The 136,361-nt window shown below is 58.2% G+C and overlaps 8 protein-coding genes across 21 annotated transcripts; 5 read left to right on the top strand and 3 right to left on the bottom strand.

Annotated features, from left to right (window-relative positions):
- The first annotated feature begins 14,513 nt into the window (after positions 1-14,513).
- Positions 14,514-17,392, top strand: MPEG1 (macrophage expressed 1). The gene has a single exon (XM_030561915.1). It carries the CDS (start codon positions 14,625-14,627, stop codon positions 16,785-16,787), a length of 2,163 nt encoding a protein of 720 aa, XP_030417775.1. The 5' UTR covers positions 14,514-14,624; the 3' UTR covers positions 16,788-17,392.
- Positions 17,393-23,273: 5,881 nt separating this feature from the next.
- Positions 23,274-30,898, top strand: LOC115651064 (regenerating islet-derived protein 4-like). Its single transcript, XM_030561916.1, has 6 exons — positions 23,274-23,488; positions 24,819-24,937; positions 26,425-26,571; positions 28,208-28,322; positions 29,264-29,336; positions 30,055-30,898. The coding sequence occupies exons 1-6, from the start codon at positions 23,440-23,442 to the stop codon at positions 30,074-30,076; spliced, it is 525 nt and encodes a 174-aa protein (XP_030417776.1). The 5' UTR covers positions 23,274-23,439; the 3' UTR covers positions 30,077-30,898.
- A 12,930-nt stretch (positions 30,899-43,828) lies between these two features.
- TBX10 (T-box transcription factor 10) lies at positions 43,829-49,968 on the top strand. The gene is made up of 8 exons (XM_030562230.1): positions 43,829-43,853; positions 44,873-45,287; positions 46,493-46,594; positions 47,053-47,224; positions 47,777-47,932; positions 48,417-48,484; positions 48,966-49,054; positions 49,670-49,968. The coding sequence occupies exons 1-8, from the start codon at positions 43,829-43,831 to the stop codon at positions 49,966-49,968; spliced, it is 1,326 nt and encodes a 441-aa protein (XP_030418090.1).
- Positions 49,969-50,974: 1,006 nt separating this feature from the next.
- On the bottom strand, positions 50,975-69,205 carry TCIRG1 (T cell immune regulator 1, ATPase H+ transporting V0 subunit a3). 4 transcript variants are annotated; one of them, XM_030561920.1, is made up of 21 exons: positions 69,071-69,205; positions 67,815-67,909; positions 63,043-63,163; positions 62,430-62,508; positions 61,020-61,249; positions 58,998-59,092; positions 58,604-58,730; positions 58,311-58,393; positions 57,795-57,888; positions 57,310-57,522; positions 56,618-56,768; positions 56,213-56,352; positions 55,953-56,110; positions 55,265-55,355; positions 55,014-55,132; positions 54,082-54,295; positions 52,775-52,891; positions 52,509-52,628; positions 51,738-51,855; positions 51,207-51,378; positions 50,975-51,056 (listed from the first exon to the last, which is right to left on the bottom strand). In XM_030561920.1, exons 3-21 carry the CDS (start codon positions 63,157-63,159, stop codon positions 50,975-50,977), a joined length of 2,520 nt encoding a protein of 839 aa, XP_030417780.1. In that variant the 5' UTR covers positions 63,160-63,163; positions 67,815-67,909; positions 69,071-69,205. The 4 variants fall into 4 exon arrangements, with proteins under 4 accessions (XP_030417780.1, XP_030417778.1, XP_030417779.1 ...); XM_030561918.1 differs by lacking the exon at positions 67,815-67,909; XM_030561919.1 differs by lacking the exons at positions 67,815-67,909; positions 69,071-69,205 and adding an exon at positions 63,574-63,636.
- A 5,503-nt stretch (positions 69,206-74,708) lies between these two features.
- LOC115651066 (NADH dehydrogenase [ubiquinone] iron-sulfur protein 8, mitochondrial-like) lies at positions 74,709-78,558 on the bottom strand. 4 transcript variants are annotated; one of them, XM_030561924.1, is made up of 7 exons: positions 78,454-78,558; positions 76,691-76,748; positions 76,499-76,561; positions 76,109-76,198; positions 75,641-75,813; positions 75,164-75,292; positions 74,709-74,917 (listed from the first exon to the last, which is right to left on the bottom strand). In XM_030561924.1, exons 2-7 carry the CDS (start codon positions 76,728-76,730, stop codon positions 74,786-74,788), a joined length of 627 nt encoding a protein of 208 aa, XP_030417784.1. In that variant the 5' UTR covers positions 76,731-76,748; positions 78,454-78,558; the 3' UTR covers positions 74,709-74,785. The 4 variants fall into 4 exon arrangements, with proteins under 4 accessions (XP_030417784.1, XP_030417785.1, XP_030417782.1 ...); XM_030561925.1 differs by lacking the exon at positions 78,454-78,558 and adding an exon at positions 78,224-78,288; XM_030561922.1 differs by lacking the exon at positions 78,454-78,558 and adding an exon at positions 77,116-77,262.
- Positions 78,559-84,294: 5,736 nt separating this feature from the next.
- LOC115651068 (aldehyde dehydrogenase family 3 member B1-like) lies at positions 84,295-101,055 on the top strand. 7 transcript variants are annotated; one of them, XR_004000306.1, is made up of 12 exons: positions 84,295-84,310; positions 88,556-88,718; positions 90,477-90,587; positions 90,827-90,947; positions 92,556-92,641; positions 93,015-93,096; positions 93,518-93,904; positions 94,212-94,378; positions 95,333-95,432; positions 95,769-96,164; positions 97,260-97,677; positions 98,624-101,055. XR_004000306.1 is itself a non-coding variant. In XM_030561928.1 (10 exons), the coding sequence occupies exons 2-10, from the start codon at positions 88,557-88,559 to the stop codon at positions 95,960-95,962; spliced, it is 1,410 nt and encodes a 469-aa protein (XP_030417788.1). In that variant the 5' UTR covers positions 84,295-84,310; position 88,556; the 3' UTR covers positions 95,963-96,352. The 7 variants fall into 7 exon arrangements, 3 of the variants coding, with proteins under 3 accessions (XP_030417788.1, XP_030417790.1, XP_030417789.1); XR_004000303.1 differs by having other exon boundaries at positions 97,260-101,055; XR_004000305.1 differs by lacking the exon at positions 97,260-97,677.
- On the bottom strand, positions 101,049-117,270 carry LOC115651067 (aldehyde dehydrogenase family 3 member B1-like). The gene is made up of 12 exons (XM_030561926.1): positions 117,231-117,270; positions 113,765-113,961; positions 110,041-110,166; positions 108,349-108,511; positions 107,477-107,587; positions 107,099-107,219; positions 106,759-106,844; positions 106,451-106,532; positions 105,755-106,141; positions 105,339-105,505; positions 104,402-104,501; positions 101,049-102,256 (listed from the first exon to the last, which is right to left on the bottom strand). Exons 3-12 carry the CDS (start codon positions 110,115-110,117, stop codon positions 102,063-102,065), a joined length of 1,488 nt encoding a protein of 495 aa, XP_030417786.1. The 5' UTR covers positions 110,118-110,166; positions 113,765-113,961; positions 117,231-117,270; the 3' UTR covers positions 101,049-102,062.
- An 8,918-nt stretch (positions 117,271-126,188) lies between these two features.
- UNC93B1 (unc-93 homolog B1, TLR signaling regulator) lies at positions 126,189-135,369 on the top strand. 2 transcript variants are annotated; one of them, XM_030561931.1, is made up of 12 exons: positions 126,189-126,229; positions 127,776-127,906; positions 128,225-128,366; positions 129,755-129,908; positions 130,256-130,417; positions 130,614-130,743; positions 131,462-131,555; positions 131,814-131,938; positions 132,501-132,683; positions 132,964-133,237; positions 133,486-133,604; positions 134,062-135,369. In XM_030561931.1, exons 1-12 carry the CDS (start codon positions 126,220-126,222, stop codon positions 134,362-134,364), a joined length of 1,827 nt encoding a protein of 608 aa, XP_030417791.1. In that variant the 5' UTR covers positions 126,189-126,219; the 3' UTR covers positions 134,365-135,369. The 2 variants fall into 2 exon arrangements, with proteins under 2 accessions (XP_030417791.1, XP_030417792.1); XM_030561932.1 differs by lacking the exon at positions 126,189-126,229 and adding an exon at positions 126,473-126,519.
- The last annotated feature ends 992 nt before the right edge of the window (positions 135,370-136,361 follow it).

Raw genomic sequence — 136,361 nt, forward strand, 5'->3', positions numbered from 1 at the left:
TGTTAATTCTGCTTTCTGCGCCTGCGGCCCTGAGAATCTGCCTGAACAACTCAAAGAAGTAACTTATACTGGCAAAACTTATGTTGCTTGGGAGGGGGAGGGTGTTTTATTCATAAGCGCTAGTGAAGACATGGCCCTAGAGAAGAAGATTCATTTCATCATGGGGGTGGACGTGAAACCCCAGTTCCACCCTGAGACTGGGGTGTGGATCTCTCCAACGCTCAGTAAAACCATGTGTCTGTGGTAGAGCTGTGAGGATGGGCTTTCTTCACATGAGGGGACATTGTTGTCTAAGCCAGCCAAGGGAGGGTAATGTGTTTGTGGAAGCCTATGTTAATGTTGTGGCAGCATTTCTTGGGATCCAGTGTCGGGTCACATTCACAGGGCTCCCCAGCACAGTGTCGGTTGCTTCGAACGTCTGTTTTCACGTGGCCTAATGCAAGGTCAGGCATCTGGGCATAGGTCAGATGGAGACCTCTGAGAAAAGATTTTAAAAACTGGGCATGTTTAGTCTTGAGAAAAGAAGACTGAGGGGGTGACATAACCTTAGTCCCAGATTTGGACCTTAGCATCCAAAATATGGGGGTTAGCATGAAAACCTCCAAGCTTAGTTACCAGCTTGGACCTGGTACCTGCTGCCACCACCCAAAAAATTAGAGTGTTTTGGGGCACTCTGGTCCCTCTGAAAAACCTTCCCTGGGGACCCCAAGACCCAAATCCCTTGAGTCTCACAACCAAGGGAAATAATCCTTTTTCCCTTCCCCCCTCCAGGTGCTCCTGGAGAGATACACAGACACAAGCTCTGTGAATCCAAACCGAGGGACTTGCCCTCTCCGTTTCCAATCCTGGAACAAAAGCACTTTCCTCTTCACCCAGAGGAAATGCAAAATCAGGCTAGCAAATCCAACACACAGATCTCCCCTTGATTTCTTCCTCCCACCAATTCCCTGGTGAGTACAGACTTAATTTCCCTGAAGTAAAGAAAACTCCAACAGGTCTTAAAAGAAAGCTTTATATAAAAAAGAAAGAAAAATACATACAAATGTTCTCTCTGTATAAGATGATACAACACAGGGCTAATTGCTTAAAAGAATATTGAATAAACAGCCTTATTCAAAAAGAATACAAATCAAAGCACTCCAGCACTTATATTCATGTAAATACCAAAGAAAAGAAACCATATAACTTACTATCTGATCTCTTTGTCCTTACACTTAGAAACAGAAGATTAGAAAATAGAACTACTTCTCCAAAGCTCAGAGACAGCAGGCAGACAGACAAAAGACTCAGACACACAATTCCCTCCACCCAAAGTTGAAAAAATCCGGTTTCCTGATTGGTTCTCTGGTCAGGTGTTTCAGGTGAAAGAGACATTAACCCTTAGCTATCTGTTTATGACAGGGGGGACCTGATAATTATATTCAGGACTGTTATAAAACCGATGGTGATCAGGTGTCCTCCAGGTCCTTTGAAAGTAGGACGAGAAGTAATGGGTTTAATCTGCAGCAAGGGAGATTTAGGTTAGATATTAAGAAAAACTTTCTAACTATCAGGTTAAGCTCTGGAACAGGTTTCCAAGGCAGGTTGTAGAATTCCTGTCACTGGAGATGTTGGACAAACACCAACCAGGGATGGTCTTGTCTGGATTTACTTGGTCTCACCTCAGCACAGGGCAGAGGACTTGATGACATCTCAAGTTCCTTCCCAGTTCTTCATTTCTACAATAATGTCACTATTAAAGTAGGGTGACCATATGTACCGTTCTGCCTGAGACAGTCTCATTTTTAAGCTCTGTCCTGGCTGTCCCAACTTTTTTTAACAAAAATGGGCATTTGTCCAGTTTGCTCTTCCCAGCTGATCAGTTGGCAAAAGCAAGCAAACAAATGCCCGGTTTACCAAAAAAACAGGTGCACTTTCCTATGGGGGGCACAGAGGAACTTGGGAGGGGGCAATGTGAGGTGCTGGGCAGCAGGGCTCTGGGACGAGCCCCAGTCCCAGGCGGTGTGGAGCTTGGGGAGAGGAGACAGCCCCAGCCACGGGTGGCATAAGACACAGATCTCAGGAGGAGGCTTGGGGTCAGGCCCAGCCCCAGGCAGTGTGTGTGGGGTGCCTCTGGCGAGTCCTGCAGGCAGGGGGCGGGAGGGTTTGGGCTCAGGTGAGCCCCAGCCATCCCATTTTTACTTTAGGTCTTACTTTTTATGGTCACTCTACTTAAAAGTATGTGGCGGCCCCAAGTCAACAGCCTGCCACTATTCAGCAGAGCACTTAGGTTTGAGGTTCACACTTTATAGTGAGTTACATTTATAAATGGTTTCCAAGAGGTTATAAAGACATAATAGATGTTCTAAGCATGCTACAGACCTGAGTAGCATGTGTTACAGATGGTTATAAGCACATCAGTATAAGGTGTCATACAATGGTTATAAGCCATGGTTATACACAACCTGTTTGCAACTATCAATTAACTGTTTATTAAAACATCTGTTGTTTGTTGAATCTTTGTGATGGAACCTTACTCTAAAGAGACTTTGAACATGTGCCTAACACAGAATGATGCCACCTAGCTAATTCAGCAACTCCAAGCCTGATTGTGAAGAGGGGTGGTTTGATGAGTCTTCCGACACAAAAAGTTTGGCAGGAAACAAGTTGCTGAATAGTCAAAATGGGACATTTCCGCATATTCTAACTGGAAAAAAAAAATGGGGGGGAGGGGTTGAGTCAAAATGACTTTTTGCTTCTCGATTTTTAGTAAGTCTGAACAATGTTGACGTTGAAACAAAATGTTCCGACTGACCCAGAACAAATTCGTTTTCAGTTAGTAAAAGTCAGAGCCAGGCATAAGCAGACTAAGCAATTGCGTAGGGCCCCAAGCAGCTCAAGGCCTCCCCTGTGCTGTTTATTATGTGTTGGGGGAGGGACCCAGAAATATTCCTGCTTAGATCCCCCAGTGGGCTAGCATCAGCGCTGGCAAAAGTGTTTAAGATGGCAACCTTCATCGCAGTTTGGGAAGGGATTTTTTTTTTTCATATCTCAAAAATATCCATGAGCCAGGGTAACCACCTCCCATGAAGCTCTGTGTTGTCAGAGGCTGGCTGCATGTGTGGTCTCTCCGTGTGCTGCACTGGCTCTGGCCAGGCAGCCTGTACAGCGGGCTTCGATCAAACCACCCAGGAAGACCACAAGCCTCGGTTTAGTAGTGAAGGCACCTGGCCAGGTTTTCTGTTGACGAAGCTTGGTATATAGCACCTGGCAGACTTTACAGGGATACTAAGACGTGTGCCCATGACAATGGACGCAGCTTGGTGAATGGTGGGACTTCCATTGCCCCCTCAGCTGGCCAAAGACACTCCAAGACCCCGCCTTATACACCGATACAAACAAATTACGTATGGCCCCTCTGACATAGATAGTTACCATCCTTTACCTCGTACCTGTTGGTTCAATCAAAACATCTCTGTCCATCACCCTGTCATCCTGACCTTATCTCTAAGAGAGGTCAGCACGTTTCTGTTCTCTTTGGGGCGTGTGATTGAACCACACTTGGTACCATCCAGGGGTGTTCTGGACTGTGCAGGTGTGAGTGCCCTGTGCCTAGCACGTTTTAGGAATGTGGGTGTTTTTGCAATACCAGCCCTATTCCTGTGAGCTGTAAGCAGGCGTGTTTTATAACAGGGCCTGACTTCCGCTCACAGCCCGACTATTGCTAACGTTGCTTTATATTAGCCAGGCTTGATCTCTACTTTAATTCAGGCCTCATAGTGGGCCTCTTCTGCAAGGCCCCGTGTCTCAGGCTCGCTCTCTATGACACTCTGCTAAGGATGTTTAATTCTGCTCCCACTGTACAGACAAAGCCAGAAGATCTCACTGACCAACTGCCCCCCGGCACAATTCCCTCAGACCCATGAGCTGGTGCTGGGCAAATTGCATAACACTCCTTGACCTCTGTGTTGTTAGTCATCACTTGTATTGTGGTTTCACACTCCTGGCCCCCACCAAACTCCATCCTGCAACAGATTCTCTCCCCCCCTACACACACACACACACACACACAGAGTGAGCTCAGGGCCGCTCGGGGGGGGGAGCAAGTGGGGCAATTTGCCCCAGGCCCCGGCCCCCACGAGAGTTTTTCGGGGCCCTTGGAGCAGGGTCCTTCACTCACTCCGGGGTCCCCAGAAAACTCTCGTGGGGCCCGGCCCCCAGAGCTTCTTCCGCTCCGGGTCTTCGGCGGCAATTCAGTGGCGGGGGGTCCTTCCGCCCGGGGACCGGCCACCGAAGACCCCAGGGCCCTTGAATGCCCTGGGCGGCCCTGAGTGATCCAGGCGGTGAGAGGCACCTGAGAGCAGGGGATCCCAGGGGAAAGAGCTTCTTTGGTTCTTAGCAGCTAAGCCACTGCAAAAGGCAATCCTTCAGCCCAGCCCAGCCTGAGTTTGCTGTAGAGCTGCCAGACGTCCGTTTTCGACCGGAGCACCCAGTTGAGAAGGGACCCTGGTGACTCCAGTCAGAGCAGGTTCCGCTGCTCGCATTGGTCAGGAACCGCAGCCAATGGGAGCTGCGGGGGCGGTGCGCAGAGCCACCTGGCTGCACAACCATGTAGAAGCCCGAGTGGGGATAATGCCGCAGCTTGCAGGAGCTGCTTGAAGTAAGCGCTGCCCAGAGTCTGCACCCCGACCTCCTCCTGCGCCCCAACCCCCTGCCCCAGCCCAGATCCCCCTCCTGCCCTCCAAACCCCTCGATCCCAGCCCAGAGCATGGTCCTGCATCCCAAACCCCTCATCCCCTTCCACCCCAGACCCCACACCCCCTCATGTTCCCACAACATCGTACCCAGCCCGGATCCCCCACCCGCCATCCGAACTGCTTGGTCCCAGCCCAGAGCACCCTCCTACACCCCAAACCCCTCATCCCCGCTGGGGGATATTGTTGGAGTGGTTATTTAATAGGAAGTAGGGGCAGGGCAGCTTCCCCCAGCACCACGGCCTTCTCCAGGCTCCCAGTCACCTCAGACACCCTCCATCCTGGCTCTGCTCCAGCCACAAGCCCCTGCCTTCCCCACTCGCTCTTCCCGTGGCTTCTCGTGCCCACACAGACCGTGGCACTGTGGCGACGGGGGAGGGCAGAGGTGGCAGGGGCTGGTCTAAAGACGTGCTCCGCTCCAGAGGTGGGAGCCTGTGTGTTCTACAGCCTTGAAAACCTGCCAACTCCCCATATGAGGACACACACACAGAGTATAGATAGATATAGGTGTGATGTTGCACTCCATATGCTTTATGAAAATATGCCAATGCATGTGAATATAATGTACTGAAATATGCTTTATGCAAAACGTCTCTTGTAAGGTATCATTACAAAGCTTATAATCTACTGAGTGTAGTCATCCTATTTGTATGCATGTATCATTCTTGTATCTGAAGCTAGAAATACAAAGTACAACGCTGAGGTCCTATTGTAATTAGGCAAAGTGTGGGCCATTAATGGCGGTTTAGAATATTGATGGTTCCCATTGATCAGGACAATTGGTTGTGAATGGTTTTATTTAACTGCAAGCCTTTCTGTGTAAGTGTGGGCCAGCCCATGGGTAATGAAGAATGAGATCTCACAGGGACATGTGACCATGTCACATGATACTGGAATCCATCTTAAATCTGGTACTTTTCCATTTAGAAGGCGGGGTGGGGACCCAGAGAGACAAAAGATTCCCGCCTTGTGCCAAAGCTATAAAAGGGGGTGGAGCAGGACAGAGGGGGCTGCCAATCATGAGAAAACTCTGAGTTTCCACCTGAGATGTCTGCTATAACTAACAAGGATGGTACCAGGGGAAAGGATTGGGCCCAGACTAGGAAGGAGTCTAGTCTGTGAAAGAAGCTTATTGGAACATCTCTGAGGGTGAGATTTTACCTATAATCAGTTTCTTAATATGTTAGGCTTAGACTTGCATGTTTTGTTTTATTTTGCTTGGTGACTTACTTTGTTCTGTCTGTTATTACTTGAAACCACTTGAATCCTACTTTTTATACTTAATAAAATCACTTCTGTTTATTAATTAACCAGAGCAAGTGATTAATTCCTGGGAGAGCAAACAGCTGTGTATATCTCTCTATCAGTGTTATAGAGGGCGGACAATTTATGAGTTTACCCTATATAAGCTTTATACAGAGTAAAATGGATTTTGGGGGGAGTTGGATCCCATTGGGAGCTGGATGTCTGGGTGCTGGAGGCAAGTAACCTGCTGAGCTGTTTTCACTTAAAGTCTGCAGCTTTGGGGGCACTGACCAGACCTGGGTCTGTCTTGCGGCAGGCTCAACAAGGCAGGGTTCTGGAATCCCAAGCTGGCATGGAAAATAGGCTCACAGGTAACTTCAGCACGTCAGGTGATAGTCCCAAGGGATCCCTGCAATCGAACCCATCACAATAGGTATAGACACACACACAGATATAGCCCTGGTCTACACTACAACTTTAGGTTGAATTTAGCAGCATTATCTTGATTTAAGCCTGGACCAATCCACATGACAAAGCCCTTTTTTTCGACTTAAAGGGCTCTTTAAATCGATTTCTTTACTCCACCTCTGACGAGGGGATTAACACTGAAATCGGCCTTGCCGGGTCAAATTTGGGATAGTGTGGATGCAACTTGACGGTATTGGCCTCTGGGAGCTATCCCAGAGTGCTCCACTGTGACCACTCTGGACAGCGCTCTCAACTCAGATGCACTGGCCAGGTAGACAGGAAAAGGCCTGCAAACTTTTAAATTTCATTTCCTGTTTGGCCAGCGTGTTTGCAGAGCTCGCGCAGAGCTCATCAGCATGATGTGCACATTGCCGGGGGACATTGCCCAGCCCATACTTTGTGAGAAGTCTATGACCATGTCCCTCTTGTCACCGTGCTGCGGCACCTCCTCACCTGGTTTTGTGCGAAACAATTGTCTGCCGTTGCTCTGATGAAGAGAGGGGCAACTAACAGCATGGCTTACAGGGAATTAAAATCAACAAAAAGGGTGGCTTTGCATCAAGGAGAAACACAAACAACTGTCACACAGAATGGCCCCCTTAAGGATTGAACTCAAAACCCTGGGTTGAATAGGCCGCTGATTTCACAAAACAAATTGGGTCAATTTCTTGTTTTGATCCATCTATCTTTTACATCTTAGGTTGAAAGCAGATGATGCAGTAGGACTGCTAGCTATCGTCATCTCCTGGGTGCTCAGCAGAAGATGAGAATGACCTGGCTGAGTCACTCCCATGTCTGCCCAGGCGCCCCTGACCGATCTCACCGAGGTCGACTAAAAGAGCACCCAGGAATATGACTATGATGGCGGCTACCAATCGTAATGCACCGTCCGCTGCCAAAAGGCAATGAGTTGCTGCTGTGTAGCAATGCAGTCCCATGTCTGCCAGCACCCAGGAGACGTACAGTGATGGTCAGCTGACCGGGCTCCATGCTTGCTGTGGTATGGCGTCTGCACAGGTAACCCAGGAAAAAAGGTGCAAAATGATTGTCTGTCATTGCTTTCACGGAGGGAGGGAGGGAGATGGGGGGCCTGACGACATGTACCCAGAACCACCTGCGACACTGTTTTTGCCCCATCAGGCATTGGGATCTCAACCCAGAATCCCAATGGGCAGCAGAGACTGCGGGAACTATGGGATAGCTACCCACAGCTACCCCCAGTGCAACACTCCAGAAGCCGACGCTAGCCTCGGTACTGTGGATGCAGTCCACCGACTTAATGGACTTAGAACATTTTGTGTGGGGACACGCACAATCGACTGTATAAAAACAATTTCTAAAAAAATGACTTCTATAAATTCGACCTAATTTCATAGTGTAGACACATCCATAGACACAAACACTCATGGTATAGATAGATACAGCACACACCCATAGATATAGATACACCCACACAGTATAGAGGGCTTATTGCTTCACTCTCCCACTTCCCTGGTCCTTCTGAACAGAGAGCAACAATACCCGAAGTCCGAAGGTGCAAACAATCTGATGTTTATTGGGGTGAATTTCCAGCAAGCTTAAATCCAAGTTCCTTTTTCCTTATTTTCAAATCCCAACTTACTTCCGTTTGCCCCTAATTTATCCAGTAATATTCTCAGCTATGCTTTAACCAATCATATTACTGAAATGTACCTAACCAATCCTAACATATTGTAACATGATTAGCTAACCAATTATATCCCACCACCTTAATTAGTTTACACCCCGCAAAGTTAATGATACAGCAGACAGAAACAATCACAGAACCAAGCAGAGACCGTGGAAATAAACAATAGCAAAGTAGAAACTATAATGACAAAACAATACAGAAGTGAGGATTTCACAACTACATCTATAAAGACACAAGGGTTTCCCAGTTATGTCTATTGATATGTGAGTTCTTACCAAACAGAAAACTATCAAACTAAGTTTCCTTTTACATCTTCTAAGCTCTTCTCTTTATCTGGAGGTGATAGATTGGATCACCTTTCTAACAGCCCCAGATTGCCTAATTTCAATATGACTGGTTTGAAATGTGTGAGGACATGACCATACGCTTTCCAGTTTATGGCTGCTCCCACTGCTTAGCCAACGGCCTTAGCTTAAGCACAGGGCCTCAGACTGTCACAGTGAGAGAAGGCCCTTACACAGGCAGACAATGACTTTGATTCTTTTTTTTAGACCTCTGTAACTAGCTAAATGATAAACATATGCACCTCTACCCCTATACAACGCTGTCCTCGGGAGCCAAAATATCTTACCATGTTATAGGTGAAACCACGTTATACTGACCTTGCTTTGATCTGCTGGAGTGTGCCACCGCTGCCCCCCCTCCCCCCCCGGGGCACTGCTTTACTGTGTTGTCATGGTATAATTCCCCACTCTGAACCTTAGCGTCCAAATGATGGGGTACCAGCATGAATTCCTCTAAGCTCAATTACCAGCTTAGAACCTGTAGCGCTGCCGCCAACCAGGAATTCCAGTGCCTGGTACACTCTGGTCCCCCCAAAACCTTGCCTGGGGACCCCCAAGACCAGACCCTCTGGATCTTAACACAAGGAAAGTAAACCCTTTCCCTCACCGTTGCCTCTCCCAGGCTTCCCCTCCCTGGGTTACCCTGGAAGATCACTGTGATTCAAACTCCTTGAATCTTAAAACAGAGAGGAAAATTCACCTTCCTCCCTCCTTCTCTTTCCCCTCCCAGACTCTTCCTGAGAGAAAGTAATCCTGGCACAGAGAGAAATTAGCCTCTCTCTCCCTCTTCCCTCCTTTCTCCCCACCAATTCCCTGGTGGATCCAGACCCAGTCCCCTGGGGTCTCACCAGAATAAAAAAACAATCAGGTTCTTAAACAAGAAAAGCTTTTAATTAAAGAAAGAAAAAAAACAGTAAAAATTATCTTTGTAAATTTAAAATGGAATAGGTACAGGGTCTTTCAGCTATAGACACTGGGAATACTCTCCCAGCCTAAGTATACAAGTACAAAGTAAAATCTTTTCAGCAAAATACCAATTTGAACTCCTTCCAGCCAAATACACATTTGCAAATAAAGAAAACAATCATAAGCCTAACTCGCTTTATCTACCTAATACTCACTAGTCTGAACTTATAAGAGCCTGTATTGGAGAGATTGGAGAGAAACCTGGTTGCATGTCTGGTCCCTCTGAACCCCCAGAGTGAAGAACAACCAAAATTTAACAGCACAGCACAAAAACTTCCCTCCCTCAAGATTTGAAAGTATCCTGTCCTCTGATTGGTCCTCTGCTCAGGTGACAGCCAGGCTCACTGAACTTGTTAACCCTTTACAGTCAAGAGATATAAAGTACTTCTGTGCTATTAACCTTTTTTTATCTGTTTATGACATGTGTTATATCCGAATTTGTGTTATATCAGGTCACGTTATATTGGGGTAGAGGTGTACTATGTCTCTTAAAGTATAGGCCTTTACAGACTGGCCTGAATATCTGTATCCTAACCCCCTGGTATAGACACAAACACACAGAGTATGGATAGATATAGGTATAGACACACACCCAGTGGATGCTGGTTATTAGCAACTTCTCAGTTCACAGCAAAACATTGCTAGTAGCCGAAAGTTGCCCACAAACGAAAGGCCCATCCTGAAGACAGCGGTATGGGGCGGCCCCACTGGCAGGACCCTGCCACCCACACGGGGCCCTGGTGCTGTGGAGTGGGAGGGGGGACTGTGGGCAGCAGGAAGGGGGCTGCAGGCTGGATGTCAGGACTTTCCAAAGGGAGCGGGGGCACTGGGCGCCTACAGAGCTACATGGGACCTCACTCTGCGCTTTCTGGGCCGTGCCCTGCCCTGACACCAGGGCACTTCCATCCCTGGCTGCAGCCCAGCAAACCTGCCTGTGGCCAGGGCTTTCCATGGGAAGCAGGGCCGCAGGGGGCCACGGGGCTGCAAGACAAATGGATAAATAAATAGGGTTGTTACCTAGCAACCTAGCAGTTTGAACATCTGACTCCCATTAACATTGAAGTCAATGGGATGGGACCGGTTCCCACAATGTTGCTAAATGCTGGTTGTCAATAGCAGGATTGCTAATAGCTGGTATCCGCAGAACATCCCCACCCTGCAGCCATCCCTTTAGAAACCTAACCCAGGCTCTTCCTCTGCTGAAACTGTCTGCAAGAGGAAGTGATGTGCTGGGAAAGAGGAAGTATCTCGGGCAGGTCAGGGAAGATTTATTCCTGTTTACACACTCTCTGGAGCAGCGAGATTCAGCGTTAACCTTTTGTGGGCCAGATAAGGGTGCCTGCTCTGCTCTGCCTACCCAGGGCCTCCTGTCCCTATAGGTGGGGTTTGGGGGAGCCCTAAGGAAGAGGACGTGTCAGGCTTGGGTACTTCAAAGGACCCCCCAATGCAGCATCTGAGCACTTCGGAGTCTCTGCTGTATGTACCCTCACACCCCCGGGTAGGAAGGCCAGTGCTGCTATCCCCATGGTACAGCCGGGAACTGAGAGGGTGGGGGATCTGCCGCAGGTCTGTGGCAGCGCGGGGAACTGAACCCTGGGTCACTGGGGGTGCCGCCTTCAGTTAGACCCATTGGCTGGCTAATTCCACATGTTATTACGCTTGTGTATTTCCCACGGTATCAACCTGCTGCCTCTCTGCCCCGGCATCGCGACTCCAATCTCAGCCCAGGGCAGAGGGGAGGCCCTGAGTGGGGCGGGGCTGCCCTGCCCTCACCTAGCCCCATAGGTAGGGACCTACCAAATTCACAGCCATGAAAAATGCATCAGAGACCCTGAAAACTGGTCTCCCCCATGAAATCTGGTCTTTTGTGTGCTTTTACTCTATATTGTAGGGTACTGTGGAGTTAAAGTATGCAAAAGTATACAGTTTTTCTCAGACTGGGGGTCTCAACCCAAAAGGGGCTCACTAGCCTATTGTGTGTTAGGGGGCGGGGGTCATGGTATTGCCACTCTTACTTCTGCGCTGCCGTCAGAGCTGGATGGCCTGGGACCAGCAGCTGCTGCCCAGGCGCCTGTCTTCCACGGCAGCGCTGCCACCGGCGTAAGGGCAGAAGTTAGGGTGGTGATACCGCATCCCCCTACAATAGCCTTACAACCCCCCTTTTGGGTTGGAGCCCCCCAGTGTGAGAAACGCTGACTTAGGGGCTTTCCATGTTTATATTTTGCCATTTTTAAATACATATTTCTGCTGTGTTACAACACCGTGAAAGTCAAGATTTAAATATCTGAAACCAAGACATTCGAGATTTTTAAAATGCTGTGACCGTAAAATTTCCCAAAATGGACCGTGAATTTGGTAGGACCCTACCCATGGGGTTAGGGCTAGGGCCCCACTCTGGGCCCTGCAACCTAGGGCACAGGGTTGCAGAGCTGTACAGGGTTGGCCCAGCTGCCCTTCTGGCAAGGTGAAGGGGTAAGCAGGCCCAATTTGAGTGACTGGCATTGCGATGTAGCACACAGGGTCACCGCACCATGCAGCCCTGTGCACCACATTGCAACGGGCAGCTCGAGGAGCCAGGCCCAGCCCTGGGGACAGGAGCCACTGCTGCCAGCTGAGTGCAGCGTGGGTGCTGTCTCCAGCCCCACGTGAAACTTTGTGGAGTATCCCTATGTATGTCCATTGCATCATATGCTTTAAAAGGTGCCACACTTGCACCAAACAGCCTCTTCCTGCCCCGCATTAGCTCCCTCCCTGCTTCATCCTCTGGCCAGTGGGGTCATGGAGCCTGCATCTGACTGGGTGCTAACTCAGTGCCTTTTAACGAGTCAGCAGGCCCGTTACACTACAGAGTCTCAATCCCGACCACAGCCCCTGAGCGCTACTGCAATACAGGTAGGCTGATGGGGCCAAGTTGGAGGCCATAGCATTTGCTCAGCATCTCTTGTAGGGGTGAGGGAAACCCAGACCCTGGCTGGCGAAATAGTTGGGCAATCAGCAGGAGCGGCGCCAGGGTTTTTGGTGCCCTAGGCAGGGGTCCTTCCGCGCTCCCGGTCGGCAGCAATTCGGCGGTGGTGGGGGTCCTTCTGCGCTCCCGGTCTTCGGGGCATTTCAGTGGCGGGTCCCGGAGCGAGTGAAGGACCCTCCGCAGAATTGCCGCCGAAGACCTGGCGCGCGGAAGGACCCCCCGCCACCGAATTGCTGCCGAGGGTGGCAAAATGCCACCCCCCAAAATCCTGGTGCCCTAGGCGACCGCCTAGGTCGCCTAAATGGAAGTGCCGGCCCTGGCAATCAGAATTAGGACTCAGGCGTTTACTAGGCAGAGATCACAGCCATCTGTCAAGGAGCGAAGGCAACTTCCCCTCCCACATGTGCTCCATAGCTCTCCCTTGAAGTGAAATTGCGGCTCAGCAGCATGATTCATTGGAAGAGAAAAAGCTTTTGTCCCATGGCTGCATCGACTTGCTGACTGCAGCTTCGGTTTCACCTTTGTACAGCGCAGCGGTGATAGGGCTCGGGTCAGCAGTGAAGCACCGCGGTGGGGCTAGGCCTGATTCCCGGCCCAGAGATGCTGTGTAGCAGCGCTAAGAGGCAGCAGTGGAGATGGATGAGGGTATTAAGAGCGGAGGGTTTCGGCAAAGCTGGGTGTGGGAAGCCCAGGGCTGGGATAGCAGGGGGCTGAAGATCAGGATTGAGGGGCACCTGAGAGGCTGGGGCTGGAATAGAGGAAGCCACTGTAGCTCGATATAGAGGCCCACTGGCAAAGCTGAGCCGACGAGACGCCGGCACTGCGAAAGGACTGCCCCCTAGTCAGCACTCACAGCCCCTTCGTCACACTCTGGAGCCCCAAAGAGCAAGCCTGGGCCTGGGGTGATGGCACAGCAATGAGTGTGAAAGTGCACTAGCAGCCCTTCCCCCCAGGGCTCTGCAAAGAAGTGAACTGTCTCCTACATCCTTCCCCATCCGAATGACACCTGCTCCCTCGTTCCTTCCCTCCTCCTCCCGCTCATCTTTTCCTATGCCTCCCCTGGGGCAAAGCACCCCCTTCCCCCAATTCACTTTTGCCAAACCAGCTCTCTCCCCTGTCACATGAGCCTCTTGCACTGAGTTATACTCAACGTGGTATAGGCAAGTGCCGGTGCAGAAACTGGATCAACCCCAGAGTCCCTCCTCCCTCAGCCCTTGTGTCAGCAAGTCCCACACAGCACTGAACTGCGGAGGTGGGGTAGGGCAGGGACCTCGTCCCTTTACCCTGTTACAGCAGGCGTCACCAGAGAACGCTGTAACAGTCTTCCCCCTTCTGACTGTGTGAGCAAGATGTAGAGTCAGAAGACATGCGTGGGGTGGTGACTTTGGGCTGATGCAACGTTCTTAGAGCAGGGACCTGTGCACACATCAAGAGAGTTTGCTGTCTAACTTGGGCTCCCATTGGAGCCAATTGCTGAGGTGGAGTTTCTCCCTGGGACCCTAGCGCTTATGCTGGGCTGAGGTTCCTGGGAGAAGGGGTTGCTCTACACGGTGTCTATGACCACCCCGCTTTCGGGCCTGATGCCTATATGTAAATATAGGAAATGATGCTCTCTGCTGCAGAGTCTGGGTGGATTCCAATTTCTCCTGCTCTGGGAAGGCCTCAGCAGCTGGGCAACACTGGTGTCAGACTGAAGACAGGTGGAGAAGATGGAGAAATAATCCATTGCTATCAGGATCGGCTCCAGGTACAAGCAGAGGAAGCATGTGCCTGGGGTGGCATATGCTAAGGGGTGGCATTCCGTCCATTCTTGGGGCGGCACAATCCAGACATCGCTTTTTTTTGTGCTCAGGCAGTCTGGGCAGCCTTTTTTTTATTTTATTTTTTGCTTGGGGTGGCAAAAATGGTAGAGCCGCCCTGATTGCTGTACAGCCCCTAGCACACTTTGGGCATTGTAACAATCAGGAAATAGTGATCTCCTGCCAACATGATGAGCAAGGCATAGGGCCTTGACATACCTGCTGGCTCTCCCTCTGTCAGCTGTCGGCAGCGTCCCGCCCGCCGTCTGATTCTGACAGGGATCCACTCTCACTTCTCTGTTTCTAAAAATAACTGGAGCATGGAAAGGAGGAACTCTCAGACAGCTGGGCTCAGAGCTATTAAGCCACGAGCACGTTTTGACAGCTCCCTCCTCTTCGCTTGGACGGCTGCATCTTCCGAGCACTGCCCCAGCCATGAGCAAGTTGCTGGGGGCTCTCCTCTCTTGGAGTCTGGTGGCCTGGGTGCAAGGAGCAGAGAGGCCTCCAGAGCTGCCAGCTACTGCTGGGTTTCAGGTGTGTAAGAAAGCCCTGAATCTCCCTGGGATGGAGGTACTACCAGGCGGGGGCTGGGACAATCTCAGGAACCTGGATATGGGGAGAGTGATCAGTCTGGGCTACTCGCTGTGCAAGACCACAGAGGATGGGTCCTACATCATCCCAGATGAGGTCTTCACCATTCCCCGCAAGCAGAGCAACCTGGAGATCAACTCGGAGATCATAGAATCTTGGATGGACTATCAGAGCGCCTTCGCCGCCTCGGTCAACACAGAGGTCTCCCTCTTCTCTTCTCTCAACGGCAAGTTCTCCAGTGACTTCCGCAAGATGAAGACACACCAGGTGAAGGACCAGGCCATGACCACCCGGGTCCAGGTCAGGAATCTGGTCTACACTGCCAAGTTTGACCCCGGGGCAGCCCTGGACAAGGGCTTCCGCCAGCAGCTGGTGGCCCTCGCTGGGCACCTGGAGAACAACCAGACCCGGATGGCAGACTACTTGGCAGAGGTGCTGGTGCTGAACTATGGTACCCATGTCATTACCTCGGTGGATGCTGGCGCCAGCCTGGTGCAAGAGGATCAGATCAAATCCACCTTTGTCCAGGACAACATGTCCACACGGAGTGCCATCACTGCTGCAGCTGGGGCCTCCTTCCACAGCATCATCAACTTCAGCGTCAGCGAGTCACTGAGAATGGAAAACTCCTTCACCAAGCAGTACCTATCCAACCGCATCAACTCCCGGGTGGAGAGCATTGGTGGTATGCCCTTCTACCCAGGGATCACCCTCAAGGCCTGGCAAGAGGGCATCACCAACCAGCTGGTGGCTATTGACCGCTCTGGCTTGCCCTTGCATTTCTTCATCACGCCCAGGAGCCTGCCGGAGCTACCCAGCCCCACAGTGAAGAAGCTCTCCCGGAGGGTAGAGTTGGCTGCCCGCCGCTACTACACCTTCAACATCTACCCTGGCTGCACCGACACCACCTCGCCAAACTTCAACTTCCATGCCAACGCCGACGATGGCTCCTGCAAAGCGGCTGAAACCAACTTTACCTTCGGGGGCGCCTACCAGGAGTGCGTCCCTCTGTGGGGCCCAGATGCATCAGTCCTCTGCCAGGGGCTAGAACACAGGAACCCACTCACCAGGGGGTTCTCCTGCCCTGTGGGCTACACCCCAGTGCGACTGAGCACCCAGCAGCGGGAAGAAGGCTACAGCCACCTGGAGTGCCACAGCTCCTGTAGGCTGTTGCTGTTCTGCAAGAGAGTGTGTCAGGATGTGTTCTGGCTGTCCAAGGTCCAGTTCAGTGCCTTCTGGTGTATGGCAAGAAGCCAGGTCCCTGAGAACTCGGGGTACCTCTTCGGGGGTCTCTTCAGCTCTCAGAGCGTCAATCCCTTGACCAATGCCCAGTCTTGCCCCTCCGGCTTCTTTCAGCTGAGGCTCTTTGACCAGCTCCAGCTGTGTGTCAGCACAGACTACGAGATGGGGCACAGGTACTCCGTGCCCTTCGGGGGGCTCTTCAGCTGCGAGACAGGGAACCCCTTGGCAGGGGCCCACCAGGGGACCGTGGATGACCCCTACTTGAAGCGCTGCCCGGCAGGATTCAGCCAGCACCTGGCTCTGATCAGTGACGGCTGCCAAGTGGAGTACTGCGTCCAGTCTGGGATCTTCACCGGAGGGGCCCTGCCCCCGGTGCGGCTCCCTCCCTACACCCGCCCACCCGCCACAACCCTGGTGGACACTGACACCGTCCTGGTGACCAATGCGAATGGAGAGCGCTCCTGGGTCAAAGACACCCAGACCCAGATGTGGCGGATTCAGGATCCCACTGAGACGCGCCGCGCTGCAGGGTTGGGTGGTGGAGGGGGCCTGTCAGGCCAGGCAACAGCCGGTGTCACAGTGGCGGTCACCACCGGCCTGGCTATCCTCATCGCCCTGGCTGTCTACGGCTCCCGGAGGTACAAGGCCAGGCGTTACTGCACAGTGGAGGAAGGGCAGAGCCTGGTGCCAGACAACTCCGCGTATGGCACCACTGCTGAGCTGGGGGAGCGATGCCAGCAAGACCCAGAGAGCCAGATGGGTTAACTCCTGCTGGCTACTACTGGGGAAAGCCCCTCTGCCCCCAGGCATAGCAGCAAGCTTCCCGCTGCACAGAGCTGTGAGCTCCCCCTCTCCCCCAGGCAGAACCGTGAGCTCCCCCCTCTCAGGCTGTAGCTGTGTCCCCACTGCATGATTAGCTTGAGCTGCAACCCATCCCCCACCGGCCAGCCCCCTGGAGCTAGAGATGTGTGTGCACAGGAGTTGGGTCAGGGGTAACCCTTGATCCCACCTCAGGGTGACACTGGAGTGGAGCCAGGTCCTGTCTGTGCTCTGAGCCACCAAGCGATTAGATGCAGAGACAGTGAGAGAGGACTCACTGTGGGAGAGGACCGGGAGGGGGGCACACAATGCAGGGATCACTCTAAATACCCCCTGTGACACTGCACCCCGTGTTCTCATAGAAATATTATGATATGATTATGGAATAATTATGATGCATTTTGTACAAGATAAGTCATGCGAGGTGTCATTGGAAAAGTGATGATTTGCTGAACATGATTATCCCCCCAGTTGGCACAGCTCAGCGGTTTGAGCATTGGCCTGCTAAACCCAGGATTGTGAGTTCAGTCCTTGAGGGAGCTGCTTAGGAATCTGGCACAAAAATCAGTACTTGGTCCTGCTAGTGAAGGCAGGAGGCTGGACTCAATGACCTTTCAAGGTCCCTTCCAGTTCTAGGAGATAGGATATCTCCAATTATTAAATCCTAGTTGTATGCATAAACCTTTTTTTATCTGAAGTTATGAATAGTGACTAGAAATCTGTATTTCAATCCTGCTTACACTGGGCGACACTCACAATTAGGGTACAACAATGAAGAAGCCAGACAGTGCTGATGGCCCATCAGCAAAGGCAATGGACCCTGGAAGAACTTAACCTTCCTGTGAATGTTCCACACAGCCTATAAGTAATGGCTGCTACGACTCAGCAAGCTATGCAAGGGCCATGTGACCAGGTCACATGTTTCTAGATTCCATCTTGGGATGCCAGTGTTTTTCCACAAACGGAGTTTGGGACAAAGGGGTCCCACCATATGCTAAAGCTATATTAGGCAGGGAGTGACATGATCATTTGGGGTTCTTCACTCCCCGCACACAAGAAGACTCCTGGAAATGCCAAAGGAACAAACAGTGAACTGGGGAAAGTGCTGGATTCAGGCTAAAGGAATTTCTAGCCTGCGTATGAAGGACCTGGGGATTCCAATCTCTAAAGCAAGTCCAGCTTGTGCCTTAAGAATCTGCAGCCTGCTTGTACCATCCCTGAGGGTGAGAAACTGCTAATACATATACAATCTAGCAAGTGTGTTAAGCTTAGTTTGCGGTTTTGTTTATTTGCTAGGGAATCTGCTTTGATCTCTTTGCTATCACTTATAATTGATTAAAATCTATCTTTTGTAGTTAATAAAATGTTTAATCTAAACCAGTGCATTTTGACTGAAGTGTTTGGGGAAGGATCTCAACTCAGTTAATAGAAATCTGGGCATTATTCTCTTCACATTGAGGGAGAGATGGACTGGGTATTAAACCCATATACTGGCCAGATTTGATCAGGGCAGGATGGTACATCTCTGTGGTCCCAGGCTGAGCAGCTGGCGGTGTTTTGGGCTGCAGTCTCTCTCTATTGTTGGTTCATGCAGGGGGCTGGTCAAAGCCTGCATGTAACTGCAGCTGGGTGTGTCTCTGCCTGTGTGAATGCTGGTGGAAGTGCAAGCAGTGTGAGAGGGAGCCCAGGCTGGACAGAGAGAGGGCTTAGTGGTACCCCAGTTCCAGGTCGCACCCTGGGGGACCTGTCACACCTCCTCACTGGCCAGCCCAAAGCTTCTCTGCCTCTTTCACCTCCAGCTCCCTCCTGCACAAAACCCCTTCTGCCAATTCTCCCAAGTGATCCAGGGGCCTTAATTTCCACCGGGCCCAACCTGAGGCCGTTTAAAGGGGCCTGACTCATATTGCCCTGACACCCAGCCCTTTTGGGGTATCACTTTGGGCCCACCAAGCCATGAGCCCCTTCCCAATGCCTAGGTGTAGAGGGAAAAGCATAACCAGCCAGGGGAGGAGCCAGGAGCAGCTCAAGCGGGGCAGAGTCGCAAAACTCAGAGGTATCTGAATAGGGGATGTCATGGATCTACGAGGGGGAGGCCATGCAGAGCCATCTCAGCCTATAGCCACGTAAACACCCACCCTCCTATGCAGCAATGACTGGAAGCCAACACCAAGGGGTGGGGAAATACGTGCACTCTGTATTTCAGAGCCCCCATCCCCTCCCAGGAACCCTCAGTCTGCAGCCTGCCTATCTGCCTAATCCTGGCACCCACTGCCCAGCCACACCGGCTTAACGCCCCTCGGCTCACCTATGCCTACAAAACCCCACCGTGGGCGCTGTGTAGTTTGGGGTTTCTTTAGGGTCATTCTTCAACAAGGGGAACCTCCCCCCTGCCCTGCACCAGCCTCTCGTCCCCCTTCCTATAGGCCCCAGACCTCCCTTAGCCCTCCTCTGCACAGAGATGGCTGCCACAGGGCGGGGTGTTTAAGATGGATTCCAGTATCGTGTGACATGGTCACATGTCCTGTGAGACCCCTAATCTTTATTCTTCCTGGCTTGGCTACACGTACACAGGAAGGCTTGCAGGTAAATAAACTATTTACAACCAATTGTCCTAATCAATGGGAACCATCAAGATTCTAAACCACTATTAATGGCTCACCCTTTGCATAATTACAATAGGACCTCAGCGTTGTACTTCATACTTCTAGCTTCAGATACAAGAACGATATATGCATACAAATAAGAGGAATACATCTGGAAGATTATAAGGTTTGTAATGATACCTTCAAAGAGATCTCTTGCACAAAACATATTCCAGTGACGACATATTCACATTCATAAGCATATTTTCATAAAGCATATGGAGTGTAACATCGCATACTCGCCCTCCCCTACTGCTCACAGCCCCCGCGCCCCTCCCCCCCTCACTGCATAGCACCAGGGCCCCTGTGTGGGCAGCAGGGTCCTGGCAGTGGGGCCGTCCCACACCACTATCTTCAGCATGGGCCTTTTGTTGGTTGGCAACTTTCGGCTACTAGCAACGTTTTGCTGTGAACTGAGAAGTTGCTAATAACCAGCATCCACTGGGTATGTGTCTGTATCTGTATCTATCTATATGATGTGTGTTTCTGTCTATATCTGTGATGGGTTGGATCACAGAAACCCCCCCTGGGAGCTGCCAACTGATGTGCCAAGACTACCTCTGCTCCCTTTTCCCTGCCAGCTCAGAACCATCAGCTACACAATTGACCCATGGAGAGAAGGCAGATACGCCTTGTAACTCAGCAAAGTATGCAGGGATTTGCTCATGTGACTCCAGACTCCATTTTGCTGTAATTTTCCACAGTAAGAACAAAGAAGTGTTCTTATACCTGGAAAAGCCTATAAAAGGCTGATGCCTCATCTCCATCTTGTCTTCAATCCTGCTTCTTACCTCTGGAGGGACTTTGCTACAAACTGAAGCTCTGAACAAAGGACTGAATGACCCATCCCAGCGGGGGATGTACTCCAGAGACTTGATTCGAACCTGCAGTTTACTCCATCACTGCTACCAGCCTGAACTAAGAACTTTGCCATTACTGTATGTATTTGATTCCATTTAACCAATTCTAGCTCTCATCTATATCCTTTTCCTTTTATGAATAAACCTTTAGATTTTAGATTCTAAAGGATTGGTAACAGCGTGATTTGTGGGTAAGATCTAATTTGTATATTGACCTGGATCTGGGGCTTGATTCTTTGGGATCGAGAGAACCTTTTTCTTTTATTGGGGTGTTGGTTTTCATAACCATTCATCCACAGGACGAGTGGCACTGGTGGTGATACTGGGAAACTGGAGTGTTTAAGGGAATTGCTTGTGTGACTTGTGGTTAGCCAGAGGGGTGAGACCGAAGTCCTCTTTGTCTGGCTGGTTTGGTTTGCCTTAGAAGTGGAAAAACCCCAGGCTTGGGCTGTAACTGCCCTGTTTAAGCGATTTGTCCTGAATTGGCACTCTCAGTTGGATCCCACCAGAACCGCATCGTCACACCTTTTGAGAGTCATTTATTTTGTTTTTCAACTTAATCCCAGAGAGAGAGAGAACACCGCTGAATTTTTCCAGCTACTGCAGCTACTTCCGTCAGCGACTTGTTGATCCAGTTCTGCCAGATGGTCTGGATCAGACTTCATTATCTGCTCAAACTCTGCAAACATGCCAGGTCTAAAAAACACCTTGGTGAACCTCAACTTCCGTCAGTGACTTGTTGATCCAGTTCTGCCAGACAATCTGGATCAGACTTCATTATCTGCTCAAACTCTGCAAACATGCCAGGCCTAAAAAACACCTTGGTGAACCTCAGTTTGTAATCATTTTCACTCAAGACCCCCCAGGCTTTTTAAATAGTGCCTTGCAGAAAAGTCTAGAGTCCAGTCATGCTAGTTGGGCAGGCGTGTACTTCTTAGACACAGAGTAGAGCTTGTGAAAGGAAACTTACGGTGGGACAACACCTTGCAGCAAATCCAAAACTGACACCATACTTGAAACACTGAAGCTGAGGGAAAAACTGTCCCTCGCTCTGGGCTCACGGCTGACCTGCTCTTTCTGCACAGCTGTTCAAGACTGCTGTCCCCACATCAGAAAGGATGGTGAGAAGGGTGGAGAAGAGCTACAAGAATGATTTGAGGTTTGGAAAACCTGCCTAAACAAACAACTGTCAAAGGGCAGGTGGGATGGGACGGGACTTGCCCAACTCCCCAGCAGGTCGGTAGCAGAGCCAGAAATGGATTCCAGACTTCAGCCTGCCCAAAGGCCTTTGACAAAGTCCCGCCAAAGAGATGCTACGGATGCTGTTGACAAATGCAAAGTACTGTAACGCATGCTGGAGGGGAAAAGTTAAACCACTCCTGCACCGTCCTGGGGTCTAAATGAACTGTATCAGTTCAGGAGAGGGACCTGGGCGTCAATACAGGCTGTGCAGTGAAAACCCTGCTCAGCACACAGCTGCAATCAAACAAGCAAAAAAGATGTTGGGATTTTATAACTGGAGATATACCAATCTCCTAGAACTGGAAGGGACCTTGAAAGGTCATTAAGTTCAGTCCCCTGCCTTCACTAGCAGGACCAATTTTTGCCCCAGATCCCTAAGCGGCCCCCTCAAGGATTAAGCTCACAACCCTGGATTTAGCAGGCCAATGCTCAAACCACTGAGCTATCCCTCCCCCTGTACAAAATGGGATAGAGAATACTACAAGGACTATGACCAGGTGCAGCAAAGAAGGGCTATGAGAAAAATCCAGAGGTTGGAAAAAAATCTCCTATGAAGAGAGTTTTAAAAGATGGGGGATTGTTACCTTAGAGAGGGAATGAGGAGGAGGGGACAGGATGGAAGCTTATAAAATACCAAGTGGCCTACAGAAGAGAGGTTGAGGGTGATGTTCTCCCTGTCTCCTAACACAAGGAAAAGGGAACAGTCAGTGAAACAGGGAGGTGGGAAATTCAAAACTCATAACAGGAAATACTTTTTTTTTTTTTTTTGCACAATTCAGGATTAACCTGTGGAACTCACTGCCACAGGATATCGTTGAGACCAAGAAGATAGCAAGATTGAAAAGGTGACTGGCCATTTCAACAGATAACAAGAATATTCATAATTATAATTAATAACAACAAAAATTATGGCAGAGAGATTATACCTCCTGCTTCGGGGCTTAAGGCGATCTCTAGCTACTAGAGACCAGGATGAGACCTAAGATTACCCCACATCTCCTCCTGAAAGGTTCTTACAGCTTCTTCCTCAGCATCTGACACTGGCCACTGTGGTTGACAGGAGACCGAGCCAGTCCAGCCTTTCCTGTGCTCCTGTATTCCTAATCCAGGTTTCCTGAATTTCAGTCTAGTGCCTTAGCCACTGAGCAACACTGCCTTTCTGAAAGAAGAAATTTAAAAAACCCCAATCTTATGTGGTGTAAGTATTAGGAATGTATTGAAATTAATAGAGTGGGTGAATGCATCAAACTCATATGACTCCTTGAGAACAGGGGTCATAGAAGGTCCTTTCATTGTTCTGATAATTTAGGAGCATCAGAAGCTGTTGGTGGCTTCCTGAGCTCCCACACCTCGATGGTTCCATAGGCAAATTCTGCCCCCTTCTTTTCTGCTTTCTCTCCTTTCCACCTGTGCAGCCACTCTGCCCTCTCCTAGTGGCAAAGAATGAAATTGCAGAATGTAGGGTGGCTATTGCTCAGGTCCCAGGGAGATTACCTTGTGCCTTCTGTCTCACATGCTGGCCAGTTCCCTGCCTGAAGACAACTAGTACATTTTGTACAAGCACAATAAAGTGAGCAGCTGCAGGGCTTACTCCACTGGCTTCCGCATGGAGAGAGGGTTAAACCGGGCTGCTGGAGCCAGAAGGGACCGGGCAGGAACAAAGAGGTAAGTCAGAGGAGCGGGATTTCCCCAGGATGAGTCACTGGTATAAAGGTGACTGATCCAGGAGTTTCTGCATCCACCTGTCCCTGATCATTGTGCTGTGAGCAAAACCAAAAAGCCCAACCTGAGGGGAGTCTCCACTAGCCAGTGGGGCTGTTGGGTTTTGACTGCTGACCCCCATCCTCACCAGAGATGGATCCCAGGACATCCCTCTACCTTGTGCTCATCTTCATTGCCTGGGGTGAGTTGGGTTGTGCTTCCTTGCTGCTAACTCTCCCGCACCCCGTTCCATAGGTGCCACCGCTCGACACAGAGGGCCTTGTGGAATCAGCAGGGAATCCCAGTCCTGGACGAGAGGGGTCTTCACTGCAGGCCCCCTCTGCTGCATCAGCACTCATTGCTCCCCATTGTCGGGTTTGGCAAAGAGCCCAAGGACTGAGGCCCACGGAGTCTGAACCCTCCGCTCACCCAGTCTTGAGAGAAGGTGCTTTCTCCCAGGATAGCCCCCCGCCCCCATGCTTGGGAGGAAGTCCCTGTACACATCCACAAAACCAACTCCATGTCCTCCTTCAAACTTTTCCTCTGCCGCGATGGCTACACACACTAGACACCAGCCAGCCCACTGGCACACTGAGACACCTCCCCAACCTGCTGACAATAGGTTTGAATGTTTTCCTTGTACTCCCCCATCCAGCTGCATCCAGCTCTTGCCCTGAGCACCAATTTTCAACTTTTAATTTCCTTTCACCCTCATCTCTTCTCCGTCCCCCTCTTCCTTGGATCGTAATGGATTCTCCGTCACTGGCCATTTCAAAATCAAGACTGGATTTTTCCAAAAGATCGGCTGTAGAGATTATTTGGGGGCAATTCTCTGGCCTGTGTTATCTGTGGTAACGCTAGATATCAGGATGGTCCCTTCTGGCCTTGGCAGCTATGACTCTTGTCTGTCACCACCATTTATGTGTCTCCCATGTCGCTTTTAAGCAAGGGACCCCTTCTTTTTTGTTTGTTGTAAAGCACCAGTTAAAATGCTGCTGCTGTATTAATAATTATCATGTATGAAAAACTACTATTGGTAAATGAAGCAGTCAGTGAAAATTATTAACAATTCTAGCACCCCCTAGAATCATTCTTCTCCCTGCATGAGGGTATTGATACTGCTATGCTTGTGCTGTTATGCACAATTTTACAGGGTCTTAGCATGTGAGCCAGTGGCAGACATACTATTTTGTAATGCAATATCTTGGGGGGAAGGGGGGAACTGTTCCAAAGGGCAGGAGGGTTTGTTGTTCCCTGGAAAATTGGCATTGGTGCATAGCCTGAGATCCCTGACAGAGGGACTTGGATGTGTGCTGTTTGTGACCATCTCTGTTCCAGGATTGGTATATAAAATGTAATCATAGATAAACAAGGTGCACTAAGAAACTATTCGACTCTGTGTCACTGATTTCTCCTGCAATGAGAAACTGGTATAATACTTACCTGCCTTTGGGATCGATGAGTGAAACGTGCTGCACTGTTTTATTCTCTCTCATGCGCATTTCATACCTGGTTCCTTCTCTTGATATTAGGTGCCTGCTCCCAGGAGAACTGTCTCTGCGCCCGCGGCTTTTGTGACACAGGCTGGGTGCAGTATCAAGACTCCTGCTATAAGGCTGTGATGGAACCGACAAAGTGGCCCGAAGCTGAGGCAAGTCTGATAGCAGGGCCTAGTGGAAAGAGCCTCGGCCGGAGACATAGGCGATTCTATTCCCAGCACTGATTTTCTGGGTGACCTAGGGCAAGTCACTTCCCTTTCTGTGACTCATTTTTCCCATCTGTAAAATGGGGATAAAGATACTCAGTTCCTTTGTAAAGTGCTTGGAGATCTTGTAACAGCACTTGGCCTCTGCTCCCATCTTCCTCCGAGTGCACAGAGCACTTGGAGACGCCCTGCTTGGGAACACCATGTGTAGTTTGATTTACAGTGTTCGCCCCTCACCTTTTCAGCATAGTGCAGCACCTCATCTGTAATAGCACATAATCCTCAGCCCCGTAGAGCAAGGACTGGAGCGCTCTCCCCCAGAGATCTCTCCTGGGACTAATGCTGAGGGTACATCTACACTGTGGTTAAAACCCCACTGCACTGTGTCTCTGAATCCAGGTCAGCTGCCTCGGGCTCGCAAGACAACAAATAGCTTTGTAGCTGTCAGGTCTTGGGCTGGAGTCCGGGCTCTGAAACCTGAATGTTAACACTGCAATTTATAGCCCCGTAGCCCAAGCCCCAGGAGTCCAAGTCAGCTGAGCTGGGCCAGCCCCGGCCATGCTGCAGGTCTTTGATTGCAGCGCAGACACGCTCCCCTGGCGCTACCTTCCTGGGCCTCATTAACCCTGTAGCTGTCTGCAGCCACCTCTGACATGTCACGTAGGCACAGCTTTGCCCCTCCGCTTTACTCTGGGGCTCTTTAATGGGTGCCCCAGCGGGCAGAGTGCTGGTCCAGCTGCTGTCGCCCAGCGCGCCGGCCCAGATCAGCCGATGAGAAGCACTTGAGAACAGCTAGGGAGTATTAACAGCTGGGCATATTTGCTGAGCAGGGAGAGAGACAGGGGACAGGAAATGCTCCTGAGGGCACATGCTGGGAGGGCCACAGGCGTCTGAACCATGGCCCCACCCCCACACTGCCCCTTCCCCATAGGCCCTGCCCCTGTGCTGCCCCTTCTCCTGGGCCACGCCCACATGCCACATCTTCCCTCGAAACCCAGCTCCCACATTGCTTCTTCCCCCCACTTTTAAAAGTGGGGGGCCCATGCCCCCCCTCCCATTCTGGCACGTGCTATAATGGCACAACTGCCGCTGTGCTGCTGTAGTGTAGCCACTTACTACAGCCACAGGAGGGGGGCTTTTGTCCCTGTAGCAAATGGCCTAGTCCCCTCCCTGTGGGGGAAACCAAGGTCTGAGAAGCTAAGAGACTTGCCCAAGGCCATCTAGTGAGTCTATGGCAGAACTGGGAATTCAGCCCATCTCTCTTGAGGGCTAGCCCACTGTCTCAACGACCAGACCACCCCCCTTCTCTAGGGCCCTGACCCACTGATGTAAATGGGCATTTTTCCATTGATTTCTAAGCGTTTTGGGTCAGCCTTGTGTGATTTGTGTGTGGTTTCAGCCTTGTATGATTTGTCCTTGCGGTGCCTTTTCAGGTGGCGTGTCAAAGCCATGGCAGGAATTCTCATCTGGCCTCCATTCACAGCGCAGAGGAAAATGACTTCATCTTTCACCTGATGGGCAAGCCGCTGGATTACACTAAAGGACGGGCCTACTGGATCGGCGCACACGACACTTTCAAGGTAGCTCCTGCCTCGCCCATCTGGCACAACCCACAATCAGAGCAACTGCAACTTCAAAGCAGTCACCGGGGCTGGAGGGTCAGACTGGAATTTCCACTTATACCAGGGGGACATCCTGGGGTTGAGGGCAGAATTTGGCTCCATGCGTCTTACATTGTGGGCTTATTATTTCAATCTGAAGTAGAGCGAAGAGTGTTTGCCTGGAATAGGCCCCAGGAGTCCTCAGTTCTATTCCTGCCTCTGCTGCTGGGGTGGATTTAGGCAAGTCACAGCCTCTCCTTGTGCCTCAGTTTCCCCATCTGTAAAATTAGGGTAACGCTACTGACCTGCTTTGTAAAGTGTTTTGAGCTCTACTAATGCAACGTGCTAGAGAAGAGGTAGGTGTTACTGTTCCTGAGCTGCAAAGCATGCTGGGATACAGGGTGTAGAAAAGGCACAGTGGAAACTACAGCTGTTTTGTCACCTCTGCACTCCAGCTGATGTTCACTCTCTAAGAACCAGGCCCTGCCGCCTGGGCTTGCGGGAGAGCTGTGGCTGGGCGTGGCTGCTGCATGTGGGGAAGATGCAGGGCCGGTGCAAGGATGTTTCGTGCCCTAGGCAAAACTTCCATCTTGCAGCCCCCCTGTGCCTCTGCCCTGAGGCGCCCCCCCACGGCAGCTCCCCCCCCTCTGCCCTGAGGTGCCCTCCTTGCAGCAGATCCCCACTCCCCACCCTCCGACCTGAGGCACCCCCCCGCCCCAGCTCACCCCCCCCACTCCAGCTCACCCCTGCTCCGCACACGAGCACCCCAAGCATGCAGTCGCTGCTTCACTTCTCCCGCTTCCCAGGATTGCGGTGCCTAAGCTGATTGGCATTGCAAGCCTGGGAGGCGGGAGAAGTGAAGCAGCCACGGCGTGCTCGGGGAGGAGGCAGAGCAGGGGTCAGCTGGGGCAGGGAGTTCCCCTGAGTGCCGCCCCCCCCAGCTTGCTGCAGGGAGCCCTCCCTGTGCTCCCCTGCCCCAGCTCCCTCCTCCTAAATGCCAGTGGCAACCGGAGCAGCCAAAGATCCAGCCGCGGCGGTCACTGCCGAAGAAAATGGTGCCCCTCCCCCCCAAATCCCAGTGCCCTAGGCAACAGCCTAGGTCGCCTAAATGGTTGCACCAACCCTGGGAAGATGTGTTAGGATCTGGTGGAGGCTGGTGCGATCCCAAAGTGGGGATGACACTGACACGCGAAGGTGAACGCGGTGCCAGTTTAGGATTATAGCAGAGCTGATTCCAAGCCAGGGCGGCGCTGCTCACTCTGACAGACGGAAGGATGGCCCAGCGGTTAGGGCAGTGCAAGGGGACTTGGGAGTCCTGGGTTCAGTTCCTGGGTCTGCCACTGTCTGCTTGTGTGACCTTGATGCAGTCACTTAATCTACCCTGTGCTGAGTTCCCCTATCTGTAACATGGGGCGGACCCTTCCCCACTCCCCGGGGTGGTGTGAGGCTGACTCTGTCAGTGCTGGATAGAGCTGCAGTGAGGAAGAGGCCTCCACAGCTGGGATATTAGGTGCTAGAGACAATGCTGATCCCTTACTGGCTATTGCTCCATCTCCTCTCCCTGCAGCGCTCCTGGCCCCCGGTTCGGTCACTAACACTGTCACCCTTTCTCTAGGAGGGGTCATTCATGTGGACGGATGGTTCCAAATACAATTTCCGGACATTTCCTGCAGACCAGCCTGATGGCCTCCCGGGAGAAAACTACCTGGGCTCTTGGACCCTGCAAAACGGTGGGAGCTTTGCCCTGTGGGGGTGCATGCTTGGTGGCTCCGTTTGGTCAGGGCTGGTTCATTATCTCCACCCCCTGACTCTCGCCAGAAGAACATCGCCCAGATTCAGTTCCTGCTGGTTGGCTGCACCATCTGATCAAATCATTAAGCTGTCTGATTTGGTCCCCTGCCCCATAAGCGCCGACTCTGGGGGAAAATTATTGGGTGCTCTGCACTCACTGACAGCCAAGCTTCTCTCAACCCCCCACCCCATCTCCTCCTACCCTGAGCGCGCTGTGTCCCCACTCCTCCACCTACCTCCCAGTGCTTCCTGCCCGGCCGCTGCCAAACAGCTGTTTGGCAGTGTTAGCACGCTCCAGGAGGGAGTGCGGGGAGTGGGAGGAGCAGGAACGTGGGGCATTCAGGGGAGGAGGCAGGGAAGAGGTGGGGCCGGGGCGGGGAAGGGATTGGAATGGGGGTGGGGCAGGGGTGGGAAGAAGCAGGGAAGGGCTGGGGCCTCATGGAAGGGGTGGAGTTGGGGGCAGGGCTGGGGACAAATGGGGGTCAAGCACTCATGGGAAAGAGGGGAAGTCAGCGCCTATGCCCTGCCCCTGCCCTAGCAGCTCAGTCCACTGACCTACCTACCTCCAGAGCTACGTGGGTGCAAAGAGCTTTACACCCAATTTGCACAGGAGAAATTGATGACTCAAGATGCAAGGTGGCAATGGACCAGGGCAATATTGTTCTCCGCCTTTCTTTTCATGCCTCATCTCAGTTCCCACTAGTGTTTTCCAGTATCTATCTATCTAATCACTCCAGCCATGACCGAACAGATGCCCACACAGGTACAGTGGTTACATTGGCTCTCACATGCAGATGACTTTCCTAGTCATGGAAGTGCCCGTTCCTGCCAGTGCACGGTTTGTTCTTGGGCTGATTCCTTCTGACTCTGTCTCTTTCAGGCTTCGTCACCTGGAACGATTATGGCGCCAGCTGGTCCTTCCCGTTTGTTTGCAAATACACCCTGCAGAATAGGTACCATCCAGCTTCGCTCCCACCAGGGCGGGCTATTCTCCGGACAGGTGAACTCTAGCAGAGGCTGAAGGTGTCCCGGTGACTGTTTGGACACCCCCGGGGCCCTGTTGTTGTTTATATTGCAGTTGTGCTCAGACTGGGCCAGCCACTGTACAAACACGTAGGAAGACACAATCTCTGTCCCAGTGAGCTCCACACACAGCGATGGCAGCATCCTGCCTGCACACCACCTGCTCAGGAAGAGACGTCTCTGGGGAGCTTAGTCTCCAGGGCTCCTCTGGCCTATGGGTGGGTGACTCCTGTGAGATGGGTACTTTGCTCCCAGGCTGAGATCCACCAGCTCAGGCAGGAGCCACTAAACGGCCTTCAGACAGGAGCATCTTTAGTTACAGCTGACCTGAAACTGGCCATACTGGCACTAGAGCCTTAGATGGGAAAGGCCCCGTATCCCCTTCCCTGACCCCTAAACCTGCCAGGACCACTTCCCTGGGGCCACGTTGGAGCTAGTACCCCCTACAGGGCAAAGGCCCCATGTCCCATTCCCCCCTGTCTGGGGCCAGATCAGAACTGGCACCCCTAGAGGGGAAAAGCCCTATATCCCTTTCCCTGCCCCACTGGCATCAGGTCAGAGCCAGCACCCCGTAGAGGGAAAGGGTCCCATCCACATCTGAGCATCACAACCAAAGCTGTTTCTCTTCCTCTTTGCCTCTGCCCACAGCTGCAGGGACCCCTGCGTGTAACAGGACGTGGTGAAAGACGCGACCTGTTTCCTGCAGCAGAGGCTGTGTCACCTTCCTGTGCTGTAACTTCACAACTGGAACCATTTACTGCTGTGTCCTTATCCCGTCTTATGTGTTCTGGGTAGAACTGGGCAACTAACAGGTTTTGGGGTTTGCTGGGAATTCTGAATAATTTGGGGGGCAGGGGATTCATTTTAGGACAAACTGAAATTTTATTTTAAAAAATATTCTGCAAATGGAGAAGTGGTGGTGATGGGAAAATTATTTTGAGTCCAATGAACATTTTGTTTTGATTGTTACCATTTTAAACCTCTGTTTGTTTTTAATCAAACTAAAGGCCATTTTCTAAAGGGAAAGTAGTTTCAGACCAAAGACGCCAAATGTTTCGATTTGTTCTGGGTTGGTTTTGGTTTTTAGTTTTGACCGATACATTTTAGTGAAGCCAAAACAATCACCAAATGGTTCAGTTTCACCAAACTTGCCTTTGTCACCGGAAAAGGGGCTGGTCTGAGAAGTGTCACCCGACTGTATTCCCCCTCAGTCCCCGCTGGTGGCCTCCTGCTGGGAGCCACTTTCCAATGGGACCCTGCAGCAGGCCGAAGGCTGGGGGAACAAAGGTCGCAGTCTCTTTGGACGCCAGAGCCACCCAGCTGTACACTGCACGCTCACTGCCATGGCATCACTCAGCTATTCTGATCATGCAAATCTGCTTAGAGAACTCCCTGCTCTGATCCCTGCTTGTCTTTCTCCCTCCTGCTTTATACATGTACCTGGGCATTCCTACCAATGTTCTGGGCCAAAACAAAATAATCAGTAAAAAAGCTACACAGCAAAAGAACGAATGTAGTAGTCATTGTACAACGCCTGGCACAGTGGGGCGTGGTCCATGACTGGGGCGCTCCAGTGCTACTATATCAGTAATACACCTAATAAATAATAATATCCATGACAATGTGGAGTCTATAAGGCTCAGTTCTGCTCCTGAATGACTGACGTTTTGAACCCCCAAAATGAGCTGGGGCGGTAAGGGCAGCAACATGTGGGGAAAGGTGTATAAAACCACTGCAGCTTTGCCAGGTGGAACATTCGCTTGCAGTGTCGCCTTGGGGATGAGTCAAGGTTCCAAATTTCCTCTTGACTCTCTGAGATTTCAAGGGACAGGGCGATTTCTACGCTCTCCTCCAGCTGAATTCCCCATCGCAAGTCACCAGCACGACCCTACAGGGCTCTGCTGAATCCCTGAGGTGGAATTGCTCTGGCAGGCGTTGGGCTGTGTCTGCTCTTGACCATAACCACAAAGGGCTGAACCCCAGAGCCCTTATCCAGCCGGTGATATTGGGGCGTTTCCCTGGCTAAGGGCTATGTGAAATCTGCAGGCCCAATGCTACAGCTTCAAGTTACAAGGTGCCCCATATGGAGACTCTGCTCCTGCAGGGAGGCAGCGTTTGCTCCACGGCAGAAAAATGGGGTTCATCCCCCTCAGCCTGCCTGGATCCCCAGGTCCCACGTGGATCAGGCCATTGGAAGACTGTAGCTGACTTGATGCAGTGTATAAGTTCTGCCAAGGGGGGGATAGTCCAGGTACCGATGGGCTCTCTGTCCTGGTGGAGAAAGGCAGCACATGACACACTCGAGTTAGCAACAAGACACAGATGTTTGCCAGGTTGGGGGAGAAACCCTGGCACAGCCTGCCAAAGGAAGGGGGCCTTCAAACCCAGCTGGGAGGCCTTGGGGAAGACACTTCATCCAGTCAGTCGTTACTGGGTGCAGGGCAGGAGGAAATGGGTGAACTTTAAGGGCCTGAAATATACAGGAGTTCAGACTTGATGATCCCTTCAGGCCTTAAACTCCATGAGTCTCTGCAAAGAGGCATTGCACATTCATAGAATATCAGGATTGGAAGGGACCTCAGGAGATCATCTAGTCCAACCCCCTGCTCAGAGCAGGATCAATCCTCAGACAGATTTGTGCCTCAGATCCCTAAGTGGCCCCCTCAAGGATTGAACTCACAACTCTGGGTTTAGCAGGCTAGTGCTCAAACCATTGAGCTATCCCTCCCCCCTACTCAGGCTTGACCCAGCAAATCTGTGTGGGATCTTGGGCTCCTACAGCTCTGCTCCAGGCCCCTGGCAGACAACAGAGGGACACCTCAACTAGCATCTGCACCTGAGATGCCCTGCTACAGGGTTGGGGCACCTCAGGAAAGTCAATGCAGTCTCTGGAGCAGTGTCCAGGGAGCCGGTGAGGGGTGATTAGTGCCCCCTGTGCCAAGGCGTGACTCATCACTGTGGCACCTCTTGCTGGCAGGTCGGTGCACCCTCTCCCAACGGTGCTTTGCCCACCATCACATCTGCTCTCAGGTCCATGTCACGCCAAGGACCGGGGTATCATCAGAGTCACTAACTGTGCTCCCCTGGGGCCTGGCAGTCAGCTGTCCAGTCACTTCCCCAGTGGTGAGTGGGGGCACTGAGACACTAAGGGTGCTGGGGGACCCCAGCGGGGCAAGTGAAAGATAAACTACCCATTGCAAAGAGCAGAGGGACACCTCATATACCAGAGGGAAACATTTAGCAGTGATATGCAGGGCCCGGCAGAAGTGTGTCTCCTGTTGAGGGAGGCAGAAAGAGAAAGGGATGAGCTACAGCTACAGCGTAGGCAGCTGCAGGGTAGGAGTCACCCAACCCTCTGAGGGATGCAGTCTTGAGCGGGACGGTGCGTGATGGGGTGTCTACCCCACACAGATGTAAAAGGGGCTAATCCTGCATGGGAGCAGTGGAGTTCGGTCCTCCAGTCAGCCTAGAGAGGCTGTGTTGGGTGCAGGCAATCAGGAAAGGGCTGCAGGGAGCAGCCAATCAGAGCCCAGCAGGCTCACATAAAAGAAGTCCCTGGGGCAGAGCTGGTCAGTGGCTGCTGGGAGCTTGAGGAGTCAGCACTGTGTCTCTAGCAGGCAGAGAGCCCTGCAGTGCCATGGACAGAGCAGTGCTGGCGGGGAGTGAGAGGGAACTCCCAGCTGGCTGCTAGGACTGTGGCCCTGAGGTAAGAGTGAAGAAGGTGCTGGGGTTGCAGGGAAGTATCCCTGGAATATGTCCCGATATTTTGTTTCTTGGTCTTTGGTGGTGATTTGGCGGAGATTCCTTCTGTCACAGATGGTCTTCAGTGCTATTTTGGTGGTAGGTGCTTCTGTCTTTGGCAGCAAGGTTTAAAACCCACTGCCAAAATACCATTGAAGACCATCCGTGACTGAAGAGCTCTCTGCCAAATTGCTGCTGAACTCCCTTGCCCCCATTCACCCATCTGGGAAAAAAAAGTCCCCCACTGCAGTGGTCCTGATATTTTCCCCTTAACATCTGGTCATCCTAGCTGCTGCCTCATTGTCTTGCCCTCCCGTTTCCTCCATTGCTCTCTTCCAGTCTAGGCACAAAGCCGCTGCTGCAGCTTGCCAGCCCGCAGCAGGGTCTATGCACTTTGCCTGCAAGAGCAGGCTGGGAAATGCCTCCAAGGACTGCGAGGAACCTACAGGCTCTAGCAGCTGAAGCGCTATGGAGCAAGGTACTTTGGCCCATGTCTTCACGGATACTTCAGTGCCCAGCTCCCATTGTTTTTAATGTGTTAGGTGCCTAAATACCTTTGATCTAGGCCTTAGAATATCATCCATCCATAGGCCTAGCAGCCACTGTGACCTTTGCTCAAGGGGGTTTTCTCATGGCATTTGACTCTCTAGTGTAGTCCCAGTGGCACCTGTTTTTACGTACAGAAGGGCCTGGGTTCAAGCCCCAGTGGAACCAGCTGAGCCCTGGTACCAGGGTGTAAAAGCCAATGCTGCAACCTTCAGGGCTGCTTTTATGTCACGGGGGGAGACTGTTATTGCTCGCCCATCTTGATTCCCAGAGGCTCTTTCCAAGTGAAATGCAAAGGGGGTAATGTTGCCTGGGGGATAGGGCACACTTGGATGGAGCTGGAGAGACCTGGGTCTAGGCTATTGGCTTCCTGGCCTAGGGTACGTCACTTCACCTCTTTGGTGCTTCAGTTTCTCGTGTATATAACAGGGAGAATGATGCCGACTTGCTCTGGAAAGCGCTTTGAGATCGGCTGATGGTCAGTGCTCTATACTGGGGACCCCGGTCTGTGCTGCCACCATGTGGCCACCGCCTGCTCTGCCTTTATCCCTCAGGCCACCAGCAGCCTGGATTCCTGGGTGAGTCTAATGCTTGCTGGTCGGGTCCTGGTGGCCCATCTCTGCCCCCCAACCGGGAGGGGGCTGATGAGGTTGTAGGTGCAACCCAGCTTCCTGGGGACCGAGGAGCTTGGCAGTTAGCACCTGGTCAGGCCCAGCTCCTGGAGGAAGCAGCATCACAGCCATGCTGAGACTGACCTAGCAGTATAGGTTTGGGGTGGAAGAGCTAACAGATGGTGGCCCCAACCCCCACTACTTCCCCCCCACCCCCACGTCTGCTGGAGTGTTTTAGTTCCCTCTTGATACCAAATAGTCTGGGCCTACGGCCAGCAGGGAAGAAGTAAAACTGACTTTTTCTCTCCAAGACGTATCGTCCTGCTCTTCCCTGACCATCAGTGACACTTCAGCTGTCGGGTACAGGGGGGTGCTTAGGGTGGGGGCCCTGGGCTGGGACACAGGGCCAGCCTTAGGGGGGGTGATGAGGGTGACTGCAAAGAACGCAGCAGTCAGAGGGGTGCCATGTGCAGTGCAGTGGTACTGCCAGCGGGCAGGGGAATGTCCAGAGCAGTGACAGCGGGAAGTGCTGTGCATGGGGGAGTTTGGGGGAGCCTGGGGGGCACTGACCCCCCAACTTCACAGAAATGATGCATGGGGGTGACACCCAGATTTTTCCCAGCTTCCTCCCCATGGAAAAACTCTTGTGTGTTTTGGGTGGGGGGGAGCAGTAATGCATGCAGTGCCTGGTGTTGCTGCTCCCCTCACCCCCCCAAAGAGTCCTCTTGGGGGGGGCCCCCCTAAGGGGCTAGGGGTGGGCAATGAGCAACAAAGCCAAGTGCTCCTTGCATTCAGGTCAGTTTCCCACCTGGGCGCAGGAGGGGTTGGGGGAGAAGGGCCATAGGGAAATTCAGTGGTTGGGAGAGAAGGGGTGCAGGAGGGGTTGGGAGAGAAGGGGGCACAGGAGGGGTTAGGGGCAAAGGGATTATTCATTATTATTATTGTGTATTTTACAAATGTCAGACATACATCTCAGATGAGATAAAACTGAGCGTCATTTCATTTATCAGTGACTGCATCCTCCCAGCTTTTCTGCACTAGCACAAGATGGGTTCATCTCCCCCTCCGTCCGTCCGCCTGGGTTCTCTCCTTCCCTTATTTTGCTCTTAGGTTTTTGCATGATCCCATCAGCAGGAGCCAAAGATTTGATCCTGAAACCTTTATTGTGCACGGAGTCCTTGCACACACACTCAATCCTATTGAACTCATGGAGGTTGCAGGATCTGTCCCCAGCTCCTGCTGGAGCTCGGCAGTTCACAGTTTTGGAGCAGCTCTATATCTGTGTCGATTTATCTGCAAACATTTTGCTGCTGCCATGAGGAGTAAAGAACAATTCAAGGTTCTACCACACAGTCTTTGTAACCCAAAGTAAAACCACGTATGCCAGACTCCTCTTGGCTGTATATAGCACCAGTTGTGAAAGAGACAGCATTTTTTCTTGCCTATTCTGAGACCAACACTGCAGATGCATAATATTAAAGCTAGAATGCAGGGGTCTCCGTATAAGGAATTGCCCTACAAGTTAATTCCTAATAAAGATAATTTCTTCAGAATAAGCCCTGGAATCAACTTGGTGCAATATTGATTAACCTAATCAAATAATTTTTGTAAAGACAATTTGTCTGCTATTAAACAATATGTCAAAGTCCAAACTGTAAACCCCTCATGCCATGGTTTTTGCACTAGTTTCCATCTTTTGGTTATTGCTTTTTATTTTATAGCCACCAGAGAGTTGCTACGTGGTTGCTAAGTTATACAATTATAGCACCAGAAACCTAGCGAAGGAAATGCTTGTGTGTTCTCTGTTGTGGTTTGACTGGTTATTGTGACTGGTTTTTTTTATTAATCTCTTGAGACTCCAACTCCACAGCTCTGAATAGTGGAAATTCCTGTAGCAGCCGATGCAGTGTCCACCCTCTCTTACTGGAGTGGGGGAACATGCGCACTTCTGTTTTAGATGACTTGGTTTTCAATTACACATACACAAACAATGGGCAAAATAGGTCTTTAGCCTTGTAGCAGGGTGCTGGTGCAAAGGCACCTCATTAGCCCCTGCTCAGCCAGCCCCAATCAGGGGAAATAAAGTGGGGCTTGGGAGGAGCCTGGTGCCTGGCCTTTAGAACTGGCTGCACCTACGGGCCTGAGGGTTCAAGGGCTATAAAGACTGTCTGGCAGCCAGAAGAAGGGGGAATGGCCAGGCTGAGGGAAGACTCTGTGCAGGAGAGGAGATTATCAGGCCTGCAAGCTCTGTATATAGTATAACACGGGGTGGTGGGAGAACATTGCATAAGTAAAGTCATGGGTGCTGCAGAACTAGAGGCCTCTCTGAGCTTTACTGGGGCAGCCAGTGGGCCCCAGGAAGAGGGGCGGGTAGAGGACCTGTCACACAGCTGGTTGGTTGTTTTCAAATATTAACTCTGCAATAACAGACCAGCAAGAAAGGATTGTTCAGAGATGGGTTTTCTTTCTCATTTCGTATTACACTCGCTGGACAGAGCAGATATGAGACAAGCTCTAGGAAGGGGTGTTTTTTACGACGTACAGGGATCTCTGTTCTGTATAGCATTTTGAAGTTGATTTGCCCCCCTCCCATCGCAAAATGTGATAGTGTGACAACTTTCTTGTAACTTAGCAGATCTCTGGGTTTTTTGCCTTTAAAACTGGGCAGCCAGAGAGTGGCAGCTGCTGGTCGGGTACCCAGCTCTCATGGCAGTGCTGCCACTAGCAGCAGCCTAGGCACCAACTTTTCCTGGAGCCGATGGGTGCTCATATGCCCCCTGACCCAGCCCCAACCCCAACCTTTCCCTGCCCTGCCCCCATTTTACCACCTTTCCCAAAGTCTCTGCCCCTATTGCACCCCCTCTCCAAATCCCCTCCCCAGCCCTGCCTCTTCCTCGAGCGCGCCGCGTTCCCTCTCCTCCCTCCCAGTGCTTGCTGCATGAATCAGCTGTTTTGCGGCACAAGCGCTGGAGGTCGGGGGAGGGGGAAGCAGGCACACGGTGCACCCAGGGGAGGAGGCAGAGGCAGCTGTGAACTGGGATGGGGGGTGGGGCTGGCAGCTGCAGGTGGATGCCAAGCTCCCACCAATTTTTCCCCATGGGTGCTCTAGCCCCAGAGTTGGCGCCTATGAGCAGCGGGGCAGAAGTAAGGACAGCAATACATCATACACCAGGCCACCCTTACTTCTCTGCTGTTGTTGGCAGTGGTGCTGCCCTCAGAACTGGGTGCCTGGCCAGCAGCCGCTGCTCTCCAGCTACCCAACCAGGGTTTAATTTGTGCTGGGCTGAGCCCCAGCACCTCTTTCAATACAAATTAAGCATTGGGAGGGAGACAGTGGGGGGCAGGGGTGATGGGGTATCCTGGGGAGCCCAAGGGGCCAAGGACAACAGGGAGGTGCCCATGCTGGCCAGGGGCACCAAAATACAAGTTTGCTCAGTGTGCCATTTTCTCTAAGCCCAGTCCTGCCTTTGGGACTGGGAGTAACCTGAATATTGCTGTGATCTTTGGTGTACAGGATCATCTCTCACCCAGCAACCTTACCTAGGTGGCAGGATAGAGCAGCTTAGCCAAGGAGCCTGTCTGGCACTCCCTGGCTAGGCTGTTGTAATGCCTGAGGATTCGTGGTTGATGACATTGAAGTCTCGAACTTCCAGCCAATTTGAGGCATTTGCCGTGCCCCTTAACAGTCTGTGTGGAGGTTGGTACTCACTCTGCAGCCATTGCAGGACAGCTTGACAACAGCCACGCCCCCGCTGCTAGGACACAGCACCTGGAGGTGCCTGGCACCCAGACACAGCCATGCCCCCTCAGCTAGAACACAGCACCTGGGGCACCTGGCACCCAGACACAGCCATGCCCCCTCAGCTAGAACACAGCACCTGGGGCACCTGGCACCCAGACACAGCCATGCCCCCTCGGCTAGAACACAGCACTGGGAGTGTCGGGCTTGAAACATGAATGAGGTCTCTGTGCCAGTTTCCAGGCCTGATCAGCACTGAGACCCATATGTGACACACACGCACCGAGATCCCCTGCAATGGAGATGTGACTGCACCTCTCCCGCTCCCCTGCACTCCCCATTCCCCACTGGCCAGAGCCACAACTGCATCCCCTGCTCTACCGAATCCCCCAGAGCCCTCAGGCACTGAGACACGACCAGGTCCCCAGGCTCTCGCAGCACCCACAGCCCTGCAGCACAGAGCTGTGGCTATATCCCCCTTCCACAGCAGGTCACTGGAGCCTGAGACATCCCGCAGCTCCGAGCCCCTGCTTGTCTGCAGTGCAAGGGGTGCTCAGGCGACCTGAGGCAGGAGAACCCCCTCACCAAGCCGGGTCCCCCAGCTCTCCACCCCTCTCTGAGCCCGGCTGTGTTCTGCCCTGGGACAGGGCTCGCCTGTTCTTGCCCTAGCCTCCATCACAGCACCAGCTTCTCCAGCTGTGCCTCCCGCCCCGCATCTCAGCCTCCCTGTCCCCTGCAGCGCCAGCCGGCGCTGCCCCATTTATCTCCCTCTGTCGCCGGTGCTGGCAGCTCCAATAAGTCCCTGGCAGGGCTGGCGCGTATCGAGCGCTGAGATGAGCAGGTGTGAGAGGAGGCGCCCCAGCGCTGACAGCAGCTTGGCAGGGGGAAGATGGATGAGGGCTGTGGAGGTCCTGAGCCTGGGGGCTGCGCACAGCCAGAGATGGGGAGGGGGGAATTATGGCTGTTGTTGATGCTGCTTAGTGGGACAGCAGGGAGCGTGGGGGGGGTGAGCACTGGAGCAGGCCTCAGACTGGGCATGGGGGTGGGGGGGCTGTTGGCCTGGCTCCAGGGTCTGTCTGGGCAATGGCTGAGCCGGCTGCCTGGCCTGGTGACACCGGCCCATGGGGCAGGGTGAGGGGGGAGCAGTGACATGTTACGATAACTGGGCCCCTCTATGCACCCCCAGCACATGGGCAGTGCCCGCTGGCTATCCCTCTGTGCCACAGGATGTGTGCAGTGCCCACCAGCCACACAGGGCGCAGTCAGTTCAAAGAACAGCAGGATGCGTCCACACTCTGCTCCCAGGATAACCAGCCCCAGTGTCTGCAGCACAGACACCCGTGAGGGCTCTGGGAGCAACGAGGGGCCAGGACAGGCTGGGGAGCAGCCCAGGGATCCAGGGTGGGCTCCTACTGGGCTGGGGCATCAGGCTGTGACGCACCCTGCCATGGCCAAACTGAGTCAGGGACACCCGGGAGCCGCCAGCCAGCCCTGGTCCCTAACCTGGTCCCTCAGCCAGTTCTGCAATGGCCAGTAGCCATCTGGGGCTGGGGCTCTTGCCAGGCCTGCATGAGGCAGCATCCCCACAGCCTGGCCAGGCCAGGCTTGTCCCAGTTGGGGGTGCAGGCTGAATCACAGGTGGCTCTCTCAGTGACACCCCAGCTCGTGAGTGGCCAAGTACCGCTGCCGATGGCACGTGGGCAGAATCCGCCACTGTGCCCGTCTGGTGCAGCAACTGGCCACCCAGCTTTGCTCCCAGCCACCACCAGGGCAGTTCGGCTAGCTGCCAGCAAGTCCCACCCTGTGCCTCCCCAGACTGTCGCTGCTGGGGCTGAGCCTGGGAGTCGTCCACCTGGCTGTATGAGGGAGGGGTCCTGGCAGGGCCCCCGGGGTCCTGGCAGGGCCCCCAGGGACCTGTGCTCTGCCTCATCCAAAGGATCAGGCCAACTCAGCCGGACACCTCAGCCCAGAAAAGCTGGAGCTAAATAGGCCGGGCCAAGGGGGTCTGCCTGGCTCCTGGTACAGTGGGGGGTTGGCACGGTGATGAGCTGGCAGCCTGGCAATGGGTGAGATGATTGTGCTGAGATCATTGAAGCAAGGGTCAATGGGAAAGTGTTACTGGGAATGACACTCTCCCCCCGCATGTTTCTGGGGGTCACTCTGTGGGGATGAGGGCTGCGTGGCCAGGAAGAAGCGAGCGTCTCCTGGGATGCCAGGATCCCCCAGGACTCCACTGGGCCTGCTGACTGGCCCAGACGGAGAGCCCCAGGTGACACCGTTACTCCACTGGCCTCAGCTAAACCCTCTCCAGCCCTGGGGTGAGAGCCTTGGCCAGGTTCTTCGGTCACCTCGCCCTTGTCCCGCCCCACCTGAGTGTCGGTCTCACGCTCCTCTGGCCGCTGTCTAATGACTTACCTAGGGAGGTGGTGAAATCTCCTTCCTTAGAGGTTTTTAAGGTCAGGCTTGACAAAGCCCTGGCCGGGATGATTTAGTTGGGGTTGGTCCCGCTTTGAGCAGGGGGTTGGACTAGATGACCTCCTGAGGTCCCTTCCAACCCTGATATTCTATGATTCTAATAAGCATCTGTCTCCGTCAGCCAAGCCAACGCCACCTTTAGCACCAGGGCTCTGATCCTGTGACCAGGTCTAACAGCCGGATGGTGCCACAAGCTTGCCAAACCGCAGCTCGCGAGCAGTAAAAATGTGGCTCGCAATGCCCCCCCGCCATTCTCTGCCTAGCAAACTGTGGGAAGGGGGAAGCTCGGGGGCGGGGCTCCTGCCCTGCAGTGGGGTGGTGGGGCTAGGGGTTTCTGCCAGTGAGATGACTGGTACCTGCTGAGAGTAGGGGGAGCACAATTTAAAGGTTCCCCCCCCACACACACATTCAGTTCAACAGCTGCTGCCCTGGGGGAGACAGAGAAGTGAGGATGGGCCTCTGATTTCAGATTCGCGGCTTCTCCTGGTTGTCTGGCCCAGACCAGCCAGCGGAGGGCAGAACCCACACAGCACGGAGGGGGGTTGTGTGTGCTGGAGGGGCACCGTTTACAGTGTTGATGTGGTGACATTTGAGACCAAGCTGGTGTTCAGCATAAACAGCATAAATGTCTAAGCTCCAGGACGAAGTCCATAAGTAGCACCAGACAGTGTGAGCTTCAAGCTTAACAGTTGTTAGCGACAGTGCTCAGAGCCCTTCACAAAGCAGATCGCAGCACTCGCCTCGTTTTACAGATGGGGAGACCGAGTCATGGAGCAGGACAGTGACTACGGCCGGTCGGTGACAGAGCCGGGAACAGAGCCCATTCCAGTTCTTCAGCCACTAGGCCCCATCCTCTGATGTCCCCCGGATACTTGAGTGGGGTTTTGCTTCTGAGTGTGATGGAAGCTGCAGATGTTAGTGGGGCCAGCTGAAGATTTGTGGTGGTGGCTGAGTGCTGCGGAGTGCGTGACACAAGGAGGGACGTCCTGGGATTTTAATGGTTGGGGGTGGACATGGGTGTAACTGACTCACCAGCCTTGTTCCACAAGGGAGTGTTTGCACTGGAGTGTCATTGCTTTGTAATGCACGGTCCTGTGCAGTCCTGGGGATTGATACTGACCCAGCCACCCGTTTGGCTTGATTTCTGTTAGTTCATTGACTTTAGGAACTGAGATCTGCCTGTGTAACTTCTTGGGCTGCGGGACGAGTTGCTCACCATGTGCCATTGAATAGTTACGAGCGCCAGAAATGCCAACCTTGTCAAATAACGGCTGATTATAAAACGGCTTTTAGGAAAAAGTCTGACGAACGGTGGACAAATGTCCCAGAGGTTTTATTTAATTCATTCTTTGGCTGGTGGGAGATCAGAGGGGGAGTAGGAAGAGCTGGGGAGACTGCCATGTGGGACTGAGGGGGGAAGGGGAGACCAGCAGAGGGGCAGCAGGCTGGGATTGAGGAGCGGCACAGCTGAGGGGAAGGGAGTCCAAATCTAGCAGGGTGCAGTGGGTCAGAACTAAGGGGCAAGGGCTGGGTTGTGTGGTTGGGAGGCCAAGACTGGGAGAGCAGGGAAGTGGGTCTAACGCACTCTGCCCCTTCCACTGAGCCTGCTCCTGCTCCCGGTGATGCCGGCTCAGCCAGCCCAGCCGCTGGCATGGTTACCCTGCGCCATCTCGCCGCGTAGGACTGGGGAACAGGCAGTCCCTCACCATCCCTCCCACCTCAGGCTGGGGAGCGGGCTGGTCCCCCCGTGGCTGGATTCATGTCCCGTGCTCTGGGGCTGTGCAAGGAAGAATTCATTCAGGTCTGAGCGGCAAAGCTAAGCCCTACCCCCGCAGGGAGGTCAGCGCCCCTCCGGCTCGGGGGATATTGGCTGAGTCCAGCCTGCGCTGCAGGGCAGCTGCCCCCAGTGCCCCGCTTATGGTCTGCTCATCAATAGCTAATGGCTGAGCTCCTGCCCAGGGCAGCGGGGGTGGGGGGGATTTCTCAGCTCATCTCGCCCTGAGCCAGCCAGTGCCCCCCAAGGAGCTGCTCAGCTCCGCGCCGCACCAGGTGAATCTCCGCCCCCCGAGCAGGAGAATAAAATCACCAGGTCCAGCCCGGAGGCTTCAGAAACCGAGTTACAGCCACACTGGGCCGGGAAGCCGGGCTCTGGCCAGGGAGCCGATGCGACGCCCGCTGCACCGATGGCAGGTAAATCCGGCCGGGGGCTCCTCCGCTGGGAACCCTTCGCCGACGTTTCCCGTTGGCCCATTTACCTTCCCGACTCCGGGATGAGCCCCGGCAGCCTCGCGCCCCCATCCCCCACTCTGCCCGGCTCCCTGCGCCAGGCTGTGGCATTTTCCCACCTGTCCAGTTTACGGTGAGCTACGGGGCATCGAGGGACTCGGCTACAAACAGTGGGTGGGCAGGGGGAGACACGGGGACGGGTGTGCAGTGGTGTGAGGGGAGTGGGCACATACATAGGACCCCGGCTCCAGCCATCTGTGCGCTGCAACGTGAGGCTGGGGTCAGGGTCAGGCCCTGCCCTCTCGGTCGCTGGCTGAGCTCCAGAGCCTGTTGAGCACCCCCTGCAACCGCTCTCAGGGCCTGGGTACCGCGTTTAGGGGTCGCTGTGCAGTGAGGGGCGCCCAGGGTTATGACAAGGTGGTGACCTCTGTGTAGAGCAGATTGGCTGGGTGGTCAGGGTCCCTCCCCCCACTCGGACAGGGCGTGGGAATCGTTACAGCTCATAGACTTTACTGACAGCATGTACTGAACACAGGTGCATGTTACATACCTGTACAAAGCATGTCATGTGGGGGGGAGGGCAGGCAGAGGGAGCTGGTGGGTGGGGAGGGGGGCTGGGAGCCAGGACTCCTGGGTTCTATTCCCCTGATGAAGGAATTGGCAGTTTCTGGCCTGGCTGGGGCCAGTGTGTAGGGCTGGCTACGATACCAGCTGGGTGAGAGCAGGAGGCCGAGCTGCCAGGGTAGCAGGTTGATAGGGTGGAATCCCCGTGTCTTGGCTTGGAGCCTGCAGGAGCAGCCCTGGCTAACACCTCTCCGTGATGCTAAAGTCCAAACACCAGCCGAGCAGGGGTCACCCGGCTCCAGGAGCCGGAGCTCGGTGGCTGGTTACTGACTGCCTGGGGAGAGCAGAAGGGGGTGGGGTCTCACGAAAGAGCAAGTGTTCCCGGGAAAGGGGATTTTGCCACAGAGGGGGGCTTGGTGTGCGAGTGGGAAGTTTAGGGGGGCTGAGGCTCCCTGAAAGGGGGCTCAGGGTGATGAGAGGTGCTGAACATCAGAGCCATGAAGCCCTTGGACCAGCGACGATGCCGGAGATGAAGCTGATGGTCAGTGAGTGCAGTGGGGGCCCCTCCTGTGCATGAGGCACTTTACAAATCCAGCTGGATGTAGGGCTTGGATCAGCAGAGCTTTATGGAAAGAGTCCAGGGCTGGGCTTGTGGAAGGCTGCGGATTGGTACGGAGGGGCACTGGCAGAGCTGTCAGGGGCAGGGTGTGTAGAGTGACCAGACGTCCCGATAAAATCGGGACCGTCCCGATATTTGGTTGGTTGTCCCGCATCCCGACCGATCTTCGGTTGGGAAACAATTTGTCCCGATATTTCGCTCCACTGGCGGCACTGGGTTTTTTGTTTTTTGTTTTGCTCTGCTGGCGGACCACCCCCCCCTCGCCCCCCGCCATGTGTCCCAATATTTTCTTCATCTCATCTGGTCACTCTAGAGGGGTGCAAGCCCAGGGCTGGGATAGCAGGGGGCTGCGGTATGGGACTGGGGGGGAGCCCAGGGCTGGGATAGCAGGGGGCTGCCAAGCAGGACTCAGGGGAGCCAGGCCCAGAATAGTTCTGGGCTGTGGGGTGGGACTGGGGGAGAGCCCAGGGCCAGGATAGCAGGCGGCTGCAGGTCAGGGGTGGTGGGAGCCTAGGGCCACCATAGCAAGGGGCTGCAGGTCAGGAGTGCGGGGAGCTCAGGGCTACCATAGCAGGGGGCTGCGGGTCAGGGGACAGGATAGCAGGGGGCTGCAGGTCGGGAATAGAGGGGGGAACTCAGGGCCAGAATAGCAGGGGGCTGCGGGTCAGGAGTGGGGGGAGCTCAGGGCTGGAATAGCAGAGGGCTGCGGGTCAGGGGACAGGATAGCAGGGGGCTGCAGGTTGGGAATAGTGGGGGGAGCTCAGGGCCAGAATAGCAGGGGGCTGCGGGTCAGGAGTGGGGGGAGCTCAGGGCCGGAATAGCAGAGGGCTGCGGGTCAGGGGACAGGATAGCAGGGGGCTGCAGGTCAGGAATGGGGGGGGAGCTCAGGGCCGGAATAGCAGGGGGCTGCGGGTCAGGATTGAGGGGCAGCATGGGGGTATCAAGGGGCACTGCCATTTCCCAAACTCGCAGTCGCTTTGGGATTCACCAGAAGATGCCTCTGGTCCATTTCCCAGCCCCCTGATGCCCACAGCCACTGGGGCTTGGCAGTGATCCTCTCCCCTCCTTTGCCAGCATTCCTCACAGCCAGTCTGAGTGTCCTGACGTCTGACGGGGGCCCCTTCGCCTCTGGTCCTGAGTGGGGAAACCCTGTGGGGGCTCCCTGCCTGCTGGGGCCCCCGCCAGCTTGTGGCAGGTTCGGTGTCCCTGCTGGGGAGAGGCCCGCGGGGCTCGGGGACGGCGTCCAGCCGGCCAGGAAGAACCAGCACGTGTCCAATGTGTCAGTGCAGCTGGAGATGCGGAGCCTGTGGGAGGAATTCAACAGCCTGGGCACTGAGATGATCGTCACCAAAGCGGGGAGGTAGGTGGGCATTGCCCAGGCAGGGCAGCACAGGGACCCCCATGTACTTCCCCTCCCATTACAGCCCCTGGCAGGGGCCATGCCACCCCCAAAAAACTATCCCTGTGGCAGGAGCTGTGCCCCGTGTCCCAGCCTGGTGTTCTGTGAGATCCTGTCCTGGTTCCATGCAAGGGGATCTGGTGCCATCCACACCCTCCTGGGAGTCTGAGCTGGCCCCTTGCTGCACCACACCAGGCAACGTGGCTCGTTCCTGGCCAGAAAAGCTGCTCCCCCAGTGCTAAGGGCTGGCAGCTGGTGCCACACGTCACGGCTGCCCAGGACCCCATTGCCGGGTCCAGCCCTGCAACCCTTGGAGATATGGGGGGAGGTGGGTGGAACAAGGACTGCCAGGAGCCTGGCTGGCGCCAGGAGTCAGCACTCTCTGCCTGGTTTGTCTGGGCACCAGGGGGCTGGGCACAGAAGGGGGCACCTGGGCAGATGGTGGATGCCGATGGGGGCTGGGTGTCTTTGGGCTGTGGAGGTGCTGGACCTATTGAGAGGGGGCTGCACGGATGGCAGTCGGGGTGGAGTCTGCCCCCCCGCCCATCTCCATGCCTGGTCCTCCAGCTGCTCTGTCTCAGTCTGATATTACAGGGACCATGAGCTGCTGCTGCAGCGTGATGTTCCAGGGGGTGGGGGCGGGAGCGGGGGGCTGCTGGGCAGCTCTGCCTACCCCCCACCAGCAGCACTGCCCCTCCAACATAGTGTTTCAAATGCATCTGCCCCCCACTACCCTTCCACCACCTCTGGCCCCCACCCTCACCCCCTCCCACTTATTCTCCTGCTCCTGCGTGGGTTCGTGTCACCCCACACTCATGCTCACGCCCACTGTGTCCAGGCTGCTACACGTCCCAGTCCATGGGCACTTGCACACACCCCCCGGGATGGGCAGCCTGGCCCCTTTACCCCAGCCCCCATGTGTCACCCTGCTGGGACCCTGGAGCGGGGAAAAGGGCTGAGACAGCACCCCATGTGACACCCCCCAATCCCCGCATGGTTGACCCCCAACCCTGTGTGACCAGGGACCCCGGCATCACCCCCCGTGACCAACCTCTCCCTTTGTGATGCATGACACCAGGCCCTGTGCGATAGGGAGACCCCAGCCCTCCCCCCATGTGACAAGGGTGACCCCAGCACCCCATGCCCTCCCCTCTCCTCTCCCACAGGAGGATGTTCCCCACCTTCCAGGTGAAGCTCTCGGGGCTGGACCCGCTGGCCGACTATGTGCTGCTCATGGACTTCGTACCCCTGGATGACAAGCGATATAGGTGGGGGGGAGATACAGGTGGGGGGAAACAGCTCCTGCCCAGCTCCCCCCCACCAGATCTTTGAACAGAGCAGCCAGGGGATGGGGGGCAGCCAGGGGATAGGCGTGGTACCCATAGCTCTGGCAGCTGTGCCCACCCCCACCTGCCTCCTGTGTCGGCCTCCCCGCTGCCCCTCCCACCTCCACTCCTCCCACCTCCCCCCACTGCTCAGTCACATGCCCCCCCCCACCACTGTCTCCCCCCTGCCCCCAGAACAGGATCCCAGCCCCCACGAAAATGTCCTAGAGCCCAGAACAGGAACTGCCCCCCTACATGGCTACAGGCCTCTATAGGGGGCAGGAGGAACCTTTGGGGCCCAGACAGCCCTCATCAATGCATGAGGCCTCCACCTGAGTGGGAGGGAGGCCCCCAGAGCTGGTTGCCCCCCCCCAATGCTCAGTCCCTGCCTCTCCCTGCAGATACGCCTTCCACAGCTCCTCGTGGCTGGTGGCTGGCAGAGCGGATCCCGCTGCGCCCGGCCGCGTCCACTTCCACCCCGACTCGCCCGCCAAGGGGGGCCAGTGGATGAGGCAGATCGTCTCCTTCGACAAGCTCAAACTCACCAACAACCTGCTGGACGACAATGGCCACGTGAGCCACCGTGCCACACCTGGGCAGCAGGCACACCATGGGGTGGGGGAGAAAGGGACAGTCCCTAAAGGCCAGAGACCACCCCGCTGCAGCATTATCTGGCAGAACAGGAACACCCCCAGCCACCCCTGGGTCCCCCTCACCTTCTGAAAAAGGTTAAGCAATAGCTGGTTGAATGGGGCACGGTGCCTGTCCCCTCTAGGGGGTGCTGGGAGCCCGTCACACTGGTGGGCTCGGGGTAGGGAATGGGCACAAGGCCGTTCCCCTCTAGGGGTGCCACTGCCGGATCCAATCCAGCCCCGGGGAGGGGGGCTGCCTGGCTCACGGGGGATGGGATATGGCACCGTTGGCAAGGGCAGAAGGCTGCTGAGATACCATGCACGGCATGCAGCCCTACAGAATGGCGGATGGGAGGGTGGGACAGGGTGCCATGGGCTGAGGGTCGGGGCAAGGTGGGCTGTTGGACTGGGGGATAGAATGAAAGGGGGTGGGATATGTTGCCATGGGCGGTGGCTGCCCATCTCAAGCACGGCTCTTTTCTGGCACACGCAGATCATCCTGAACTCCATGCACCGGTACCAGCCCCGCTTCCACGTGGTGTACGTGGACCCGCGCCGGGACAGTGAGCGCTTCGCCCACGAGAACTTCAAATCCTTCACCTTCGTGGAGACCCAGTTCATGGCGGTGACCGCCTACCAGAACCACCGGGTGTGTGCGCGGCCTAGAAACCAGCCCCATCGTACAGGGCACTGAGCCAGCCCTCCCGGGGCCCCACGGCTGGGCATTATAGTCCCCCTTCCTGTGAGCCCTGCTCTCAGGAGTCCCCCGCCTGCACACCATCTTCGTGCCACAGCGCCCCCTGCTGGGGAGGGCAGGGCTAGGCAGTGCAGGCTCCACCCCCTTTGGGGTGGGGCTAGGCAGTACAGGCTCCGCCTCCTTGCTGGGGTGGGGCTGTGCAGTGCAGGCTCCTACCCATTGCTGGTGTCACAGCACCCCTTGCTGGTTGGTGACCTGATGGCTGATTTCATGCAGGGGGTGCAGCATCCCTCCGCAGGATTCCTCTCCCACTGTGCCTAGGGAGCTGCTGATCTGGGCAGGTGTCCCTGAGCTGCTGCCAGCCCCCCGAGGTGCGGGGGTCTCCAGGGCTAGTTTTGGAGGGCTGCTTCCCTCACCCTTCTCTCTCTCCCTGCAGATCACACAGCTGAAAATCGCCAGTAACCCCTTTGCCAAGGGGTTCCGGGACTGCGAGCCAGATGACTGGTAACTGCCCTTCCAGCACCCTCCCCACCCGGCGGGAGATGGGAGCACTGGTGACTCCCCTCCCCCCACAGAGTCCCACTGTCCTAACTACTGGGGGGTCTCCCTCCCACCCAAGGGCTCATCCACTTGGCAGCCCATCACACGCCCAGCTGCAATGCCCCCCATCCCATCCCAAGAGAAGAGGGGACGAGCAGCCAGGAGGGGCAAGTGATGGCACAAGGGGGAGGGGCCCACTATCAGCCCCAGTCACCTCCCCAGCAGCTCCCCCCCCAGCTATGTACCCCAGTGCCCATTCCCACCCAGCCCCCACCAGCCACCCCCTGAATCAGTGTAGGACAGTTTGCACATTTGCAAATTAGCTCATTAAATAGTTTGCAGTGAGGGTCTCCCAGGGGAGCTGTGCTCCGGTGGGGGAGGGGCATCTCTGCCTATGCTCCTGGCCTCCCCTCCAATTTCTCACCCTCCTGCTTCTCATGTGCAGGCCTAGGGCATCAAGACCCCTACTGAGAACCTTGGCCTGCACTCGGAGGACAAGCCCCTCCTCCCAGCTGAAGGACACACAGGAGAAAGGTAACCCCCACCCCCAGGGCTATTAGCTCTGACACCAGTGTGCCCCCCCCCTCAGCTGGAAAGCATGCAGGGGCAGGGCTGTTGCCTACAGCTGGCTGGGGGGGGGCATAGGGGATGTGGGTGCTGGAGGAACCCCACCCGGGCCCTCTTCACATGCAGCTGGGCAGGCCATGCGGGCAGGGGAGGGCTCAGAGAGCCACAGCCAGGTGCAGGAGCTCTTGGGCTCAGCCTCTAGCACTGGCTAAGCTAGGGGGCAGGGCTCTCGCACTGATAGGGCAGAGCTAAGGCAGGGCTCTTGCACTGATAGGGCGGAGCTAGGCAAGGGGCAGGGCTCTCGCACTCATAGGGCGGAGCTAAGACAGGGGGTGGGGCTCTTGCACTGATAGGGCGGAGCTAGGCAAGGGGCAGGGCTCTCGCACTCATAGGGCGGAGCTAAGACAGGGGGTGGGGCTCTTGCACTGATAGGGCGGGGCTAGGTAAGGGGGTGGGGCTCTCGCACAGATGGGGCAGAGCTGAGGGAGAGGGTGGGGCTCTGGCAGGAGCAGGGCTTGGCCACCTTGGCACAGCAGCCCTGCCATGGCTGTGACCAACCCTTGTTCTCTGCACTCTCCCCAGGGCTGCCGGGCCGGCGCTGTGTCAAGGGGCAGCTCCCCGCCACCCTCCTGCGAGAGGCCGCCCAGCTCCACAACCCCCCGCTCGTGCCACTCGTGGGGGCCCACGGTTTCCAGGACAACTCGGCTCCACAGCACCCTCTCCCCACAGAGCTGGGGCCCCCCCTGTACAAGCCCCTCTCCTACCACAGCGTGTACGTCAGGGCCAAGCCACGGGTGGCACCTTACCCGCTGCCTGCCAGCCTCCACCCCTTCAACATCTACAGCGCCAGTCCCCCTGCCCTCAACTACGGGCAGCAGTGATGGGTAGCCACAGCGTGACAGAGGCAGGCTCCAGCTTGAGAGTCTCCCTAGGAGCCCTCCTGGTTGCCTCGCTCACAGTAGCCCTGGCCAGGCTGGGCTCCCCCTAACCTAGCCAGCTGCTGGGGGCGGGGCTGCATGGCTCCCCTCCCTCTCCACTGCTGCAGGGCCACCCCCCCAGGCTACGAGGCTCTCAATTTGGGCCATGAGCTGCCACACAAGTCTCCCCAGCTTGTGACCATTAAACTTCCCTCCACGAGCCTCTGGCATGGGGGGGGAGCCCTGAGCACTGCCCCTGGGAACGGGAGCCACAGCTCATGTCCAGGACACAAGGCAGTTCCCAGAGCACATGGCTGGTCAGATCCTGCCCCCTCCCACCCAGGCAGGAGCTGCCTTCAGCACCCCCTTCCCTCCCAGCCAGTGCTGACCAGGGTGCAACGGAACCTTGGCCCCAGCTGGCCTGGCACATGATCCACACCCAGGGGTGCTGGACCAGTTTAGCAAGGGGAGACAGCGCCAGCTGGTGCCAGTGTAGAGTAACTGCAGCGCCACTCCTGCGGGGGCTGTGCAAGGTGCCCCTCGAGTGAGACATGCTGGGAGAGCTGCCCAGGCAGAGGGCAGGGCAGGTTCACGCTCCTGAGCCGGGAGCTCAGCTGGCCAGGCCCCGTGAGCACCACCAGAGGCCCAGCAGTTTCCCATTACACACCAACAGGGACGGGGATGTTTCACTCTTTAATCGTACAAAAGACAGGACAGAAGTAATCTGTGCCAAGGCAGGGAGCACCAGGCTCCGGCAGGCAGCAGATAACAGCATCAGACCAAAGGGGAGGGGAGGGGCAGGGTGGGGTAGGCGAAACAGCGCCAGGCTTGTGGGGTGGGGGAGCAGCAGCCAGGGTAGAAGGTACAAACCCAAAGGGAGCCCCCTGCCCCAGAACAGGGCAGGAGGGGGCACCATCCCTTTGAGGTTAGGGTGGTGGGGGACACCTGGTGCTGAGGGGCCAGGCTGGCCCTATTCCCAGCTGTCAGCGGGGAAGGCAAAGGGACTCAGCTTGTACCCGGCGCCCACGTAGAACTTGTTCTGGAATTCCACCCTGCAAACAACACGGGAGGGGAGAAAAGGGGGGTCAGCGCAGACATCACCCCCCAAAACTGACCAGGGCCTCCCCCATCCCAGGGGCTGCCCCCCCGAGTCCAGGGCAGTTCCCCGCTCCCCCCACTGGGAGTACAGGCCGGGGGCTCACCAGTGTAAGCGCAGGGCGTGCAGGAAAGCCGACAGCCCCTCCATCACCAGCAGGATGGCCACCGTCAGCACAGCGAAGAAGGCGAAGACGGGCACCAGCAGCGCCCCGCCCACGTAGATGTGCAGCAGAAAGCCGTTCCGCATCACCATGGTCCACAGCACCTCCGACAGCTCTGCAGGGGCACTGGGGGGGGTCAGAGCTGGGCACGGCCCCCTTCCCCCATATGCCCCGCCCCTGCCCCCACAGGCCTCCCTCCCATGCTCCCCTTTCCCCACACCTCCCGCCCCGCCTCATCACCCACCGTCACCCTGCCCCTCACAAGCCTCCCTCCCAGCTCTACACCTCCCGCCCCACCTTGCCACCCACCCCGCCTCGTCACCTGCCCCCACAGGCTTCCCTCCCACCCCCACAGCCACCCATAACCTCCTCCCCTTCCCTCCAGGGATCTGCATGAGGGGCCACAAAGCATGTGTGGACCAGGCTGAGCTCAGGTAGGAGGCTGAGACCCCCAACCCCCTACTCCCAACTCACGGGCATGGGCCAGGCTGAGCGCCCACAGGCGCAGGTAGGAGGCCGTGTTGGAGATGCAGCCCAGGCAGTACTCGATGGTGTGGATGGCCTGGTGCATGAAGACTTCAGAGAATTCAAACTGCGAGAGACACCAAGGCAGTGGAATGGGGTGAATGGCAGCACAGAGGGGCGGAGGGCAGCACCACATGGGGGGAGCAGGGCACCATGCCCGGCCACTCTTCTCCACCCTTGGCACGCTGAGCTGACCCCAGGCCCATCCACAGGCCGTGGGCCCAGGCAGACACATACCGTTTGGAGCTACCCAGCTGGGGCTGGATCTCACAGTGCTGGAGAGGGACAGCCCACAGATCACAGGCTACATGGGAGCTCAGCCACCCAGCAGCTGCCCATTCCTGCCCCCTGTGCCCACCCAGAGCGCTGGTGAGGGCATTGCTGAGCGGTGAGAGAGAAGACTGGGATGGGCGGGGGGGCTAATCCCATCCCTGATGCTCATAACTTCGGGGTCTCCTGGCCACTGCGGGGCCGCTCTGTCTCATGCTGGGGGGATGGGCAGCGGCTTGTCAAGCCCCACCCCTCTGAATGGCCCTGCCCCATCTCAGTACAGCGACATTTCCAGCCCCCAGATTGGAAAGTGGTCAGGGCCAGAGCCGCTGCGGGGCTCCCCCATGCTGAATGGGACTGGCAGGGCAGCGGGGCCAGCCACTGTCCCGGCACCCAGTGGCGTTAAACCCGTCCCTCTCCCCAGCCATCACAGTGCCCCAGGGATCTCACCTCAGCCTCAGGGCCATGCCCGCCACGCTCCATGTCGGCGTTCATCGCATTCACCGAGTTTCCCGGCTCCTGTGAGCTCAGCAGCGGCTGGTGCTCCCCGGCATCCCCAGGTGAGCCCAGCTGTGTAGAGCCCAGAGCCACACATCAGACAGGAGAGGTGGGGGACACACCCCACAGGTCACAGCCCCCATCCCCACGGCACCTGCAGCTCCCTTTGGAGAGGTCCCACAGAGCCCCACAACCCTGCCGCCAGCCCAGCCCCTTACCCCAAGATGAGGGTGCCCCCTGCGGCGGTGCTGGCACCACAGGTAGACGGGCGTGCCCAGGAGCAGGACAGGCACAGAGGCCAGAGCTAGGACGACCAGGACGTTCTGCACCGTCACCTGCAGTGGGGAGAGGGGGGGAGGTACCAGATTAGGGGGGCCGTCAGTCCGATCCAGCCTGGGCATGGTGCAAAGCGGGAGATTACCAGGCTAGTGAGGGGGAGATACCAGGCCGGAGGGGCCTGTTGGTGTGAGCTGTGCTGGCAGGCGGATGGATGGATGGGCCCTGTGACAGGCAAGGGATTTGGCCGCATCAGGCAGTGAACCCCATGTTGTTCCAGGGGCTCCCCTCTGCTAGAGCGTGCCGCCCTCCTCAGGGGACTAGCACAGCCATTCTCGGCACCCAGTGCGATGCCTCCAGCAGAGACGCTGGCACAGAGCAATCCAGGCCTTTGGCTCCACCCGGCCCGAAGCACACCCCACTCTCCACACCGAGCTGCACTCCCGCCTCGAATCACGTGGCTGCTGCTCTGGCCAGGGGGCCCTGGCTGTGGAGGGGCTGCCCAGCCCCAAGGCCCATGGGAGGAAGATTGGACCCGGGGCCTCAGGCAGGACGGTTTCTGTGCAAAGCTTTGTAGCTCTCGTACTTTGTGCAGAGTCAAATGGCCGGTTCAGCACACGCCTCGGCCCATGTCCCTCGGCCCCGAAGGGGCTAACAGAGACGCACAAGGCACCCACAGCCAGCTGAGGAGCTGGTTCCGAGGCCCAGCTGGCTGGGCTGTGCTGCCTGTGTGCCCAGGATGGGTGGCAGACCTGGAGCAGCCCCAGGGGGTGAGCAGCACGTGAGATCCGGAGGTTGGGTCCCACCACACCAGCCTGAGGGCTGGTCAGAGAGCAGGGCTGGGCCAGGAGTGATGGGCCTTTTGGTCTGATCTGGGAAGCAGGTGGGAACTGGACTGGGTGGGGCAGTGGAAAGCAGCTGCAGATGCTAGCCTGGTGTGGAGGTTCCCCATCCCGGGCAGAGCAGGGAGCAGCCATCAGGATTCCCCATCTTGGGCCAGCAGGTGGTTGTCGGCGTTACCTGTGTGGGTTACCTGTCCCAGGCACAGCTGGTAGTTGTCAGAGTTACCTGACCTGGGCACAGTAAGTTGTGTTGGGGTGACCCATCCCAAGCACAGCAAACAGTTGTCGAGGTGACCCGTTCCAGTAGAGGGGTTGTCAGGGTTACCTGTGCGGGCTACCAATCCCGGGCACAGCAAACGTTGTCGGGGTTACCTGACCCGGGCACAGCAGGTGGTTGTCAGGGTTACCTGTCCCGGATACAGCGGGTGGTTGTCAGGGTTCTCGGTGAACAGGAACATGTCAATGAAGTGGATGAGGATGCTGGGTGCCAGCAGGGAGTTGACAGCACTGAACGTGATCCACTTGTAGAAGATCATGAAGACGAGGTAGCCGAAGAGTGCCAGCAGGAAGAACGCCTCGGGCAGGAAGACCAGTACCACCTGGTACCACTGCCTGAAGTGCCTGTGTGCCAGCGAGAGGGGAGTCGGGCATAGCCGGGCTGCCCGCCCCCATGGAGGAAGCAGCACCCTTGCGAGGTGGTCTGGGACCCTGCACGGCTGCCCTGGCTGGAGCTGAGCGCGGCAATCCTGACAGGCAGGATCCCAGCACCAAGGATGGCTGGCTCTGGGCTGCCAGGGGTTCAGGGTGTGCCCTGGGGGACTAGGCTGGGGAGTCAGGCAGTGCAGCAGAGTTGGGGGCACATCCCTTCCTGGCAGCAGGAGCCCCAGAGCAGCCCTGGCAGGCTTCCTCCCCAGCCTGGCAACACGGCCAGCTCACATCTCACAAAGCCCCAAGGAGCTACAACAAGCCCCATCTGCACTGGGCACTGGCCCTGATGCCAGCCCCAGGGAGCCATTCCTGCACAGAGACACGTGGCACTGGTGCCAGGCCAGTTCAGAGCAGTGCCACTGACTGCCCGAGGGGCTGGGGCTCCATCCCAGTGAGGGGCTGTCGGCAGGCAGGGCCCCAGGCTCAGGTGCCAATCCTTGGCCAATATCCTTCCACCACCAGGGCCAGGATTTCCTGCAGATGCAGATCCCCAGGCACAAAGAAAGGATGGGGCCAGAGTAGGGGATGAGCCAGGCTCCGTAGCCCTCTCCTCTGGGGCACATGGCCTGCCAGGCTGAAGCGAGGGGGCACAGGTGGGCAAGGCGGGTGGGTGTCGGCAGCCTCAACTCACAGGTGGTTGAAGACGCCGAGCAGCACCCCGAAGCTCATGTGGATGATGCCCAGAATCACTGACATCTTCATTTTGAAGGAGTTCAGGAAGTTCAGGTGGTTGTTGGCCAAGCTCCAGACCTGCAGCCAAGTGAGAGGAGGCGTCTGAGCCAGGGTGGGCATGCAGCTCCCAGTGTGAGGGAGCAGAGTGGAGTGGTGTGTCTGGCAGGGGAGACAGTTAGCCAGCATATCCCCCCATCCCTCCCTACTCACCGGGTCGATCCCGAAGGGGTAGGGCCCCTTGAAGACTCCAGTGACGTTGGGGTCCAGGGTGAGGAAGGCGTGGCTGGATAAGTAGTCAGAGCTGTGGGGACAGGGGGGTGTCAGTGCCGGGGGGAGGCGCTGGGCAGAGTTGGGGGCACGGATCTGCAGGCGGGGCAGTACGAGGGGAGGCAGCGCTGACGCAGGGCAGGGAGGGGGCACATGGGTGTGGGGAGTCAGGAATGGGATAGAAGGGAGGAGGAGCCCACAGGTGGGTAACGGGTATGGGGACAGGGGAGCAGGCTGGTATGAGAGAAGAGGGACCCCGTGGGAGGTAGCAGGTGTGGGGGGGTAGCAGACAGGGTCCCATGGGGGTTGATGAGCCAGGTACATGGCAGGAGAGCAGGCGGGGGTCCTGGGGCAGGGACAACAGGGTAGCAGGTGGGGGAGCAGGCAGGGGGTATGAGAACAGGGACCCTGTGGGGGATAACAGATGGGGACAGGGTACCAGGTGGTGATCCCATGGGGTGGTAGCAGGTGGGGTCCTGCAGGGAAAGCTGGGTACCAGGCAGGAGAGCAAGCGGGGATCCCGCAGGGGGGAGCAGGTGGGGGTCCCATGGGGGGGAACAGGGGAGCAGGCGGGGGTCCTGCAGAGGGGAGCAGGGTACCAGGCAGGGGTCCCGCGGGGGGCAATGCCCACCTCCAGTTGGAGTGGTTGACCATGGTGGCCACACTCCAGGCAGAGGGGAAGATGGCGGTGGCCTTGCTGAAGCACTCGTTGTAGATGAAGCCAGTGTAGACGGAGAAGGCCCCCATGAGCAGAATCAGGTAGCGCCCCTCAAAGAACGTCTGCCAGATCTGGGGACGGACGGACAGACAGACAGAGAGAGGCACAGCTTCGCAACAGCCCCGCCCTCCCCCATCCTCCCCACCTCCAAAGCAGTTCCCCCCCTCGCTCACCTCATTGCGTGCTTCCCTCAGGCGGGAGCTGCTCTCGGCCAGCACCATCCAGAGGGCAAAAAGGAACATCAGCAGCCCATGGCCCACGTCCCCGAACATGACAGCAAACAGGAAGGGGAAGGTGATGATGGTGTAGGGCGCTGTGGGGGTAGGGAACATGTCAGAGAGGCCCTCCCACCCCACATGGGCCCTTCACCCCCACACGGGCCCAGACCACCCTGCCACAGCCCAGACACAGGGTCTTTCCCTTCTTGGGGGCACCAGCTCTGATCTGTCCCCAGGGCAGAGCCTGGCTGGCTCATGGGGGCTGGAAATGGGCCATGGGGCTTTTCCCCTGTAGGGGATGCTGGCTCTGATGCAACTTGAGGGCGGGAGGGTGGGAGGGTGGCCCCAGGGGTCCCTTACCCGGGTTCACCTCCTGGTAGCTGGCGACCCCATAGGCGTCGACGATGTTCTGGAAGCCGGCGGTGAACTTGTTGGTGCGGATGAGGGTGGGAGGGCTCTCAGAACTGGGGATCCGGTGCACGAACGACTCCACCCCCGAGCCACTCTTGTGCTGCAAGGGAAGGTGGGCCTGGGACCAGGGAGCCTCGAGGCAACACCAATCCACCCCCCCCCCCCACTGCCAGCTGGGGAGCAGGCAGGGGCTGGCTTGTCCTGGGGCACAGCCAGAGGAGGGAAGGGCAGGGCAGGGCGGGAAATGCAGCATAGTAGGAGGGGTGGGCAGGGGAAACACCTACCAATCCGTGGAGAGGGGAGAACATGGACTGGTTCGGGGGGTGGAGGCATGTTTTGATCCGTGGACATGTACCAATCCGTGGCATGGGCATCCGTGGCATGGGGGGACAGGCAGAGGCACATACTGATCCATTGGGAGGCAGGGGGGCAGGCAGAGGCATGTACTGATCCATGGGGTGGGGCGGGGTGGAGGCACGTACCAATCTGTGGGGAGGTGGGAGGGGAAGACAACGGGACACATACCGATTTGTGGAGGGGGGGGATGGGTGGAGGTACATACTGATCCATGGAGGGTGGGACATGTACCAATCCATGGCGTGGGGGGAGGATGTGGTGGGGGGGCAGGCAGAGGCACATACCGATCCGTGGCGCAAGGCCTCCTGCACCTGTGGCAGGTCACGCACGGGGCACCACACCTCGGCGATGAGGCACTTCTCGATGACGTTGAAGCTGCACTGGTTGAGGATGAGGTAGATGGCCTTCATCTTCTGCACCTTCACGCGCCAGGCTGGCAGCATCAGCACCACCTTCTGCAGCACCTGGGACAGGTACTGCTCCGTCTCCCCCAGCACCTGCCGGCGGGAGGGAGGTTCACAGGGGCAGACACCAACCCCCCCCCAATATTCCAACACAGCTGGGGTCCCCCAGCCCAATGTTTCTTCTCCACCCTGGTAGGGGCTTCAACTGCTGCCCACCTCCCTTACAGCCTGGGACCCGTAACGCTCGAGGCTGTTGAGCAGGACTGTCCTCCCCACCCACCCCCCACAGCTCCCCCATCTCACTGCAGTGAGGTTGTTGACTGGGGAGTGTCCCCAGGGCCCCACACACAGGTCCCCCATCTCACCGTGTTGAGGTCGTTGATCTGGGTGAGCAGCCCACTCAGCACCTCCAGCCGGTCGGCCTCCCTGTCGGCGTAGGGGTACACGTGGCAGTGGAAGCTGGGAGAGACACACACAAGTGAGGGGGGACATGTTGGCAGAGAGGGGGGCTGAGTTGTGTGGGGGAGAAACTGGACATGGGGGGGGAGGGAGAGGTTTCGTGGTGAGGCACAAACGACTATCATCAATTCTGCGCCTTCTATGGGCAAGAGGAGTTGGGACAGCCGGCTGGAGGGGGCCCTGGCACTCTGCTCCCATTCCCCCCAGGGAACAGCCACACCAGGCGAGGGGCTGCCCCTAAGACACTCCCCCAGCCTCCTAGCTCCCCAGACAGGAACAAGAGCAGCTCCGGTGTGGCACCGGGACCCCTCACGCAGCAGCAGGCATATGGAGCGCCGACACTTGGGGCAGGAATTGCTAGGGGCGTGGACAGGCAGGCAGACAGATAGCGAGGAGACGGGGCAGGTGGGGCCAGCACTCACCAGTCCGAGATCTTGCGGATTTTCTGTCCGATCTGCTCCCCCCAGTACGAAATGAGGAAGATAACCCAGGTGATGCTCTCACCCTGCGGGGGGAACACAATATCCATGAGCCTCAGCACAGCACAGGGGTGCCTACAAACCACCCCGTCCCATGCTCCCAGGTTCCAGAGAAACCCCCCCAGCCCCACCCCACTCAGATCCACCCACCTCCTCTCCAGACCTGCCCCTGTCACAGACACCCAGACCTGCTCCAACCACCATTCGTGCAACCCCCCTTCCCAACCCGCACTCACCGTGGCTGGGTCCTCCATGGGCTCCGCCATCTCCACAAAGTTGGCGATGAGGTACCCGCGGCAGGCGCGCCACAGCAGCCGCTCAAAGGAGGTCACCCGCCACGGGTGGATCACGCCTGCCACAAAGCTGGGGGAGGGGAGAGAAGCGACAGCCAAGGGGGGGGCGCTGGCATCCCAAGGCAGAACAGCTCCACAGCACCCAAGGGCGCCACGGCATCCATGGCATTACCACAGAACCCGTCGTGTCCCAGGCACAGCCCCGCTTTCCCTCCCACCCCCACATTGTCCCAGATGGGGCCTGCCCCACAGCTGCTGCCCTGTGTTCCAGGAGGGGCCTGCCTCACGGCTGCTGCCCCATCTGTAACTCATCCCACCCGCTCTGGAACCAACTCACTTGACTTTCACATCGAGTCGCGGTGCCATGGATGGGTTGAGCAGGGGCTCCTGGTCCGAGAGGGCGCGGGGCCGGGCGGGGGAGCCCAGTGATGCCTGCCACATGGGAGAGAGACCATCAAGGGAGCTGCCCAACCCAACGGGGCCCCTTCCTTCCCCCTTCCCCAGGCAACTGGCGCCACGGTGCTCCCCTCCTTGCCTGGCAACCTCTCTGTTCTTCCCCAGGAATCCACCATTGGCCCCCACACCAAAGGCCTCCCCACACACACCAGTGCCCAGCCCTGGGGGTTACCCACTCCACCCCTCCCTGCCCCCCAACCTCTAGGACACCCCCACTCCACCCATCTCCTCTCTGCCTCCCAGATTCCTTTCCATTCTGCCCCTCTATACCTCAAAGTAGCACCCTGGAACTACCATATTCTTGACTGTCATATAGTTATAGTATGTCTATAGTATGTCTAGACAGTATTTGGTCCTGCCATGAGGGCAGGGGACTGGACTCAAAGACCTCTCGAGGTCCCTTCCAGTCCTAGAGTCTATGAGTCATGTGAGGTATTATTTTAAAAATCTTGATCTGTTGAACATAAATACCATTTGATTGTCTGTGCTCTCATTGTATGTGAAGTTATGAAGCATTGCTACATGTGTTACTGAAATAGTTGTGAGGCTCGGAGATGCCTCCAGCCAACCTTTCAATTGCAACAAAGGACCAGATAGATGTGCTGATGGCCCATTAAAGGGAATCCACTCTCCCAACCGCCATCCCAGAGACTTCTCGGAGAGAGCATGTATGCAGTGGAGACTGCTTGGCCAATGGGGACTGCCTGATCCCCATGTCACAGCAAAGATCTTTCCAGCAAGCTGGAAGAAGCTGTAAAAGAGAGACAGTGACATCATCACTTGCCCTCTTTCTTCCAGGTGTTGACTTGAGTTGGGAGGGGAAACGTCTGGAGGACAAAGACTTTGAACTGGGGAGGGTGGTCCCAGGCTGGAAAAGAGTCTCAGCCTGTGCATTGTGGATCTGTAACCTGATTGTGCCATCAGTCAGAGTGAGACACTGCTTGATTCAAATCCTGTTTAGTTTGCAGAACTTAGATTGCAAATTTATTTTATTTTTATTTCTTAAGTAACCAACTTTGATCTCTGTGCCTGCTACTTATAGTCACTTAAAATCGATCTTTCTGTAGTTAATAAATCTGTTTTATATTTTACCTAACACAGTGTGCTTTGGTTGAAGTGCTTAGGAAATCTCAGCTCAGGTTACAAAGGCTAGTGCAGGGGTCGGCAACTTTTCAGAAGTGATGTGCCGAGTCTTCATTTATTCACTCTGATTTAAGGTTTCGCATGCCAGTCATATATTTTAATGTTTTTAGAAGGTCTCTTTCTATAAGTCTATAATATAGAACTAAACTATTGTTGTATGTAAAGTAAATAAGGTTTTTAAAATGCTTAAGAAGCTTCACTTAAAACTAAATTAAAATGCAGAGCCCCCAGAGCTGTGGCCAGGACCTAGGCAGTGAGAGTGCCACTGAAAATCAGCTCGCATGTCGCCTTCGGCACGTGTGCCATAGGTTGCCTACCCCTGTGTGTCCACTCCACATAGAGGGAGTGATGAACTACTTAAAGAACTTGCACTGCCCAAGAGGGCCTTGAATAGTCCTGGAACGTAGGGCTGGAGCTGGGGGGGAACTGGGTAGGAGATCATGAGCGGCTGGGAGATCATTCATGTAACTCAGCTGGGCATGTCTCTACCTATGGATGTCTGTGTAAGTGCAGTGCCTAGCCAAGGTTTGTAGCTTGGCATCAGCATCACAGTGTGAGAAGCAATGCAGGTTGCTTCTCCAGCAGCCCCCCAGTCCAGGTTACATCCCAGGGACCCCATCACACCCTCCCAGCCCCAGGACCCCATGCTCCAATGATCCCTTCCCTGCCCCCCAGGCCTCTCTGCACTGCCCCTCCTCTGCTCCCTCCAGCCCCCTCCTCAGCCCCAAGGCCACTGCTCTGGCGCCGCACGAGGACTCACCAGCTGGCCGGTGAAGCGCTGCCCCTCGCGCAGGACTTGCACGTACTCCTGCAGCTCCCGCAGGCGCCCGCCCAGTGACTCCCGGTTGCGGCTCACTTCGCGCAGCTCCTGGGCCAGCTGCTCGGACTGCTCCTGGATGTGCAGGGCATCACGGGGCAGAGGGGCCAGGGGGCTTTCAGGGCAGGGCCCCAGTGCCAGCCCTGCCTTCCGCAGCTCCTGGTGGAGGAATGCTGCGCAGCAGGGACACAGCGCCCATCAACACTGCCCATGCACAGCCTGCCCCCATCAGGTACCCATCTGGAGACCCCCCTCTCCCCAGAGCACAGGCTTGTGTCCCTGACTATCTGGGCTAATAGCCATTGATGGGCCTATCCTCCATGAACTTATCTAGTTCTTTTTTTAATCGTTATATTTTTGGCCTTCACAACGTCCCCTGGCAGCGAGTCCCACAGGCTGATTGTGCATTGGGTGAAGAAATACTTCCGTTTGTTTGTTTTAAAACTGCTGCCTGTTAATTTCATTGGGTGACCCTTGGTTCTTATGAGATGTGAAGTAGTAAATAACACTTCCTTAGTTACTTTCTCCACACAATTCATGATGTTACAGGCCTCTGTCATATCCCCCCTTAGTTGTCTCTTTTCCAAGATGAAAAGTCCCAATTGATTAATCTCTCCACATACGGAAGCTGTTCCAGACCCCCGATCATTTTTGATGCCCTTTTCTGAACCTTTTCCAATTCCAATACATCTTTTTTGAGATGGGGCGACCACATCTGCACGCAGTATTCAAGATGTGGATGTACCGTGGATTTATACAGAGGCAACATAATCTTTTCTGTCTTAATATCTATCACTTTCCTAATGATTCCCAATGTTCTGTCCACTTTTCTGACAGCCACCGCACATGGAGTGGATGTTTTCAGAGAACTATCCACCATGATAACAAGATCTCTTTCTTGTGTGGTAACAGCTAATTTACATCCCATCATTGTATAGGTATAGCTGGGATTATGTTTTCCACTGTGTATTACTTTGCATTTATCAATAGTGAATTTCAGCTGCCTTTTTGTTGCCCAGTTATCCAGTTTTGTGAGATCCCTTTGTAACTCTTCACAGTCTGCTTTGGACTTAACTAACTTAACCCCATATCACTGGGCCTCTGCCACCCCAGACTCCCTCCATCCCACCACTCCAGGCTCCCATTCCCATGGGCAGCCCCCGCCATCCCAGAGAGACCTCCTGGTTCCCACCTGCCCAGAGAGACAACACCCTTCCCCCCCACACAGGCTCTCCACCACTCCAGAGCTTCCCCTCCCTTCCCCTCACCCTAGTGTCCCCAATGTCCTAGACTTTCCACAAAGTCTCCCTGCCCCCAGAAGGAGCCCCTCCCCCAGAGTGGCTTGACACTCACTGAAGGTTTTCTCCATGTCCTCACAACGCCGCACCTCGCCCACGAAGCGCCGCTGGAAGGCGTTGACATTGGGGTTGAGCTGGGGGAGCAGAGACAATACATCAGAGCCCAGCTGCAGCAAACCCTGCACGAGGCCCTGACTCCAGGCGGCTAGGGTGGGGCCAGCCATCCCAACAGCCCCGGCACTTCGGTCAGGGACCTCGACTCCTGTTCCTATTGGGATCAGCTACCCAGCCACCTCCCCATTCAGGGATCCCGACTACTCCTGCCCACCCCACTAGGGACCAGCCACCCCAACAGTCCCAACCCCTCAGTCAGGGACCCCGATTCCTGCCCCTATTGGGACCAGCCACCTGGACACCTCCCCAGTCAGAGACCCTGACTTCCCCTACCCCCCCAACAGCACCCCAGTGACAAACCCCAACTCCCACTGCCCCCATAAGCACCCGACATCCTGGCTTCCCCATGCCCCCTTCCTCTCCCACTCTGGGACCCTGACTCTTCCCCATAGCAGATGAGACATCTCAACCAACCCCCCCGCGGCCACTTCCCCCCACCCCAGCCAGGGACCCCTGCCCCCCCAGGGGAGCACCACGTCCTGCCCTGCACATACATCTCTGAACTCCACGAGCCCCCTCTCGCCCAGCTCGCTGACGCAGGCGTAGGCCGAGGCCGACTGCAGGAAGAGCTGGGCCAGGCAGACCTCCTCGCTGCGGAACATAGAGCCCATGGCGCTGCCGGGGAAGGGGAGAGTCAGTCACCTGGCGGCGAGGGCAAGGGGCACAGAGATCCAATCCCACCCCGTCCCGCTCCACTCAGATGCGAGGGGCACCAGAAGCCACGCTGTAGCAAGCAGCCCAGGCGCGGGGGCACGGACTCCTCGCCTGGCAAGGAGGAGAGGAAGGGGCTCCTGCTGAAGGAAGGAGCTGGAGCCAGCAGAGACAGGCAGCAGGGCCAGGGCACTCCCAGCAGCTCTGGAGAAGGAATGGGCACGGCCGGGAGCCCCCGCTCCAGCTGGGAGGAGGCAATTATGGCTCAGACTCCAGCTCCCCAACAACCCCCAGCCTGGCACCCAGACAGTCACCCTGAGCTCCAGCCATCTATGCAGCTGGCACCTCGGCAGCCATACCAGCCAGCCGCTTACCTCAGGGACGGCCTTGCAGCTGTGGGGGGCACACGGCATAAGAGACCCACCCAGGGAACAAGGATCCGCAGTTCTGCCCACGAGACACCCAGCAGCAGCTCGGCTGAGTCACCCGGGACTTTTTTTGACCTCGGAGGTTGCAAAATAGTTTCCAGTAGCACCATCCCCCTCCACCCCAGACTAGCTCAGCTTCAGGGCTGGCCGTGCTGCTCACCTTTGGGGCTGACACAGCCAGACCCGCATGTCCCAGCAAGGGGTGGGGAAGGCATACGATGGAGAAGAGGATCAAATGGGAACACAAAGAGATCCGGAGCACCCTCCATGCTCCTTTGCAACTGGAGGGCAGCTGGGGCCCTGCAGCAGCTCTTAGGGCAGGGGGAGGAGGGGATCCAGACCTCAGGATGGGCCCAGCTCACTGCAATAGGGCCATGCCAACACTCCAGCAGAAAGCAGGGAAACACAAGAGGCCTCTTGGAGGAAGTCCCACTCCCTGCACAGGGTCCCGGGCGTACCGGGAGCGAGGTCAAGCAGCCACCCTGACGCTGAACCACACCGAATCTACCTTGAGGCATCACCAGCTACTGCCCACTGCAAACAGGAGTCCAGTGGGACCCCCAGCCCAAGAGACACGCTGCGCTGGGGCAGAAAGGCCCGTGTTTCTGAAGCTGCCACCAGTCTTGGGGGCCCAGCCTGAGGCATTCAGGCTGTCTCTCCCTGCCAGATCCCCCCATGCAGGATTCGGCCCCAGGGTTAGCGTGCTCCACTCAGGGCCGTCCTTAGGATTTATGGGGCCCTACGCAGTATTATTAAACTGGTGCTCCTATGCCGGATGGCAGCCCAAGCTCACAGCCTGGTGGGGGAGGGGGAGGAGGGACTTGACAGCAAAGGAAAATGAGATGCCCAGCCTGCCTCATGGTGGCGGAGAGCCACAGTTCCCCGCAGAGACTTCCATGCACTCTCCCTCATGCAGAATGGACATGAAGAAAGTACCTAATTAAAAGCACTAAAATTTGGGAATAAAAAATGTCAGTCACAGGTTTTTTGATATGCCCTGAAGTTTGCCAGAGATTTATTTGCAAAAACTTCATAGTAAGGGTGAGTCAGCTGTCCTGCTGAATACAACATTACATATAATGGAATACATGATGCAGCTCTTCTCTATTTTACATTTTCTTCATCAGTATTTCTAAGTTAAATTTATATTTTAAATGTACTCAAATCTTAAGCCAGCATTCCAGATTACTACATATTTAACTCACTGAAACAAAGACATTCTTTTAAATTAATCAGAGAGGTTTAGTGTGTTCATAACAATGTTCATTGCTTTTAGAAAAAGGGAACAGTAATTTACTTTGTGTGATCTCCATAACAAGAAACATGGTTATGAAATTTCACCAACTTTAAAAAAATATGTTTCCAAAGATTTTAGGTATAACAAGGATTTTGTCTTACTAAGGTACCGATTTTGCTGGAGGGTTCTTTTAAAACTAGTTTGTCGGATAGTCAGAAGTAAAGAAAGGGAACTCTTTGTCCAGCTATCTGGAAGGGAAGGACTGTTGTCCCTTTAAGGGCTCTCTTCAGTGGGGAGTGGGGGGAGAGGTGGTGAAGGGATGGACAGAAAGGACAGGAAGACTTGGAAGCACTTTTTTAACTATAGTAATTAAAATGTGTATTTTAGATAAGGGAGGTCTTTTGAAGGATTTATTTAAAAAACTATGTCTGAAGATCCACACATTTAAGGCTAAAGATGATTGTGCATCTAAAGCTCTATGCAAGCATTTTTTAGAAATGTGATTTTATAATCTTCACCAGCTCACTAATGAAATATTTTTAAAACAAATTTTAAACTAAGGTCCTGTAGACTGACATGTTCTGTGTAAATATTACATTAATGCACAACTGTTTTTGTCAGTAAAGTCAGAAACTGACAGTATAAAAATTTATTTGGGCATAAGCTTTCGTGGACATCTGATGAAATGGGTTCTAGTCCACAAAAGCTTATGCCCAAATAATTTGTTAAGTCTTTGAGGTGACACAAGGACTCGTCCTTGTTTTTGCTGATACAGACTAACAGGACTACCACTCTGAAACCTGTCAGTATATACCTTGGGGTTGGCAAATGCCTGTATTACCCCTTGAATGTCTCTTTAACAGTTTCAATGTTGTGCTAATAAGTCTTGCAGGCTGGAGGTTTTTTCACTTTTAACTACTAGATTCCCTCCCAAGGAAGACTCACCAGGTTAGAGCAGCCATCTGTGGGAGCCTGCAGGAAGGGTCAGAACAGGGATAGGAAAATAAGCGGTGGACACTAAGACCCAGTGGTGCCCCAAATTTTCAGGTGCCCTACGCAGCTGTCTATGTTGCCTATGCCTAAGGACAGCCCTAGCTCCACTCCTACACAGGGAGGCCCTCTCTGCTCTCCTTCCACCTCTATGGGGCACCAACGCTGCAGAGAGCCCAGCCACAGCCAGCGCTACCTGTCTGCGAGGCTGGGAGACAGCGCCACCGACTGTTCACTCCAAGCTGGCTCCTTCCAACACCTCCCCATGACACTGTCCCAAGGCTGGCAAGAGCACCATTACCCCATGGAGCAGCCCATGCTCCCAGCATGCACTGCTAGCCCAGGGGTAATACTGTACATGGAGATGTTAGCGTGTCCAAGCCAACGTCTGTCCCTTCCGGAGCCAGGCACAGCTGGATTCGGGGACCCACAGAACCTGGCACTAGCCCGAAGGATGCAGTAGAGCGGCTCATAAATGGAGCTCTCTGCGGGCCTGTCTACACTGCCACTGGATATATAATTCACGAGTAGCTGTACACATCACCGCAGGAACCTCTGCCTGAGCTAGGATTCACTCCTCCATCTGCAGGGTATGTGACAAAGTGGGAATTTTCTGTAATAATTTTCATGAAGCCCATGCATGCCTCAGTTTCCCCCATATTTCATATTGTTACCCAGGGGACGGGGGAAGGACTGTTTGCTCTCAGGACAGGCTAAGAGACCTGGTCTATGCTACAAAGTTAGGCTGAAGTAGGCGGCCTTGCATCGACCTAGTTGTGGATGTGTCTAGCCTTTGTTCCAGCTTGGCCGGGCTCTGGCTGACCAGAATGGTCAATGCTTTAACCTTCAGTTTTCTCTGTTGACCTAAGGTCACCCCATGCTGTGTAACAGGTGACTAATAAATATGCCTGGTTTGCCAGCGCTGCGTGTGTCACCGCAAACACTGGCTGAGGTGCATTAGTCCCTGAAGAGTGGCCTAGCCTCTCCCAGGAGTCCAGTTCAGTTGGACTCGCCAGGAAAAGCTCATGCTGTGAAACACAAGTGCTGCAGCCCCAGAGGTTAACCAGAAGGAGGTAGTCAGGGGCGGCTCCAGGCCCCAGCACGCCAAGTGCATGCTTGGGGCGGCATGCCACAGGGGGCACTCTGCCAGTTGCCAGGAGGGCGGCAGGCAGGCTGCCTTCAGCGGCATGCCTGCGGAGGGTCCGCTGGTCCCACGGCTCTGGTGGACCTCCCGCAGGTGTGTCTGCAGAGGGTCCGCTGGTCCCGCGGCTTTGGTGGAGCCGCGGGACCAGCAGACCCTCCGCAGGCATGTCTGCGGGAGGTCCACCGGAGCCGCGGGACCGGCGACCTGCAGAGCGCCCCCCGCGGCATGCCGCCATGCTTGGGGCAGTGAAATGTCTAGAGCCGCCCCTGGAGGTAGTGAGACCTACCCCATGCAGTAAGACTGAAACCCCTTGGGGGTTGGACAAACTGAAGGGTTCCTCCTAGAGATTGTCCCAAAACTGGGGGCATAGCACCAACGCTATCGATCCGTGACAGTTAGGGTGACCAGATGTCCCGATTTTATAGGGACACTCCCAATTTTTGGGCCTTTTTCTTATATAGGCTCCTATTACCCCCCACCCCCTGTCCTAATTTTTCACACTTGCTGTCTGGTCACCCTAGTGACAGTGGAGACGTTCCCTGCAAGTCCTGTGGCAAGGTCAGAACACACGGGAGCCAGCTATCCTGGGCATAAGCCTTATATGGCCCCTTTTCAATTGCACCCACATGCCAGCCCCTGTCTGGAACATGCCCTGCCCCATTGACTCCACTGAGAGGCAGCATCCCAACCACGCTAGAGCGTGGCTTGTCCTGCGTGGCACTGCACTCTTTGTAACCAGGCATTACGGAGCAAGGACACGGGCCCGCCTAGCAAGGGAGCAGCAGCAAAGGCCACCCCGCTGGGTAGCGTGCTCACCTGGACCACGGGTTCCAGTCCCTGCTCTGACCCAGGAAACCGACAGCAACAGCTATTGGGGAATGGCTCCCCGCAGGGCTCTGCTCACAGTCGCTCTGCTTTGGAAACGCAACCATTACCCAGAATCAAGTGACGTTTGCTCCAGAACAGAGCACTGCAAGGGTGGGGGCCACTATTCTGCAATAGCTCCAGCCATCAGCATCCCCATGTAGACAAGCCCATAGTCACTGAGCCTCAGCACCACCGTCACAGGGGTCACAGCCCTGCCCTGCCACAGTGGGACAGACACACACAGATGAATGTACTAACCCCCATGGGGTGCACGGACGAGACAGGGATGGGGCGTAGGCAGGCCCCATGGTGCCGCAGCCCTGTGCTGCGCTCAGCTCAGACTCAGCCTGGTCCAGAGCGGGACACACGTCTCCCTTCGAAGACCTGACTTGGGGTTCCCGTTGTGCTGTTCCCAGTGCCCCCAGCTCAAGGGGCCCCAGCTGCCCCAGGAGGAGAGGGGGCATCACAGCTCTGACTAGGGTGACCAGATGTCCCGATTTTATAGGAACAGTCCCGATTTTTGGATCTTTTTCATAAATAGGCTCCTCTTACCCCCCACCCCATCCCGATTTCACATTTGCTATCTGGTCACCCTAGCTCTGACCAACTACCAGCTGTGGCTATTGCAGGCCCTAGCCTCTGCGCTCCGGCTGGGATGGACCCAGAGCATAGGTGCTGGAACTTGGGGTGCTGCCGTACCCCCTCCCCCGCTTGAAGTAGTTTCCATTATATACAAGAGTCACAGTGTGGTTCTGTGGTTCAGTGGCTCTCAGCCCCCCCACTATACAAATTGTTCTGGAGTCTCTGACCCGGGGCAGCTCTAGCGGAGGCCCTAGGAGGGGGGCTGACTCCCAGCCCCTCGGTTTTAGAGATGGGGGGAGGGCGATCTCCCCACCTGAGCCAAGCTCCGTTACCCCAATGCCCAGCCAGCCCCACGGGCACGGGGGGACGCCCTGCCTGGGATGTGCAGGAGCCCAGCTGTGCCACAGCGTCGGGAGGGGGGGCAGGGGGTTCCTCCGCTCCAGGGGGGCTCAGGGGAGCGACAAGCGACCCCCCTGAGCACGGAGGAGCCGGAAGCGGTGGCGGCAGCACGTGGAGCCAGGCCCTGCCAGGCCGCCTCATCACAGCCTCCGCCCGCGGGCTGTGACCCGCCCCGGCCCCGCCGGCACAGGGCAGGCTGGGGGCGGCCCGGCCGCGGCTCCTACCTGCGCTGCGCTCCAGCTGCTGATCCCGGCTGGGTTGTGGAGAGAGAGAGGGGAGTCCGGGACTTCCTCTTCCCCTGGGCGGGCTGCTCCCGGCCGGGCCGGGTCAGACCCACCCCCGGGACCTCCCCCACTGCCGGCTGCAGGCAGCTCCGCACGCTTCCCGGGCTTCCTGCCCCCGCGGGGGAGGGGGCACTGTGCGGGGAGCTGCCCCCCCGCACTCCACCCGCCGAGCCTCACCCCCTGCACCTGGACCTCCCCCCCGCCTAGCTCCACCCCGCAGAACCTCACCCCCCCTGCACCTGGACCTCCCCCCATGCCGACCCCCCGCACCTGGACCTCCTCCATCCGGGCTCCACCCCGCAGAACCTCACCCCCCCCGCACCTGGACCTCCTCCCCCTCCATCCGGACCCACACACACACTGAGCGTCAACCCTCCCGCACCCAGATGCCCCCACTGGATCCCCACCCAGACCCAGCCAGCCAAGCCCCATCCCACTGCATCTGGACCCCCTTGCACCCAGATCACCCGCTGAGCCCCCCCGCACCTGGGCCACCCCACTGAACCCCACCCCACTGAGCCCCAATGAGTTGCACCTGGACCACCCTGCCAAGCCCTGGCCCCCCACACTAAACCCCCACTCCCTCAGTGCTTGCACCCACTCAGTGATCCCCCTGCATCAAGACCCCCCCCTTCTGAGCCCCATCCCCCACACATGTGGAACCCCTGCTGAGCCCCAACCACTTTCACCTGGACACACACACACCCCATCCCATTCCGCGTGCACCCAGATCCCTCACTGAGCTGCCCCCGCCCAGATTCTCCCACACAGAACCTTCCCCCCCCACACACACTTGTGTCCTGCTGGGCTGAGCCTGCCTGTCCCATACCTGGATCCCTCCACGTCAAACCCTCCCACACCTCTGAACCTGGATCACTCCCATGTCCCATCAGAACCACCGTGCAACTCCCCCTCCCCCGCAGCCGAATCATCCCAACCAGAAACCCCTGGCCCCGCAGCTGAATCCCCATTCCCAACACTGATCCCTTTGCACCTGGATACCAGCCTTCCAGGCCAAAACATACACCCTGCACCCCATGTTGTGGAGCGGGCTCTATAGGGGGTGCTCTCCCCTCTCAATCACAGCTGACCCCAGTGTGGCAACATACATGGCCACTACCCCCTGTGCAACTGGACACCCACACATGCACCAAGGCCCCTGCGCCATCACACCAGTTACATGCAGGGCAGTGCCCGTGCAGGCAGAGATCTCAGATGTAGTAGCAGGGCACCAGGCCCTGTTGCAGTGTTGCTGTCCACAGCTCAGCTTGGATTCACACTCCCAGCTCTCTCTCATCCCCTCTAAGCAGGATCCAGGCCCTGGGCACTAGTGCCAGGACTCACACTCCCAGCAGGGTCCATACCCTGAGGTTCATGTGACCTCCTCCCCCCCCCCCCCCAGCATGATGAGATTCCTGCCCCAGGAGTGTTGGTGTCTCCTCTGCCTCTGACTCCAGCTGGATCCACGTGATAGTGTTTCCATAGCACGTATGGAAATAGCTGCTTCAACCTGACCGCTGACGGCCAATTTCCCCAGGGCACTTAGTATCACCAGCAGCAGATGCCAGATCCCATGATCCTAGTCAAGGGACCTGCATCGCTGCTTCCATGACTGGGGCCCTCTCTTCCCTGCCTCATCTGCTTGCTCCAGTGGGTATTTCTAGGGCTTTTTCTAGCTGCAGGGTGGCCCCAGCTGGCCTTCCCCTTGAGAAATGTGCCACTACCAATCTCTCCTGTGTCCCCAGCCTGTCTGTGAGGCCCTGACATCCATCCCCCTGCCTCATTTCTCCTGGCAGGCCAGAGAAAGCACCCCACCCTGAGCCATCGCACCAGTCATATGCAGGGCAGTGAGATCCCAGCACCCAGCCCTGTTGAGGTGGCTCCCCGGACATCTCTACCCACCGCTCTGCTTGGCCAGAAGCCCCTTCTCTCTTGGTGCAAATAGCACTGCCACAGCCCTAGGCCTCACCCTGTGTTGTGAGCACAGGACCCGCCACACCCAGCTACTGCAGCCCCACTCCCTAATTCTATGTCGGCCCTAGAGCAGCTGGGGTCCCTTGGGGGAGAAGGCCTTGGGCAGGCAGAGTGATTGGCCAGGCAGCACCCAAAGAGGGGAAATGCTGAGCTTTGCAACCCTGCTTCTGGACAGGAAACAAGCTGGATCTGGGCTCCCGCCCAAGGGGCCATCAGACAGCACAGAGGGGCCTCCCAGCAAAGGAGGGGAGCTGGGAGGAGGAGCTCGCTGGGGACGTTGGGCTCATGGGATCTGGACTCTGCTGGGGGAATTGTTGGGGAAGAAAGGGGGAGACGGCGTTTCAGACTGTTCTCGAGGGCAGATAGAGCCTCACATGGCACCGAGCTCCCCTCCCCCTTTCCACAGCACAAATCGCAGCTGCTGAACCCCCCCTACACACACAGAAACATCTGCTCCACCACATTCCTGGGCAGGGATCGAAGCTGGGACTCCAGGCTCTAACCACAGTAGCCTTTACTGCCTAGGCTTGGGGACCCCTGGAGCAGGCTCAACAGCCTCTCCCGTGGGGCCCAACCCATGGTCAGGGGTCAGAGCTCCCCACAGGGCCTGACACATTCCCAGGTGGCAGGGCCCCCTTGCAGTGAGGGAAAGCACCAGTGAAGCCGTGCTCGGAAATGGCTGCTGTATTAATGCACACTTCCTGCTGGTGGTTGGAGTAGCTGCCCAGAGTACAGGGAACACTGCCCCACAGGGATGGGGGCCAGCAGGAGGTTCAGAGCCATCTCAAGGAGGCTACAACATCTGCACTGCTCCAGTACCCCCTTCCCCTCCAGCCAACTTAGGCCTGCCGGGACACTGCATTTGAGACAAGCATCCCAGCATCTTTGCATGATGAGGGTACTAGGGCAGCTACAGGGTTGGATCGTGGCCCAGGTGGTGACACTCTGTTCCTCAGGGGAACACCCGACACCCCCACATTCATCATTATACAATGATTATGTGGCATCCAGTGCAAAGTGTGTCATGTTGGGTGTCTTCGGAAGGCTCATAATGCACTGAACATGGTTGTTATAGTAATTGTTACAGTAATGTTATAGGTTATAATTTCATGTATATAGTTATGAGGCTAAAAATGTATCCTCATGGCTTAAACCACGCCCAGGCAAAAACTCTCCAAGGACAGAGAAGCACTTCACACCTCATCAGGGCATATGGGACAAACCCAGCCCAACTTCACAGGAACAATGGACACTGGCCTAGGCAGCAACAAAAGAATCTGTAAGAGCCTTGCGTCACCCCCCTTCCTTTGGGCAGTTTGGGACAGCGGTGAGGTAATGCTCACCTGACTCCAAAGTAGGGGAGACAAAGCCAAGAGGAAAGAAAGGACATGATAAAAGGGAGACATTTGCCATGCTCTCTCTCTTCCACCTACATCTACAAACACCACCACCACCACCAAGTGACTGAAACGCTGATCAAAGGGGAGAGCCTGGCTGAAAAGCAACCAGCTAGCCTGGGGTGAGAAGTTTTTAAGGACATTGAAAGTGTTAAGAGCAGCTTAGAATGCATTTTGCTTTTATTTCATTTGCCCACATCTGACTTGTTATGCTTTGACTCGGTGCTGCTTTGACCCGGCTGACCTCAACTGTGATGCTGGCAGACCAGGTGCCACCTCATGCCAAGGCCCCTAGGCCGCAGCCAATCCCTGACAAATAAAGAGCCAAGGGGCCTAGAGAGCCACTCGGGCTCACCGGTATATTGTACTGTTAAAATAGGTATTAGAGTTACAAAAGTGTTTAGACAGTATAAAGTACTTGTAGCTTGCTGCATCCCGTAATCTCACTTATACCTGTATCCCACGTTGTAATATTTAAGTGTTAAAGCAGCAAAGAATCCTGTGGCACCTTATAGACTAACAGACGTTTTGGAGCATGAGCTTTCGTGGGTGAATACCCATTTCCTCAGATGCACGGCTACCCTCTGATACTATTTAAGTGTTGGCTCTGTAACTGGAAATCACTGCCCAAGCGAGCAGCACTACCAACTGCAAGGTTCTAGTTTGCCACAGCTGTTATCTCTGGCCCAACAAAAGAAGGCCCAGAGCCAGGACAGGAATCCTTGTGGAACATCAGAAGACAAAAGGCTTTGTGAATGGCTTTCCCCCACTCTCCATGAAAAATTGACTGCAACTCAATTTCTCCCACCGGCTGAATTTGGAACTGGAAGCAGGGCCGGGGGAAGGAATAAAAGGCCCTCGACAACAAGAAACTGTTTCATGCTGCTCGGAGTCTGAAGGGCAAAGACTGCCAAGCATAAGTGAAAGACCCCCCATGCTTGGCCTAGGTTAGCCCTAAACGACAGAGAGAGCTTGCTTATTAGAGAAGCTTCTATTACCTTTTGAAACTTAAGGCTGTAACACCTCTGGGTGTATGTTTACCTCCTTTCACTATTTCCTTTGCCTAGTTAATAAATCTTTAGATAGTTTTTCAGTAGGGCTGACTACAAGCCTTGTCTTTGGTGTGAGATCTAAGGTGCAGTTGTCCTGATCGTCAGACTGGAAGAAACCTGAATATTGTTGTGATCTTTGGTGTAAGGGACCATCTATCACCCAGGCAACCTTACCTAGGTGGCAAGATAGACATTCCCCTTTGCTATGCTGCTCTGAGACTCCCTGGCTAGACTGTTATAATGCCTGAGACATTCACACTTGACAGGTGAAATCTAAATCCAGAACCCCCAGCTAGTTTGGGGTTTGCACCCTGCCTCTTAACAGCCTGCCCTGAGGTTGGTACTCATGCTGCTCAGCCACTGCAGGACACCTTGACACCCCAGGCTCCTGGGGGCCACTCATGAGCCAAGACAGACACTGTCAAAGGGGACTAGACCTCATCTCTTCTGGACTGCAAGAGCTATCTCAGGGGAGTATATGTCTGGTCACCACTCACCCAAGTGCAGGAGTCAGCAGGGCTGTGGGGAACTGCCCCTGAGTCCAGCTCAGCGAGGACAAGAGATAGTAGCAGCACAAGACAGAACCAGGGCCAAAAGGAGGCAGGGACACACCGCTGCCTGGCTCAGTGGTTGGCAGAGTTCCCCCATCCTGCCTAAGCCTCTTTCTCATGCACCAGGGCAGGGAGGGGCAGTACTGGAACAGCAGGGCTGGGCACCAACCCTGACTCTGTCATTGGCTCCTCTCCCTGGAGCCGGGGGTGGGTGGATGTCCTCCCCCACCAAACAGTAGTCTAACTGGCGTGAAGGTCCAGCCGCTCTTCCCCCCTGAGCAGTGTTACCCACAGTTCTCGCCGGCACCGGGAATGAGCAAAAGCCAGTTACAGACCCAATGTGTCATGTAGCATTGGGACAGCAGCAGGGGTCACGTGTCCCTGCATGCCAGTTCCTTAAGCAGAGTCCCCTCCCCTGCTCAGGGCCTCAGTTTTCCCACCCCCCATACAAACATACAGGAGTGAGAGCCCCTGCGCGAGGGGTTACTAGACGAGAGAGGCTCTAAGAGCCTGGGTCACATGCCCCCTACTCACCCACTCCCTCCCTCCCCCCTGCACCCCACACCCTGAAGCCCCATTCTCCCCCAAGGCAGGCGCAGAGGAGCTGTGGACCTGGGTGTAGGCCCTTTATTGCAGAGGGGGGTCTAGGAAGCAGGCTGGGCAGTGTGAGGGGCCCAGCCGTCACCGGTACAGGTAGTCAGCTTCGATGTTGGCCGCGATCTCGGCCTCCCACTTGTCACCGTTGTTGAGCAGTTTCTCCTTGTTGTACAGCAGCTCCTCGTGCGTCTCGGTGGAGAACTCAAAGTTGGGGCCCTGCAGAGACCAGGAGAGCAGACAGTTGCCACCAGGGCCAACCTGCCAGCAGGGCCTCACCTCCAAGACAGAGACTCATGGACGGGTCTCTGCACTGCGCCCTTGCCCAGTGCAGAGACCCACCAGGACCTCCCCACTGCCATACAGAGACCTTCAGAGGCCAAGGTGTATGAAGGCAGGTCTGGGGAGAGATTGCATGCTTGGCTCCCCCGGACACCAGCCCCACACACAGCCAGTCGCATTCACCTCCACGATGGCATCCACAGGGCAGGCCTCCTGGCAGAACCCGCAGTAAATGCACTTAGTCATGTCGATGTCATAGCGGGTGGTTCGGCGGCTGCCATCAGCACGTGGCTCGGCCTCAATAGTGATCGCCTGGCAGGGGAGGGGAAAACACGGTCATTCAGCTGTGTCAGCACCCGTGCCCACCAGCACCTCTCCCTCCTAGCGCCAATGCAGCTCTCACAGCCCCAAACACAGGGCACCCAGCTGGGAGGGAGCCTTTTGAGGCATGGGTGTCCAAGCTGGGCAACAGGCACCCACAGGGGACCAAACCAAGGCCCTCTGGGGACAAGATCCTAGCGAACAGAGACCAAGGGACCTCACCACACAAGAGTTGCTTACCTGGGATGCACCATGCCAGAGATAAGCATCAGAGAGGGGCTCTGGGGCTGGGTGGTGCAACCCCACATGGGCAACCCCTGGGGCAAGGGGGAGGCTCACCTGAGCAGGGCACACAGCCTCACAGAGCTTGCAGGCGATGCACCGCTCCTCTCCAGACGGATAGCGGCGCAGGGCATGCTCCCCCCGGAAACGCGGGCTCAGGGGGCCCTTCTCAAAGGGGTAGTTGATGGTGGCAGGTTCCCGGAAGAGGTAACTCAGGGTCATACCCAGACCTAGAGGAGGAGCCAGGGAAGGTTAGAATCCAGTGAGGAACAGCAAAGACACTAAGCATCACTCAGACCCTACACCATCTCCATGTGGGGACCCCCTCCCCCCACTGCAATCTCACTGGCACAGGGAAGCATCCATGCCTATCAGACCCTCACAGACCACCTTTGTAACTCTTCACAGTCTGCTTTGTAACTGTTCACAGATCACCTTCCCCCCATTCTCAATCCAGGTCCCACCACAACCATCCCATTCCAGGTCCTGCCATCACAGCCCAACCTGACAGAACCCGGGGCTCACCTCGAATGAGCTCTGTCCACAAGAGGGTTTGAGCAGCCCGGTCCGTGATGGATTTCATGTCCGATTTCTCCTCCTGTACATTCACATATTCTGTAGGGCAGACATAAACCATCACCGCCCTACACAGACCAACATGAAGGAGCTGGGACAGGCACCCATCCTCTGGATACAGTGCCCGACAGCACCTGAAAGGGACTCTATGGGAACTTGGGGGCTGGAAGAGATTTAACTTGGATTGTGCACACCTTGGTGGAAGGGACTCTGGGTGCAGCCCCCTGGGGGGGGCAGGAGAACCAGACTAGACTCCATGCCCTCCAGAATGGGTTCTGGATGCTGTGCCCCCAAGGAGAGCTCTGGGGCAGCCTTGGGGAGGCCAGAGGCAGTACTTACTGTAGGACTTTCTCGAGGCTGTAACACTGAGCAGCCGCGTGAGACTCAGGCAGGGTGGTGTCCCTGGGGAATCAAGGAGAAAAGGTTAGAGAATGCTTCCAGCTCTATGGGACAGCAGAGGGAAAGAAGACTCAGCCGACAGCCCTACAGTGTGGGGGAGCTGGTGGGTCTCCCTGCCACTGCAGTCCTTACCTGTGCAGGAAGCTCGGCATATCATCCGCAGCGCCGCCATGCTGAGCCCAGGGCAATCCTGCAGCACAAAGGAGAAGACAGTGTCAACTCATACACTCAGCCTGGCACCTACCCAGTACAGGCCAGCCCCACCCGCCAGCCCCTGAACCCAGCACAGCACACCCTGCAGATAGGACTTGGGGATGGCAGTACAGGGCACTTTTCCATAGGGGTCCTGCAGCTCCCCTCTCCAGGGATGGGACCCAGGTGTTCGGGGGCCGTAGTGCAGGGCACTTTCCCACGGAGATCCTGCAGCTCCCCTCTCCAGGGATGGGACCCAGGCGTCCGAGGGCCATAGTACAGGGCACTTTCCCATGGGGGTCCTGCAGCTCCCCTCTCCAGCGATGGGACCCAGGCGTCCAGGGGCCATAGTACAGAGCACTTTCCCACGGGGGTCCTGCAGCTCCCCTCTCCAGGGATGGGACCCAGGCGTCCAAGGGCCATAGTACAGGGCACTTTCCCACAGGGGTCCTGCAGCTCCCCTCTCCAGCGATGGGACCCAGACGTCCAGGGGCCATAGTACAGGGCACTTTCCCACGGGGGTCCTGCAGCTCCCCTCTCCAGGGACGGGACCCAGGCGCCTGAGGGCCATAGTACAGGGCACTTTCCCATGGGTGTCCTGCAGCTCCCCTCTCCAGGGATGGGACCCAGGCGTCCGGGGGCCATAGTACAGGGCACTTTCCCACGGGGGTCCTGCAGCTCCCCTCTCCAGGGACGGGACCCAGGCGTCCAAGGGCCATAGTACAGGGCACTTTCCCACGGGGGTACTGCAGCTCCCCTCTGCAGGGACGGGACCCAGGCGTCCGAGGGCCATAGTACAGGGCACTTTCCCACGGGGGTCCTGCAGCTCCCCTCTCCAGGGATGGGACTCAGGCGTCCGGGGGCCATAGTACAGGGCACTTTCCAACGGGGGTCCTGCAGCTCCCCTCTCCAGGGATGGGACCCAGGCGTCCGAGGGCCATAGTACAGGGCACTTTCCCACGGGGGTCCTGCAGCTCCCCTCTGCAGGGACGGGACCCAGGCATCCGAGGGCCATAGTACAGGGCACTTTCCCACGGGGGTCCTGCAGCTCCCCTCTCCAGGGACGGGACCCAGGCGTCCGAGGGCCATAGTACAGGGCACTTTCCCACGGGGGTCCTGCAGCTCCCCTCTCCAGGGACGGGACCCAGGCGTCCGAGGGCCATAGTACAGGGCACTTTCCCACGGGGGTCCTGCAGCTCCCCTCTCCAGGGATGGGACCCAGGCGTCCGAGGGCCATAGTACAGGGCACTTTCCCACGGGGGTCCTGCAGCTCCCCTCTGCAGGGACGGGACCCAGGCATCCGAGGGCCATAGTACAGGGCACTTTCCCACGGGGGTCCTGCAGCTCCCCTCTCCAGGGACGGGACCCAGGCGTCCGAGGGCCATAGTACAGGGCACTTTCCCACGGGGGTCCTGCACTCCCCTGCTCCGGGACAGGGACCCAGGCATCCGGGACAGGGAGGGGCCGAGTGACCTAGGGGTCTGGCAGGCAGCCCCGAGCCAAGGGGACCCAGGCGTCCTGCCCCGCCCAGCAGGAGCAGAGGCCGAGCCCCGCTCAGCTGCCGTGCGCATGCGCAGCCGCCTGCTCCTGAAGGTCCCGGTGACCCGAGCGAGGCCGGGAGGACCGACCCCGGGGGGAGGCTGCCGGGCATGGGCCGGGGGTGGGGCCGCGCGGCCTGCGCGGGGCCGGGGAACCGAACTCACCCCCGCGGGGACAGCACTGGGGTCCCCTACGCCGCTCCGCGCCGAGTCCGCAGCGAGCGGGCCAGGCCTGCGCCGGCGAGCGCTAGGGCCAATCAGCGTCCAGCTCGTGTCTCATTGGCTACGGGGCCGGGCGGGAGGCGGGGCGGGAATTCTGAAGCCGCAGCGCGGATGTGACGTAGGCTAAATTGGGTTAAATGATTGGCGGAGAGATGGGATTTAGGGCGGGATCAATAGTGGCGACCTCGGTTGATTGGTGATTGTGAAAGGTGTGGGGCGGTGTCACCTCCGGACGGCCCTTCGAATTGGTGGAGGGGAAAGGGGCGGGATCATGTCCAGAACGGCCAAACGGATTGGCGGAGTGGTATGGGGGCGGATTTAAACACATAACGGACACGCGGATTGGCGGAGAGCCGCGGGGCGGGGTCTTTCAGGGCACGTGTGGACGGAACGTGGGGACTGAGGCGGCCCGGGCCTGGTGGGGTGGGTGATGTTAATCCGGAGTAGTAGGACCCTGTGTGGATGCGCCTACCTGGTCTTACTTCGGTTTAATACCGGTTTGGGAGGGTGAATCTGTGGGACCCGCCTTTTTGCTGATCCAGTTTAACTGTGCACCTGCAGTTAATCCGGATTAGTCTTTCTGTGTGGACAAGACTTGCCTCCCATGTGCCTTGGTTCCCCACCTGCAACATGGGGGTGGGATCCACAAGGCTACTGCACAGGAGACTGTGGGGTGGTTGGAGAACAGGGGCCCAGGCAGTACTGCAAGTGAGAGGGACTATGGAAAGAGGGGGAGACACCATTGTGGGGGGAAGAGATTGTTGCTGAGGTTGGGCGAATCCATTAAACCCCCAGTGGCAACAGCGGCTGCCCCGCGTGATTGGTATAATCAGTTTGAAGCCAGAGGGACCTTTCCTTGTGGATGTGGGACTCAACCATGACAATGGGTGTATTGGGGGTTGTGCCCTTGTCCAGGCTGGCAAGTCCATTAGAGCCACGTTTGCTTCCTGTTGCTTTAACAACACGAATGGAGCTTGCACGTGTTGTGACAGCATCCCCCTTTGGGTGCCTGGCTTCCTGGGAGCCCTTTGCAGCCCTCTGAAGTGTGACTTCCAGAGGGGCTGTTCCTGGGAGTGTCCACACCAACCCACTGGCTTTAGCGGGAGATGGAGGTTCTCAGCAGCCCTTGAATCAGGCCTGGCCTGAATCTGAGGACTTTTTGAGGCACTAATGCAATGAGCCCTTGGCTCAGCGAGAACCTACACATTCTAGCTCCTGTGGAACAATCAGTGCTCCCATGGCTGTTCCCCAGTGCCGGGCCGATGAAGGGGGGAAAAGCTGTTACAAATTACCAGGGTCTGGGGGTCTGGAAGGGGGCCCGCCTTCCCTGGCTTTGTCAGCCCTGTTTAGCTGGTCTGCCCTTGCTGGGGGCTCGAAAACATTTTTTCACTGGGGCCTGAACCCGCTCTCGGCGGCCCTGCCCCAGTGCTCTGAGATTTTTTTGCAGGTGTCCGCAAACTGCTGTACATCGCAGCTGTGCAAGGGAGAGGTGCCCCAGGCGACGCTTTGCTGTGTGTGGATGGGAGGAATAAACGCCAGGGAAGCAGGGCTGCTGGCCCCCTGGCTGGGTATGGTAGGTGAGTCAGGCACCTGGAGTGAGTGGAGGGTGTATGGGCTCTGTGCTGTGGCTAGAGGACGTGCTCAGCACAGTGTGAGCGGCTAGTGCCACGCACCACAGTCATTCGGCAGGGTTCAGATGGCACCATTTCTCCTCTGGGCCAGCCTCGCCCCTGACACTGCTGCAGAAAGCCATAGGGCAGCGCTTACCTGGCCCCCTCCTGGCTAGAGGTGAGCTGCTGGCCTGGGTGAGACTTGCATTAGAGGAGGGAGGCTGAGCAGGTGTGTGAATATTCAGGGCTGCCAGGAAGACCAGGGTTCAATTTCCTGCTCTGGTACAGAAGCCCTCAGTGCCCTTAGGCATGTCCCTTAGCCTCCGTGCCCCAGCTCTCAGCTGTGCAACAGGGCTCACAACCCATCCCTGCTGCATTGAGGGTGAAAGGATAAACACACAAAGGAGTGTGAGGTGTCCAGATACTGTGGTGATGGGCTGGATAAGGACCTGAGATAGGTAGTGCAGCTGTTTACCTCAGTGTAAATCTCCTGTGACTCAAATTGTGTCCTCAAGGACCAGCCCTGGGCCAGGGGACGTGCCCAGGACAGGGAGGGGAGCTGGCGGCCACATGGCGGTGTATCCCAGCTGATCTTCGGCCTGCCCCAGGAGGAGCCAGATGGGGAGGTCGGGGTCTGTTGCCCTGGGACTCCTGCCTTCTCTTTGGCCCTCATGTGCCCTGTTGCTGCTCACGCCCCCTTGGGAGCCCCCTGGGAGGGAGTAGCACCCCCTCATCCTTGGGGAATCTTTTGGGTGAATGAGCTCATCCCTTCCCAGGGGCCTGTGCAGTCCAGGAGCCATCCCAGGTCGCCAGAGGGTAGCAAGTATCCCATCCTTGGCAGGCAGCGGCTGCAGTCCCTAGAGGGTGCTTGGGGCACTAGGAGAGGTGTGCTGGGATAGCTATCCTGATAGGAATATTGTGACAATACCACTGTAGCCAGGTGCGCAACCCCCAGGGGAAAGTCTGTTTGCCAGTTCCCTGAGCAAAATAATCTATAGTGGCAAAAGGATTTGGATTTGGATGGTTTTGTTGGTCTAGCTGGGTGTGCACCAGGGCTCTGGCCGGTGTAGAAATGGGAAGAAATCACCTCCATAACCTGCATTGCTAGGCTAGTGTACGTTTCTAGGGTCACTCTGGCCTAAAACAGCTTTGGCCAGCTCCAGGTGTCTGGGATCGTGGGCAGGTGGGTGGCTGTGTGATGGCCCCATGTGGTGCTGCCAGCCTGGTGAATATCAGGGCACAGGCACTTGCTGCTAACGGGAGTGGCCCATGTTCCCAGCCTGGGCACCCACCTCTCCATGCTCGGACCTCTCCAGGAAGGGGCTCTTTGCTGTGTTCCCCACACTGACCCCCCTGCTGCAGCTCTCTGTCCCCCTCTGATGGCTGCACCGGGTCACAGAGTTAGGGCTCTGCTCCTGTGCTCTCCAACCAGAGGTGCTGGCACTTGGGCAGTGGTGCCTCCTGAAGGCTCTGTGCCACCCCCAAACTGCCTCCCTTTGAATGAGGCTCTGCTGATTCCTGTCAGTGGCCTTCTTCCCCACCTGCTGCAGTGCCCCTGAGCCTAGATAGCCCCTACTCCTGATCGATGATGGAGTGACTGAGGCACTACAGAACCCAGGCATCCTGAGGCTGGTCCCTTGCAGCTGCAGGTTGGCAAACATGGGATGAGCTGTGGGGTGGGGGTCAGGGAGTGCCACATGGGGTGGGCTGAGGGCCAATCCAATTTAACCGCTTGCTGACTACTGGGGGGGGGCACTCAATTGGGAGGAGCTGTGAGGACAGAGCAATGGCCAGGGGCCGGGACATGAGCAGGAGGGAACCTGCTGCAATGCAGCTGACACTCTGGGGGTCATCACACACATACAGGGTGGAGCAGGTAAGGAGAGCTGTGCTAATGTGGGATAGGACAGAAATCTGGGACAGCCAGTGCCACAGGGCAGGGGATTCTCTAGCTGGCTGGGGAGCAGTCATGCTGGCAGAGAGCAGAGGGCTGCAGGCAGCTGTAGGATGGAGCTGCCCAGGACAGACCTGTACTGACTCTGCCATGTTATCCTCTGGCAGGCAGGGCAGTGATACTTACCATGCCTGCTAGCCAGTATGGATGCCAGGCTCCCACTAGGGGATGGGTGAATCCTGCTCTGGGCCCAGGAGAGGGACTGGGTGGGGCCTTTCCCGTCCCTGTGGATTCCAGCTCAGGGGACCTTGCCCAGGTGCCAGGGCTGAACCCTGTAGACTTTGGTACCTCCATGCAGATAAAACTCTAACTCTTGAACCAGCATCAGGCTCATTGCGGCAGGCTGACACATTGGGAATGCCAGACAGCTGGGCACCGTCAGCAAAGCAGCTGTTGCAAGCCCTGGCAGGGAGCGGGCTGGGTGCTGTGCAGAGAAGAGGTAATGCCAGTGAGGCTTGGGGGTTCCTGCACCCCCTTACTCAGGAGCCTGGTGGGTCAGCACTGCGTGAGTCTGGGGGAAGGTGACCCCGTTGGGGCATTGCCAACTGTGGAGATCCTTGAGGAGAGCACCCACAGAGAGACATGGGGACATCAATGCATGGAGGGCAGCAAGGCCAAGGGACTCCCTGGCCCACGTACACCTTGGCACTGACCAACTGCCCCTGCTAATGCAGGCCCGGGACAGACTCTGTCTCTGTGCTGGAGACTTGGGCAGGCCCTGGCACCCTGTTCCTGTGCCCAGCAGCTCTGGGGAGTGGGTGCCTTGGTCCTGTTCTCTGGGCTTTCCTGTTGAGGCCAACCGGGGTGGGGCATTTATCCAAGGGCCCAGCCCTTCCACTGCAACACTCAAGTGAGGCCCGTGGGCCCGGCCCAGCCCACCCTTGGGGGCGTCCAAGTCAGGGTAGCAGGCCCTCTGCTGAGAAGGACTTCGAGTGGACAGAGAACCTGGGGAAGAGCAACCCTGTGGGATCTCCCAAGCCCTGGCCAGCCTGGCCCTCTCAGTGCCTCCCTGGCTTCTGGTCAGCCCAGCCCCCTCAGTGCCCCCCCATCTGCTGGCCACCCAGGCACCCTCAGTGTCCCCACCAGCTAGCCCTGTCCCACTCATTGCCCCGCCATCCCCTGGCCAGCCCAGCCCCGCTCAGTGCTCACCCCTCCCATCTCCTAGCCAGCCCCACTGTGCTCAGCTGACTCAGGCTCATGGGGCTTAGGTGTGGGGCTGTAAAACAGGCGTGTAGCCATTTGGGCTGGGGCTAGAGCCTGGGTTCTGGGACCCCACAAGGGGGGATGGTCCTGGAGCCCAGCTCCAGCCCCAGCCTGGACATGCGCCCTGCTATTTTTAACCCCACAGCTTGAGCCCCCCGAGCCTGAGTCAGCTGTGGGGGGTTTGTTGCAGTACAGACGTGGTGTTGGGACAGCACCTCTGCTCTGCATGAATGGGACTGAACTCCTAGGCCCAATCCAGCAGGCTGGAGGGAATGAAGGGTTCACAGGATGAATTAACCCTTCACATCGTAGCACCAGCAGGGTCCCCCCACACACACACACACATACTGTGCCAGGTGCAGCATTTGTGGGACATTTCCTCTTCCCTTTACAGCTGAAAACACTATTGCCTCTTCGGCTCCAGCAGTTCATTCAGGCCTTGCCAGGCTGTTTACATTAGAAGGAGAAACAGAGGCTATGTGTCAGGGCTGTTCTTTGGTGCAATCCCATTTCTCCCCAAAGAACGCAGGCAGAGTCTGGTCCCCTGCACCCAGGAGAGACAAACAGGAGGCAGGTCCCTTGCTCAGAAATCCCAAGTCTGCCACTCCAGTGAGCTCCCTGCTCAAAGGCAGCCAGATCTCTGCTTCCTCCAGGGCCCCACTCTGCTGCATGGCTGCTCTCTTCACTCACTCACTCACACACACGCACGCACACACATTCCATTCCCCCTCTTGCTCCCCAACATTTGCAATCAGTCTCAGGGAAACCCCCTGGCTTGTGATTAGCTTTGCTCTGAGCCTCATTGCCTTCCTATCATTTCCAGCTATCACTACACAAAGGGATATGTAATTGCTCCATTCCTTTGGCCTGAAAGACAGGTGCTTAGCACAGCCATTGGCTTTAACCAGGTCTATGACTTTCTATAGATCAAAGCCACCAACATCTTCCAGGGTAACAACATGGACACAAATGGAGACATCCCAGGGAAGGCACCCACGGGTGACACAGGCCAGATGGACTCCAAAGCTGCTGGGTGAGGGGCCGAGTGCCTAGGGACACCAAGCTTTGTGGGTCACCACAGCCGTCAGGGAGGTGTGGTGCAGAGCTGAGTGGGTGAACTAGAGGGTTTAAGGCTTGGGGCAGCTAAACTCAGCCCCCCCCCACACACACACAAAGGAGGCCCAGGCCAAGCCCTGGTGGCTGCAACAGGGTTAGGGCCTAGGAGGGGAGTGGCAGTGCTGGTCTCTTGCTCTAAGCCACTAGTCCCTGCCCCTCAGAGCATCTCACTGGGGAGAGCACCCAATGTGGGAGTCTCCTCCCAACCAAACCAACACACAGCACAGGCCAGGCAGGCCCATCTTCACACTGAGAGCAGGGAGCCATACCTGTGTGGGTCACTGATGGGAGGATAAATCAGTACTCTGTCCTCCCAAACCCAGGAAAGAACAGGAGCCCCAGCTTGCAGCCCTCCCCCACTCTAACCACTAGACATCACCCCCCAAGTTCAGCTACAACCAGGAGTCCTGGCTCACAGCACACTGCTCTAACTAGCAGGGATAGCTCTAGACATTTCCCCGTCCCAAGCACAGCGGCATGCTGGGGGGTGCTCTGCCGGTCGCCGGTCCTGCGGCTCCAGTGGACCTCCCGCAGGTGTACTGCCAAAGGCTGCCTGCCTGCCACTCTCCCGGGGTCTGGCAGAGTGCCCCCCGCAGCTTGCTGCCCCAAGCACGTGCTTGGCATGCTGGGGCCTGGAGCTGCCCCCTGCTCTAACCACCAAACTCCTCTCCCCTCCCAGAGCAGGGATTGAACCCAGGACCCCTGGCTCCCAACCCCTCCCAGAGCAGGGACAGACCCCAGGACCCCTGGCTCCCCGCCCCTCCCACACCTCTCACCCACCCAACCCCTCGCAGGGCAGGGATTGAACCCAGGACCCCTGGCTCCCAACCCCTCCCAGAGTAGGGACAGACCCCAGGACCCCTGGCTCCCAGCCCCTCCCAGAGCAGGGACAGACCCCAGGACCCCTGGCTCCCAGCCCCTCCCACACCTCTCACCCACCCAACCCCTCGCAGGGCAGGGATTGAACCCAGGACCCCTGGCTCCCAACCCCTCCCAGAGCAGGGACAGACCCCAGAACCCCTGGCTCCCAGCCCCTCCCACCCATCCAACCCCTCCCAGAGCAGGGACAGACCCTGGGACCCCTGGCTCCCAGCCCCTCCCACACCTCTCACCCACCCAACCCCTCCCAGAGCAGGGACAGACCCCAGGACCCCTGGCTCCCAGCCCCTCCCACCCAACCCCTCTCAGAGCAGGGACAGACCCCGGGAGTCCTGGCTCCCAGACCCCATCGCTCACCCCTCCCCCCCAGAGCAGGGATTGAACCCAGGACCCCTGGCTCCCAGCCCCTCCCAGGGCAGGGACAGACCCCAGGACCCCTGGCTCCCAGCCCCTCCCAGGGCAGGGACAGACCCCAGGACCCCTGGCTCCCAGCCCCTCCCACACCTCTCACCCACCCAGCCCCTCCCAGAGCAGGGACAGACCCCAGGACCCCTGGCTCCCAGCCCCTCCCAGGGCAGGGACAGACCCCAGGACCCCTGGCTCCCAGCCCCTCCCCGAGCAGGGCCAGACCCCAGGACACCTGGCTCCCAGCCCCTCCCCGAGCAGGGCCAGACCCCAGGACCCCTGGCTCCCAGCCCCTCCCAGAGCAGGGCCAGACCCCAGGACCCCTGGCTCCCAGCCCCTCCCAGAGCAGGGATTGAACCCAGGACCCCTGGCTCCCAGCCCCTCCCAGAGCAGGGCCAGACCCCAGGACCCCTGGCTCCCAGCCCCTCCCAGAGCAGGGCCAGACCCCAGGACCCCTGGCTCCCAGCCCCTCCCAGAGCAGGGCCAGACCCCAGGACCCCTGGCTCCCAGCCCCTCCCCGAGCAGGGCCAGACCCCAGGACCCCTGGCTCCCAGCCCCTCCCAGAGCAGGGCCAGACCCCAGGACCCCTGGCTCCCAGCCCCTCCCAGAGCAGGGCCAGACCCCAGGACACCTGGCTCCCAGCCCCTCCCAGAGCAGGGCCAGACCCCAGGACACCTGGCTCCCAGCCCCTCCCAGGGCAGGGACAGACCCCAGGACCCCTGGCTCCCAGCCCCTCCCAGGGCAGGGCCAGACCCCAGGACCCCTGGCTCCCAGCCCCTCCCCGAGCAGGGCCAGACCCCAGGACCCCTGGCTCCCAGCCCCTCCCAGAGCAGGGCCAGACCCCAGGACCCCTGGCTCCCAGCCCCTCCCAGGGCAGGGCCAGACCCCAGGACCCCTGGCTCCCAGCCCCTCCCCGAGCAGGGCCAGACCCCAGGACCCCTGGCTCCCAGCCCCTCCCCGAGCAGGGCCAGACCCCAGGACCCCTGGCTCCCAGCCCCTCCCAGAGCAGGACAGACCCCAGGACCCCTGGCTCCCAGCCCCTCCCAGAGCAGGGCCAGACCCCAGGACCCCTGGCTCCCAGCCCCTCCCAGAGCAGGGCCAGACCCCAGGACCCCTGGCTCCCAGCCCCTCCCAGAGCAGGGCCAGACCCCAGGACCCCTGGCTCCCAGCCCCTCCCCGAGCAGGGCCAGACCCCAGGACCCCTGGCTCCCAGCCCCTCCCAGAGCAGGGCCAGACCCCAGGACCCCTGGCTCCCAGCCCCTCCCAGAGCAGGGCCAGACCCCAGGACACCTGGCTCCCAGCCCCTCCCAGGGCAGGGACAGACCCCAGGACCCCTGGCTCCCAGCCCCTCCCAGAGCAGGGCCAGACCCCAGGACCCCTGGCTCCCAGCCCCTCCCCGAGCAGGGCCAGACCCCAGGACCCCTGGCTCCCAGCCCCTCCCAGAGCAGGGCCAGACCCCAGGACCCCTGGCTCCCAGCCCCTCCCAGGGCAGGGACAGACCCCAGGACCCCTGGCTCCCAGCCCCTCCCAGGGCAGGGCCAGACCCCAGGACCCCTGGCTCCCAGCCCCTCCCAGAGCAGGGACAGACCCCAGGACCCCTGGCTCCCAGCCCCTCCCAGAGCAGGGCCAGACCCCAGGACCCCTGGCTCCCAGCACCGCGGGGCGTGGGCGGCTCTGGCTCTAGCTCTCTGCCCTGCAGGGCGGAGCCGCGGCCGCATCACCGGCCAGAAAACAGTAGCGGGTGAAGGGCCACAACATCATCCCTCCCCTGGCTCAGCCCCTGCCCAGCCAATCATCGTCCTCCCCTTGAGATCCGCTGCCCAATCACCATCAGCATAGCGCGAAGGGGGCGGGTCTGTGTCAATCACAAACAGCGGCGATTTTTACCTGGCCGAAGGGGGATCAGGTACTGGGGGCGGGGCTTGCTGCAGGGGGGGGGGTCAGGGTTGGGGGCTGTGGAGATGGGTGTGGTCAGAGGCCACGGGGATGGGCAGGGGCTGCAGGGGGTGGGGGTTAGGGGCTCAGAGGCCATGGGGATGGGCAGGGGCTGAAGGGGGTGGGGGTTAGGGGCTCAGAGGCCATGGGGATGGGCAGGGGCTGCAGGGGGTGGGGATTAGGGGCTCAGAGGCCATGGGGATGGGCAGGGGCTGCAGGGGGTGGGGGTTAGGGGCTCAGAGGCCATGGGGATGGGCAGGGGCTGAAGGGGGTGGGGGTTAGGGGCTCAGAGGCCATGGGGATGGGCAGAGGCTGCAGGGGGTGGGGGTTAGGGGCTCAGAGGCCATGGGGATGGGCAGGGGCTGCAGGGGGTGGGGGTTAGGGGCTCAGAGGCCATGGGGATGGGCAGAGGCTGCAGGGGGTGCGGGTTAGGGGCTCAGAGGCCATGGGGATGGGCAGGGGCTGAAGGGGGTGGGGGTTAGGGGCTCAGAGGCCATGGGGATGGGCAGGGGCTGAAGGGGATGGGGTTTAGGGGCTCAGAGGCAATGGAAATGGGCAGGGGCTGCAGGGGGAGGAGAGTTAGGGGCTCAGAGGCGGTGGGGAGGGGCAGAGTTGGTTAATGGCTGAGATGCCTTGGGGATGGACAGAGACTGCAGGGGGAGAGGGATTAGATAGAGGCAGTGGGGATAGGCAGGGGCTGCAGGGAGATGGTTACAGTGGGGGAGGGCTCCTGTTCTTTCCTGGGTTTGGAAGGACAGTGGGGTCTGGTGGTCCTAGTACTGATTTATCCTCCCATCAGGAGCTCAGAGGCTGTGGGGACGCAGGGGGAAGGATTAGAGGCTATGGAGATGGGTGGGGGTCAGTGGCTGTGTGGATGGAGAGCTTGGGATGGGTCAAGGACTCTGGGTCCCCCCAGCACAGGCTGACCTATCCCCTCTCCCAGCATGAACCCCTATGTGGGTTTGGTGAGCAGCCTGCGCGCTGCCTGGCTTACGGGGAAGACACGCGCAGCTGAGCACCGGGTCTCCCAGCTGGAGGCGCTGCGCCGCTTCCTGGATGAGAAGAAACAGCCCATCCTGGATGCCATGGCCTCGGACATGCGCAAGGTGAGCCGGATGGGGCTGAGCCCAGCGCAGGGCAATAGGGGGCAGGTCTCCCTATAGGGCAGGGTTGGGGGGAATGGGGGTCTCCCTGGGGATCCCCCACAGCACAGAGAGCAGGGGGTGCACTGGGGTCTTGTCTGCCCAGGTTCCTGGCCCACCCTCCTCCCCGCAGGAGTGGAGGACTGTGGGTCATGTGCTAAGCGAGGTGACGGCGGCATGTGGTCCCCTCTCTCCTCCCATGGGGGCGGGTCTGTGTCTGTGCAGGTGGGGGTGTTTTGTTAGGGCCTAGTTAAATGTTCTTGCTGCCCTAGGTTCTGTCAGCGAAGGCCCTTGGGAGCAGCACCTGCCCTTGGACGGGGAAGGCTGGGACAGTTCCTGGGACAGTTTGTTCCCTGGGCTGTGATCGGCCCCTGAGGAGACTCTGTCTCCTGCACAGACCAGCTTTTCCTGGTGGCAGAGAGTCCCCCTGGCCCAACGAGTGGAGCTGTCAACCGCGGTCCCCATCCCAAGCGTTTAGGCTCTGTTAGATGCGCAGGGCCCAGGTCATGGAGCGCTGATATGCGCTGGATCCAGCCCTGGTCTCTCTAGTCCATGGGGCACCAGTGTCGGCGAAAGGACTGGCTGAGGGGCTCCTGGCAGCCGGTAGTGCTGAGGAGACGCACTGTGGTGACCTACTGGCGTTTCCTGTGGGTGGGACGGCTCCGTGCCCAGATCTGTCGTGTTGCTGGGGGTCAGCTAGGAGGTGACAAAAGCGAGGAGATCCGAGGCCAGGGATTGCCTGCCAAGATGAGTCGGCATCTCTCAGCCGCCCGGAGCTGGCAGAAGGCCTCATGCACCCCGACGGCTGCGTGAGTCTGGGGTTGATGAGACCAGATGCCTCTGGCCTGGGGACCGCACTGACCTATGGGGGGATCCTTTGCCAGGGGAGATGACACTGCGTCTGCCCCCACCCCAGTGAGCTTCCCCCAGCTGGTCCCATCCTGGCCCCACGCTGCCCTCGGGGTCTGTAGTGGTGGATGGGCAGGGCTGTGTGTCCCAGGCCATGGTGGTGTCATGGTCAATGCCCCAGTCTTTAAACAGTTACTTGGAGGAGCCCTTCAGTGCACAGGCCCCCCAGAGGTCCCACTCCTCCTCCAAGGCCGGCCACGTGGCCTCACTGCCTCCGAGATGGAGCCTGTGGGCTCCAGCCCTCCTGCTTCACCCTGAGAGCTCTGCCCAGCGCGTCCCACTGAGCCAGACTCCTGCTCAGAGCCTTTTACCCCTCGGGGATCAATGCCCATCTGTCAGGATCTGCAGGGACTCCAGGCCACCCTTTCCAAACCAGGTAACCTGTGTCACCTGGAATCCAGGGTCGGCAAGGTAGCAAAGCGTAAAGCGTGGGTGGGGGAGGGCAGAGAGCCAGCCCCTAACCCTGTAGGCCCTGTTCCTCTGAGCTCCAGCTCCACTCGCTCTCCCCTCATCTGTGCGTTTGTTTACTAGCAGCAGTTGCAAGCCCAGGCTGTTAACACTGTCCTCCCTGCTGCTGCCCTCAGGAGCCCAGCCTGCATCGGCCTCCCTGCTGCTCAGGGTTAAGGGCCCACTGGCTGGGCCTCCTTTCAGTTCAGCGGAGTAATTCTGTTCTCCAGCCAGCTATGGGATTCAGGCACCTCTTGTGTCTGGCAGTAGGATGCATGGAGGCACGCAGCCTCCGGATCAAAGTAGTATCAGAATGGGCATGGCTGGGCTGCAGGGATGAAGCTAATTGCTGCTCTGTGCCCCCAGCCCTCCTTCGAGGTGGAGCTCTCTGAGATTATCATGGTCAAGAACGAGGTCAACTACGCGCTCAACAACCTGTCCAGCTGGATGAAGGACAAGGGTGTGGACAAGAACCTGGTAAGGGGGAGACGCATCCTCAAGGCTGAGCGGGGGGGGATGTGCTACCCCCAAGTGAAATGGGGGGAGAAACACCCCCCCAGGCCTGTGGCATCTGAGAACAAGCACCCAAGGCTGAGCCGGGCTCTGCCCCCATGGCCAAGCCAGGGCTCCTGTCCCCACAGTCCAGTTCACTTCCCCGCCCCCCAGGACCTGGGATCCACTGCCCCCAGCTCCTGACACCCAGGCCTCCCCTGCAGGTGACTCAGCTGGACACGGCCTTCATCCGGAAGGAGCCCTATGGAGTGGTGCTGATCATTGGGCCCTGGAACTACCCCTTGCAGCTCATTCTGGTGCCCCTGGTTGGGGCCATTGTGGCCGGTAAGTCAGGGATTAGGGACACCCCTCCCCCACCCCCAGCATGGTCCCTGCTGTGATGGGTTCTCCCCTGGGTGCCACCTGGAACTGGGGTATCACCGAGCCCTCTGATCCACCAGCCTGGGCTCCCTCTCACACTGTGCCTCTGTGACAATCCACAGAGCCCTCCAGCCTTCACTTTCACCAGCATTCACACAGGTAGGGACACATCCAGCTGCAATGACACGTTGGTTCTTTAGAATCATAGAATATCAGGGTTGGAAGGGACCTCGGGAGGTTATCTAGTCCAACCCCCTGCTCAAAGCAGTACTAATCTCTAAATGGCCCTTTCAAGGATTGAAGCCACAACCCTGGGTTTAGCAGGCCAATGCTTAAACCACTGAGCTATCCCTCCCCCCGTAAGCACCAGCTTCCCAGCCTGGGACCACAGAGCAGAACCATCCTGCCCTGGTTAAATCTCGCCAGTATATGGGTTTCATACCCGCTCCGCCTCTCCCTTAATGTGAAGAGAGCAATGTTCAGTTGTGGTAACCAAGCATAGATTTTTCCCAAGCACTCCAGTCAAAGTTCATGGGTTTAGATTAAAACAAAAACAAGTTTATTAACTACAAAAGATAGATTTTAAGTGATGGCAAATAGATCAAAGCAGATTACCTACTAAATACAAAATGTAAACTAAACTTAATATACTAAATAGATTGGCTATGAATTAACAGATTCTCATTCTGAGAAATGATACAATCAGGCTGCAGATTCTTAAGGCACAAGCTGCACTTGCTTTACAGCCTGGAGTCCCCAGGTCCTTCATGCACAGGCTAGAAATCCCTTTAGCCTGGGTCCAGCACTTTCCCCAGTTCAGTCTTTGTTCATTTGGTGTTTCCAGGAGTCTTCTTGTGTGAGGAGTGAAGAACCCCAAATGATGTTACTCTCCTGCCTTATATAGTTTTAGCGTATGGCAGAAAGCCTTTGTTCCAGCAGCTTGGTTCTCAGACCAGTTTGTAGAAAAATACTGACCTCCCAAGATGGAATAGCGTGGTCACATGTCCTTGTAGAGTCATAGCAGCCGTTACTCTCGGACTGTCTGTAGTGTACTCAGGAAGGCTCCCCAGGTGGGGGATAAGCTTCTGCTAAGGTCTGTTGTTTTTTCTAGTGGCCCATTGCCCTGAATAGGCCCTTCCCAACCATCTATCTAGGCTAAAAGCATCTTGTCCAGTGGGCGTTATCCAGGTGTAACTACATTTGAAGTATAGATACAGAATTAGTATTTACAACTTCAGATACATGCATACAAAAAGGATAATCATATTCAGCAAATCATAAGCTTTCCAATGACCCCTTACATGACCCATCTTACATAAAATGCATCATGATTATGCCATAATCATATCATAATAATATCACTGTGAGAATATGGGGTGTAGTGTCACACTCACATCCTCTGGGCCAGGGATCCTGACCCACAACCTTCCCCAGCCCCAAATGAGGCTCCTGGTGTGTTCCCCAGGGACACCTCCCTGCAGTGCTCCCCGGTGGTGGGTTGGAGTGCTGCGGCGAGGCCCTGGGGAGGGGAGGTGTCTGTGCTGCACAGTGACATCCCGCCTGCTCCCCCAGGGAACTGTGTGATCATCAAACCATCCGAGATCTGCAGCAGCTCTGAGAAGCTCCTGGCTGAGACGCTGCCCAGCTACCTGGACAAGGTAAGAAGCTGCCCCCTCCCCAGGCACCACGCCCATCTCCTGTTCCCACACTCACTCCTGAGTCACTCCTGCAGGCCTAACACCCTGGCCATCCCCTTACCACATGCCAAGCTGGCCCCCATACCCCAGCCCCCCACACCCAGCTCTCCTCTGTGCCTCCACCAATACCTCGAACAATGCATCCCCACACCCACTGAGCTGCTCCCCGGTGCCCCCTCCCCGCCCAACATCCTATCAGTGCCGGTAGCCAGCGTGACGGGGACAGGGCCATAGGGAGCAGAGAGGGGAACAGTACAGCAATGGGCAGGGGTGAGGCAAAGTAAAGGGGGAAGGACGAGGATCACCTCACACATCCTCCCCTCTCCAATTGCAGGACTGCTTTGCTGCGGTGACCGGGGGCCCTGCAGAGATGACTCAGCTGCTGGAAAACAAGTTTGACTACATCTTCTTCACGGGTACGACCCAAGTGACCTAGCCCCCTCCCCTCTCCATGGTCCCCTCCCCTTCCACTCCAAGGAGCACCGTCCAGCCCCCCCCTACACACGTCCACTGCCTTCCCTCTCCCAGGGGGCTGCCCCCAGAGCCCATTGCCACGGTGCACACTCAGGGCCCAGCCAGTGGCTCTGGGCCCCTCGGCGTTGTCCCGACTGGGCCAGGAGGGGGCTCTCTGGGGCTGGGATCCCAGCTGAGTGACTCTCTGAGCCCTGAGGCCCCTGAAGATGGGGGCTAGGAGTGACTGGAGCCCCCAGTTAGATGCAGGGTCCTTCCCCTTCCTGGGGGAGCCTGGGGCTGCCTGCATCCCAAGGCCCCTGGCACCCCAGGCCGGGTGGAATAGTGGCGAGTCTCTGCCCTGACGCATCTCTCCCACCCCCACAGGCAGCCCCCAAGTGGGCAAGATAGTGATGGCAGCTGCGGCCAAGCACCTGACGCCGCTGACGCTGGAGCTGGGGGGCAAGAACCCCTGCTACGTGGCCGATGAGAGCGACCTGCAGAACGTGGCCAACCGGCTGGTCTGGGGGCGCTGCTTCAACGCGGGACAGACCTGCGTCGCGCCCGACTACGTGCTGTGCAGCGTAGAGACGCAGGAGAAGCTGCTGCTCGCCCTGCGCCACGCCATCACCCAGTTCTTCGGCCCCGAGCCCCGGGAGTCGCCCGACTTCGCCCGCATCATCAGTGACAAGCAGTTCCAGCGCATCCGGGCCCTGCTGGGCAGCGGGCGTGTAGCCATCGGGGGGCAGACGGACGAGAGGGATCGCTACATCGGTGAGGGCCCCACCACCAGGGCTCGGGGCTCTGGGGGACCCATCCATGCCGGGGCTCTGGGGGACCAATCCATGCCAGGGTGGGGGGGCTCGGTGGACCCATCCATGCCAGGTCTCAGGGGCCTTGGGCTGAGGATCCAGGGATCCAGGCAGGGCACAGGGAGCACTGATTGTGGAGAATGAGCACTGGGAGCTCTGGTTGCAGGGCAGGGCCTGTGTGGAACTCTGGTATCAGGGCAGGGCTAGATGGAGGCAGATGAGGGCTATCATGTGCCTCTGTATAGTGAGTGATCCCCCCACACACACAGCCCCCACGGTGCTGGCGGATGTGCAGCCGTCAGACCCTGCCATGCAGGAGGAGATCTTCGGGCCTGTCCTGCCTATCGTCACCGTGCCCAACGTGGACGAAGCCATCGCCTTCATCAACCGCCGGGAGCGGCCACTGGCAGTGTACGTCTTCGCCTCCGACAGCAAGGTGCGGGGCAGGGATCTAGGGCAAGTTCTGGCTGAGGACTCGCACCCGGGCCCAGGGCAGGCTCCATGCTGGAACTGGTCTTTCACCTGTTCACTGCTGGTGCAGTGCGATCCCCAGCCCACAACGCTGGGGCCAGTCTCCACAGGAGGACGGCGCTGCTTGGCTCCCCACACTCTGCCCAGGTCTGGTCACCACTCCTGGAGGGATGCAGCTGTGTGGGAGGGGCTCCAGGCCAGCTGATGTGGCAGCACTGGGGTAACTGCGGGTGGGTATCAGGCACAAATTGGGGCTCCCTCACCCCCTGTCATGGAGTCCCCGGGTGATGCTCTGGAACTGCTCCCCACAAAGCCAGTCAGGACTTTGGGGAGCCTGCTCTCCCTTGGAGCAGACTGTCTTCAGGGTGAGAAGCTCACACAGCTTCACCTCCTGGGTCTCTCCTTGGAGCATTCAGCATATGCTCCTCCATGCGCTTTCCACGGTGAGTCTGCCCAGGCGGGGTCCTGGAGAAGCCAGAGGATCCTGCACCCCCGCTTTGCTTCACAGTCAGATGTGACTCTCAGCCAGCCAGTAAAGCAGAGGTTTATTAGATGACAGGAATACGGTCTAAAACAGAGCATGTAGGTACAGAGAACCGGACCGCTCAGCCGGGTCCATTCTGGGGCCCAGTGAGGCAGACCCCCATGTCTGCACTCACTCCTCATCCCCAGCCAGCTCCAAACTGAAACCCCCTCCAGCCCCTCCTTTCTGGCCTTTGTCTCTTTCCTGGGCCAGGAGGTCACCTGATCTCTTTATTCTCCCACACCTTTAGCATCGCTTTGCAGGAGGGAAGGGCCCGGGCCATTAGTTGCCAGGAGACAGAGTGTCGTCCAGAAACTGAGGCACCCACACAGTATTCAGAGGAAACATTCAGAACCATCCCACTTCGTCACACCCCCCATCTCTGCTTCCCCCCAGCTGGTGCGTCGGGTGCTGGAGCGGACGAGCAGTGGCGGTTTTGGTGCCAACGACACCATAATGCAGATGACGCTAATCTCGCTGCCCTTCGGTGGGATTGGTATGTCTGGGCCCCAGCTAACCCCTGTTCCCTGCCCCCAGCCTGGGGCTGAGCCCCTGAGGGGGAGCATGGCTGGGCCCCGTGACTGTGCTATGGGCAGGGCCCAGTGGGCTGGAATAGTAATAGAAGGGGGGTGAGGGCATGGCTGGGCCACGTGACTGGACCGCGCTGTGTGGGGAGGGCCCAGTGGGCTGGGATTGTACTGGAGGGAGGGCGTGGGCATGGCTGGGCCCCGTGACTGGACCGTGCTGTGTGGGCAGGGCCCAGTGGGCTGGGATCGTACCGTGGGGTTGGGCACGGCCCTGAGTCTGTATCCAAGCTCTGCTCTGTTTCTAGGGAACAGTGGGCTGGGCTCGTACCACGGCAAGTTCAGCTTTGACACCTTCTCTCACCACCGCGCCTGCCTCCTGCGCAGCCTGGGCCTGGAGACCGTGAACGCCCTGCGCTACCCACCCTACAGCGAGCGCAAAATGGGGCTGGTGCTCTCCACCTTCAGGATCAATCGCACGGGCACCTGCATCCTGCTGTGACGGGAGGGTCGGCCCAGCCCGGCCACCCAGCATCACACAACCCATGTGTTGCCTGACTGCCATGGGGGAGAGGAGCAGCTGGCTTGAGTCCCCCAGCTGACCTAGGAAATCTGACACCCCCGCCTTCCACAGATTAAAGACACTCTCCAGCCTTCCTCTTTCCCCCACTGACGATGGAAGAAAATGATCTGGAATATTTAAGGTTCAGTGTCCTAATACAGCATTTCTCAAACTGGGGTCCGCCGGCCCCACTGATCAACTCCTACCTGTTTGTCCCTCAACGCCTCTCCCTCCCTCCCAGGGCCTCCTGCACGCCGGGGAACAGCAGTTCAGTGGGGTACAGGAGATGCTGGGCGGGAGGGGGGAGGAGAGAGGATGGGATGCACTCGGGGAAGAGGGCAGAAGGAGGCGGGGAAGACAAGGGGCAGGGGCGGGAAGAGGTGAGGTGGGGCCTTGGGGGAAGGAGGTGGAGCCTAGAATTGAGCAGGGGACTTGGGGTTCTGCAAAAAAATTGAAATCCTAAATGGGAGTCCTCAGGTTGCTAACGTTTGAGTCCTGCTGTCCTAACAGATAAAACACAAGGTATTAGTTGGTGTCTGCTACAGTCACTGAATCGCACTAGGGCTAGCCTCCCTGTCCCGCCTCTTTTGGCTGAGACCACAGCCCCGCTTGCTGGTCTCAGCCCCACTGTGGCCCTAGCTGGGATGGAGAGGAGCTAGAGAACTCCGCCCCTTCCCCCGGCTACACAAGGTGTGAGGAGGCTTAGCCTGTATTGCGCACTGCCCATGCACTAGGGAATAGGATGATCAGAGCCTTATACATCGTAATGTTTAGGGAAAACACTGCGTGATCATGGAGGACTTTAATTTGAGAGCTATGTGCTGGAGGTGCCATGCTGGCAGCACTGAAACACTCTGGGAATTTTGAAACGTTATAGATGCCAAGTTCCTCCCTCAAAAAGTGTTGCTGCCAGTGTGGGGGAAATTCTTTATTAGCTCTAGTCCTGACCGATAAAGAGGAACTGGTAACAGAACTGAAATTAATGGGGTTAGGTATAAGGGCTTAGGTATAAGTCTGGACCCGTAATATATAATACATGCTGCTTTAAAAGCTTCTCTCAGGCTGGATTGGGTAAGACTCATTTCTGTTCAAGAGCAGGTAACAGTCAGGGATCTCTCACAGGCACCTTTCTCTTATCCTGGAAGGACACATTGATATACATTTACCCTCTGGTGCTACTAGTTTCCAAAGTGCTGCTCAAAAATCAAGAAGGATTGTACTTGTGTGATCCTTGTAGCACTGGCTTGGCCTCGTCAGCACTGGTTCTCTACTCTGCTGACCCTGTCCGCCAGATCTCCCTTGACTCCACCTCCAGAACAAGACCTGATTTCACGAGAGCAGGGTTGCCTGCTGCATCCCAATGTGGCGGCTTTTCATCATGTGCTATGGACACTCCATGGTTGACTCCGCAGGAAGCCGACTGTTCGAGAACGTGCAAAACGTTCTCTTAAATAGCAGAAAGCCTTGTGCCTAGATACATTTACCTGTTAACATGGAAGCGGTTCTCCTCGTGGTCTCAGAATAAGAACGTGTTCTGGACTGTTTGTTCCGCCTGAAACAAGAAGTCCTGGATGTTAGTTCCGTCAGAGCTCACTAGCAGCTCTCTCTGCTTTCCAGCCTCAAAGTGCAGGTCGCTCAGGATTTTCCAATTGCACGTAAGTTAGGTACTTGACGGATCTGGATAGACTCTCTCCGCAGGTGGCAGATTTAATCCTTGGAATTTCAATCTACTGTTATCAGGGTCGAGTGTCCAACCTTTGAATGAATGGCTGCCTGATCTTTACTTCATCTTTCCACGAAAGGGGTGTTTGGGGTAGGAATTACTCTGTGAGAAGAGTGGGGGAGTATGAGCCTTGGTAGCTGACCCTCCTTACCGTACCATTTAGGCTGAGAGGAGAGCCCTAACTAAGGGCAGGACAGGAGCGGCGTCTACAAAACCAGGGGGCTGGTAGCAGAAAGAGGCTGCAGGGAGGAGAGCTGCAGTCACTGTCCCTGGGGTAAGGGAGAGAAAGGGGCATTGGCCCCAAGAGGAAGGGTCTGTCTAGTAGACCAGAAGGACATAAGGGTTTAGCTAGGATGGACAATGCAAGCCTGGGATAGGCAAGGTAGGGAGTAGTCTAGGGATGAGGCAGGAAGGTTTGGGGTAGTTGCTGGAGATAGGACCCCTGGACTGGAACCCAGAATAGAGGGTGGGCCTGGGTTCCCCTACAGCCCCTGAAAGAGTGGCATGATCTGGGCAGTGATCGTGAAGACCGTCTGGGAAGGTTCATCCCAGTCACTGAGGGAGTGTGGCTCAGCCAGGAGTGTGCCTAGGATGCTGTGGAGGACTTTGTAGAACCTCGGAAGGGGAGGACCATTGTGTACTTGGTTGGAGGGCTAAGCCCTGAAGACGAGGCACTGCAGCTCCTGAGGAGCAAGAGAGGGGCCCCAGAGCAAGACAGGCCAAGGAACAGCAAGAAGAGGGTGTCTGGCTGAAAGAGCTAAGCCCCAGAGGTGACTGGCAAACCCAATGACAGCAGCAGAACTGGATGCAGGATTCCAGCAGCAGTCACCCCAGTGCCGAATATACAGGTAAAATCATCTCTCTCTCTCCTACTCCAGATTCCTGTTTATGCATCCCAGAATCCCATTAGCCCTTTTGGCTGCAGCCTTGCACTGGGATCTCATGTTCAGGTGATTATCCTTCACAACCCCCAAGTCTTTCACAGACTCACTGCTTCCCAGGACAGAGTCCTCCATCCTGCAGGTGCGGCCAATATTCCTTGTTCCTAGATGTATACATTTATGTTTAGCCATATTCAAATGAATCTGGTTTGCTTGAAACCTGTATCAGTGACCTGTAATCTTCATTATTTACCACTTCCCTAATCTTTGCATCATCTGCAAACTTTATCAGCAATGATTTTGTTTTCTTCCAAGTTGTTGATAAAAATGTTAAATACCATAGGGCCAAAAACTGAACCCTGGGTGACCCCCCACTAGAAACACACTCGTTCAATGATGTTTTCCCATTTATAATTACATTTTGAGATATGGCACTTAGCCAGTTTTTAATCCATTTAGCATGTGACATGTTAATTTTGTATTATGCTAGCTTTTAATCAAAATATGATACCAAGTGAAATGCCTTACAGAAGTCTATTACACCAATACTATCATCTTTATCAGCGAAACGTGTAATCTCATAAAAAAGATATTAGGTTGGTTTGTCAGGATCTATTTTGCATAACCCTATGTTGACGGACAGTTATTACATTGCCCTCTTTTTATTCTTTATTAATTTGTTCCTGTATCAGCTGCTTCATTATCTTGTCCAGGATTGATGTTAGACTGACAGGCCTATAATTACCCAGATTATCCAGTTTAATTATTGGCACAACATTCACTTTCTTCCAGTCTTCCGGGGCATCCCCAATTTTCTGAGATGTATTCAACATCATTAATGGTCCAGCAGTTCCTCAGTCCACTCTTTTAAAACTCTTGGATGGAAGTTATCCAGGCCTGCTGATTTAAAAATGTCTAATTGTGGTAGCTGCTGTTTAAAATCCTGCTGAGATACTAGTTGAATGGAAAGAGTCATCATCATATTTTACAACTACATCATACAGCTTTTTCCCAAATACAGAACTGAAATATTTACAGAACACTTTTGTTATTTCTGGCATTATTATTGATCATTCTATTTCCATCTAGTAATGGACTGATAACATGTTATGGTTCTTTTTGTTTCTAGTATATTTTAAAAACGTATTGTCCTTAACTCTCTTGGCAATAGATTTTTTTTCCCTTGGGTCATAGATTCATAGATTCTAGGGTCAGAAGGGACCAATGTGATCATCTAGTCCGACCCCCTATCAGTTTTCTACTATTCCTAGCTTATGATTTCTATCCATTACTATCAACCTGCCTTGTCTTCCATTTCTTAAAATATATATATATATTTTGATTAATTACTGACTTCAGTTTCCTCTAAGTTAGGTTGGTTTTTTAGCCAGTGTGGTCTTTCTTGATTGTGACGACTTTGGGTATCTAGTGAAACGTTTTTAAACAATTCCTAAATCTCATTCCAAATGGTTTTTAATGGAGGGACAAGGACTGGGGTGTGATTGTGGCTAGGCAAGGCAGGACGAGTGAGGCAATGGGGGTTGTCTGGCGGGGTGGAGGGGGATGGGTGAGGTGATGGGGGCTGTTTTTTGCTAGGCAGGGGGGATGAGCGAGGCACTTTGTGTCCTCATCTATGGAGAACAGTCCTGGCCCCACTGGACACTGCCATTGCACATGGGAGCATGTGCCCATCTAAAGTGGAATACGCTGGCCCAGCAGCTGTAGGAGCAGTTCCTGGTGGGTCAGTTCCAGTTCGTCTCGCTGTTCCACTTTTCTTTTCATCTCACTTGTGGAACTGGCCCAACACAAACGTCTTCATGTGCAATAAAAAGGGAAGGGGTTTCCTAAACAGTCTTTGGACCTGGGCTGCTGAGCCCAAGCTAGGAGCATAAAGGTTGCGGGGGGCAGCCACAGCGGAGGGACCCACCCTTGTCCCATGGCATTCGCTATTTGCCAGGCCCAGGGACGTGGGTTTTGGTTTGGCCCCGAGGAGGAGCGTGTGGCCGAGGGGCTATGTCTGCACATACGCGGACAGCGATGTGGCACAGTCAGTCTGCACGACAGGGCTCAGCCAGTCTGTGCCTCTGGGCACCTGGGGGTTACTCCCAGCTCTGCCATGGGGAACCTGGGTTTGCAGCTGGCCCTGCTAAGGAATTCCACACCCCCACTGCCCAGAGGCACTGAGCTGTGGCCATGGGGAAGAACAGAGGGATGGGGCCCTTGGAGCTGGCTTGGGCCACTTGCAGTGAAGGACTTGAAAATTAATTCACACCTTGAATTTAGTCCACTGGGGCCACCCACAGCCCCCTCTTATCCCAGCCCTGGGCTCCCGCCACAGCTCTTCCAAAATCCTGCAATCCTTCCCCTCAGCCCCCTGCTGTCCCAGCCCTGGGCTCCTCCTACCCCCAGCTGTGCCAGTGCCCCTCAATGCTGACCCACAGACCCCTGCTATCCCAGCCCTGCCCCCCTCGCTAGTGCCCCTCAATCCCAACCCGCAGGGCTCTCCCCGGCTGTTGCTCCTTGTCTTTCATTTTCCCAGAAGCTGCTCCTTGGCAGTAGGGAGAAGATGGGGGTGGGGGGCAGACCCTAGCCATGCTGGCTGCTGTGGCTAGTCCCCTCTCTGGGGGCCTCACCCCAGCCCTGCCCATGCTGCCCACTGAGCCAGAGCCAGGGAGGGTGAAGGACCTGCAGGACCAGGCCAGGCAGGCGCGTTCAACGCCGAGTCTTTACTAAACCAAAATCTACGCAGGGAAAAGCATGGAGCAGGGGGCACCGGCAGCGATGGTGGACAGCAGACAGCATGATGGGAGAATGAGGCTAAGCCAGCACAGCGGGCATGTCTGAGACAGAAGTGATTCCCTGGCAGCAGGCTGGGTCACAGGCTGCCCTTACTGCCCCTTCAGCCCTCATCCCCCTCGGAGCAGGGTCCTGCGGCTCCAGGACACCTGCCCCCCCCAGCAGGCAATGGGAGGATGACACTGCCCTTCCTGGGCAACACAGCAGCAGCCTGACAGGGGAATCAGTGTCAGAGGGCACCACTGGGATTACATGGCCCACCTGTCTCCTTGGTGGGGCAGACACCTGGCCGGGGGGGGGGGGGTCATTCCTGGGCAGCCCCCTTAGCATTTCCCTCCTCCAAGCAACTGTCTCCATTGGGGATGTGGTGTGGGGGAAGCTCTCTCCCCGCCACTCAAGCAGCTGGAGCTGGGGAAGCAAGAGGCTGGGCTAGGATGGTCAGGAGTTCCCAGAGCTGGGATGGAGGAAGCTGTGCCCCTCTCCCAGGAAGATGAAGGAGTCGGACAAAGATTATTTAACCCCTTTGGAGGGGGCCTCCTAAGGTTGGCCAGGCCTTCTCCCCCATGGCCGTCACTCCCATCAGGCAGCCAGTGGGTTGTACGGTGCAGGGGGGCTGGGCTGGGCTGGGCCCACCCTCCCGTCACAGCAGGGTGCAGGTGCCCTTGCGTTTGATCTCGAAGGCAGAAGTCACCAGCCCCATTTTGCGCTCGCTGTAGGGTGGGTAGCGCAGGGCGTTCACGGTCTCCAGGCCCAGGCTGCGCAGGAGGCAGGCGCGGTGGTGAGAGAAGGTGTCAAAGCTGAACTTGCTGTGGTACGAGCCCAGCCCGCTGTTCCCTAGAAACAGAGCAGAGCTCAGATACGGGGTCAGGGCAGGACCCAGCCACGCCCACCCCCACAGTACAATCCCAGCCCACCGAGCCCTGCCCACACAGTGCGGTTCAGTCACGGGGCCCAGCCGCCCCCACCCCCACAGCACGATCCCAGCCCACTGGGCCCTGCCCACACAGCGTGGTTCAGTCACGGGGCCCAGCCACGCCCACCCCCACAGTACGATCTCAGCCCACTGGGCCCGGCCCACACAGTGTGGTTCAGTCACGGGGCCCAGCCGCCCCCACCCCCACAGTACAATCTTAGCCCAGCCACGCCCACCCCCACAGCACGATCCCAGCCCACTGGGCCCTGCCCACACAGCGTGGTTCAGTCACGGGGCCCAGCCGCCCCCACCCCCACAGTACGATCCCAGCCCACTGGGCCCGGCCCACACAGCGCGGTTCAGTCACGGGGCCCAGCCACGCCCACCCCCACAGTACGATCCCAGCCCACTGGGCCCTGCTCACACAGCGCGGTTCAGCCACGGGGCCCAGCCGCCCCCACCCCCACAGCACGATCCCAGCCCACTGGGCCCTGCCCACACAGCGCGGTTCAGCCACGGGGCCCAGCCAGGCCCAGCCCCGCCCCGCCCCCCCAGTATGATCCCAGCCCACTGGGCCCTGCCCACACAGCGCAGTTCAGCCATGGGGCCAGCCAGGCCCAGCCACGTCCCGCCCCGCCCCCCCGGTACGATCCCAGCCCACCGAGCCCTGCCCACACAGTGCGGTTCAGTCACGGGGCCCAGCCGCCCCCACCCCCACAGCACGATCCCAGCCCACTGGGCCCTGCCCACACAGCGTGGTTCAGTCACGGGGCCCAGCCGCCCCCACCCCCACAGTACGATCCCAGCCCACTGGGCCCGGCCCACACAGCGCGGTTCAGTCACGGGGCCCAGCCACGCCCACCCCCACAGTACGATCCCAGCCCACTGGGCCCTGCTCACACAGCGCGGTTCAGCCACGGGGCCCAGCCGCCCCCACCCCCACAGCACGATCCCAGCCCACTGGACCCTGCCCACACAGCGCGGTTCAGCCACGGGGCCCAGCCAGGCCCCGCCCCGCCCCGCCCCCCCAGTATGATCCCAGCCCACTGGGCCCTGCCCACACAGCGCAGTTCAGCCATGGGGCCAGCCAGGCCCAGCCACGTCCCGCCCCGCCCCCCCGGTATGATCCTAGCCCACTGGGCCCTGCCCACACAGTGCGGTTCAGTCACGGGGCCCAGCCGCCCCCACCCCCACAGTACGATCCCAGCCCACTGGGCCCTGCCCACATAGCGTGGTTCAGTCATGGGGCCCAGCCACGCCCACCCCCACAGCACGATCCCAGCCCACTGGGCCCTGCCCACACAGTGCGGTTCAGTCACGGGGCCCAGCCACGCCCACCCCCACAGTACAATCCTAGCCCAGCCACGCCCACCCCCACAGCACGATCCCAGCCCACTGGGCCCTGCCCACACCGCGCGGTTCAGCCACGGGGCCCAGCCAGGCCCAGCCCCACCCCGCCCCGCCCCCCCAGTATGATCCCAGCCCACTGGGCCCTGCCCACACAGCGCAGTTCAGCCACGGGGCCAGCCAGGCCCAGCCACGTCCCGCCCCGCCCCCCCGGTATGATCCCAGCCCACTGGGCCCTGCCCACACAGCGTGGCTCCAGCTCAGGCGTGGGGCCCAGCCATGCATCTTCCCACGGTGGATCCCAGCCCACAGGGCTGTGCCCACATAGCAAAACTCAGCCATGGCATAGCTGCAGGCCCTAGTGACACCGGAGGAGATGCAGCTGAGCAGCAGGTCTCTGGGCCGCTCCGTGTGGTCCCAGTGTCCCCAGCCGAGGCCCAGTGTGTGCACTATGCCCTGGGCAGAGATGCTGGGCCCTGCTCCCAGCCCATGTCTCTGCAGGCAACTGGGTCAGCGGTGGGAGGCCACACGCTCTTCTAGGACTAGGCCGCTGCACAGCTCCAGGCTGCAATGGTTGGAGCTGGTTAAAGCCAGGCCCCGATGTTCCAGGAACCCCATGGCAGACAGGCCCCTTCCCCGGGCTGTGCATCTAGTGGCCCCCGGGGGCTCAGTCTCCGCCTGGGGGCCAAGAAATGGGGTTAGCTGGGGCCCAGACGTACCAATCCCACCGAAGGGCAGTGAGATTAGCGTTGTTTGCATCATGGTGTCGTTGGCACCAAAACCGCCACTGCTCGTCTGCTCCAGCACTCGGTGCACCAGCTGGTGGGAAAAAGAAAGGGGGAGTGAGGAAGCCCCATTCCCACCTGGTACCCACCCTCAGCTCCCCCCCCAGTGCCACCCCATCAGCTGGCCCGGAGCCCCTCCCACACAGCTGCTTCCCTCCGGGAGGGGCGACCGGGCTCGGGCGGGGTGTGGGACACTGGAGCAGTCTCTCCAATTCCTATCCAGGCCAGCCATGTTCTCCAGCCCATCCTCTCCTGCCCCCTTGCCCTCATGGTTACGTCACTGCCCAGGCAGGTGCTGGAGTTCAGCCCTCGCCTTGTAACAGCCACGCTCCTCCCCACTTCTCCCATCAAGGCAGTGCACTGCATGTTCACCCAGGAAAGTCAGACCGACACAGAATCGAGGGTGCTGCAGGCACCAGGGCAGCCTCTGCTACCCATCAGCCAGTGCCATGCATAATGCACACAGGGTGTCTCTGTGGCTGGGGCCCTGTGCTGTTCCCTGAAGGGCCCAGTTCTATCCTCACGGCTGACAGAGGCTTGGGCTGGTTTCATGTCGGTCATACAGTCTCACAGTGCCACCCCGTCTGGACGCTCTCACTCCGCTTCACAGGGGTTCAGCTTCGGCCTCTTCCCAATCTACTGGAGTGAAGCCAAGCGCATCTGCTCCTGAACCCACCCTAGAGTGTTCACACGGGGGGCGGCTGCCCGGGGGGGCAAAGCAGAGCCATTCCCCTGTGGAGACTGGGCCCAGGGTGGGGGGGTCGCACTGCCCCAGCAGTGAATGGGTGAAAAGCCGGTTCCAGCACGGAGCCTGCCCTGGGCTCAGGCATGAGTCCTCAGCCAGAACTCGCCCTAGATTCTTGCCCCGCACCTTGCTGTCGGAGGCGAAGACGTACATGGCCAGTGGCCGCTCCCGGCGGTTGATGAAAGCTATGGCTTCGTCCACGTTGGGCACAGTGATGATGGGCAGGACAGGCCCGAAGATCTCCTCCTGCATGGCAGGCTCCGATGGCTGCACGTCCGCCAGCACCGTGGGGGCTGTGGGGGAAGAGGGGGGCATCAGTCACTGCACAGGGACACATGGCAGCCCTCATCCACCATGGGTCTGCCTCCATCCAGCCCTGCCCTGGCACCGGAGCTCCCCACAGGCCCTGCCCTGCCACCAGAGCTCCCAGTGCTCATTTCTCCACCATCAGGGCTCCCCATGCCCTGCCTGGATCCCTGGATACTCAGCCCAGAGCCCTGTGCCCTGGCATGGGTTCCCCCGAGTCGTGTGCCCGCCCTCACCGATGTAGCGCTCCCTCTCGTCCGTCTGCCCCCCGATGGCCACACGCCCGCTGCCCAGCAGGGCCCGGATGCGCTGGAACTGCTTATCACTGATAATGCGGGCAAAGTCGGGTGACTCCCGGGGCTCGGGGCCGAAGAACTGGGTGATGGCTTGGCGCAGGGCGGGCAGCAGCTTCTCCTGCGTCTCTGCGCTGCACAGCACGTAGTCGGGCGCGATGCAGGTCTGCCCCGCGTTGAAGCAGCGCCCCCAGACCAGCCGGTTGGCCACGTTCTGCAGGTCACTCTCGTCGGCCACATAGCAGGGGTTCTTGCCCCCCAGCTCCAGTGTCAACGGCGTCAGGTGCTTGGCCGCAGCTGCCATCACTATCTTGCCCACTTGGGGGCTGCCTGTGGGAGTGGGAGGCATGCATCAGGGCAGAGACCTGCCACTCTTCCACCCGGCCTGAGGCGCCAGGGGCCTCAGGGCTCAGAGAATCACTCAGCTGGGATCCCAGCCCCAGAGAGCCCCTTCCTGGCCCAGTCAGGACAACGCCGAGGGGCCCAGAGCCACTGGCTGGGCCCTGAGTGTGCACCGTGGCAATGGGCTCTGGGGGCAGCCCCCTGGGAGAGGGAAGGCAGAGGACGTGTAGGGGGACTGGATGGTGGAAGAGGAGGTGACCATGGAGAGGGGCGGGGGCTGGGTCACTTGGGACATACCCGTGAAGAAGATGTAGTCGAACTTGTTCTCCAGCAGCTGGGTGGTCTCCGCAGGGCCCCCGGTCACCACAGCTAAGCAGTCCTGCAATCGGAGAGGGGAGGGTATGTGGGGTGATCCTCCTCCTGCCCCCTTTACTCTGCCTCACCCCAGTGGTCGAAATACTGGGGAGGCACAGAGGAGAGCTGGGTGTGGGGGGCTGGGGCATGGGATAGGGGGCTGGGCATGGTGCTAGGCCTGCAGGAGTGGCTCAGCACTTTGGGAACAGGAGATGGGCGTGGTGCCCGGGGGGGGGGGGGCAGCTCCTTACGTTGTCCAGGTAGCTGGGCAGCGTCTCAGCCAGGATCTTCTCAGTGCTGCTGCAGATCTCGGATGGTTTGATGATCACACAGTTCCCTGGGGGAGCAGGCGGGATGTCACTGTGCAGCACAGACACCTCCCCTCCCCAGGGCCTCGCCATAGCACCCCGATCTGCCACTGGGAAGCACTGCAAGGAGATGACCTGGGAGAACACGCCAGGAGCCTCATTTGGTGCCGGGGGAAGGTTCTGGGTCAGGAGCCCTGCCCCAAAGCACGTGGGGACCATGCTGGGGGTGGGACCTCTGCCTGGGGCAGGTTCCAGGCTTGTGGGGTTTAGGTCCCTGACTCACCGGCCGCGATGGCCCCGACCAGGGGTACCAGGATGAGATTCAAGGGGTAGTTCCAGGCCCCAATGATCAGCACCACTCCATAGGGCTCCTTTCGGATGAAGGCCGTGTCCAGCTGAGTCACCTGCAGGGGGAGGCCTCAGCATCAGGAGCTGGGGGGAGCAGGTCCCAGGTCCTGGAGTGGGTGTGGGGGACTGAACTCGGCTGTGGGGATAGGAGTCCTAGCTCGGATGCGGGGAGCAAGTCCCAGCTCAGCCCTGGATGCTCTTTCCTGCCCGCCCCAGGCTTCACCTCGGGGGGTGTTTTCTCCCCCATCCCCACAGCTCAGCCCCAGTGGGGTTCCCCTGCCTGCTCAGCCCCGGGGTCGCATCTCCCCCTTACCAGGTTCTTCTCCACGAACTCGTCCTTCATCCAGCTGGACAGGTTGTTGAGAGCGTAGTTGACCTCGTTCTTGACCAGGACGATCTCGGAGAGCTCCACCTCAAAGGGGGGCTGGGGGCACACAGCAGCGTTAGCTTCAAACCCTGCCCATCACCTTTGTCACCTCCCAGCTGGCCCCCAGCAACACGACAGGCCTGGGCGCGAAGCCGTCCCGCCCGCAGGAAATGCCAGCTGAGGCAAGTCATCTTAGTGCGTCTCCTCAGCATCACGGGCTGCCAGGAGCCCCTCACCCCATTCTCTCGCCCTGCACTGGCACCCCAGAGACTAGAGAGACCAGGGCTGGATCCGGCGCATCTCCATGGCCTGGGCCCGGTGTATCTAACAAAGCCTAAAGCCCTGGGATGGGGACCGGGGTCAACAGCTCCACTTCTTGGGCCCGGGGGACTCTCCAGGAGACAGAGCCTCCTTGGGGGCTGGTCACAGCCCAGGGAACGAACTGTCCTGGGAACTAAGAGTCATCCCAGCCCTCCCACTCCAAGGGTATGCGCTGCCCCATGGGTCTTCGCTGACAGAACCCAGAGCAGCAAGGGCATTTAACTAGACCCTACCAAAACACCTCCACATGCACACACAAGCCCGTCCCCAGGGGAGAAGAGAGGGGACCACGTGCCACAACCACCTCACTTAGCGCGCGACCCAGTTCCTGCGGGGAGGAGGGTGGACTAGGAACCTGGGCAGACAAGACCCCAGTGCACCCCCTGCTCTCTGTGCTGTGGGGGATCCCCAGGGAGACCCCCATTCCCCCCAACCCTGCCCTACAGGGAGACCTGACCCCCATTGCCCTGTGCTGGGCTCAGCCCCATCCGGCTCACCTTGCGCATGTCCGAGGCCATGGCATCCAGGATGGGCTGTTTCTTCTCATCCAGGAAGCGGCGCAGCGCCTCCAGCTGGGAGACCCGGTGCTCAGCTGCGCGTGTCTTCCCCGTAAGCCAGGCAGCGCGCAGGCTGCTCACCAAACCCACATAGGGGTTCATGCTGGAGGGAGGGGGTGGGTCAGCCTGTGCTGGGGGGACCCGGAGCCCCACCCACATCCCCAGCTCTCCATCCACACAGCCACTGATCCCCACCCACCTCCATCCACCTCCACAGCCACTGATCCTTCCCCTGCCCATTCCCACAGCCTCTGAGCCCCCAATCCCCCTCCCCTGCACCCCCTGTCCATCCCCACAGCCTCTGAGCCCCCAATCCCCCTATCCTACACCCCCTGTCCATCCCCACAGCCTCTGAGACCCTAGCCCCTCTCCCACTGCAGCCTCTGCCCATCCCCATGGCCTCTGAGCCTCTAACCATGCCCATATCCACAGTTCCCAACCCTGACCCCCGTGGGGGGGGTAGAGGCAATGGGGAGGGGCTGCCCCCTGGGGGGGGGTTGCAGATGGGGAGAGGAGTGGTCCGGCCCCAGAGGGGCCCAAAGGGGTAGGGATTACAGTGAAATCAAATGGTGGGGGCAGCCCCAACTTGAGACACCATCCCACACCCCTTTTCTGTCCCCTACTACCCCATGGAGCAAGCCCCGGCCTCACTGCCTGATCACCCTGCTCCTGTAACAGGCCCCCCCCCACTACCTGTTAGCCCCGCCCCCTGCAGCGGGCATCACCCTCGGTACCTGATCCCCTCTGTACAAGGTACCACTAGAGGGTGTTTTGATTGGTGCAGCCCCGCCCTGTTCCTGTTATGATGCTGATGATTGGGCACCGGCCCTCCAGTGGAGGATGGTGATTGGCCGGGGCCGGGCTGAGTCAGGAGAGGGCAGAGACCTAGAGCTACCAGCGCTGGGAGCCAGGACTCCTGGGTTGTATCCCTGCTCTGGGAGGGGAGTGGGGTCTGGTCTGGTGGTTAGAGGGGGGCAGCAGGCAGGGCTCCTAGGTTCTATCGCTGGGTTAGAGCGGGGTGCTCTGAGCCAGGATTCCTGGGTTCTAGCCCAACTTGGGGAGGGGGGGTCTGGTGGTTAGAGGCACGGCAGGGCTGGGGGCTAGGGCTCCTGTGTTCTTTGCTGGCTTGGGGAGGGCAGTGAGGTCTGGGGGTTAGAGTGGGAATGGGGGGCAGCTGGGAGCCAGGACTTCTGGGTTCTATCCCAGCTCTGCCCTGCAGTTGTTCAGAGTCCTGATTTATCCTCCCATCAGTGACCCACACAGGTGTGACCCTACTGGCCTGTGGCCCATGGCTCCGTTGTCAGTGTGAGGATGGGCCTGCCTGGCCTGTGCTGTGTGTTGGTTTGGTTGGGAGGAGACTCCCCCATTGGGTGCCCCCCCCCAGTGAGATGCTCTGAGGGGCAGGGACTGGTGGCTTAGAGCAAGAGCCCAGCACTGCCACTCCCCTTCTAGGCCCTAACCCTGCTGCAGCCAGCAGGGCTTGGCCTGGGCCCCCTTTGTGTGGGGGGGGGGTTGAGTTTAGCTGCCCCAAGCCTTAAACCCTCTAGTTCACCCACTCGGCTCTGCACCACACCTCCCTGACAGCTGTGGTGACCCACAAAGCTTGGTGTCTCTAGGCACTCGGCCCCTCACCCAGCAGCTTTGGAGTCCATCTTGCCTATGTCGCTACCCGTGGGCGCCTTCCCTGGGATGTCTCCTTTTGTGTCCATGTTGTTACCCTGGAAGGTGTTGGTGGCTTTCAACAAACGTGTCTTTGATCTATAAAGTCATAGACCTGGTTAAAGCCAATGGCTGTGCTAAGCACCTGTCTTTCAGGCCAAAGCAATGGAGCAATTACATATCCTTGTGTGTAGTGATAGCTGGAAACAACAGGAAGCCCCTGTCCAAGGCAATGACCCTCATGGCAAAGCTAATCACAAGCTAAGGAATGAGGAGTACTTGTGGCACCTTAGAGACTAACATTTATTTGGGCATAAGCTTTCGTGGGCTAAAACCCACTGGGTTTTCTTGTCATCTGGGTTTTAGCCCACGAAAACTTATGCCCAAATAAATATGTTAGTCTCTAAGGCGCCACAAATACTCCTCGTTCTGTTTCCTGTTATAGACTAACACGGCTGCCCCTCTGAAACAAGCAAAGGAGTTTCTCTGCGATTGATTGCAAAGGTGGGGGGTGGGGCAAGAGAGGGAAACTGATTGGTTGTGGGTGAAATAGCAGCCAGGCAGCGAGAGATGCAGCAGAGAGAGCGGCAGACTTGGACTTCTGAGCAAGGGACCTGGCTCCTGTTTGTTCCTGCTGGGCGCAGGGGACTCTGCCTGCGTTCTCTCCCTGGCTAGAGGGCACAGGAGCAGAGCGCTAAGCCTGGGGCACGGTGCAGCCAGCAGAGGGGGGCAGAGACCCCAAAGGAAAGCCCAAAGCTTAGCCTGGGATGCACAGCAAACACCACCTCCTGCCTGAGTGCATGCTAGGACTGGGAGCAGAAGCCTGTCACTCAGCCACCCCACCCACTCACGTTCCCAGGCACTTGTAACAGGCCAAACCTGTTGGAGCCGCTAACCCGCCTCTTTGCCTGGGGTGGCCCAGCTTGTTCAAGGAGGGGTTGCGACGCACCCTAGGCAGGTCTGAGCAGTGAGAAGAGACATGTGGGTCTAGGAGCCCCCGGGCATCTGGCTCTGATCTCTGCATATAACTCGGGCAGCAGGCCCAAACAGGCCCGAGGAGAGCAGCTGGGACCCATGGGACTCAGCCATCTGACTGCCAGCTCCCCTCCCTGTCCTGGGCCTCTCCCCTGTCCCAGGGCTGGTCCTCATGTCCCATGTTTGTCTTTCTTCCCCAGGGTAGAAGCGACTTTGTCTGTACAAAGTGCAAGCTGGTTTCCATATTAGAAGAGAAGATTTGAGGTCTGGAGAAACAAGTATCGACCCTGCGTTGCATAAGAGAAAATGAAGATTTCCCGGACAGACCTCAGGATATGCTTCTGCTGGCACAACATTCTGAAGAATGAGAGCAGGCTACACAGTGGGGACAGAGGGACGGTGAAGAAATTTTGGCAGCATGTGACCTCCAGAAGAAGAAAGAGGAGCATCCATATACCAGCAATGCAGATACAGGTGAGCAGCCGTTTTCATGTTCTCTCCACAGGTACTAATGTGGAGAATGGACTCGATGATACATCTGAGACAAGGGAGCAGAAGGAGACTCCACCAATAGGAAGGCACGAGATGCAATGTCCTAGGGATGGGGGTTCCACGACCACTGCTCCCAAGAGAAAGAGGAAGGGGGTGGTGGTCGGGGACTGCCTCCTCAGGGGGACTGAGTCATCTATCTGCTGCCCCGACCGAGAAAACTGAGAGGTCTGCTGCTTGCCAGGAGCTAGGATTCACGATGTGATGGAGAGACTGCCGAAACACATCAAGCCCTCAGATCGCTGCCCCTTCCTGCTTCTCCACGTGGGCACCAATGATACTGCCAAGAATGACCTTTGAGCGGATCACTGCAGACTACGTGGCTCTGGGAAGAAGGATAAAGGAGTTTGAGGTGCAAGGTGTGTTCTCGTCCATCCTCCCTGTGCAGGGAAAAGGCCTGGGTAGAGCCCATCAAATTGTGGAAATCAACGAATGGCAACGCAGGTGGTGTCAGAGAAAAGGCTTTGGAGTTTTTGACCCATAGGACGGAGTTCCAAGAAGGAAGAGTGCTAGGCAGAGACGGGCTCCACCTAACGAAGAGAGGGAAGAGCATCTTCGCAAGCAGGCTGGCTAACCTAGTGAGGAAGGCTTTAAACTAGGTTCACCGGGGGAAGGAGACCAAAGCCCTGTGGTAAGTGGGGCAATGGGATACCGGGAGGAAGCATGAGCAGGAGAGTGCAAGAGAGGAGGACTCCTGTCTCAGACTGAGAAAGCAGGACGATCAGTGAGTTAACTTAAGTGCCAGGCAAATTGATTGAAACTGTAGTGAAAAACAGAATTATCAGACACATAGATGAACACAATTTGTTGGGGAGGAGTCAACATGGTTTTTGTAAAGGGAAATCATTACTCACGAATCTACTAGAATTCTCTGAGGGGGTCAACAAGCATGTAGACGGGGGGATCCAGTGGATATAGTGTACTTGGACTTTAAGATCCCTCTTAGGCAAAGTAAACTGTCATGGGATAAGAGCGAAGGTCCTTTCCTGGATCAGTAACTGGTTAAAAGATAGGAAATAAAGGGTAGGAATAAATGGTCAGTTTTCAGAATGGAGAGAGGTAAATAGTGGTGTCCCCTGGGGGTCTGTACAGGGCCCACCCAGACCCCATTTCTTCCCCCTGTGCCTTGGGCATCCCTGCATGGGTCTCTGGCCCTTGCATCCTGGGTGGATCCAGCCTTACAGCCATCCTTGGGGGAGGAGCAGGGCAGTTTTGTCCCCTTCTATGGAGGAAACTGAGGCACAGAGCCAGGAAGGAGCTGGCCCTGTTGTTCAGGCACGAGGGTGGAGCTCAGGAGAACTGGGCTCCCTTCTGGGACCCCTGCCAGCCCTGGATCTCAGAGGGCCTTGCTTTCCATCAGTACATCGGGGATAATAGCCCTGGCCCCCATGTGTGCATGCTGCCCTAGTGGAGGGGCACAGCTCAGTCCTTGCAGGAACAGGGCTTTAGCTGGTCCTGAGGCTGCCAGCCCAGGGTTGGGCACAGTGCCCAGGGCCTTACCACAAGCCTCTCCTGGCTCCATTCACTCACCAGACAGCAGAAGGGCTGAGACCTCCTGGAGCAAGAAGCTGCCCCAGGGCCCAGCCACACTGACACTTCCCCACCAGGTACTATTTGCACTTATTGCATTAGCCACCTGGTGAGCTGGACCCAGTCTGCAGGCCCCAACGCTGTCCACACGGGGCAACCAGGAGACATCAGCCAGCACAGACTCCAACTCGTTCCTGCCTGGGCCTGGATCAGAGCCAGCACCCTAGAGGAGAAAGGCCCCCTGCCCATTCCCTGACCCTTTGAGCCAGCCAGCCCACCCTCCACCCTGGGACCAGATAGCAGCTGGTGTCTCCTAGAGGGGAAAGGCCCCATGTCCCACCCCCCAACACCTGAGCAAGCCCGCCCTCCGCACTCCCCAGGGCTGGAGTGGAGTAGGCGCCCCGTAGAGGGGAAAGGCCCCATATCCCATTCCCTGCCCCCCTGAGCCAGCTGCACGCTCTGGGCCTGGATCAGAGCCAGTACCCCGCAGAGGAGAAAGGCCCTATGTCCCATTCCCTTCCCCTCTTCCCCCAGCCAGCCAGTGCCCCAGCCTGGGGCCGGATTGGAGCAGGCACCCCTAGAGGGGAAAGGCCCTGTTCCAGGCCGGACACCCCACTGCAGTGGCTCAACGAGGGGCGTGTACCTGAGGTGCTGCCCATGCACTCCGGGGTTGAGTGCTGCTGAGGTGGGAGCTTGGCACCTTGCTGGCTTCTCTCAGGGATTTCCTCCAACTCAGCCCTCTCAGCAGTGTTGTTTGCTGAGGGCTTCACCCTGGCAATCCTCGTGGGCGGGTGGCAGCCAATTGGGGCACAGCAGGGAGGGCGGGCTGGCTCCCCGCCTCTGTGGAAACACAAAGCCGGGTGAAAAATGTACAGCAGGGCAGTGCCTCAGAGATGGGGGTGATTGCCAGGAGGTGCTGTGAGCACCCCAGAGAGCTGGGTGCAGCCAACCACACCACTTCATTGGCACCAGCCACAGCCACGCAGGAGCCTGGGGAACACCCTCACACCACCACCCCTGGGACCCTGCCCTGGGAACCCCCCTCCCGTCACACACGCCCCTGGGACCCTGCCCTGGGAACCCCCCTCCCCTCACACACACACCCCGGGACCCTGCCCTGGGAACCCCCCTCCCTTCACACACACCCCCGGGACCCTGCCCTGGGAACCCCCCTCCTCTCACACCGCCCCCCCTGGGACCCTGCCCTGGGAACCCCCCTCCCCTCACAAACACACCCCTGGCACCCTGCCCTGGGAACCCCCCTCCTCTCACACCACCACCCCTGGGACCCTGCCCTGGGAGCCCCCCTCCCCTCACACCACCCCCCCCGGGACCCTGCCCTGGGAGCCCCCCTCCCCTCACACACACACCCCCCGGGACCCTGCCCTGGGAACCCCCCCCTCACACACATACCCCGGGACCCTGCCCTGGGAACCCCGCTCCCCTCACACGCACACCCCTGGGACCCGGCCCTGGGAACCTCCCTCCTCTCACACACCCCCCCGGGACCCTGCCCTGGGAAGCCCCCTCCCCTCACACACACCCCCCGGGACCCTGCCCTGGGAAGCCCCCTCCCCTCACACACCCCCCTGGGACCCTGCCCTGGGAACCCCCCTCCCCTCACACCACCACCCCTGGGACCCTACCCTGGGAACCCCCTCCCCTCACACCACCACCCCTGGGACCCTGCCCTGGGAACCCCCCTCCCCTCACACACACCCCCCCGAGACCCTGCCCTGGGAAGCCCCCTCCCCTCACACACACCCCCGGGACCCTGCCCTGGGAACCCCCCTCCCCTCACACCACCACCCCTGGGACCCTGCCCTGGGAACCCCCCTCCCCTCACACCACCACCCCAGGGACCCTGCCCTGGGAACCCCCTCCCCTCACACACCCCGGGACCCTGCCCTGGGAACCCCCTCCCCTCACCCCACTACCCCTGGGAACCTCCCTCCTCTCACACACACTCCCTGGGACCCTGCCCTGGGAACCCCCATCCCCTCACACACACACCCCGGGACCCTGCCCTGGGAACCTCCCTCCTCTCACACCACCACCCCTGGGACCCTGCCCTGGGAACCTCCCTCCTCTCACACCACCACCCCCGGGACCCTGCCCTGGGAGCCCCCCTCCCCTCACACCACCCCCCCCGGGACCCTGCCCTGGGAGCCCCCCTCCCCTCACACACACACCCCCCGGGACCCTGCCCTGGGAACCCCCCCCTCACACACATACCCCGGGACCCTGCCCTGGGAACCCCGCTCCCCTCACACGCACACCCCTGGGACCCGGCCCTGGGAACCTCCCTCCTCTCACACACCCCCCGGGACCCTGCCCTGGGAAGCCCCCTCCCCTCACACACACCCCCCGGGACCCTGCCCTGGGAAGCCCCCTCCCCTCACACACCCCCCTGGGACCCTGCCCTGGGAACCCCCCTCCCCTCACACCACCACCCCTGGGACCCTACCCTGGGAACCCCCCTCCCCTCACACCACCACCCCTGGGACCCTGCCCTGGGAACCCCCCTCCCCTCACACACACCCCCCGAGACCCTGCCCTGGGAAGCCCCCTCCCCTCACACACACCCCCGGGACCCTGCCCTGGGAACCCCCCTCCCCTCACACCACCACCCCTGGGACCCTGCCCTGGGAACCCCCCTCCCCTCACACCACCACCCCAGGGACCCTGCCCTGGGAACCCCCTCCCCTCACACACACCCCGGGACCCTGCCCTGGGAACCCCCCTCCCCTCACCCCACTACCCCTGGGAACCTCCCTCCTCTCACACACACTCCCTGGGACCCTGCCCTGGGAACCCCCATCCCCTCACACACACACCCCCGGGACCCTGCCCTGGGAACCTCCCTCCTCTCACACCACCACCCCTGGGACCCTGCCCTGGGAACCTCCCTCCTCTCACGCCACACACTCTGGAACCGTGCCCTGGGAACCCCACCCCTCACCTCCCTGGGACCCTGCCCTGGGAACCCCCCTCCCCTCATACCACCCTCCTCCCTGGGACCCTGCCCTAGGAACCCCCGTCCCCTTACCCTCCTGGGATCCTGCCCTGGGAACCCCCTTTCCCTCACCGTCCCTCCCCCCAGGACCCTGCCCTGGGAACCCCCCTCCTCTCACACCACACACTCTGGGACCGTGCCCTGGGAACCCCGCCCCTCACCTCCCTGGGACCCTGCCCTGGGAACCCCCCTCCCCTCATACCACCCCCCTCCCTGGGACCCTGCCCTAGGAACCCCCATCCCCTTACCCTCCTGGGATCCTGCCCTGGGAACCCCCTTTCCCTCACCGCCCCTCCCCAGGACCCTGCCCTGGGAACCCCCCTCCTCTCACACCACACACTCTGGGACCGTGCCCTGGGAACGCCCCTCTCACCTCCCTGGGACCCTCCCCTGGGAACCCCCTCCCCTCATACCTCCCCCCTCCCTGGGATCCTGCCCTGGGAACCCCCTTTCCCTCACCCTCCTGGGATCCTGCCCTGGGAACCCGCTTCCCCTCACCGCCCCCCCCAGGACCCTGCCCTGGGAACCCCCCTCCTCTCACACCACACACTCTGGGACCGTGCCCTGGGAACGCCCCTCTCACCTCCCTGGGACCCTCCCCTGGGAACCCCCCTCCCCTCATACCACCCCCCTCGCTGGGATCCTGCCCTGGGAACCCCCTTTCCCTTACCACCCCCCCCAGGACCCTGCCCTGGGAACCCCCCTCCTCTCACACCACACACTCTGGGACCGTGCCCTGGGAACGCCCCTCTCACCTCCCTGGGACACTCCCCTAAGAACCCCCCTCCCCTCATACCACCCCCCTCCCTGGGACTCTGCCCTAGGAACCCCCCTCCCCTCACCCTCCTGGGATCCTGCCCTGGGAACCCGCTTCCCCTCACTGCCCCCCCCCAGGACCCTGCCCTGGGAACCCCCCTCCTCTCACACCACACACTCTGGGACCGTGCTCTGGGATCGCCCCTCTCACCTCCCTGGGACCCTCCCCTGGGAACCCCCCTCCCCTCATACCACCCCACTCCCTGAGACTCTGCCCTAGGAACCCCCCTCCCCTCACCCTCCTGGGATCCTGCCCTGGGAGCCCACTTCCCCTCACCGCCACTGTGATGAACTAGGAATGATCTTAATGTTTTCTCTGAATACTGTGTTGGTGCCTCAGTGTCCCCATGGCAGTTCTTAAGTATCTGGCAGAGCAAAGGGCCAGTGCACCTAAATGCCTGACACTCTGTCTCTTAGCAACTGATGGCCTGGGCCCCTCCTCTGCAAAGGTGCCAGCTGAAGGTGTTGGAGACAAAGAGATCAGGTTTCCTCCTGGCCTGGGAAAGGAGCTGAGCAGAGAGGAGGGGCTGGAGGGGGTTGTTAGTCTGGAGCTGGCTGAGGGCAGACATGGGGGTCTGGCTCACTGCCCCCCAGAATGGACCCGGCCGAGGGATCCGGTTCGCTGTATCTACAAGCTCTGTTTTAGACCCTGTTCCTGTCATCGAATAAACCTGTTTTACTGGCTGGCTGAGAGTCATGTCTGACTGCGCATTGGGGGTTCAGGACCCTGTGGCTTCCCCAGGACCCCGCCTGGGTGGGCTCGCTGTGGGAAGCACACGGAGGGGGAGAGGATGCTGAATGCTCCAAGGAGAGACCCAGGAGGTGAAGTCGTGTGAGCTTCTTGCCCTGAACAAGTCTGCTCCAAGGAAGAGGAGGCTCCCCAAAGTCCTGACTGGCTTGGTGGGGAGCAGTTCCAGAGCATCGCCCGGTGACTCCGTGACAGCCACCCTCCTGGGACCCTGCCCTGGGAACCCCCCCACCCCAGGATCCCCTCTCCCCTCATCCTACCCCCCCACAGGACCCTGCCCCAGAGGTTGACTTTCCCTGCCCCAGAGGTTGGCTCAGGCAGATTCCCACCGATCATCTTGGCTGGGATTAGTCATCATCTGATTCTGAAAATTGCACACCCTAATAATCCCACAGAATCCTGTGTGCGAGGTGACACAGCTGGGCCCCTGTGTCTATCCCTGCCACCGGCATGCCCACTCCTTGTCCTGCTAATTACTGCTCCTGTAAGCGAGGGATAGTGGCAGTGGTGCCCCAGGTACAGAAGAGAAACTGAGGCACCAAGAAGCAGCCAGGCCAAAATCACCTCCAGGAGCTAATGTCAGGGAAAGAGGGCTCCAGGCACTGCACAGGGGTGAGACCCAGAGGACCTTGCCTTGCTCCCCCAGTGCTCTGCATGGGGAGACCCAGTGTTGCCTATGAATCCCCCCACTATCACTAATCAAGGCTGCCAGCCCTTCCTGCAGGGGTGGGGGGCTCTGCAGGGTCTGTGAATTGCCCAGCACATCTCCTGCAGCCTGCTGTGGGCCAGGATGCAGCCTTCCCCCCCAAAGCTGGGGGCAGACTTACAGCAGCCAAGCCTGGCCATTCCCAACCTTTCCCACTGGTTGCTGATTGAGTTTAACCTGAGTCCCCTGCCTTTCCAGTGTGGACAGGGTCCTGTCACTGCCTCCCCCCCAGGCCCCAATCCCCTGGCCCCCCAGGACTAAGTGCCCAGCTCCTCAAAGGTCTTTCAGCTCCCAACATCCACTGAAATCAAACCCCACCATCCCTTTGAGGGACTGGACCCAAGTTCTTTGCCTTCATTTGCTCTTAATGGCTGTAAATGGCCCAGGGCCATTGGCCCCTGTAGGGCTGCCCTGGGGAGACCTGCCAGTGGCCTCTGCCAGGGGGCCTGACAGCCCCTGCTTGGGGGGGGGGGGGTGCAAAAACGAGAGGGGGGGCAGGTCCCAGGGGGAGGGCAGATCTGACTTAGCACTGAATGGAGGGGGGAATCACCCCCATCAACTGCTCAGGCAGGGGGTGGTCCCAGCTGCCGACCAGCCCGAGCTGAGTGGGAGGCACAGGGCTGGCACACCGGACAGGACGCCAGCCAAGCGGATCGGCAGCATCATGGAGGTGCTGTAAGGCTGGCTCAGTGCTTCCTCCTCACCCCAATGCTGCATCTGCAACACAAGGCCCTTCCAGCCAGGGCGCCTTGGGATCCAGCAGCCTCTGTCACCCCCGGGGGGGGGGGGGTCAGATACAGCAGGGGGATGCAGGAGGCCACTCCTCTGCAGACGCCCAGTGTATTAAACAGGAACTATTTTTTTTAAGAAATCACTCTTCTGCTTATACTGTAACAATAATTTTGATACAAATGTGTTTTAGTCTTAATTTAAAACCAGTGAGAAAAAGTCAATTCATTTTAAACAACGGGGTTATACATTTCACATTTGAAATAGTGTTAAATAAAAAAACTGTTTAATTTATAAGCGGGGGGTCGCATTCAGAGGCATGCTGTGTGAAGGGGGTCGCCATCGCCAATACAAAAAGTTTGAGAACCACTTCTCTAGGGATGGGGCTCTCTGCTGTCAGGGAGAAGGGGAAACCAGCTCTGGTCGGCTTAATTTGCATCAGACTTCAGGCTGGCTTAGCCACAATTCCGTGTGTTGCAGTTTCTCAGGTTTCTGTGTCAATTGTCTAAACGATTGTGCCTGTACTTGGGCCCAGGATAGCGGCATCGTGCTGTGACCAAGGAGAGGGGTCACTCCAAGCCTTTGCTGGTGGACTTTGGTTGGGGAAGGAAATCCTAGCTCGGGCGAGAGGAATAGTTGTATTGCAGAAAGCAGAGGGGTTTTGCCCTCTGTGTAGAAACGGGTTGTCTGTGAGTCTGCGCCTAACCAGCCACGGTAGCTTTGTAGCAGGGCCTGAGAACCCAGGGGAGCAGCAAGAGCCCACAGCTGACTCTGACTCAGTTTGAGTGTGTGCCCTAAGGCGCAGCTGGAGCACCACCTCGTTCCAACTGTCTGTGGAGAAAGCAGGTATGCAGTGGCGAATTTACAAGTACGGGTGTAATTTGATGAGCTGATTGTGCGCTTGGAGGAGCACAAAGTGAAGCAAGGCTCCTGGGAGTGTCAGGTCAGGTAGCGAAGCTAGTAATGAATGCAGCTGTTCTGCACAACTGGCACTTCCACAGGTGGGTCACATTGCATCCCAAGAAGGGGGGAAGTCCAGACCCTCCTAAAATAGATGATCTCGTCCCATGGCCAAGCCCAGGTAATGACAAAGAGCTCCCTCAAGCCCATCCTTGGATTTCGAGTGGGACCCATGAAGCATTGCGGCGCTAGAAGATCCCAGGAATACCACACTGCAATCCACGACGCTGAGTCAACTGCCGCGGCCCCCCATGCAATGAACGAGCGAGCCAGGCACCTTTGAGGGGCAGTGGAGGGTCACCAGACAGCGCTCATGAAAGGGCAGTGGGATTGCGCAGGATAAGCCCTGCAGGAGGGATGCCGCACATGGAGAAGCAGCAAGCTTTGGTCAAGTCACGCTCCGAGCTCAGCAGAGAGACTGATGCTCTGGAGGCAATGAGCAGATCCTGGAGCAGGCCCATCCTATGCCAGGGACTGTGGCTGTGGCAGCCTGGCCAGGGGGCACCCCAGTAGAGGTGCTGAGCTGGCCTCAGCATGAAGCCAGGCTGGAGCAGCAGTGGCACAAAGCTGAGTTAGCCCTGACCCAAGGTATCTTCACGCCACTCCAACAGGCTGGGCAGCAGGTCTGTAGCAGGGCAGAGAGATCTGGACTTGCTAAGGCAGACAGAGGCTTCCCGAATCCGGGAGGGAGGGGAGCAGGGGATGGGCAGGGAGGATCAAGACACACGGAGCTGGGCTTTGCTGGTTTTCTTGTTTGGAAATATACAGAGAGGGACTCTGGATTTTCCCATCTCCTGTAATAGAGAGATCCTTGGGGTCCATGTTCCCTATGGCGCTGAGCGCCTGCAAGGGGGGAGGACCAACTGCCAAGGGGCAGCAGGGGGCACGTTAATGTCCCGAGGTCAGAAATAGGAGCAGGGCAGCAGGAGGGAGCTCTAGTTAGATTTCTTTTAGGGACTGAGCCTGGAGCTTGTTGCTCTCCCAGGCACATGGCAGATGGGTTCAAACAGACATGTGCACACCTGTGCACACCCACGCATCTGTGCCTACACATGTGCACACACCCCCACACCCCTGTATCCACATGCACACACATACACCCACACCTACACCCCCAGGCATGCCTACACCCACAGACCCACACACTCAGGCACACCTGCACCCACATCCACACACCCCTAGGCACACCTGCACCCACACACTCAGGCACACCTGCGCCGACACGCGCACACCCTTAGGCACACCTGCACCCACACACTCAGGCACAACTGCACCCATACCCACACGCTCAGGCACACCTGCACCCACACAAGTTCTCCCAACACCAGGGGCACCCGGCCCCTTTGTAGCGCTCTAAGAGGATGGAAGGTGCTTGCTGCACACACACTCTTACGTGGGGGAAGCCAGACAGCCAGGGAAGCCGTGTACTCTCACTCTCTGCCAAGCCAGCCCCTCAGCTGGGGCTTGTCAGGCTGGGTAGCAGGGCCCTGCCCCAAGTTCCCATGGCCCCTCATGCCCCAGCCCCTCTGCTGAGCTGGCCATTCTGCCCACTGGCTGCCCACACCATCCCAGGCCTGGGCTTTGGAAGCCAGGGCAAGGCCCCAGGCAGATCCCCCCTAGAGCGAGGGCCCGGCCAGTGCCCACCTGGACAGCTGCTTGGCAGGACGCTGTGGGAATCGCCAGGCGCATCCTGGCAGCAGGAACAAAGGCGGGCGATCGAGTTACCAAGGGGCCTTTGGGCAACCCATCCCCCTGCCACTCATTCCCTGGGCTCTGTGCCCAACCTAGCTGTGCTGCCCCAGCCAACCTATCCAGCCCAGCTGAGGCCCCCGCTGCAAAGGCTCTCCCTGCCTTTCCAGCGGGGTCCCCCCATCTCGGCGTCTGCCCGCCTCCTCCTCCACACAATCTCTTGCAGTGAGCTCCCACCCCACCCCTCCTGCCGGGGGGGAGCAGTGACTCCACTAGCAGCTCCCACGCCAGGCCAGTCTCCATGCTGGAGTGCAGGGCCCCTTACCTCCTCACTGCTGAGCCCGCAGGGAAGGGCTTTGCTGATCTGGCACTGGACCCAGCCACCAGCTTCACCTGTCAGCCTCACTGCTGGTTGGATGGCTGCCCGAGACCCAAGTGGGGCAGTGTGGAGTACGTGCTCAGCTGTGGAGACAGAAATGCAGGGGTAACCCACCCTCTGTAGTTGGCCCTGGCATGCCCGCTGCTGGAGTCTGGAGCCCAGATCTGGAGCCCACACTTCCAGAAGGTGCTGATACATTGGAGAGGGGTCAGAGAATGATGAAGGGACCGGAAAACCTGCCTTGGCATGATAGACTCCAGGAGCTCAATCTAGTTAGCTTAACAAAGAGCAGGTTAAGGGGTGAGTTGCTCACAGTCTGTAAGTGCCAAGGTGGTGAACAAATACGTAATAATGGTCTTATCAGTCTAGCAGAGAAAGGCCTAACACGATCCAGTGGCTGGAAGTTGAAACTAGACAAATTCAGCTGGGAAATAAGGTGTAAATGTTTAACTGGGAGGGAAATTAACCATTGGAACAATTTACCAAGGGTTGCAGTGGATTCTCCATCCCTGGCAATATTTAAATCAAGATTGGCCGTTTTTCTCAAAGCTCTGCTCTAGGGATTGTTTTGGGGACGATGTCTGGCCTGTGTTGGAGGATGTCAGACTAGAGGATCACAGTGATACTTTCTGGCCTTGGAATATACAAATCTTCCAGCATGTTACATGGCTCCCTGCTAGTGTCTGGGTCAGAGAGGATAACAACCAACTACTGCAGTCAGCTAGTGCAGCTCCTCCTTGAGTGCAGGTGCCAGGGGTGCGTGTCCCAGGGCTGAAGGGTCTGGGCTCACCCCCGGCTGGCTGCGGGGCCATGTGGTAGGGGGGCAGGGGAGTTGCTGCAGGCTCTGGGCTCACATCTGTGGAGCTGCATGGGGGTTGGTGCAGCTGTACTTAGTGGAATTTCTCACCTGAGTTTTTCTTTTAGGAAATTCCACAGGACCAGGATGTGGCAGAGGTGACCAAGGACGGCACTCGGGCGCTAGGAGATGGCCGCAGCCCAGCCGCCTGGGCAATCTTCCCACTGTCCCTTGCACAATTGCTCCATGATGGCTTGTAATCAGAGGGTCACAGGACCAATTGCCCAGACTCCCACCTCCATTCAGTGCAAAGGAAGGATGGGAACAGGGCTGCTGGTATAACAAGCAGGCTCAGCCGGGCGTTGTGGGCTGGAGGCATGGACCACTGGGTGGGTTCTCTGACCTGTGTGATGCAGAAGGTCAGCCTAGCCGATCTAAAGGTTTCTCCAGGCCTGAACATCTGTGAATCTGTTCAACATCCCTTCAGTGCATGGCCCTCGCCTCTTTTCTGGCACCAGACAGACGAGCCTGCCCTGGATGGGGAACTGAGAACGAAAGCTGGTGGCTGTTCCACCAGACGCAGCCCCGGAAAGGGAATTGGGTAAGCATGCGACTCGCTGCAGAAAGGGAAGTTGGGGCAAGTGAAACCTACCCGAAGCTGCATGGTGTCAGCTGGGTGAGCTGCTCCCACCTGCTGCGAGTGGCTGGCCTTCGCGCTGCAAGCTCACTTCCTGAGCAGGGGCTGATGTTCACTGCATGCGACACCCCTCCAGGGCACAGAGCAGCCAGGCCCCACTGAATACGCCTGCTGCTGCTCGGGGCAGCATGGCAGGAATTTCCCATAATCCTCTGGAGCTGCTCCCATCCTAGCATGCTGTGGAGCAGCACAGGCCCTTCAAGTGGCCAACAAGGGCAGCCCATGGCTGGTTGGAGCAGCTGAGCTTTGTCTGGGGGGATGCCAAGGCCCTGCCCCTAGTTTTAGCTTTAAGTCTCACCCCAGTTACAGCCCCTGCCCTGGAATATTGTTATGACACAAGGGCACTTGCTACTGGTGCAGGGACTCAGCTCCGGCGCTGCCCTTCCATCACCTTAACTCTGCTGCATCTCCTTAACTCTGCCCCTGCAGACTGCTCCTGGGGCTGGGCTAGTGGAGGGCAGATGCAGAGGAGGCGGGGTATGGGGTATCTGGATAGGCAGAGGGAGTGGGGGATTGGGGGAAAAGACACTGACCAGCCAGTAAAAGGGGAGATTCAGCACATGAGTGAGGCAGTGCTGGGACTAGTGACCCACGGCTGGGGTGCTGCATGGGCCCACAGGCAGAGATGGCCGCACTAGGGCAGATGAAAACCTGTATCAGACACCTGTCCTGACAGGCACCTTCCCCGGTGATGGCGCTCCCCCCACCACTCACCAGGCGACTGGGTTTGGGGGAGCTGTGTGGGGCCTGGGGCACTCTGTCAGCTGTGGATTTCTGAGCCCATTGCCCCAGGGCCTGCTGGCCTGGCAGAGCTCGCTGCAGAGACCTCGCTTGGTGTGCTTTCCGGTGCTGCCTGGCCTGGTCATCCTCTTCAGGACATAGTAAGGGTCCCTCTGATGGGTGCTGGCTAGAGACCAGTGCCAGGCTGAACATCAGCACTGCAGCCCACAGGGATGCAAATATACAGGGGGTGCTCTCCCCTGGCAGTCAGTGCTGGCCCAATGCCCCAGGTCAGCGCTAGGGGGCACTGTGCCACAGGGAGCTTGGTAGGGGGCGCTCTCCCCTGGCAGTCAGTGTTGGCCCAATGCCCCAGATCAGCGCTAGGGGGTGCTGTGCCACAGGGAGCTTGGTAGGGGGCGCTCTCCCCTGGCAGTCAGTGTTGGCCCAATGCCCCAGGTCAGCACTAGGGGGTGCTGTGCCACAGGGAGCTTGGTAGGGGGCGCTCTCCCCTGGCAGTCAGTGTTGGCCCAATGCCCCAGATCAGCGCTAGGGGGTGCTGTGCCACAGGGAGCTTGGTAGGGGGCGCTCTCCCCTGGCAGTCAGTGTTGGCCCAATGCCCCAGGTCAGCACTAGGGGGTGCTGTGCCACAGGGAGCTTGGTAGGGGGCGCTCTCCCCTGGCAGTCAGTGTTGGCCCAATGCCCCAGATCAGCGCTAGGAGGCGCTGTGCCACGGGGGGCTCAGTAGGGGGCGCTCTCCCCTGGCAGTCAGTGCTGGCCCAATGCCCCAGGTCAGCACTAGGGGGCGATGTGTTGAGATCCTTTGGGAACTCCAGGAGCTGGGTCATGAAGAAAAGCTCCAATTGAGAGCTGGTGATAAGATTGGCACTTGCTGTGCTGTACTTATGAGAAAAGGGAGCAGGAGGCCATGCTGCCCCATCCCCATCCCCATCCCCATCCCCAAATGCAGGCTGCTCCAGGTCTTTCCCTCTGAGATTTCCCCCGTGCCTAGAGACCGCCATGGAGATCAGGGCCTCCAGCCTGGCAATGGCCAGGACTCTCCCTGCCATGTGACCCAGGGGAGGTGTAGGGGCAGTTCCTGTGATCCCCTCCTGTCCCAGTGCACCACCAGGCCAAGATTTAAGCCCATCTTTGCCCCTTGCTGCAGCTAGTGACTGGAGCTGGTCCCCTCCCCTTATACGGGCCCTCCAGCAAGTTTGTGTGTGTGTGTGTGGGGAGGATCCTTCCTATTCACCCCCAGGGCAGGGGAAGGGTCAGCCCCATCTTGCTGCCAGTGGATCAGAGCCAATTTGCTCCCAGCACTGACCCCAAATTGACCACAACACCCTTGGGAACCGGCAGCACCTAGTGTGGGTGCCACTTCCCGCATGGGACAATGGTGCCACCTTAACTGCCCTGCTGGGTGCTCACCTCGGGGGGCCATGGGGTATTTGCTTGGCAAGTCCCCACTGTTGCCCCTGCAGGGGGCAGAGTTAAGGAGATGTGGGCAGAATTAAGGTGATGGAGGGACAGCGCTGGAGCTGAGTCCCTCCACCAGTAGCACATGCCCTTGTATCATCACAATATTCCAGGGCAGGGGCTGTAACTGGGCGTCCCTCAACAATCAGATTCTGGGGGACACGGGGACGCAGGAGGGGGAACGGATCGTATCCCTCTATCTCCATCCCAAGGGGCAGCCTTGATCGAGGCAACAGCGCGGAGGCCGGCCGGGCGCGTCCTGCCACTTTAAGACATGCCCCCCCCCCCTCCCGGCCGAAAGGGGAAGTGCTGGCCGCTCCCTCCGCCCCCCAGCCCGGACCGGAGTGTGCAGGATTCACCAGCGCCATGGAGTCAGGTACCGGGGCGGCCCCTAGGCTTGATCTCCCTCCCCCTGCTTTCCCTCTGCACCTCCTTCCTTCCCTGCCCCGGCTTTCCCTCTGCACCCCTTTCCTTCCCTTACCCTGCTTTCACCCTGTACCCTTTCCCTCCCTCCCCCTCGCCCCTCCCCTGCTTTCCTCCTGCACCCCCTTCCCTTCCTCCCTCCTTCTCCCCCCTGCCCCATTCTCCTCCCCCTGTTCTCCCCCTTCCGTCTCCAGCCCAAGAACCCCTGCGCCTGCCCCATCCCCACATGCTCACCACCCCACCGTTGGTGCCCCTTGTTGGGGCAGAATCTGCTCATTTTGGGGTGTTTTTGTGTTAGACAGAACTTCCTGAATCCCCTCCCTTCCCCCAAACCAGGGAGCTGTGGGTCAGGGTTGAGGGGCACTGGCAGTGCTGTGGGGGGAGCCCAGGGCTGGGATAGCAGGGGGTGTCAGGAGCAATGGGCACTGGCGGTGCTGTGGGGGGAGCCCAGGGCTGGGATGGAAGGGGGTGTCGGGAGTGAGGGGCACTGGTTGTGCTGTGGGGGGAGCCCAGGGCTGGGATAGCAGGGGGTGTCGGGAGCAATGGGCACTGGCGGTGCTGTGGGGGGAGCCCAGGGCTGAGATGGAAGGGGGTGTCGGGAGTGAGGGGCACTGGTGGTGCTGTGGGGGGTGCCCAGAGCTGGGATGGAAGGGGGTGTCGGGAGCGAGGGGCACTGGTGGTGCTGTGGGGGGAGCCCAGGGCTGGGATGGCAGGGGGTGTCGGGAGCGAGGGGCACTGGTGGTGCTGTGGGGGGTGCCCAGGGCTGGGAAAGCAGGGGGTGTCAGGAGTGAGGGGCACTGGCGGTGCTGTGGGGGGAGCCCAGGGCTGGAATAGCAGGGGGTGTCAGGAGTGAGGGGCACTGACGGTACTGTGAGGGGAGCCCAGAGCTGGAATAGCAGGGGGTGTCAGGAGTGAGGGGCACTGGCGGTGCTGTGGGGGGAGCCCAGAGCTGGAATAGCAGGGGGTGTCGGGAGCGAGGGGCACTGGCGGTGCTGTGGGGGGAGCCCAGAGCTGGAATAGCAGGGGGTGTAAGGAGTGAGGGGCACTGGCGGTGCTGTGGGGGGAGCCCAGGGCTGGTATGGCAGGGGGTGTCAGGAGTGAGGGGCACTGGTGGTGCTGTGGGGGGAGCCCAGGGCTGGTATGGCAGGGGGTGTTGGGAGTGAGGGGCACTGGTGGTGCTGTGGGGGGAGCCCAGGGCTGGGATGGCAGGGGGTGTCGGGAGCGAGGGGCACTGGCGGTGCTGTGGGGGGAGCCCAGAGCTGGGATGGCAGGGGGTGTTGGGAGCGAGGGGCACTGGTGGTGCTGTGGGGGGAGCCCAGGGCTGGGATGGCAGGGGGTGTCAGGAGCGAGGGGCACTGGTGGTGCTGTGGGGGGAGCCCAGGGCTGGGATGGCAGGGGGTGTTGGGAGCAAGGGGCACTGGTGGTGCTTTGACCAGGTCGTGGCACTTTTCCCCATTCCTCTCTCTCTCTCTCTCTCTCCCGTGTCTGTGGCCCCGCAGGCGGCAATGTCAACGCAGCGATGGAGAAGGACCCCGATCACTACCAGGAGGCCATGGGCAATGGGGTGGCAGCTGACAGACTGGTGGCGGGAGCTGGTGACATGCCTGGCCTGGATGTGGGGGAGGTGCAGGTGAGACCCCAAATCGCTGCTGAGCCTGTCTGGCCCTGCGCTGTGTCCTGGCAGCTGTGGGCTGAGGAGGGTCAAAGCCGAGCTGGGCAAGGGCCAGCCGGGCCCCCCAGGGTGTCCAGCTCGAGGGGTGTCACTGTCTGGCAGGGGTGGGGATGGGGATTGGTGGGCAAGGAGTGCAGCCACTGTGCTGGCAGTTCCAGAAGTGCTGGCAGGGCCCCACCACGGAGCAGCATGGGGAGCAGAGTGAGGGGCTGGCCCCTGGAAAAAGGGGTCCCGGGGCTGGCCCCACCTCCCTCATGGCTCCCTGGTTCTCCTCAGCTGGACGACTTTGTGGGCGCCAACCCCGACTATAACGAGGAGGAGGAGGAACGCAAGTACTTCCGCCGCAAGCGCCTCGCTGTCATCAAAAATGTGCTGGCCGCCAGCCTGGGCGGGATGCTGACCTATGGCGTCTACCTGGGTATGGCCCGCCCACTGCCCCGCCCACTGCTCCCTGCCCCACCCACTGCCCCCAGGCATCTACCTGGGTGTGCCCCGCCCACTGCCCCCCTGCCCCCAGGCATCTACCTGGGTGTGCCGTGCCCACTGCCCCCAGGCATCTACCTGGGTGTGCCGTGCCCACTGCCCCCCAGGCGTCTACCTGGGTATGGCCTGCCCACTGCCCTGCCCCGCCCATTGCCCCCCATGCATCTACCTGGGTATGGCCCGCCCACTGCTCCCTGCCCCGCCCACTGCCCCCAGGCATCTACCTGGGTGTGCTCCGCCCACTGCCCCCCCTGCCCCCAGGCATCTACCTGGGTGTGCCGCGCCCACTGCCCCCAGGCATCTACCCTGATGTGCCGCGCCCACTGCCCCCCAGGCATCTACCTGGGTATGGCCTGCCCACTGCCCTGCCCCGCCCATTGCCCCCCAGGCATCTACCTGGGTATGGCCTGCCCACTGCTCCCTGCCCCGCCCACTGCCCCCCATGCATCTACCTGGGTGTGCCGTGCCCACTGCCCCCCAGGCATCTACCTGGGTATGGCCTGCCCACTGCCCTGCCCCGCCCATTGCCCCCCATGCATCTACCTGGGTATGGCCCGCCCACTGCCCCCCAGGCGTCTACCTGGGTGTGGCTGGCCCACTGCCCTGCCCCGCCCATTGCCCCCCATGCATCTACCTGGGTATGGCCCGCCCACTGCTCCCCAGGCGTCTACCTGGGTGTGGCTGGCCCACTTCCCCACCCCTCCCCTGGACCTACCCAATCCCCCCAGCCTGGATGGGATGCTGACCTACAGCATCTACTAGGGTATGCTCCCCCACTATTCCTGCCACCCCACCCAACCCTCAGTCTGGGTGTCTCCCTGAGTAGAGCCCACCCACTGCCCTGCCTCTCCCTGGCCCCACCCACTGCCCCCTACCTGGGCATGATGTTGGGATATGGCATCTACCTGTGTGCAGACCACTGTTCTGGGGGGCCCCTCCTGCTAACTCTGCTGCTGGGTTTTTCGTAGTTCCCCCACAACTTTTCCTCTGTGTCCCCTCCCCTCCCCTTGCAGATACCTGCTGGGGGGTCCCTGCCACTCCACTCACTCCCTGGGTCCTGCCTCGCTGCCCCTCCAATCCCAGGGGAGTGTGGGGAGGAACGGAGGTGGGTCAGATCTCAGCCTGATTCCAAGCATCCAGGGCCCCTGCGTGGCAGCCCCTTGGCCCTGGTAACTTCCCCTATCCTTTCCCAGGCACCCCATCCTGCAGGGGGCTGTGGGCTGGGGAAGAGGCCCTGTCCCTCTGGGTTCAGCTCCCATATACACTGGGCTGGGTTCATGGGATTCAGGGCAGGATTCACCCTGGTGCGTCCGGCCCCCCCAGGCCTGCTGCAGATGCAGCTGATCCTGCACTATGACGAAACGTACCGGGAGGTGAAATACAGCAACATGGGGCTGCAGGACATCGACAGCAAGATGCTGATGGGCATCAACGTCACCCCCATCGTGGCTCTGCTCTACACGCCCGTCCTCATCAGGTACCTGCCCTGCTCACCAGGGCTTTGGAGCGGAGCCCGGAGCTGGAACATGAAGCAGCTCCGGAGCAGTGGAGCTGCAGGTTTTTGCCTGGAGCTGGAGTGGAGCCGGAGCACAACTCCAAACCTCTGCTGCCCACCAGCCCAGTCTGCAACCACCACACCCTCCAGAGCCCGAGAGATCCCACCCCCTGAACCAGTCCCTGCCCTGGGGCTGATCAGAGCTGGTGTCCCCTGTGGTGAGCAGACCCAAGTCCTATCCCCTGAGGCAGACAGAGCCCCATGTCTCCCTGGGGAGGAGAGGACGTGGGGGTCCTACTGCTGACCCGGCTCCCCATGTGGCTCCCTAGGTTCTTCGGCACCAAGTGGACCATGTTTCTGGCCGTGGGGATCTACGCCCTCTTCGTCTCCACCAACTACTGGGAGCGCTACTACACGCTGGTGCCTTCGGCTGTGGCCATCGGTGTGGCCATTGTGCCCCTCTGGGCCTCCATGGGCAACTACGTCACCCGGTGAGCTGCCATGGAGCAGGGCCCCACCTGCTGGGGGAGGAGGGCCCTCGGGTAATGGGGCGTGGGGAATGGGCACTCGGATGTTGGCATTCCTGGGGAGGAGGGGGTGTGCCCCCCTGGTGGGCACTCTGTGGCTCTTGGGGCTGCTGCACCACACTCCCCTCCCCCATTTCATGCTCACAGTTGCCCTGTGCAGGATGGCGCAGAAGTACTACGAATACGTGAACTACAAGGAGGAGCATGTGCTGGAGCAGCAGCGAGCCCCACGTGGTGCCTACAACACCTACATCATTGCCTTCCAGAGCCTCTTCTACGGCTGCTTCCACGTGAGGGCAGGGGCAGGGAGATGGGCCCGGGGCTAGGCGTAGGCATGGGCAGGGAGGAGCGCTGGGCCTTGCGGGCTGTGGGTACTGGGGAGGGGGCAGGGAGGTGGCCCATGGGCTAGGTGCTGGCTGGGCACTGACGCATGGGTACTGGGGATGGGGTGGGGAAAGCAAGGCACTGGGGAGTGGGCAGGGAGGTGGGCTAGGCACTGGGGCTGTATTGGGGGGCATGGAGCTAGGCTGGGCGTGGGAGGAGAATTGGGGGAGGCTGGGTGCGGGGGAGGCGCTGGGGGGCAGGGAGGTGGGCTGGGTGTCGGGGCGGCGCTGGGGGGGGCTGCGTGGTGGGGGCAGGGAGGCGGGCTGGGCGCGGGGGCGGCGCTGGAAGGGGCAGGGAGGCGGGCTGGGCGCAGGGGCGGCGCTGGCGGGGGCAGGGAGGCGGGCTGGGCGCGGGGGATGCAGGGTGATGGCTTGGCGCGGGGGGGCAGTCTGGCTATAGCTTCACTCTCATGTGTTGAGAAGCTGGAGGTGCGGCTGTGCCAAGTCCAGGAAACACAGTGAGCTGTGCTGGCACGGGGGCTGGCCTGGGCAGTGCTCCTGTCCCGGCACAGAGCTGTGGGTGGAGTGGAGTGTGCTGGTGCCACTGGGTTGCAGTAGGAGACCCCCCCCACCACCACATACGGGACAGGCCCGGCCTCACCTCTTCCCTGTTCCTGTGTTCCAGCTGAGCTTCGTCTGCGCCCAGATGCCCATGCTTTTCTTCCTGAATTCCTACCTGTACGACCTGAACCACACGCTCTGCAATGTGAAGAACTGCGGTGAGCATCTGCAGAGGGGCGGCATTACCCCGCCAGTGCAGACTGGCTCCTCCTGCCCCGTCCTTATCCTTGCCACTTCTGCTCCCCTCACCCAGCACTCCTGCCTGTTGCTCCCTGACACATCTCCTGGGCACTGCCCCTACCCCTGCCCCCTCCTTGCTGCCGGAGCACCTGCCCTGAGTCCCATGCCCCCTCTAGGTGGGGCTCTGAACGCCCCCTATAGGCCGGCTGGGCTGTGACGCCATTTTTGCTCCTCAGGCACGCTGAGCAAAGGCATGCTCCCCGGCTTCAACGCCACCGTGCTGCAGAGCCTGCCACGCAGCATCAACCTCATCATCGTTGAGAGCGTGCTCATGGGCGCAGCCTTCCTTTCCATGCTCATGGTATGGACTGGTGGGGTGGGGCAGCAGGAGCAGGGCTTTCCTCTCCATGCTCATGGTATGGACAGGTGGGGTGGGGCAGCGGGAGCAGGGCTTTCCTCTCCATGTTCATGGTACGGACCGGTGGGGGGGGAATGGGTGGGGTTTCCTCTCCATGCCCATGGTACAGACTGGACCTGTTGAGAAGGGATCGGGGCAGGACCTTCCTTTCCATGCTCATGGTATGGACTGGGGGTGGGGCGTTCTTCTTCAGGGTCATGGTACGGACCGGTGGGCAGGAATGGGGGCAAGGCTTTCCTCTCCATGCCGTGCCACCCCTGTCCATGCTCACCATCAGAACTCCCCCAGGTGGGTGCCGTGGGGTCAGGGAGCCCACGGTGGGAGCTGTGGAACAGGGCAGCTGCTTGAGAGGGGGATTGGACTCCTCAGGGCTATGCCCCCCCCCCAGCTGTCCCCCCACACCCAGCTTGACCCACAGCCCTGGCCAGCTCCTCCCATCACTCCCTTGGCACGGGGTCCCTACCCCTCCGGGTTTCAGGGTCTCCCGTACTCACCCTGCCCCCAGGTGCTGATCCTGTGCGGCTCAGCCTATCGCCCCACGGAGGAAATCGACCTGCGCAGCATTGGCTGGGGCAACATCTTCCAGCTACCCTTCAAGCACATGCGGGACTATCGCCTGCGCCACCTCTTCCCCTTCTTCATCTACAGCGGCTTCGAGGTGCTCTTCGTCTGCACTGGCTTCTCCCTGGTACAGCTGCGCTCCTCTCCGGGGACCCCCGTGAGGGTTGGGGAGACCACAGCAGAAGGGATGGGGTACAATGCTCTGGTGGGGGGCTGCCCTATTGTGGGTTGGGCTGCATGTAGCAGGAGGGGCGGGGGCTTGAATGGGGGTGCGCTCTGCTGGGGACTGGGGGAGCAGAAGTGAGGGGGGAGCTGCATTGGGCTGGGGGAGTGGGAGGGGTGGGGGGGATGCACTCTGGTGGGGGGCTGGCCTTGCCATGCTAACCAGCATCTGCCCCTCACCTCAGAATTATGCTGTCTGCGCCATTGGCCTGGAGAAGCTGGCCTACATCATCATGGCCTATGGCTTCTCAGCTGCAGCCTGCTCCAGCCTGGCGCTGTCCATGCTGCGCCTGCCCCGCCAGGCCCCGCTGCTGGCCGGAGCTGCCGTCCATGCCATCCTGCTCATCGGCCTGTTCTGCTGGGCGCCCAAGCCGCGTGGCCCAGGCCAGGCCCCCCTGCTCTACCTGGTGGCTGCGCTCTGGGGGCTGGGCAGCGCCCTGAACAAGACCAGCCTCAGCAGTGAGTAGTGGGGTCAGGGGAGGTGGGGTGGAGCCCTGGGCCCAATGCCATATGGCCCCTGCCCATTGCTCCCCATGATTACCCCCCCGTGGGGGAGGCAGCCCAGTAGCTCTGGAATGGGGCTTTGAGTCTGTCTGTGGAGTTGGAAGCCCCGCATCTCCCCCGGCCCCAGTGGACACGGGAACTGTGACCCTGTCCAGCATGGGGGAGGAGCTGCTGTCTGATGCCCGCTGTCTGTCCCCCCGCAGCGCTCCTGGGGATGCTGTACCAAGACAAGGAGCGTCAGGACTTCGTCTTCACCATCTACCATTGGTGGCAGGCGCTGGCCATCTTCGTGGTGTACTTGTGGTCGGGGCTGCCCATGAAGGTGAGCAGGGGCCGCTCCCAGCCTGCTCTTCAGTGGGGCAGGGCACAGGGGGCAGGGTTCATGGGAGGTGCAGGCCTGATGCCACGATCCCCAGGGCAGAGAGGGTCCCGAGGGCAGGGGATGTGGGACTGGTGCCATTTTCCCAAGCCATAGGGGCAATAATCCTGCTCCCCAGTGGGGCTGCAAGGAGCTGGAGGCTTGGGCAGATGGGCTGAGACGTTCCTTTAGTTCTGGATCAAACTGGTTAGTTGTGGGCATGGCCCCGGCCTCAGTCAGGACAAGCCCCTTCCTGGAACTGCCTTTCCCATCATTTCCCCCTCTTTGTGAGGCAGGCAGCCTGGCTCAGGTCACCCTTCTGCTCCAGCCTGTCCCCATCCCTGGGCCCAGCTGGTCAGGGGCAGGGGTGGGAGAGAGTCCAGTCCTACCCCTGCTCAGTGTGCTCTCGCCCATCCCCCAGGCCAAGCTGTCCATCATGCTGCTGACCCTGGTGGCCTCGGTGCTCTCCTACCTGTGGATGGAGCACAAGCTGGCACAGCACGTGCTCTACCGCATGCCCAAGATCCCCAAGCCGCGGCACAAGGTGCGGGGCTACCGCTACCTGGAGGCTGAGAACTCGGACGAAACGGGCTCGGAGGGGGAGTCTGAGCAGGACAGCGACGGCTCCCAGGAGGAGCGGGCAGGGCGTGGCAGGCAGCGGCGCCAGCAGAAGTGTGCTTACGAGCAGGCCCTGGGGGAGGAGGATGGAGAGAACGTGGGCTAGGGGGCCGCCCATGTCCCCTATGCCCGCCACCATCACCAACTCACTGCAGCTTCCCCCCTTTCACCCACGGGCAGTGGTGTTGGATTGTCCCCACTGCCCTGTGCCAGTTGGGCCTGGCAGCATCCCCCAACCTATTCCAGGCCTGGTTGGAGGGGACTGGAGGCAGAGAGAGGACCCCACACACCACTGTGACCCGATGACTGCTCCAGATGGCACTGGAGCCCTGTTCTGCTGGGACTCCCAGTCCACTCCACAGAGCAGGTTTGCTATGGGGCTGTTTAGCATCAGCCCCTCTGGGCTGCTCCCAGAGCACCCCCTGCACTGATCGAGGTCTCCAGGGGCCTTTGTGCTGTTGGAGCTGGTCAGGAATCAGGCCCAGTCTCCCAGCGTAGGCACCGGCTCATGTCAGCTCTGGACTGTGCATGGTGTTGTCCGTAACGGGCCCAGCCCAGCCCTGGGCAGTGCGTGGAGAGGCTGGTGCACTGTGGAGTAGTACTGTGTTATCATGCTGGATACTCTGGGGCTTGGGATCTGCCCTCTGCCAAACGTGGAGTGGCTGGCACTGATCGTTGCCCTTCGTGCTTGGGCACCAGGGCTGTTCCTGTCTGAAAAGGGCATCAGTCACTTTTCCAAGCACAAATGGGGCCCACATAAGGGGATGATGCCAGTCCCCACCGCTGTCTGCTCTTGGCAAAGCAAGGGAGGGGCATGGAGAGTCCTCTGCCAGTGCCCCTTTCCAGGAGGGGAAGGCCCAGCCCCACACTCAGCAGCCTTCTGAGGTCTCGCACCTGTGTGAGCAGGGAAGCCCATGAGGCCAGGTGCTGTAAAGCCCTGCCCTGCAGTAGAGGAGCTCTGATTCCTGCTGCTAGAGGGGCTTTGCCCCATCAGCCCCAGCAAGGAGCAGAGCATATCGTGTCTTCAGGCTGAGTTCTGGGTACTGGACACTGCCCCCCACACCTTCTGTGCTTTGTAAAGGCCCTTTCCCAATAAAGATCCTCTCTCTGAGCTGTGTGTATCTGGGCTGAGGGGGCTGCTGAGTTGTGTCCTGGGTGGGGAGGTCACTCACAGGCCAGATGTCCATGCACACTGGCACCTTGCTCTAGACCACTACTGCCAGGTGGGGCTCATAGCTGCCTTGCCAGGCTGGCTCCCTGCCCTCTCAGTGAGGAACCCAGAGGGGGAACTTTGCGAAGGGAAAGAGGCGGCAGGAGAGGGGACTCAACTCTGATCTTCCTCAAGAGGAGGGTGAAACAGTCTGAACCCATAATGATGGCAGGGGGTGGTTAGGGTGACCAAATGTCCTGATAAAATTGGGACTGTCCTGATTTTGAGTTTGTCCTGCGTCCTGACCAAACTACGGTTGGGACGCCATTTGTCCTGATATTTTGTTTTGGGCGTTGTTTTGTTCTGTGTTTTTGTTACGCTTACCCATCCGGGTCTTTGGTGCAATTTGGTGGTGGGTGCTTGTGTCTTTGATGGCAAGACTTATTACCTTCTGCTGAAATGCTGCCGAAGACCATCACCGACTGAAGGACTGTCCGCCGAATTGCCACTGAAGACCCGGATGGGTGACTGTAACAATTAAAAAGCCCCCCTTCCTCCCTGCAGTGGTCACAATATTTTACATTTACCATCTGGTCACCCTAGGGGAGGTGCTGTGGTAGGGCTGGGACTTCAGGGGACAGTCGCTGCCCACAGACCTGGCTTGGCATGGAGTGGGTGGGCCATGTGTTCATTAGGCATGGGGCTGTGGGAGTGGTTCCTGCAGCTTGTGCTCCCCAGAGCAGCTGCTCAGCACCCACCATGGAGGAGTTAGGTGTCACTGGCCCCTGTAGACTATTTTCAATCCCTCTTGTCAACCTGGAGCTGCCCCTGCTCTAGCCATCCAGACGGACACCCAAAACAGCGGGCCAGGGACAGAACGCTCTCCCCCAGCCACGGGGCAGCCCATCAATTACAGAATACACTTTAGGTGGTTTTCCAGACCCAGCCACCCC

Source organism: Gopherus evgoodei, chromosome 4 (genome assembly GCF_007399415.2).
Source record: "Gopherus evgoodei ecotype Sinaloan lineage chromosome 4, rGopEvg1_v1.p, whole genome shotgun sequence".
NCBI lineage: Eukaryota > Metazoa > Chordata > Testudines > Testudinidae > Gopherus > Gopherus evgoodei.

What these genes read in the sequence shown, in the direction of transcription:
- LOC115651066 (XM_030561922.1), bottom strand. Translation starts at nt 77,247, where the DNA reads ATGGCCCCTGGACGTCTGGGTCCCATCGCTGGAGAGGGGAGCTGCAGG. An exon ending in GTGGACAGAGCTCATTCGAG is followed by an intron (nt 75,814 to 76,108) that starts GTGAGCCCCGGG and finishes CTCCTCCTCTAG; the next exon opens with GTCTGGGTATGACCCTGAGT. An exon ending in AGGCTGTGTGCCCTGCTCAG is followed by an intron (nt 75,293 to 75,640) that starts GTGAGCCTCCCC and finishes CTCCCCTGCCAG; the next exon opens with GCGATCACTATTGAGGCCGA.
- LOC115651064 (XM_030561916.1), top strand. Translation starts at nt 23,440, where the DNA reads ATGGATCCCAGGACATCCCTCTACCTTGTGCTCATCTTCATTGCCTGG. An exon ending in GCTCATCTTCATTGCCTGGG is followed by an intron (nt 23,489 to 24,818) that starts GTGAGTTGGGTT and finishes TCTTGATATTAG; the next exon opens with GTGCCTGCTCCCAGGAGAAC. An exon ending in GCGCACACGACACTTTCAAG is followed by an intron (nt 26,572 to 28,207) that starts GTAGCTCCTGCC and finishes CCCTTTCTCTAG; the next exon opens with GAGGGGTCATTCATGTGGAC.
- UNC93B1 (XM_030561931.1), top strand. An exon ending in CCTTCCTTTCCATGCTCATG is followed by an intron (nt 131,939 to 132,500) that starts GTATGGACTGGT and finishes CCCTGCCCCCAG; the next exon opens with GTGCTGATCCTGTGCGGCTC. An exon ending in TCTGCACTGGCTTCTCCCTG is followed by an intron (nt 132,684 to 132,963) that starts GTACAGCTGCGC and finishes CCCTCACCTCAG; the next exon opens with AATTATGCTGTCTGCGCCAT.
- TCIRG1 (XM_030561918.1), bottom strand. Translation starts at nt 63,159, where the DNA reads ATGGGCTCTATGTTCCGCAGCGAGGAGGTCTGCCTGGCCCAGCTCTTC. An exon ending in CGACTCGATGTGAAAGTCAA is followed by an intron (nt 58,731 to 58,997) that starts GTGAGTTGGTTC and finishes CCCCTCCCCCAG; the next exon opens with CTTTGTGGCAGGCGTGATCC. An exon ending in GGCATGGCCCTGAGGCTGAG is followed by an intron (nt 51,856 to 52,508) that starts GTGAGATCCCTG and finishes TGTCTCTCGCAG; the next exon opens with TTTGAATTCTCTGAAGTCTT.
- MPEG1 (XM_030561915.1), top strand. Translation starts at nt 14,625, where the DNA reads ATGAGCAAGTTGCTGGGGGCTCTCCTCTCTTGGAGTCTGGTGGCCTGG.
- LOC115651068 (XM_030561928.1), top strand. Translation starts at nt 88,557, where the DNA reads ATGAACCCCTATGTGGGTTTGGTGAGCAGCCTGCGCGCTGCCTGGCTT. An exon ending in TGGCCTCGGACATGCGCAAG is followed by an intron (nt 88,719 to 90,476) that starts GTGAGCCGGATG and finishes CTGTGCCCCCAG; the next exon opens with CCCTCCTTCGAGGTGGAGCT. An exon ending in AGGGTGTGGACAAGAACCTG is followed by an intron (nt 90,588 to 90,826) that starts GTAAGGGGGAGA and finishes CCTCCCCTGCAG; the next exon opens with GTGACTCAGCTGGACACGGC.
- TBX10 (XM_030562230.1), top strand. Translation starts at nt 43,829, where the DNA reads ATGCCGGAGATGAAGCTGATGGTCA. An exon ending in GACTGCGAGCCAGATGACTG is followed by an intron (nt 48,485 to 48,965) that starts GTAACTGCCCTT and finishes TCTCATGTGCAG; the next exon opens with GCCTAGGGCATCAAGACCCC. An exon ending in GAAGGACACACAGGAGAAAG is followed by an intron (nt 49,055 to 49,669) that starts GTAACCCCCACC and finishes CACTCTCCCCAG; the next exon opens with GGCTGCCGGGCCGGCGCTGT.
- LOC115651067 (XM_030561926.1), bottom strand. Translation starts at nt 110,117, where the DNA reads ATGGACACAAAAGGAGACATCCCAGGGAAGGCGCCCACGGGTAGCGAC. An exon ending in AGTTCGTGGAGAAGAACCTG is followed by an intron (nt 107,220 to 107,476) that starts GTAAGGGGGAGA and finishes CTCCCCCTGCAG; the next exon opens with GTGACTCAGCTGGACACGGC. An exon ending in GGTCGGGGCCATCGCGGCCG is followed by an intron (nt 106,845 to 107,098) that starts GTGAGTCAGGGA and finishes CTGCTCCCCCAG; the next exon opens with GGAACTGTGTGATCATCAAA.